Here is a 144179-nt window from a genome sequence, read left to right on the forward strand (position 1 = left end):
TTATTTAATATATCACGTCGTTTCCATCGTTTCGGTCTCAGGACACCGTCACATTCTTCGATCTTGTCAGCTTTAGGTGCTTCATCATAGTCTATGTCTTTGTCAACAGCCTCAGAGTCACTGTAACAATCACCGTAGAAGGAATCGTCTTCACCCAATTTACCGTAATAATTCGTTGTTGATGATTTCGAAGTGTCTTCATCGTCTTCATGCTTCCTTTTTAGGAGTCCATCATTTTTACAAAGTAGGAAAGATCTACTTGAATTCGGCTGGAATATATTCTCACTTTTCACGTTAAGGATTCTTCCATTGTCTTCATTCTTCCGTAAATCGTCAACCTCCTTTAATTTATGTTCTTCCTCACGATCGGGTGAGCTAATACCATCACGCTCAGGACAAGGAAAATTATTGTCATAATGCAGACCACTCTTCTTTAGTCTAGTGGATCCATCGGTGTTCTCTATGCCGTAAGTAGTCTTGACTTTACATGTTCTACCATGTCTTTTTAAGCTGTCAATTCGTGTTAACAACCTGCTACAACGATTACAGCTTAACATGTTGCGTAGTGGGTTTCTAGCACAATCATTCTTCTCATGACGTCTAGCATTCCTTCTCATGACAAAATCCTTGCCACAGTATCTACAGCGGCTTCCTTCCGATTCAGCTATAGATAACAAACCACGATCCATGGTAGCTTCTGTGACGAATGCTAGATACAAACTGTCAGTTTTCTCCAATTGGAACCATTTCTTAAATAGAGTTTTTGAAATATTACATCAGCGAGAGTTAAGTTATCTAATGCAAAGCAAATTGATGCAAGTAGTTCCGGCTATCGTCAACAGATGGCGCCACGTGTTGCTTGCAGGTAAATAATATTTAGTTCTTTTATGCGGGATGCGGGATGCTCACTAACGATCGCAAAAGAAGGATGGCTTCGCTAGACTCCAAGGAGAAGGAAGTCCGTCCTTCCTGTTAGTGCTTCTTAGATTTCTCAGAGACTATTTGACTAAAAAATGATTTTTTTTATTTCCCACCTGATAAAAATATTACAAGTGCTGATTAAGTAGCAGAAATTCACTAATTAAATATAACCTTAAATAAATTAACATGACTCATTTCATAGAAAAAATCCTTCTTGAAGAGATCAATTGCTCATCTGTAACCAGAAGCACTTTAAAAAAAAAATAAAATAAAAAAATACATAAAATTCTGTCTTGTTCTAGAACTCTATCTTTGTTCAACAATGAGAAGTTCACAAGCTAGCAGAATATATTTATGTATTTTTTATTTTATTTTTTTTATATATTTATTAATTTATTTTTATTTTTTAGTATTATTTTATTCCTGAAATTTTATGATATCAAAGAAAACTTGCGGCGGTTTTCTCCGTGTGCTCCTGAATATTCTTGTCAATATTTTGATGGTTTTCTCCGTGTGCTCCCGTTTATTCTTGACAATATTATGGTAGATTTCTCCGTGTGCTCCTGATTATTCTTGTCAATATTATGGTGGATTTCTCCGTGTGCTCCCGTTTATTCTTGACAATATAATGATAGTTTTCTCCGTGTGCTCCTGATTATACTTGGCAATATTTTGATGGTTTTCTGCAAGTGCTTCTGGTTACAGATGAGCAATTGATCTCTTCATGAAGGATTTTTTCTATGTAATGAGTCATGTTAATTTATTTAAGGTTATATTTAATAAGTGAATTTCTGCTACTAAATCAACACTTGTAATATTTTTATCAGGTGGAAAATAAAAAAAATCATTTTTTAGTCAAATAATCTCTGAGATATCTAAGAAGCACTAACAGGAAGGACGGACTTCCTTCTCCTTGGAGTCTAGCGAAGCCATCCTTCTTTTGCGATCGTTAGTGAGCATCCCGCATCCCGCATAAAAGAACTAAATATTATTTACCTGCAAGCAACACGTGGCGCCATCTGTTGACGATAGCCGGAACTACTTGCATCAATTTGCTTTGCATTAGATAACTTAACTCTCGCTGATGTAATATTTCAAAAACTATATTTAAGAAATGGTTCCAATTGGAGAAAACTGACAGTTGTATCTAACATTAGTCACAGAAGCTACCATGGATCGTGGTTTGTTATCTATAGCTGAATCGGAAGGAAGCCGCTGTAGATACTGTGGCAAGGATTTTGTCATGAGAAGGAATGCTAGACGTCATGAGAAGAATGATTGTGCTAGAAACCCACTACGCAACATGTTAAGCTGTAATCGTTGTAGCAGGTAGTTAACACGAATTGACAGCTTAAAAAGACATGGTAGAACATGTAAAGTCAAGACTACTTACGGCATAGAGGACACCGATGGATCCACTAGACTAAAGAAGAGTGATCTGCATTATGACAATAATTTTCCTTGTCCTGAGCGTGATGGTATTAGCTCACCCGATCGTGAGGAAGAACATAAATTGAAGGAGGTTGACGATTTACGGAAGAATGAAGACAATGGAAGAATCCTTAACGTGAAAAGTGAGAATATATTCCAGCCGAATTCAAGTAGATCTTTCCTACTTTGTAAAAATGATTGACTCCTAAAAAGGAAGCATGAAGACGATGAAGACACTTCGAAATCATCAACAACGAATTATTACGGTAAATTGGGTGAAGACGATTCCTTCTACGGTGATTGTTACAGTGACTCTGAGGCTGTTGACAAAGACATAGACTATGATGAAGCACCTAAAGCTGACAAGATCGAAGAATGTGACGGTGTCCTGAGACCGAAACGATGGAAACGACGTGATATATTAAATAAATCTGATAATGCTTATTATGATCACTGGGACGATTGTGATATTAAAAGTATTTATAATAAACAAGCAAGTAAGATGGTGGTAGAAGAGATTGATTACACATCATGGAAAGATCCAAACATATTGGTTGACCGGCTAAGACTTCTACATGGCTCGCTTTGTGCAGGAAACTATCCGTGCATCAAAGAAATATCCTTCATACTCAAAGAACTGAGGAAAGCTGGCTACATACAATAATGGCTTCTTTTACTTGTATTTGTGTAATGTTGAGAAGTAATAAAATATTGAAAGTAAAAATTTAATGTTTTTATTTCTTGTATTCTGATTTCCAACTAAGCCTGTGTGTGTTTCCGCTACTGTATGTGTGATCATTACGTTTCCTGTGTGTACTGTGTGTACGTTCCGTTTTCTGTGTGTACTGTTTGTGCGTTCCGTTTTCTGTGTGTTCTGTGTGTACGTTCCGTTTCCTGTGTGTACTGTGTGTACGTTCCGTTTCCTGTGTGTACTGTGTGTACGTTCCGTTTCCTGTGTGTACTGTGTGTACGTTCCGTTTTCTGTGTGTACTGTGTGTACGTTCCGTTTCCTGTGTGTACTGTGTGTACGTTCCGTTTCCTGTGTGTACTGTGTGTACGTTCCGTTTCCTGTGTGTACTGTGTGTACGTTCCGTTTCCTGTGTGTACTGTGTGTGTACGTTTCCTGTGTGTACTGTGTGTACGTTCCGTTTCCTGTGTGTACTGTGTGTACGTTCAGTTTCCTGTGTGTACTGTGTGTACGTTCAGTTTCCTGTGTGTACTGTGTGTCCGTTTAGTTTCCTGTGTGTGTGTACTGTGTGTACGTTCAGTTTCCTGTGTGTGTACTGTGTGTACGTTCAGTTTCCTGTGTGTACTGTGTAATCATTACATTTATTGAGTGTAAATTGCATGTATTGCGCGTACATTGCGTACATTACGTGTTGGAGCTGATGGAGCTGTTGGAGCACTTGCAGCTAATGGTCAATTGAAGCATAGGAGCAAAATGTAGATGGATCTGATGACGTGAATTGTAGCTCTTGTTAGCCTGTCGTATATTGGAGAGATAGAGTTTTTTTTCGATCAAATGATCCTCTTTTTTTAATTTGTAGATTTGACTCTAGTATTTTAGTAATTGGTTATTGATTTGACTATCGTATTATTCCATACGGTGCATGTATATAAGCGAGTCCTAGACAGCAGGACGCTCAGTTTGTTTCTGACGACAGCGGTGTAAGGATCACCTAGTTTGTTTCTTCTGGTGCATAAGTCGTGTCAATTAGCTGTTCTTGAGACCTCGATGGCATCTTTACCGTCTTTAACGTTGAACTCGGAGGTTGTACCATCGACTACGGGAACCTTGACGACAGCTACGACGGAGAAGGAGCAGATTCCGTGTGCACCGACGATGTCAGCAGTGGAGGAGATTTCAACAGACGTGATACCACCATCATCCGAATTTTCATCGTCAGCAATGGATTCTTCAACTAATGAAGAGCGTACATTGCGTCAGTGAAAATACTGTGACGCATCATTTACTATCACCTCAAATGCTCGCAGACATGAAAGAAGCAGTTGTTCTAATAATGTTAAAAGAATACAATTTCAGTGCAATAAGTGCAAAAAACTAATTTCACGTCTTGATAGCTTACATCTTCATTATGTAAAATGCTCCGAGAAAGTTAAGTGTGAGTATAATGAACATGGTTCTTGTTTTGACTCATGTGTTGTACCGACTGATGAGTCTATATAAGTGAGACCCTGGTGATATGGACTTCAGTCCGTCTCTGGCTGAGGTAATGAACGGATCGGATAGTCATTTAAAGTCATGTAAAAGGCTTAGTCCGTACAATAAGAAGACTGTTTGAAACGTGGAATCCAAAAGGCTTTGGTAATTTTTCAGTGTTTTTTTTGTACTTGTAGTAGTGTATTGAATTTATGTAATAAATTTTTTTAAAAGAACTTGTGGTGATTTTTATTTTCTGAAACCTGTCGCTTTTGTGGTATTTTTTAAAATTAAAGTTGTTTTGTATCGGTCAGGGATCGAACCAAGGACCTTATTCGATCTAATCAATCAGTATATAAATTAAAAAATTTATTTAATGAATTTTGAACTTTTTCCCGAATCTCTAGCATTAAAATTACGAATTTCCAATATGGTAGTCTTGACGTCTGATAGGATGATGCTAGTAGAGGATTTAGAGTCTCTTTACGAAAGTTTAACATGGTTTATTGAAATTATTATTTTTTCATAAAATTTAACATTATTGCATCGATCGGGTATCGAACCAAGAACAGGAGCGGGTCGAATCGATATGTAAGTTAATGAGTGATTTATTTAATGAATTTTGGAACTTTTCCCGAATTTCTAGCTAAATAATTACGGATTTTCAAGTTGGGGGCCAAATTTCAAGATGGCGGGCACCTTAGTAATAAATGATTACTGCACTCTAGCGGGTAAGAGTTAAACTAACATGGCGTCAGCGCACTCTAGCCGACGATACAATGATGATGGCTTCCAGCATCGAAGACAAGATGGCGGACATGACGTCATACTAGGTGAATATATATATGCTTTGAAAAAAGTGGTGGGAGTCAGTATGCCAGCGCCCTCCACGAGGGAAGGATCGGATGTCATTTTTAGTTTTTTTTTTTTGCCCTCACCGGGTTCGAACCGAGGACTCTGAGCTCCGTGTCGTAAAGTACATTTTTTATAAATAATTTATTAAATTTTTATTAAATGGATTTTTTATAATTTTTAAATTTTTTTTCATTAAAATCGGATAATAAATAAAAAAGTTAAAGATGGCAGCCATAACAACATTTGCAACGGTGACATCATCATCCAATATGGCTGCCATGACATCCTTATTTTCAAGGTCGGCGGCTTATAAGCGGCTAGCTCTTAGGAGTTTTAAGCCGCTTTTAGGAGTTTTCGTTTTTTCTAGGGCAAAGCGACTTTTGAGGATTTTCGAAATCCTAATTTTTGAACTGTGGAATTATTTGTGATTTTTTGGCGGAAATTTTTTTTCAAAAAAATTGAAATTTTGGCTATTTTTGAGGAATTTTGGGCAATTTTTGCCCAATTTTGGTCATTTTTGGCGATTTTTGAGGATCAAATTCCAGGTCAAGGTCAAGGTCAAGGTCATCCAAGATGGCCGCTGTGATGTCACAATCCAAGATGGCGGTCGACAATCATCAATCCACAGCCAGAAGCCAGTCCCAGAAAATACTATCCTATACTACTCATATCTCTTAGGTTTACTGTGATTTGTCTTTAAATAAGCTCGCTCAACTTGAAAGCCTTTGTTTAGTACAATATAACTCTCAACCATTCCCTTACTAAATATTTAATTAAAACGAAGTTTATAATCTATGTCCATAGTAAGTCACCTTAATTTTAAAGGATTTTTGCGGTGTTGAACATAGCTTAAAAAGTAACAGCATAATAGTTGAATTTTCAGATATTTATGCCCTCTCTTTTTTAATACTAAGCCAAAACTTTCAATACAATCTATACAGAGAATTTCGGCTTAAGAAATATTTGAGAGAGCTTTAAACAATTAATTGAATTAATCGTCTGGACTTATGTGATTATGTTATGTATAATATGTCACAATACCTTGAAAAGATGTAATTTTTTCCCTGCCCCGGTAAACATTCAGCTGTTTAGCTAAAAATCGAAATATAAGCGAGAAAATCTTTGATAACCGTGACTAGTCTTTATAAGTTTATGCACTTAGCTATAACCACTAAAAAAAATGGTTTTTGTAAATCATAAAGGTTAATAAACAAAACAAACCGATTGTTGGTAATAATTTCAAATACTGTTAGTAAAATATTTTATGGCCTACTAGAATTTTCATGGATTCCTTAAAATCTAAAATCTACTCAACTGTTAAGACCAATCGGTGCCGTAGCCGTGCTCGGGTAAAAAACTAAACGAAACCACTTGTGCCGAATCCGTACGCTCGCCCAAATCGCTCCTGCCGCAGTCCTGACACGTGACAGATGTGTGTGAACGGCGCATTCATTCTCGTCACGCTGTTCGCTCCGACTGGCCGTGCACGCTCGCACATCTCGCCGTGCCACGTGTGTGCAGACCGTTACTCACAACCCCCGTGCCTGCTCGTCACTCAGGGTTCAGAAGGGCCACATTCGGGAAGAGCCAGATGACCAGCTTTTTCCCTTTCCTTCTCCCCGACACTAGTATGACGCGCTGAAGTAGAGACACGCGTCACACCACCCCGGGGAGGAAAACTGTTACTAGTCGTGCGATGAGAATGTATCCTAGTCTGTAAGGTGGGGCCAGTTAAACATCTCTTGCGATATATTTCCATAACTTGTTCAAAGTTTGTCACGAAATATATTTTACGTTGGTTTTTTTTTTTTTTGTAGAAGAAGAAAGCATGTCACTGAGCGCTTCCTAAAAACCCGTGGATGTTCATTTCACTGGCCACGACGTGTCCTCTGAGCGAAGTGACATTTAGGTGGACCTGGGGTCGAATACCGGTCTGTCAGTTTTTCATTGTTTAGCGAAATCAATTCAGGACATTTTTAGGATTGTTCCTTGCTAAACGCCATGGCCGAATTCATCGTGCATAGCTATCCTAGCACAAATATGACGTATTACATACACAACTGAAAAAAAAAAAATTAAGAATTGCATTGACACGAAGTATTTTTTCGCCTGGTTGAACTATTCACGACACACATTCAGCCGCGATAGCTGACCCGCACCGCCGCAGGGACAATCTTCACCAAATACAAACTTCGCTTCGAAGAGATGACGCAATGAGCGTGGGCAAACATTTTGTTGTTTGTACACAAAAATCTGCAATGAGTGCAAAGTGTGCCCTTCCCCCCTCCTTTTTTTCCAGACGAACCCCACCACAGTTACGCAATTTCTCGCAAACAGATACCTCCCCTCCAGACCATGTTTGCCGGTCGCTACGTCACGAAACTTGATATTGAGGCCGGCCGGGCATGTTGCGTCGTCAACAATGGCCTTCCCCTATTCCCGCTCTCGCCCTTCGCCCGGGCGCGGCTGCTCCCATGGCCACGCTTCCCGCAAAAACAACACAGGCGAGCGGCGAGTTGTTCTCGCCCCACGCTGCGCATGCGCACTCGCGGCCCGAGCGTCTGGACGGCGGAGATCCGGAGCGATCTGATAGGTCAGTACAGACCCGAATAGACCTTACGGCCCAAAAGAGCATTTAACCTTGGAATTTTTTATCATAAATTTATTTTTTCAAACTAAATTAATTAAATTGACGGATTTATTTTCGAGGAGAACTCAAACATTTATCCACACAAATGTTGACAATGCATAATCAGACATTAAAACAAATCTTATATTAGTAAACTTACATCAAAATAATATCAAGACTATAAAAATTCTTTACAAAAAAAAATATATGTGATATTAATAATCTGTTCGAATTTAGTTAAATAAAATCAGAACAATTCACACATGTATTTAAAATATATATTAGAAATTATTACTTTGTATTATACATTTAAACTCTTATTATTTAACAAATTATTAAACTATACCGTACAAATTTTGTTTTATAAGCTATCTGAAGTTATTTTAAAATGTTGTTAACGAAAACTTAGGAGAATGTAACAGAATATGGAAAAAAAAAAAAAAAAAAAGACCTCTTTCCCCATGGGAAACAACAACTGAGTTTATTTTACACAATGACTCAAGATCTGATTTAAAGGATGTAAAAAAATTATTTCACGTGATTCATAGTCAGAAAAAGTAATGTTAATTAAATATGATTATTTATATTTAAAAATTCATAATTTGGTTTTATGTATAAAGTTTTTCAGGTGAAATTTTTTAACACGAGTTTTTGACGTGACTTAGTCTAATAAATCGATGAACGCCGGATGCACGCACGGAAAAGTGTCCCACTACGGATGTCCCACTACGGATGTGTCCTATATGCTCATTGTACGCATGCGTGGCATCTCTCTTCCACTCGATTGGAACGACCATCGATTTGATTTTCAATCATATTTTCGTCGTTTGAATTATTAATATTATGTAATTTAACGATTGTCCACCGGTTTTCAGCAGAATCGGTACAGTTATTTAAAAGTAATGTTGAATATTCAAATAGGTACGTTTTGAACCAACAATGGTGTTTTACTGTTACACATAATAATTCAAATTACAACCGGGATCTTTTGCACAATGTTTTAAAAAATATTGTAACACATTATAAATAAGTTTGGTGTATTTGGGATGCGTATTTGTTATAAAATCGAGTTATAAAAAACTAAAGAAGATTATTCCCCTACCGTGAACAAAATTTTTATAAATGGATATATAACATCTGAAACTATTAAAATAGAAAATGGCCTCGTGGGTGAGCGATCAGCGGCGCTATCTTCTAATTGTAGGGTTTTCGGTTGGAAACCTGGCAGGTGCGAAATTTTTTTTGTACTTGTAAAAATAAATACGGCGCACGTAACATTTCAAAAGTAATAAATATATTTGAATAATGAATGCAAATAAAAGTAAATTAATTAAATTTTACATTTCATTTCACTCCTTTGTATCCATACAAAATAGTGATAATTCAATAAAAATGATTCAATTGAATTCATAAAAGTATGCAGAGGTAGATTTTATCATACAAAAGATAGAAAAATTAAAAAAAAAAAAAAATTCTTCCTCAAAGATTATAATATTTTTAATGCCTAAATGGTTTGTTTGCAAAAACCTATTGCGGCTCAGTCTCAGGCCGAATATGATATTTCCTTTTCTTCTGGATCAATAATTTCATCAATGTTTTGTTATGACGTCGCGTTAAACTATCGTCCGTAAACCGACTTTACAGACTACCAATTTTTTTTTCGCTATATATTGTATTCATCGTAAAAGTCAGGGCTAATAAGATGAGGGAAGTATCTGATCCCGTCATTAACTAAATTAAATGACCATTTTTTATTTAACTGGCAAATGCATAAGTTTCTGAACACGCGATGTCCATTCCCATCATATTCACTTGCTCTAAAATCCTCCAAAATCAATCAGCTCCACACGGGACAGGCTGCACTTCTTTGCAGCAATTATTTCTATTCTGTCGACGAAATTACGGGATACCAGTACAACGCCCTCGTTGTACAAGCGACGAGTTAACTGTCAAACCTGTAACAGTTTCCTTTATAGGTATCATTTACTCAAAACTCAGGCATTCATAACAACACCAGGTACATACTATAAGGAATCGAGGCCACGAGGAAGCCAAGTAGCTCGGCTAGCCCGTCAGCTGGCCCGTTAGCCCACAGGTGGGTCCTGATCCACAACACTACACACCTAGTCAGATTATCAAAGGCGCCAAGCTCCCCTTCCACCCGATTCACCCTCGTAGCTTACCCCTTCCTCGGCGCCTCTGGAGGATTCGGCACGTTCCCAGAGCCCCGCCTGCGTGAAGTGGCGTAACTAGAATGCCATTTTTCTGGGAGCTTCAGGTGTCAATTCGACCCTAAAGGAACGCAATCTCATTCTAGGAAAGGGCTGTGGGATATGAAAACTGCGACGCCAGCCTCCTAAGCAGTGAAGTGAGGAGGGTTAGTGATCTCTTGGCGAGTAAACGCGTTCGACTACCTACGGGCTTCATACGCGGAGACTGGTCGTGTACATCCGGGACTGTGTTGTGTGCGACGGACAAGTGAGTAGCGTGAGGCAGTGTGTTTGGACAGAGGTGCGCGTAAGAGGCGAGTTGCAGGGAAAGCCACTCTCAAGCCGAACACTAGTAGAGAGAGTAAACTGTGGCCTCAAAGAAACTGTCATTAATTTCTGGATATACATTTTAAAAGTTTTAATTTAACTATTATTGTGAATAGAAGTAAATAAATAAAACTGTAGTTAGTTAAATATTTTAGAACCTGTTTTACCACGCGTAACATTTGGTGTCAAAGTAGGGATAACCCTTATTAATTGATTTAGCTTAAAAAAAATTAACAATAAAATAAATTAAATTTGTTCATTTAAGATTACAGTTAGTGTTAAGAACTCTGGTTAGTTTTAAATGTAGTAAAGTTAGTGTTAAAATTGAGGGGATGATTAGGCTTGGTCTTTAGTGAAACATAAGTGAAATTAATAGAACATGTTACAGTTACATGGGCAGTGTATGTTGACTAGTAGTGGCCAAAGGGGAAATTGAGAATGAAATCAGGGGACTGAAGAGTAGCCAGGAAGTAATGAAGAGTAGCCAGGAAGTAATGAAGAGTAGCCAGGAAGTAATGAAGAGTAGCCAGGGAAATTGGAGAGAAGCAAATAGAAAATGGAGAGTAGCCAATAATAGATGAAGAATAAAATGAAGAGTGAGATAATTAACAGCCAAAAATAAATGAAGCATGAAATGAAGATTGAAATAAGGAACAGCCAAGAAGATGTTAAGATTGTCTTGAAGAGCGAAATTGACGAAATGAAAAATCACAAGAAAACATGCGGAGAGAACTAGTGAAGAAGAAGATTGACGAAACCAGCATTCAGTTTGACTGTAAAATACAGTTTCTGGAGCAGTATCTCACACAACACGAACAGAAAATTTCCCGACAGGAGAAACACCTGGCTGAAAATTAAAATGCAGTGAAACAATAGATAATGCGGTTTGAAAAGGCAACCTTAACGCGTGTTGAAGATGTAACCGAAGAATGCCATAGGATGATTAAAGATGCTACAGCCGCTGCAAACCGGAAGAGTGTGTCTGGAGAAGTCAATGTGTAAGGCACTGCCAACGGCCACACATAATTCAAGACACCCACTTTAGATGGCTAATCTCCGTGGGCAATATACATGCGACAGTTGAGGTGGCTGCGGAGGTGATTGGCTGGAGTGGGTAAAATAAAATGTGGACTAAACGAACGAGTGATTAATTTTTGGACATTTATTTTAAGAGTTTTCATTAAATTAACAGTGTAAATAGTTGCAAATAACATTTTATAATTAATCAAGCTATCCTTTTTGAGCCTTTTTCCCACGCGTATCAATACAAATAATATAAATTTGATTATAATATTTTTTTTTCAGTAAACCAAAACTAACTCAGTATTTTATCAAAATCGATGCAGTTGTAAAGTAGTGATTGAGTAACATACTAGTTATAGACTTTCCACATTTATAATATAAAAGAGTAGGATCAGAGTGATTAAAATGTGATTATACGTGTAAATTAAGGCAGTAGAAAATCTAGGTATCATTTAAATATTAATTTGTTTTAGAACTTTGAGCGAGAGTAGTATACAAATGTTCCCCCGAGGACACGGGATCTTGGATTTGTGATTTTACGGCGGCCATCTTGGATGACTATGACCTTGACCTTGACCCCGGCGGCCATTTTGGATCCACCATCTTGGATCTGCCATCTTTAAATCGAGTGCCCCACTCACTCATGATGAAATTTTCGTCACGGCCACCATATCGATTGTTTTTCTGTTCTGCTGGAGGCCGCCATCTTGGATACAGTCGACTTTGTTTCTGCTGTTTGTTCCTAGAGAGCACCAGTGTCGCTCTTGATTTTTTTTCTGTTCCACTGGAGGCTGCCATCTTGGATACCGTCGACTTTCTTTCTGCTGTTTGTTCCTAGAGAGCGCCAGCGTCGTTTTTCTCATCACATAAGATCGATGATCCATTACTTACCAGAGCTATTATTGTCCTTATCGACATATTAAATTAAATTTTTTCTGCAAAATACATTGGAAGCGCTGTGATTCAAACCATCGCAGCTCTTATCTCAAGGTTGGAAAACATACGCCTTTAACCGCACGGTATTGAGACATTTACTAGACTGAGAATTTAATAAGGTATATATGAAAATAACATGCATATTCAGATTTGTAATTTTTTTTAATTTTGAAGTAATAATATCATCACCTGTTCGAGACAGAACCGCTATCTTGTATAAAGACGTAACTGTTGCAATTATCGTTACGGCTGCCATCTTGAAAATCTGTAATTTTTATGCTAGTAATTCCGAAAAAAATCCAAAAAATATTTTAAAAATTGCATACTACAATTTTTTGATTACTTAATTGTTTTCGGTCCTCGGTTAGATTCCCGGCGAGAGTAAACCAATAATTTATTAATATATTTAAAATATTCAAAAAAAAAAGTAATGAAAATGCTTTACACCACACGCGACATTCTGAATTATGTCACCACTTGTATCAATTATCGTGAAAGGCGCCATGTTGGAAATCTTTTTTGATTAACCGATTTTAATGAAAAAAGTTCAAAATTCACCAAAACAAAATAACTTATTAGAATAATGATTGATTAGATCGATCCCCGTCCTTGGTTTGAAACAGGTAAAAGCAAAAATAAAAATACGACAGATCCTCCCTTCACAGAAGCCACCTACAGACTGACCTACCAGCACCAATAACAAGGTATATATCGTCAGCTGGTATAACGTCATGTCCGACACCTTGTCTTCGTCTGCTAGAGTGTGCTGGTGACATGTTAGTATAATTTTCTGTTCACCATACCTTTTTCCCGGCGGCTTCTGCAGAGGAAGGGTCTGTGGTAATTTTTTTTTGTATCTCACCTGGTTGGAACCGAAGACTCTATTATGTAAGTGCGTTTTAAAAATAATATTTTTTTTAATTTAATTAATTTTTAATTTTTTCCTTTTAAGTATGGTAATAATTAATGATTTTCAAGATTGCGGCCGTGACGTCATAAACAAAGATGGTGGAGTGTTTTTATTTACATATTAATTATTTTTATTATAAATTTTAAAAGTTTTCCTATTTTCTAGTATTAAAAATAAATATTTTTAAAATGGCGTTCGTAACGATAATTTGAACAGAGACATCATAATTCAAGATAGCTGGAATTACGTAAGAAATTTATATTAATTTTTATTAAAGTTTTTTAGTTTTTTATTAATAAATTTAACATTTTTACTATTGCCGGGAATCGAACCGGGGACAGAAATCCATTAATTAACTAAACATTTGACGTAACCAATAATTTTTCTTATATTTTGGAATTTTTTCGGAATTTTTTGGTTATTTTATAAGTGTGAATTTTACGGTAAAGGTTTAGGTCATCCAAGATGCTCGCCAGATGCTTAGAGAGGCTTGTCGTTGGGGAATTAAAGCCCCTTGGGGGGAATTTTGGTTCTTGGTAAGGCAAAAGTCCTTTCAGGTTTTTTGAATATCGAATATTTAAATTTTTCAAAAATAAAAATGGATATTTTCCCGCAAAACGAAAATTTTTCCTTTGAAATGGGGATTTTTTTTTAGAAATTTTTAGTTTTTTGAGTCTTTTTTGAATCCAAGATGGACGTCGTGATGTCACAATCCCAGATGGCAGTGAGCTTGTACGGCTTCAATCCTTGAAGCCTGGGCCCGGATGCCCTATTATATACTACTCTGATGAAAATTTATACAAGAAATAATAAAAATATATTAGAAAAAAATGTTAATAATGAAGATCCTCTTGAAAAAATTCATTTCGTGTCTCTGGTAATTCAATAATATTTCTTGCTTTAGATTTGATTCAATATACACCTTCACTTGACTTGCAACTCATAATAATGGCACATACAGCTGGCCGTGTGAGAATAATAGGGTTTACAATCTGTCGCTAATATGATAAAATGACTGGCATTGCACTCACTTTGTTTATTTTAATAGTATATACAGGAATTATAGAAAAATGGCAGGATTTGAATATGAAAAATAATGGCGTGTCGGTTGGAGGAGTTCAATCCTGAGAATTAGAACTATACTTATCATTGTTATTGTCAGATGAATATATTTTGGCTCTTATCAAATTTCGTCCAGGCTCTTCCTCAATCATTTGAGTTCCATTTCAAATTCCTTTTTTTTTCTTTTTTTTTTGTGTTTAAGTTTCTCAGGAACATGATAATCACACCTTTCTCAAGCAACAACACATGATAATGACGATGCTTTATGTCAGTGATAGTGATGAAATGGCTAAAGGATAAAATATTTTACTATATTTGTATTTAAGATTTAAGTTTAATTTTTCCTTAAATTATTACATTTATTGTTTGTATAACGTAGCAATTTAATCGCTTTTATAATTTAAGCTAATGAATTCTTTTTTGAGTCAAAAAGATAAATTTTATTTTTTTAAATTTATTTTCAGCTATAAATTTATTGCGGTCAACGGAACTACAGAAGTAATCGGAAATGGTCTGTATAAATAACGTACCATCCAAGAATTTGCCTTGAATGATTTTGGTTGAACACGGAAAAGCAAAGTCAGAATGGCCAGACCGGTAGTGGCACCGCGGTTCTCTGGATGGGTCGAACATATATTTCCAGGTACGTATGTGCGAGAGCTTGTGGGAGAGCAGGAAGTTAGTTGGAAGTAGTGCATCCACTAACGATTAATCCGCGAGTCTCCATTCTCTCCATGGAAAAGCAAGCTTCACAAATAAAACACATTAGCGAGTGCACAGCAGCCAAGCGTAATTCCGATAATTGTCCGATTGGCAACAAACCGGACAATATTATTTTGGGTCCGTGAGCCAGTAACATTTTATTCGTAATAGCATTTAATCATTTATAAAGCAGGAACCACAGCTCAGTATTGTAATATCTCGACAATTTCTTGCCACAATTTCATTGATAAATTAAAAAGGGTTTTTCTAATTCCGCCTAAATGGTATCCTACTCTATTTTCATTGGCTGTTGCGCCATGCACCCGTAACAGATATAAAATATATACTCATTTCCCTCACATGCGCACGACATGGAGGGCCTATCTATCCCATGCAAACGACCGTTTTGAGAGCTGTTGCGAATCAGTAGATCCGTAAACATGGTGGTTGAAAACTCGTGCGCACGACCTACTGTTAGAGTTTTTTTTTTTTTTTTTTTTTTTAATTGTTCATCCAGCTCTAGTCGCGTGTGACCTTGGAGCCTCGGGAGAACGCACTGCCTCTGCGACGAAGGTCGCGCGAGGCTGCCAGACGGGGAGGGGCGAAGAGTCGGCCGCCGGCTAGTAGCAGCGACCACGGTCTCGGGGTTCGTCGGGCCGAGTATTTAGCCCGCCGCCGCCGCGCCGGCCAGCCAGTAGCGCGCGAGGACCCGTGTTGTAGGCCAGCAGCGAGTGTCCGGCGCGCGCGGGCGACCCTGGGAGACCTCGCCACCGAGCATTCATTCGCGCATCTCTCAAGGTGAGTCCCGCACATCATAGTACCTGTATGCATCTGGCGATTTTCTGTCAAATTATCCCTCGCGTATTGGCTCACGTTACGATATTTTTACTGCTAAAACTGCGTGGATCGTAGTTCTTCGAGAAGTTTTAAGAAATATGTACTATTTTTTTTAGAATCTTTTGTACGAACACTCCTTTTCTTCTCGATCAGGATGGTGGAAGCTTGAGCGGATACTTTGGTATTTACGAAATGCAAGTTATGCACGGGTAGTTTTTTAAATCTCTTGTGCTTGAAGAGTGGCACAGGTAGATTTAATATGCAACAATATATATTTTTTAAATTCCAATATGAAAAATAAATAGAACCAATTCAATTGATTTGCAAAGTTTTTAATTCTTTTTTGTTGTACAACTGCTATTAGCTTGAAGAATGTAGTGAGGGTGATGACGCATTGCAAGTTTCGTTATTTACAAACGACAGTGATTTTACTGCCTTTGGTTGCTCGTTGCGTCTTAGCGTTCAATGCGTACCTAGTTCACATGTCTGGCTGAAGGCAACACTCACAGATTATTAATTTTAACCTTACTCTTAAAAAAAAAAAAATCGGCTAGTTTTGAATGCACAACACGTGCACAACACGTGCACAACACGTGCACACGTTTGGAATGACCAAAATGTTTACAAACCTACCACTGTTCAGTCAAAGCTACACCATTAGGACAAGGCTGCCTTTACCAAGTTCGATAGGAACTTGAAGTAAGGAAAAAACAGGCACTTGCCCTGAACTACATATTCCAGGTGCCTGTATCTATCATAAAATTGTTTGAAATGTTATTTTTGTGTATTCACTATTATAGAATGCATATGAAACATTTTACATGCCCAACGTGTATTAATTAATAGCAGCCATTTATTCGCTTTGTAACACTATTGCAGGTTTTTAAAAACCATGTTTTGTGGTATTCCATTATAACCAAGCATATATTACGTTGGCTTATGCATTTACCAATAAGGAGTAGTTTTAAGGTAATATTTAACGGCAGAATTGTTTACTTCAGCAGATATTTTGGTTATAGTGCTAAGAATGCATGACTAAATTGTAATGATAGGAAGCTAAAATGTAAGGTAATAATATTACAGGGACCTCAGGACTTTTCCCTATCTGCCAGCCTCGCGGCTCCATTGAACGGCCATGCGCGAGTGTAGAATACAGTGTAGCGGCCCAGTAGGAAAAGGAAGTCTTCCTAGCTGGTGACAGTCAGGTGGAATGATAAGTGCGACGCTCGCTGATGCTTCTAGTGCGGTATCACCTCTAAGCGCAAAGCTGTGAACTAGCGCGCATTATTCTCTTCGACCAAAGGAAAGCTTAGTGACTACAATATATTTAAGGCGTAAAAGAAAGGTAAAGCACGTACTTATGCTGTTTCTGAGAATCTGACACAGGTGTTTACTAACAAAATGTTACTCTAAATGAACCTTTTTCAGGCATATTTATTTACCATTTAACACATTTCGAACACAAAATTCTGAAACAGGGTTACCATTCCAAACTCAAAATTTTTTTGTCAAGTTGCTAACGAAAACTACACAAAAATCTTGATCAGTGTTTAATACGCATTTGTTCCTCTGAAGGTCGTACGTACTATTTATATGTGCCAAGAAGAATGAACAACTAAAAACTAAAAATCTAGTGTTAAAATAATAACTAAACAGTTTATTATTAAAGACGTAAAATATCAGAGTGATCTGCTTCGACTTATAATTAATGTATTTAGGGTTGGAAGTCTGTAGACCACAATAATTTATCCAAAAAAACTATAGGAAGTTGCTATTTACATTATCTAAAATTCAAATAAGATAATATATTTTTTTTTATATTTCTTAGGTTGGTGCGATTGCGACGTTAAAAATATATTTTATAAAACTAATATTTCAGTTTTACGTAAGTATATAATATTTTACATTCCCTGTTAGATTTTAGTAAAACTCTCAAACTCACATTAATAGTAGGTATTTTAATATAAAAAAGAATTAAAACGCATTCTTCGTTAAATTAATTTTAAACATCTAGTAAAGTATCGGCTTTTTACTTATGAAACTTAGAAGACTGAAATAACCTATGTTCAAAAATAGCTTTTTAGTCACGGCACCAAGTATGATTATTGGTTTCGAATTTCGTATGGTTACTTGGCCGTTGAAACTTATTTAAGGTAATGGTAAACGTAGATATTTTGTGATATTTTTAATTTAATTTATGTTTTTACAACTTACAAAGAAATATATATATTTTTTTAATTTTACTTTAATGACTGCGCACGCCAAATTTGCCAAATATCTTCACCATAAAATGAAGCAAAACTTAGATATGCTAAATTAAACTATTTCAATGGTAGTTTTTATTTATTATGTCATTATATTTCGTTTATCATGATGTGGTTTCAAGTTTGAGTTCATATCATTAAAACATAACAGAAATTTTAAAATAAACTTGCATATTCGTTGGAAAATTAGCGTTATTTCCAAGAATTTGTTACAAGTGAAACGTGTTAGTGTAAACATATGGCATCGGAAATGATTTTTCGATATCATCGGTCGTTTCCTAGCAGCAGCAAAGCATCTTTCTATTACAACAGCTGCAGAAGCGGTGATCTGCGATGGAATCCGCGAAGCGCTGTCTGCTACAAGACCCGAGGGCTCGACCCAACTTTCTCGCGGCTGATTGGCTGACGGACGACGAGCCTCTCTGCGTGTCGACCTCTCTCTCTCTCACACAAACACCCCACCCCCCCCAACAATCACAAGGTTGTACTACAGGCAAACTGGTTTTAGCGCCCCCCCACCACTCGCTCCCCTCACAAGCGACCGCGTGTTTTTATCCTCACTGCTCAACATTCTCAAAAACATTCGTCATGGCTGTACAAAAACATCCATTTTTATATTCATATTATCCTTGTAGTGATGAACACAGTAATGAAAATTAAGAAAACCTTATGTTGTTCGTTTAAAAGGCTGTCCTAAACATGTATAACTTATCTCTTTGTATCTTAAATTAATTTTTGTTTAACTCGTGTACTTAAAAAAAATTTAGGGTTTTAAAAACATTTATTTAAAATACGTGCAAATTATTTAGATGTTCCCATAGTACAGTAAAATTTCCAACCCCACATGTAATTCTACCTGTATATTTTCATATGTCACTGCAAAAAAGACATAAATAAATAGTTGACATAAGTCAATTCTACTTGAAGTTCATAATTATGATTTAATTATTAAATTGATTTCAATAAAAAATTTTTATTTGAGGTACAATGTTAATGCATCCAATAAAATATAACATAAATTTTAATGTTCTTTAAAGATTTGCATAATTATAAGTTTTCTGAAATACTAATTGTATGTGCAAATTACTTCATAAACTAAACAAAAATTGTTTTGAAGACTCGTACATACGCACAAACTATTTTTAAAATAATTATCTTTATCCCAAAATACAACACTGGTTTTGCGATGTTAATCAATTTTGATTTATTATTATCATTAAACTAAAAGTATAAGTATATTTCATAAATAAAAAATTAAAAGAAAAACTATTTTTAATTATGGAATTATTTTTAAAAAAGTATAATGAAAACTTGCAATTTTTAACGTTTATATATGTAAAATATAGAATGGTAGCCACAAATTATTCCTACTCCTTTACTTTTTAATTTAATTAATATAAATACAGAATAAAACATAATCATAAATGTTGGTAGGCCTTAATGTTTTTAAATAAAATTAACGCAATTAAAGTTTTTAAGTGTGTTTTTAGATGACACGATGTTATTAACAGTAAAAAAAATTGTAACTTATATGATTTTTAAAAATTAATAAACTAATAACCTGTTGCTTTGTTCGCTCAGTATGGGCAGTAGTGATATTTTACCATTGAAAAAAAAAGTGTGTATTTATTTCGAAACACTTCTACTAAAGAAATAGACACAATTAATTGTCAGGCGTACAAAATATTTCACTTACAACAGAACCATTTAGGAAAATTTTCTAAATGGGTTATGCGTAAGAAAACAATTTAGGAATTATATTTTCTAAAGTGGTTATGTTAAATCCTTTTTTTTAATTTTTAGTATATATCAAGCACCTAAATTATAACTATCGTTTCAAAAAATTTGAGTATTTATTTTGTCCTGATGAAAACGTATTTATTAATAGAATAAACATATAAACCTACATATTGCATTTAAATTGTATTTTTGCTATTGTTTACAGTATCATTTATTTTGGTTATAGGTATCCATAAAAATAAATTAACTTTATGAGATCAAACTACATTATTTTAAGATTTTTTAAACAATTGTATTTTTATTTGAAATGTAGAGAAAAGGTAAGAGATGCCTACATGAAAATACAGAACAACAGATTTAGTAAATATGGCAATATCAGTTAACCAAGTATACAAGTTAACCGAAGACCTTACAAATAAGAGAGGATTAATAAAAATAGGTCACGTAGTTTTCGAGTCATTCCGGAACAAACAGACAAACAGACAAAATATTGTTAAACTGTATTTCTTTAATCTTAATAATGTTAGTACACATTTCCAATAGTCTTATTTTTTTCTAAACTCCCATCCAATGTAGACATTTTACCTCAAACAATTTATTATAAGTTTCGATATATGTGATGGTAGATGACAGCACAAGAAAACTTTCCCATTTCCTCTTTCTGCAGAACTAGCAAGTATAAAGTGAAATCTCACATTATGTTATCAAACTGTTGACATCAGCGATATTGCGTCAACTTGCACGGGCTTGCGGACGGCAATGCAAGCGAAGCACAATGGTTACATCGACCACGTGTTCCAAGACGCGTGCCAAATGTTATCAACTTTCAGCGATCACACCAACATCTCCGTGGAAGCGGCTCGTTTGCGACCACTCAGGGCGTGCAAGGAGTTTATCCTGCCATTGAATATATCCCTGTCTGGTTTCTCAACGTTGCATAGAACATCCATCTCGTTGGAAACAAAGTTACGGTGGTTTTCTGCGAACCGGGCGTTTACATCATTTCCTGGAATGCACCTTCCAGTGATTCACTTGTTTAGTTCCGAATTTACATTGTGCTGGTTTAGCTGCGTTCTGCCACGCACATTGAGCGGGTCGTGTTGTTTTGCAGCTCGCCGCCGAACATGGAGGCCAACGGCTCGCTGCAGGACACGGGCAGTCGCTACGAGGCGATCATGTTCGACTGGGTGGACCACACGCTGTTCGCGCTGATGCTGCTGGTGTCCACGGTGGTTGGCATACTGATCGGCGTGTGCGGCAAGCAGGACACCAAGATAGACTACCTGCTGGGCGGCAAGATGATGAACACCATCCCGGTGGCGGTGTCGCTGGTGGCCAGGTCGGTCTCTCCTGCCTGCCTCCTCTCTGTGCGTCTTTCCTGGGGAAACCACTCTCCTGGCGCTTTACTTTACTTGCTACGAACTGTTTCCTCTGGGAGTCTCAGTTATTATTATTTTTTGAATAACTGCAAGGGCCATCCGATACATAGTGTTATGTCTCTCATGAGTGATGTTTGCTCAAAATAAAGCCAATTATTAATACTAAAAGTTAAACATGTATTATGGCATTTAAACTCTTGAAATCATATGGTTTCTTAAGGTCCTTATAAAAATACTTTAAGTGGGGTTTACTATAAAGCGGCCGACATAGATTATCGACAGGTAGCTTAAAATATTGTTTCACAATTATTGAGGAATTAATTTATCAATGACGAACTCTGTTACCGACCGTGCTGCCATTTAACTTCTGTTTAGAATTGTGAATATTTTAGCTAACTTAAAAATGACAATAGAATTCTAAAATAAGTTACATTCTATCATTTTCTCTCTAGTGTTTTTTATAAGGTATCCACACAAATCTGCATTAAATTTGTTTACTTTTTTTTCCAAACCCATATTTAAAATTTCCCTGAGTAGTGTTTTTTTTAATTATTTACTTTTTTGTAATTTTATGGACGAAATAACTAAAATACTGCCTCCATTATTACCATATTTGGCGTAAAATTATGTAACAAAAATAAACATTCAATCAGAACCTTGCATACATCATATAATATAAGTGTGTAGTATGAGAATACACTAAAATACCATCTGAAAAAATTCTATAACATTGTGGGACATGGCAGACTGAAGCATGAAATTGTCCCCTTTAATTTACTACCACTGGGGGATTTCCATGAACTTTTCAGGATTACAAGTACATATATTATTTGATTTTTCTTGACCAATTCCAACTTCCCTGACTTTTTCTTGACTTACCAAATTTGTGAACATACTGTTTAATATATTTCACTCTTGATATACGATCGCATTCAATAAACATCAACAAAACAATTTTTTCGTAAGCTTATATTATGAGAATATATCATGCAAATACGTATTATTTTGGGACTTTTCATGATTGAAATATTGACCACAGGCTTGTGGTGACATATAACAGTTACATACTTTTTTAAGGATAGACAGCACACAACAATTCCTTTGACTGGTTATATCTAGTATTAAGTAGTACTATGTATATCTTTGGCACGTTTTAAAAGAACACTTTAAATAACATTCCCCTCTCTCATTTCTTGAAAAAATAAATAATACATTTTTATTCTTCTTTTTTTTTCGACTTAGCCCAACGCCAATAACCACCAGGCAAACGAAAGAAGTTTTTGACAAGTATTACTATGTCAATACAAGTTCGCGGCGCTAGCGCCTGGGGTTAAAACAACACAATATTCGGGCACAGATATATAACTATATTTTAAGGAAAAAATGTTGGGAAAAGAAGAGGAATTTTGATATTATTTGAAAATTTGGTAATGATTTTCAGCTGTGCGTCTCGTCTGGTGAGCCTTTTTCAGTGTTTATCAATTAATTTAGTCGTTCTTTGTGAATTGCATGTATGAGACTTAACCAATCCGAGAAATGCTACCTAAACATGTTGTTTAGTGCCGGTCAGACACAGCGTCATTTCAGCGGTATAGTGAATTTTGTAGACGACCAAGTACAAAGGCTTACATGTAATCATATGTTCCACCACTTAGCTCTCTGTGTTTGAGGTGCACCTCTAGATGAGAGCGGGGTTATTAGAGACGCTAGCTGTCAACATCAGTCATGGTTGTGGAAGGTATACTCCTTATAATTGCTTGGCGCTATTTCAGGCTACAAAGAAAACTTAAATCAGAATAGTGGGTCTGTGATTCAAAGACAGATTTCTCCAATAAATAATAAAGGCATTATTTCTATTGCTTCATTCCTATATGTAATCCCTGTTAGGGTATAATAGGAGATTTATCAATCTAGTAATATGTGATTCAAAGACAAGTAAAACCTATCTCTCAGTATTTTACCAGTTGAAACTGGAGAAAAAACGCAATAAGGAAAACTTGAAAGCAAGGAAAACTATCAGCGGAATAAAATTACCATATATTTTTTTTAATTTTCTATGAAATTATTACAACAGTTTCGCTCTTAGCCTTACTAGGAATAAATGTCTGTTGTACGTCGGTAGGTAGCGCTGTCAGTTCTGACCAGTAGGTGTGGAATTAACTTATGAATTGACTTCACGTTTCCACGCGATAAAAAGTGAACTTTTCCCAAAGCGAAGTAAAGGTAGCACTTTAAGCTTTTAAATATCGTATGGGAGAAGTGTTACAATTACACCAGAAACTTTTCCCTGCCGCTAGATGAATGTTTTCCTCTCCCTTGTTTTTGTGCAAATGAATTCGCAGTACGTTTTATTTTGGCGCTGCACAAATGTACCATCGTTTGTGTGTGCGCGCAGCAACGTATCACAAAACCGTATTTCCTACAAGCGGCTATCAGAACATTGTGTCAGTTGTGATGCAAGAGTTGTATGAACATATTAGGAATTTATGTATAAAATTATCAGGAGCAATATAGTGTGTATTTACAAGAACTCGATTCAGAGCATAAGAAGCCTAAGAATGAGCCTTTCAGTAAAGCTTATCGCAAAGTTAAACTGACCGATCGAAATTAATTTTATGTGCTATTTTATTTTTCCACAAATATTGTATTCAAATAACTTAGACTCTTTTAAAATAAACAAAAGAAAGCTTTGTATCATAATGTTTATTTACATTAAAATTAATAAGGTTTTTTATTTCAAAATAAAGGAACTACAGATTCGCCAGTACCTAGTGAATCCATAAATTCCGGAATCTAAATTAAGTTTTTTTTGTAATGCAATAATGCTAATGTATGTTTGCAAAAGTTTGCTTGTATATGAAAATGTTGTTCAACAAATTCTAAAAATTTTGCTTATCAATTTGCAGATTTTCTACATCACTTATTACTCTAATGATTGCTTGGACAGGAAGATTTAGCGCGAAATCAAGCTTATTAGACGTTACTATTACTACATGTATATTGTGAATTTTCACCCACGCAATTCAGGTGTCCACATGCACTAATACAGAGCCGGTGCTGAGTGCTGCATTTATGAAGGAACTAGCAGTAAAATACAAATTAAAACAAAACACTCTAGCCAACAGTGTTTTTAAAGGACGGCTGACTTGAGAGAGAACTATCTGCATAGTTTCCACCCGACCCATTCTTCAGCATTCCTAACAGTTCTCACGAGCAGGTAGCTAGTCGTGAATGACCTACAGGCGAGCTAGCTAACCTGGACGCTGATCAGTTCTCCCTGTGTTATCTCAATACAGCAACTCCCCTTCGGGGCCAACACCACACAAGACCTCCACAAAACCACGGGGGCCCGCGGCCTGGTACTCTGCGAGCCAACCAGTGAAGCCGTCACGGACCACTCTGGCCGGGCGGCTCGGCACGGCTGTAACGACACATTCAGCTCGCGGCACACGTGGCCTGCACTGTGCTGATCCGATTCTCTCAGTCAAAACTTTGTAAAAATAAAACCCCTTTTTCTAGAGGGCCCCATCTACCGGGGCACACATACGTAGTGTGCAATGTTTGTGGAAAAAAAAAAAACAATGCCTATTTTAAAACTACTCACGATAGCCGAGTGGGTCTGTTTACGAAAAGCATTTAGGAATTTGCTGAGGGCTGATAGTATATATTGGCCGGTCCTTGCGCCTGGGTCTAGGTCGAGGTGCGATGTGCCGACCGACCACTGACTTTGGTGCCAAATTTCATAAATAATTCTCCAAAATTACTCGAAATACCTAGCAAGTTCCCTATTATGAGTGAAAATTTCCCTTTTTTAGGGAAAATTTCCCATGCTTCCCCCCTTGAATGCCAGAAGCTTGAAATGTCACCATTTACGCTTAAATTCCACAATTAAAAGCATCCAATAAGCCTCTGGTAAGGATCTTTGACCTTGAACATGTCCTCAGCCACCATCGTTGCACTTTTCGTTACTGCCACTATCTTGAAAATCCGTAATTTTCATCAGAAAAATCTAAGAAATTATAAAATTGATAAAAAAATCAAATTAAAAAAAAAAATGATTTAAAAGAAGTTCCTCCATGTTCAAATGCCTTATTTTTAAGCTAGAAAACTCGGGAGACTTTTAAAATTCGTAAAAAAATATTTAATAAAATACATCAATGAGTCCTTTTTTCGAACTCAGCGAGGTCAATGGAGTAAAAATGGCGACTGATACTTCCTCCACGGATGCCACCGGCGGACTGACCTCCCACCACTAATGCCAAGGCAGCTATCATGTCAGCCAGTATGAAATAATGTCTGACATCTTGTTTTCGTCTGCTGGAGGCCGCCATCTTGGATACAACGTACTTTTTTTGTCTTCTACCGTTTGCTGTCGCTATATTAGTTTAATTTTTGTCCGCTAAAGTGCAGGAATCATTTATTGCCAGGGTTTCCACTATCTTGTTGACAGTTTTGGCCACCATCTTGGAAATAAGTAATTTTTAAACTATATATTCGGGAAAAATCCAAAATCATCAAAAAATTTCCTCTTTGAAATAATGATCAACCCAATCGCATATACATTGCTTGGATCGATCCTTGATTAATAAAAAAATAATATTTAAAATTACTAAATAAAAGAAAGGTTCGAGGAAAACAACCAAATTCCAAAAAAAAAAAAATTCCATCAGTACAAAATAAAAGCAATTTATTAGTATTTCTCAATTTATGCAATATTCTTAGAAGGTGAAGCAAGTCCTTTGCATGCCTTGTCATTGGCTTTCAAGACATCTCCACGTCAGTCGATTAATTAGCCACGTCTACTCAGAGGTCAGGAACGTACGTCCAGTAGGTGGCAAGGCACATCCAGTTGGTCAGAACATGTCTATGCAGTAGCCAGGGACACATGTCCAGTACGTGGCCGGACAATCTCCATTTGCCAGGCGCATACAGTAGATGTTCAGACACATCTAGTCGGTAGCTAGGAGGAATTTTTGGTCAATACTTGGCGAACATTTTAAACAGTTCATGTACAAAATCATGTTCATGGTTCAATCGGCTCTGAAACAAGAGGTATTATTCATCGTTACGCGACCAAAATTTAAACAGTTCATGTTCAATGTCACGCATTTAGACGAAATTAATGTTACGCATAAGTTAAATTTCAAAATGCACTAGTCGAGAGAGCTTGGTGGTGCACCGGTAAGAAGGATTTGATGCAAATGAGTGCGGGTGCGTTCGACGACCGAGTCTACGAGCCTGGCTAGCCTTCGAGTGGCAGCTTGGTGGATCACCGTAACTTCACTATTGGCACTGGGTCAGAACACCTGGTGTTCCCAGCCACGTCCTCAATAAACAAGTAAGTCCATCAGCTCCATCCCCAAAGACTTAAGCATTCCCATGGGCGGAATCAGCTGCTATTTATTGTGCCCCAGTTTGACTAAACTAGTGCTGCGGCTTCATATCAACGTGTGCTAGGCAGACTGCGCAGACTATAACATGACCCGGGTCTTTTAAACTGAAAATTATTTTATACGATAGTTTAATAACTATATATATATGGTATTTTCCGCGTACAGTGTTTAGGCTAAATAGGATAGCGAAATTAACGATAATTTTAAGTGAAGTAAATTTATAAAACATCTATATGTACTTTAAGTAATATTTTAGTACCCTTTTATGAATGTGGGCCGATCAAGTGTAATATAAACAAGCCTTTTCAAACTCAGATTCAGGGTTTAATAAATTATGGAACGTATTTTCTAGTTGCGTGATTTATTTTAATAAGATGATTTCATTTGGTACTTACCTTAAATTTTTGACGTGACAACGTCTAATAAATCGATGAACGCCGGCTGCACGCACGAAATAGTGTCCCGTAACGCACATTGTCCCGCTACGGATGTCCCACAACGGATGTGTCCTGTTATGCTCATTGTACGCATGCGTGGCATCTCTCTTCCACTCGATTGGAACAACAATCGATTTGACTTTTCAATCATATTTTCGTCGTTTAAATTATTAATATTATGTAATTTAACGATCGTCCACCTATTTGCAGCCGACAAATTTTTTTTTTAATTTCCCGCCTACCACTATAAGAAATAAATATGGTGGACTACATACGTTTTTAAAACTCCCAAAACACAAAACATTTTTTTTATAAATATATGTATATATATAACATCTGAAACAATAAATGTAGATATTGCTTCGTGTCCGTGCGGTTAGCATCGCTGACTATTAATCAATAGGTTGACGGTTCGATTCCTAGCCGCTGCGAATTTTTCTTTTTGTACTTGTAAAAATATATACGGCACGCGCGACACTTGAAAAGTAATAAATAAATTTCAATTAATGAATGAAAATTAAAAAAATAAATTTATTAATTAAATTATACATTTAATTTCACTCATTCTTTTTATCCATACAAAATAATGATAATTCAATAAAAATTATATATTTTTTATTCATAAAAGTATGCAGAGGTAGATTTTATCATACAAAAGATAGAAAAATTAAAAAAATATATTTATTCCTCAAAGAATATAACATTTTTAATGCCTAAATGGTTTGGTTGAAAAAACATATTACGGCTCAGTCTCAAGCCGAATATGATATTTCCTTTTCTTCTGGATCAATCATTTCATCAATGTTTTGTTATGACGTTGTCACGTTAAACTATCGTCCGTAAACCGACTTTACAGGCAACCAATTTCTTTAGTATATAAATATTCTGCTTTTCTTTTTTGGGCACTTGCTTTTAGAAACAGGCATGAAAAAATTTAATAAAATTAAAAAAAAAAAACGTTGGAAAATTTTTAATTTGTTTGGAGAGACGTTTTCAGATGGGTGTCTGCATAAATTTGCTCGTTACCCACGTTAGATTTTTATACGTGACTGGCGAGTGTTAAAACTCTAGCTCAAATTTTATTTTTTATATTTCAATCCCTGATTCTCAACCGATTGCAGTAATTGTTCAACTTAAATAAATATATTTCAAACTAAAGTTTGGGCTGGTATTTTAAAGATTAACAAATAAATGTTAACGATTTGAAACTGTTGCTTATGAATGGCGATATGAATTTGTCGTCCTTTCACCTCGGTTTTTCCACAGCTTGAAGTAATGGTTGATTATATCAAACAGTTTTTTGCACATAAATTTAAGATAACATTTATAATATTAACAATCATATTGAAGTTCTTACTATGAGATTTATATTTTTGGGGTCCTTTAACCCTATTCTTTTTCATCTCTTTTAGGAATGGTAGGTCGAATAAAAAATTATTTTTGGAAAAGGTTTTTGGTATTTATTTAACAATATAGAATCCCATCATACGCATGCAATATTTTTCATATTAAAGAATTTCTATCGACTTTTCTCTTTTTCTTAAATTTCCCCATTTTTATCCCTTTGTCGGGATTTTGCCCATTAACGAACTCGACCACGACATTCAATTATTTAATTTTAAATTTCAGTTAAGATGTGATTTGTGCAAAATTACCACATTTATAGTGCCCATAAAAAGTGATACCTACATAAATGAATATAATAACTTTACAGATGACAATTGGTTAATTGTGAAATGAAGAACTATATCATGATTATTCGGAAGTTATTCAATGTTTTTTTAGATATCTACCTTAAAGTGTTACATACTACATAGTATTATGTTTTTTTATATAACAGATCACATTCCTTTCTGTTTTGAAGATTATTGTTATTTTTTCTCCATACTAATACATAAATCATATCTCAGGAAAATAATGTAACTATTTTCGAATTTGTAATGAGTGAGCAACATTTAGCTATATATATATCAGTATTATAATATTATTTCTACAAAAATTACACCTGAAGCAAAAAGTAATGAAACAGAAAAACTAGTTAGAATTATTAATTTTATTATGATTTACATTTATATTACTTTTCATAGCATTTTTAAATGTTTTTATTTTATCCGGTAATTTGAAATACTATCATATTGTTCGCAAATTTGGATTTCTTAAATGCATCTTAATTAAGTATAAAAGCAAAATATTTCATAAGTATTATACTGAGGTGATCAAAATAAATTAATTGAAGTTTTCATACACGTACAAAGATTCGTAAACAAATATTACACGAATACGTTTATTTATGTACTGTTTCAATATTTTAAGAGGAAACGTACACTCAGTGTCTTCTAATAAATTATGATTGCTATATAAACATAAAATATATTAGTTTAGATTAAAAAATATATCTATTTTGAATTTTGTTATTTTAATAAAAATAATAATAATATTATGTTTGCTTATGTATTGTTTTTAATTCAAAAATGGTTTTATTACTAAAATAATTCAAAATGTTCTTTTCATCAAGAATTATCTTATAAAATAAAAAGTTAAATATATTTTAAATGGAAGTTAACAGCAATTATAGATGACATAAATAAAAAAAATATTTATATTATGTTTGTATGTATATTATGTTTATATATCCTATTAATATTATAAACGAGAAAGTTTGTAAGTATGGATGGATGGATATTTGTAACTCTTTCACGTAAAAACTACTGAATGGATTTTAATGAAACTTTAAAATAATATAGCTTATACATCAGAATAACACATAGGCTACAATTTATGAAGATATTGTGTGGATTGTCCAAAATATGACGATAAGTGTCAAGTAAGTAAGACAAAATCTACCATCTGCGAGCTATTCTGGCGTGCGCTGGCAAAACCGCTATAGTTACACATATGTAATGTATGATGGAAATGTTTATCCCACTAATATTATAAATGTGAAAGTTTGGATGGATGGATGGATGTTTTTACTCAATCACGCCAGAACGGCTGAACAGATCTGGATGAAATTTGGCCTACAGCGAGCTCATAACCTGAATTAACACATAGACCACATATTAATATTAAATTCCATCCTTAAAGGAATGCAAAAGTGAAAATTTTATTTTATAACAGAAAAAACCATAGGTCAGAAACATACAAATAGTGAGTGAGTGTCATTTCTCTATGTCTACCACACGATCATACACACAGTAAGGTCTTGCAAATTCATATTTTTCTCCTTGGTGAGACCAGCCCGCTTAATGGAGCTCGCAGCGGCTAGCAAAATATAGGTGCTAATAACAGTTTGGTTCTTAACTTCGTCAATAGATAGAGTTGCCTTGAATTTTAAACGCACCTTCGTTCGATGCGTTTGTCATGTCTTTAATTTTCGTTTGTTTGTGCCGCATGCGTTCCTATACTATTTATCCGTTTGCGATTAAATTTTGGTGACTTGTAATGCGGATGCCCGTGAAGGTTTCTGAGACGGTATAACTATTTTGCAATAGTTGGAGCACGAATCGTTTAAATAAAATGTGTTTATTTAATATTAAATAGCGGCATTTCGTCTGTTTTTGTTGTCTAAGTGCGCACGCATGAAACAATGTATTTAAATATAAAAGACAGACAGAGATAAAGTGATGTATTATGACGAGTTTGCCCGTCACCTGTTTGTTTCTATTCTTCGTCCGGGTGATGTTGTGCCCGTTTAACTGTAAGGCGTCACTGCTAGCTGTGTGCTGGCGGCGCCCCCTTTTTTTGTGGTGAGTGCGACGTGGGAAATTTTGGTTTTGTGAGGTTGGTGGTTGTGTTGTTTTTTTGTTGTCTGAAACATAGGAAGGGAGAAAAGAGTTAGGTGGAGTGGGACGAGGTGGGTTAAGCTGGAGAGAAACAGGCGAGCTGTGATTAAGTTTTTTTGGGGGGAGTCTTGGAGACGAGAATATAACGGGTAGCGTCTAGGAAGAGTGTTGGGCTTGACAAGGGAAATCGGGAGTGACGAGAGTTGTACGACGCAAATCAGAGGTTGGGGATTCGCGGTGCGCGAATAGTATAGCAGTGAGCTATAACTTTTTGTGTCGTTTTGGTCTACGATGGCAGAAATTCCTGAGGTGGAATTGCCCCGTTTCTCCGGTGGCAGCCAATTTCTGTGGTGGAATTGCCCCGTTTCTCCGATGGCAGCCAATTTCTGTGGTGGAATTGCCCCGTTTCTCCGATGGCAGCAAATTCCTGTTGTGGAATTGTCCCGTTCCTCCGATAGCTGAAATTCCTGAGATGGGATTATACCATTTCTCCGCGCCGCAAGCAGCCATTTTCCTGGATTTTGCCTGTTTTTCGAGGAAGGGCAGAAATCATCGGTGACCCAGGTTGGAATAGATTTTAGTTTTTATTGGATAACGGCCTGATTACTGCACAATCAAAATAAATAAAAAAAGGAAAATTTAAGTGTGGCGTGACATTTGAAGAATTATTGTGGTTATAGTGAAGCTGTTTAGTCCACGTTTGATATATATATATATATATATATATTTATTTATTTATTTATATATTTGTAAAGTCATAAATGTTTTATGTGAACTTGATTAATGACCATATACAATTTTATAGAATTATTTAGACATTTATGTGAGTGTATTAGCCACCAGCATGTTTGTAATCTGCAAAACCGTTACTTTTAGTGGCAAATGTCGCATGAGGTGGTCTTAGGAGTGTTACATGAATGTATTACCCATTTGCATGGTTGCAATCTGTAAAACTGTTAGTTATAGTGGCGAATGTGGCATGAGGTGATTTTATATAAATGTATTAGCCACCCGCATGTTTGTAATCTGCAAAACCGTTAGTTAGAGTGGCAAATGTCACATGAGGTGATCTTAGGAAAATTATATGAATGTATTACCCATTTAGCATGTCTGTAATCTGCGAAACTATTAGTTTTTGTGGCGAATGTGGTATGAGGTGATCTTAGGAGATTAGCCACCAGCATGTTTGTAATATGCAAAACTGTTAGTTTTAGTGGCAAATGTGATGTGCAGCTATTAAATATAAATTGAGTTGTTATTACCTTTTTCACTTTGAAAATAATCCTAAATAATAAAAGGAAAAGTTCTAACGCCTGAACTTAGTGTTTATTTCTCAGAGACTCTCCCTCTTACCCTTACTGTACCAGTGGGAGAAGAGAGAGAAACTCATTTCAATATATATATACAGAGTGAGGAGAGGGACAGAGAGATAAGTTGAGATAGAGCGAGGTATAGAGAATGAAATGGGTTAGATAAAGAGATATATAGATGTATAGCGCTATATAGAGATTTAAATATGGAAAAGATAGAGAAAGTGGGAGGTATATACGTATATATGTAGATATAAAGAGGTAAATAGAGATAGAGAGATACCTATATAGCTATAGATGTAAAAAGAGATAAATATATATTTAGAGAAGTGGATGGATGATTTGTATATGTGTAACTACTTTAAACATATTACAAAACAAAACTGAATGAGGCATTGCAATGCATGCTGAGCATTAGCTAGATAATGGAATCATTTCAATATTAGTAGGTAATCTCTTTTTTTCAGCTTTTTTCTATAGTGCTTTATAAAGTCTAGATTACATACAGACCACCAATTTTTCGATATATACAGGTAAATAACTATGCACTGGGAGAACAACGTCTGTCGGGATCTGAAAGTGATATAAATTATTTTGCACACTTGACATTCAAATTAAGAATACATTTACTAACTACATCTGATTTCGAAAAAGGTCCCCTTCACCCTGTTTCCAGCCCGGGCAACGCCGGGTACTGCAGCTAGTATAGGTATATTATATGTTAACCTTTAATTGACATAAATTCTGGTAAATAAGTTATTTTTATGAAGCAACGTATTCAGATACCCGTAAAAACATTTTTGTAATAATTTTTTTATTTAAAATTTTTGTAAAAAATTCTTTATTGTATAAGTTAAAAAGTATATCAGGAATTTTTCTTTTAATATTGTGTTTGAAGTCGTTCCCACAGCTGTTACTTGTCGAAAATATTGTGGGTAATTAGATGTTACATTTCTAGAAAGCGCAGAGCTCTGTGATTATCGATATATTTTTTAAATTGGGTTGTATAGTTTGTAAACGTTGAGAATTTCATCTCAAACAAATTAATTTACATTATAATTGAGATTTTCACAGAGGTGTTCACATCTTTTAAGGATTAGTAATAATATAATAACATTTAATATTTGCTTAGCTTACATTTCGTTTGAGTTACCAGGCAATTTAAGATTGCTTATGTTAAAGTAAATAAAACCTCAAACTTTAGCTAAAATATTGTTTGTTTTGGCCTTTCCAAAAGTTTCTGAGGAAGGTGTTTTACTTGGCTATTTTTAGAATAAACTTTCTGTGCTGATAAAACGTTTATACATTTTATTCTACATTTAATTCCTACCAACGGCATTTTTTCTTCTTAAAAATACAAAAAAAGAAAATGTATTGTTATTGCGTGTAAAAATATTAGTAGTTTTATTTATATTTGGTCATAGATATAATTTTGAACTGTTACTCCTCACATGACCATGTGTATCTGCTTGAACGAGTCACAAGTCCTCGAAACTTTTCCACATCTCATGAACCGACATCGCCACCGAAGTGGCCTGTTGCTCAAGGAAATGACCTCTAAACTGAGATATCTGTGTCGTTCAGGAGACCCGCGCAGACGCGATGGCGAACTCTGACCGCTGAAGGCGCCTCGTGATAGCAGCAGTCGTCGTTAAAATTTAATGTGGGTTAATTGACAGTGAAGAACTAAAATAAAAAAAAATTTACTCTAATAGTCCAAGCTTTTTTTATGATGTGTATCAATATTTCGAATCTCACTTGGCTAGTAAGTTATATGATTATTGCATAAAATAAATTGGGTGTGGCTGTGTCATGAACATGGCCGTGTGTTTTACGTGAATACGTGTACGTAACAGGTAATATTTTCTATACAAAATATAAAATACGATATTTTATTTAGGTTATAATCATGTTTGAATTCTAAGAAGGCATCATTCCATCGCATAACTTCAACCGGCCCAGCTGCAGATGTACTAGCACCGTCGTTGGTCCGCTCGGCCGCATTCATTCTTTTACGTTCCCGGCACTGCTTCACTGGGTCATATGGTGTTTTATAGGTATCATTCGATTGATTTTGGGAAGCCCTTTCCAAACGTATATGATCTCTGTATTTGGATTTGGCTTTTTGACGGTTATAGGCCGACATTATAAATTTTTATTTTAATACCATATATATTCACTGTAATTATCTTAGACTAATGTTTTATACATGCAATCGATAGATATTGAAGAGAGTTGACGATTGAAACTCAAACGAACGGCGTAGCTTCTTCGAATCAAAAGTTACACTAAATGGAATTATCGAAACGCAGTAAAATGACCTCAAAATGGCGGCGCTTCCCCTTCCACCACGCGCGATGCGTCATAGTCCTCACTTAGCGTAACGAATTCATTGATCCTTTAGTTATCCAGTTGTATAATTAAAATTTGTATGGAGATGATAGATATATAGCTGCAACACAAAACTGTATCCCCCGATTTTGTTAATAATTCGTTTTTTGAATTGCCTCCCACTATTGAAGCAATTTCAAAAACGTATTCACGTCAAAAAAAACGACAAAAAGTTAAACTAAGTTTACTTATAATTGCTTATTTAGAAAAAAATATTCATTTTAGATGAAGTTTAATTAAACTGTTGAAAGAGGTGAAAATTGAAAGTTAATATTTTTGTGGATGGCGAAAAAATGGTTTATCTGTATTACGTGTTTAGGTAAACTACAAATACGGTACCTTTAAAATGTATTTTAAAACTTTTCTTAGACACTATTATTTGCTTATTCTCAAAATTGTGACTTTATTAGTATCCAGATTAGAGCCTTATCTGACATATATCTTAAGTCGGATGAGGTAAGGTCATTTACTCGTGAAAATATATAACTGTTGCTTGGAAACAAAGTGTATGAAATGATGTAACTATTTAATTGTGAAAATTATTACAAATTTAATAGCATGTACATTTGTTCAATCCAAATTAGCATAAAAATAAAAATTATGTCAGATAAATATAAAATAAGTAATTTATTACATAGAAAAAGTTTTAAAACTTTTTAGAACAAAATTTAAACTTTCTTCTTTTAAAACATGTTTATCTTTGGAAAAAATTAAATATTGTTAAAAACATAATATTGGGCTTAGGAAGTCTTGGTCATAAAAAGCGCTGGAGGGACATCATTGTTGCCTAGACTTAGATTATTAGACGGTTGTAAAGTAGAAACGGTTTGTCTATACCAAAATAAAGCAGTTACAGATTTTCAGAAACTCACTGATCAATCTTATTTGAAACTATCTAATAATTCGCTGCTTCATTGGCACAATTTCTGAGTATTGCTAAAATCTTACCATTAAAAAATGTTATTTGCTCAATTCCAATATTTTTAGTGTATGAATTCAAGAATTAAATTGCCAGATGTATAACATATTTTTTTAATAATATAACTGTTTAAGAATGATATTTTTGGAGTAGTATTGCCTAGGCACTTTTTAAGTATCGATTAACTATCTGATTTTCAAACTTCTGTTTCGGAAATATAACATAATGTATTCCCTTTCCCACCCTTAAAAGACGAAATTCAGAAAAACCACAGGAAAAAAATAATAATTAGCAACTCCCTGTGCTTTTTGTACATTCTTAAAATCTAATTCTAAGAGACAGTAAATGCGGAAATAATGCATTTTTATTGCTAAAATTACCCCTTTACACACCTTAGAGGATGAATCTTGCAATTGTTTTTTTAATAATATTTATTTTTAGTTTAATATTTATGCAAATTTAATTTACATAAAACTTAATTAGTTTTGGAGAAGCCATTTATTTTATTTAACGGAAACACATCCCGTTATCACCCTATTAAAAGACGAACATTTATAAACGCAAAACATAAGTAATACGTAACTTTAGATGCAGATGTTTTTAGTATCATACTTCTCGTTCTAATTGAATTGGAAGTGTTCCATTTTTTAAAATGTTGAACACGCCCTTCTACCAACCTTAGAATTTAAATAAAACAAAATGGTAGAACAGTGGTTGGTAGATTTTGTTTCTGTATTTTTTGAACCGTATTATTTTTTATTGTGCTTGATTAAATACATTGCTTTAATCATTTATCTTTAAACCATATATAACATTTTTTTCACACCTTGTTGCTGGAATTGTGTAAAATGGCAAAACTGTAGTTGGTAGATTACGTATGTTTATTATGGGTAGCAAAAAAGTTTACTATGCTTAATAATTTTATTCGTATATATGATAATTAAAATAATATACTAATCATTTTTCATTTATTAAAGGTTAAATTTCGTAAAATATAAAAATTGTGGTTAGTATTTGTATTTATATTATTAGTTATATGCACTTAACACGCTTTATATTTAGAAATATAATTATTATTCGTAAAAACATACTCATTTGTCACAACTTAAGTGCTGAATTTCGCAAAATATAAAAATTGTGATTAGTATTTATCGTATGTTTATTACTGTACCCCAAATCATTTATTACGCTTAATTAAGTTATGAGATGTAAATAATCTTAAAAACGTACTTTTTTTCACTCCTTAGTGTAGAATATTTCAAAATGTAGAAATTGTGGTTGCTAATTTTCGTGTTTTTAGTATATATTTAGTGTATTCATTAAATTTAATTAAATTCTAAGATAAAATTAATCTTTTTAATATACTCTACCACTTTTTCACGCGTTAGGGTTTGAATTTCGAAAATACCAGAATTTTTGGTGGATGTTTTTGTATGGTAATTATTGATACCCATAATTACTAATAGTTCTGAAATAAGAAGTCATAATTACTAATATTTAAAATAAACTTACTCCTTACTCATCCCAAAAGGGGTTGAATTTCTAAAATATAAAAAATTGTGTTGGCAGTTTTTGTATGGTCATTATTAAACCCCCAAAATACTTAATTACGCTTAATTAAATACGGAGTTACATTTATTAAAATTTAAAACATTCTTATCTCTTATTCATACCTCAAGGGTTTAATTTCGAAAATAAAAATACTTTGGTTGAAAATTTTTGTATGGTCATAGGTGGTACTCAAAACTTATAATATTAGGCTATATAAAATACAGAGCTATAGGTATTAATGTGTAAAGCATACTAACCCTTAGGGGTTGAATTACAGAAAATATTAAAATTTTTAAAAGTTTTTGTATGTTCATTATTGGTACCAAAACCTTTCATTACACTTAATTAAATTCGTAGATAAAATTATTTATTAAAAAAAAAAAACTAACTTATCTCCACATCTTAAGATTTGAATTTTGCAAAGTATTAAAATTATGGTTTTTAATTTTTTGTACCTTCATAATTGGTACCAAAAATCATTCATTACACTTTTAAATTCGGAGATATAATTATAAATTAAAAAAAAAAATACTTACCTATTTTTCACCATTTAAGAGTTAAAATTCGCAAAATTTTTAAATTGTGCCGGGCAATTTTTTAATGTATATTATTGGTACCCATTGCCTTTTCTTAAGTTTGATTAGTTTCAGCAAAAATATTTTTTATCGTTAAACCATATATAGCGTTTTCTTCACCCCTTAGGTGTGGAATTCTGTATTTAGACGTAGCCTAGTTTCTAACTTATCCAAAGGGATTTTCATTAAAATAAAACTTCATCAAAATCCGTTCAGTAGATTTCAATAGACAATCAGACAAATAGACAAGAACTTTAAAAACTGTATTTTTGATTTCTCAATAATTCAAATAGCCATTTGCAATAGTTGTTTTTTTTATAATTTCATCCAATGTACAGAATTTTTGCCTTAAACAGTTATATTATTAGTATCGATTTATGTGAGTTATATAATACTTTTTTTCCTTGATTCACAATTGATTACGTCCAATAAAGCATTTCGTGAGCAATATCAAATAGTGGACAAATTATTTAGAGAAACTAAGGCAATACACGTCAGAGCAAACACTGCCTATTTGCAGTACCTAAAAGTACTTTAAGTGCCACTTGTTTACTCTTTCCTAACCAGTAGTGACTCCGGAAATGTTATTCCAGGGTTAATTGTTTATTGTATAAAATATAAATATGTATTTCTACCCACCGCAGTTCTGTATAGTATAACTAAGAAACATGTAAAAGCATGTAAGACATAGAAAAAAGACATCTTTGTCTAAATATCGCAAGCTAAAGTATCTTGGGACGCACCCAGCAGTTGCAAGTCACTTGCCGACGTAGTAACCCCGGTTGAAATGCGTCAAATTTGCTTGAGTGTAGATATCCAGACTCACTGGGCTAAGACGTAAAATTTTTGATTAATAAAACAAAAAAATTCGAAATTAAACATTGTGAATGTTTACGGTAAGTACATACAAGACGAGTAAATTAATATCGGTTAGTAGTAGCTAGTAAAAAATATAGTTTTGTTTGTAGAAATTTTAATATTAAAACATTTTAAATTTAAAATTGGTTTACCGAAATTTAATAACGAAACTTGCTAGATTTGTTATGTTTTATTTTCGTTTGTCTCTAAATTTATTTAGCATTAATCGTTTTTGCCTTTTAATGTATCTTGGTGTGGCACTTGCGAATTGGTTTATTTTAAGATGAGCTTAACTGTCAGTTAAACCAGGCTCAGGAGTTTACACATAAATACAAAACATACCTATACAACATTCATTCAAATAGGCGAAGATAAGATAAAAACAAAATATAATAAATACTCGTACTACAGTAATATCTATAGCTACAAAATCGCCAACATAAAATCAACCACAAAACGTAATTTTCGAAGGCACACGTGAAAACAGCAAACTGGGAACTGTAGGCCTACTCTTGTTCAATTTTAAAACTTTAACAAAATATGACGTCACTGTAATGGGGATGCGCAGACCGCATTGAAAAAGTGTACGAAACCCGGTGTGCACATCACACTGTAGCGACATCACTGCTTAAAATCATTTAGTAGTAGTTATCACAGACATATTATGTTACATAAACGCAAAAAGATAAGAAATTGAACTGCAAATCGGAAATATACTGCCTCAATTTATTAAATAACAATTTCCGTTTGAAAAACCAAATTCTCTTTTGCTTTTATATATACAGACACCTACTGTTCGAAATGAAACCAGATCGGTTAAAAACTTCAGATGCAGAATTTATTTATGTAAAAAGAATAAACAGTTTTTTCAAAACAATTATCCCGTTTAGAATTCAACGCTCTTACCATTGTGATAGTGACGGTTCCTTCCCACTACTTCCTTAAACCAAGCATGCTGATACCAGGTACCTGTCTGTACACTGCTCATAGGGCTTTCATTGCAGTGTTATTTAGTGTTTTCCCTCCATTGCCTTACGAAGGATAAAGTCGAAGACACAACACGACACCAACGATTGAGCCGACAAAATAACTTCCCACTTGCGAAGAATCCCCGAGCCGGCCGGTAATCAAAACCTACCCCTTTGGCTTACATTAACCTACCTAGTTGCTCTAACAAAATATGTTACTTTGGGGAAAGACTAATTTTCTTTATTAAACAACCGAAAATGTACAAAATAATTTCCTTTCAAAAAAGAAATCATTAACGGTTATAATAAATTCACAGATATCATCACTCAAAGTGAAAAATAACGTTTGAAAAATTCCAATTTTCTATTATTGTTATTTAGCAATTGTGATTTCCAGCTGTTGGTAAAACTGATTAAATAAAGGGAACATCTATTTGTCAATATTTTATATGTTTTCGTAGCTGAGTGTTTGTTTGCATCTGCACTGTTTGTAATATCAGTAAATTTATGGACCTTACAACGAAGACTTCACCTCAAATAAACGAACAGTTCTCCGTTATTATAGATAACTGAACATGCTTAGAAAATACGCCGCATTCCGACAACAGAATTTTGCTTTTTTTTTTTGTTATGAACGGGGTAAACACACAATGAAAGAAGCAATGGCTTTTTGCAGCAGCCTGAAAAATGTTTTTGACTGTTTTGCTTGTTAACCAAGATTAACAGCTTGTAAATTGTCGTATGTAGTTTATTGACACACAAAGATTTGCATTTGCGCTGCAAATGTGGTAATGCAATCGTAACAAAAGGTTCGGCACGACTTAAGGCTGGTTACAGTGCAGACTCGCCCCCGCTATTGTATACTTTCACCTTTCATTTACGAATAACGCTGGTTACAATCATTCAGGTATCTTCGTAAATTTATGGCTATCTTCGTTAATTTAAGGACACTGAGACGAATCCAAAAGAATTTTCTAACACAACTGGTTATGACTGTAGTAAAGACACTCTTCTTTTTTCCACGCGTGTGATTACGTTTCTTTCAAACAAAACATACAACTCGGAAGTCAAAACATAGCGTAGTTTCTATGAGTTTTGAGTTATTTTAAATCACGAAGATCGCTTCGTTTGTTTGAGTTGAATTGTTCGTTGAAGAGTCCGTAAATGGACTGCGAGTCGTGAAGAGTGTGTGTCCCGCAGCCACTTGTCGGGCATCACCCTGATGGGCGTGCCGTCCGAGATCTACGTGTACGGAGCGCAGTACTCCACGGCGCTGCTGTCGGCCGTCTTCATGTGCGTCATCATCAACTACATCTACCTGCCCGTGTTCTTCTCGCTGCAGCTCACCTCCACCTTCGAGGTGAGTGCTGCCCGCGCGCTAGGACCACGGGTCCGTTCCTTCCCAGTGATGCCACAGCTGTTCCGAATCTTTAACGCAATCTGGCGTTCCAACAATGAAATACTTTGGTCCGCGTCCTTTATTTGCGCTTAATTTTTTTTTACATCATATTTTTAGGCATTTATTAATTCATCAATTGCCAGGTAAATCATTTGACACATAAAAATAATGGTAAACAGCATTTGACTGGCTTAGCAACAGACTATAGTTTTGTTTTAAATAAAAAAATAACACCATAAACCCCTCAAAGAACAAAACGTTGCAATAAAGAGCGCTATTCACATGTCATTTCACAAAACGTTTCATTGAGTGTTCTGTGAGGATTCATTCAACTATTCGAAATGTCATAGAAAATGGCTGTGATTTTTTATATGCTCTTTTCAAGCATCCCTTAGGCTAAAGTGTCATTTAAGGGTGGTATTTCAAAACATCCTCTGTCATTGTTTTGTACGTATCTTCGAAAGCAGGATCGTTACAGATAGAAACAAGAAAAATAAAAATCAATCATTGACCATGTAAAAGAATTCAGCTTGAGTTTACAGTAGGCTAACTAACTAAATTAAAAAAGAGCTGTAGTAAATTATATTAACCATGTAAAATCAATATCCGAATTGACGGTCTAATATTTGAACCCATTATTTTTCTACGTTCTTAGCTCTAGCATTTTTTTCTGAAAAAATCAATATTTATAATAAAGTGAAACACACAATTTTAATGAATGTTTTAAGAACTTTATTGTAAAAAAAAATTAATCGTAAAGTAATGTAGTACCTATATCGTAAAATAGAAAAGAAGTAAATAGTGAAAATAGTATATATGGCTAACGATAATGATATCATTTTGTATAATAATAAAATGCATACAATTTATTCGGTGCTATATATATATATATATATATATATACATATATGAAGATTTTTCATTGTTTCAGTTTTAATAAGTATTCCCAGAATAATTTTCCCATCGTTCTAAAAGAATGCATTCCATCGCTCTTCATTGTCATTGTTTCACATGTAGGTATATATTTGTGACTTTAATATCAAAGAGAGATTAAAAAACCTTATGTTGTTATTTATTAAGTGATAAATCTAGCAAAAAGCTTATTTGAAAATTATATTGGCAATACGATCCTAACAGCTTCTCTGAGCTTGATTTAAGGCCTTGTTGTGGTAGTTATGCCTGCGGTAACTGATTATTAGAGACCGGAAAAATTCGCGCTTTCAATGACCTCCAGGATGGACTCCAATATTCTCTACTCACTCGGGCGAATGCCAACTGTTCATTGGCTGCTGACTTGTGAGTCGTCTCGACTGGGTGGCCTGTGATTCGACACTTCAATGAGTGAGGGTCTCTAATTGGCCCTCAGTCCTCCAGATTAACAGTGAACCAATGACTGAAGCAGCACTAAGGTATAATTGTTTGAATTTTAGCATAACACGAAATATATATGCTTTGCATGTGGGGTTATTTCCTAATGTTTTTCTAGGCAAAGGGCTTGTTTTGTCTCAGTACCTGGAGCTGCGCTTCAACCAGAGGGTGCGAGCGATCGCGTCGATGGTGTTTACCATCTCAACAGTGCTGCATCTGCCGATAGTGGTATACGTGCCAGCCTTAGCTTTCAGTCAAGGTAAACTTCCATTCGTCTGAAGAAAATACTTTAAGGCAACATATATTAATTTACCAATGCACTTATTAATTTTGTTTCACACATTATTAGTGATATTTCACATTCTTTTCTTTACTGTAATTACTAAACATTTTTTGTGTTTAATTTTAACGATAATTTTTTTTTTTTGCTAATTGATTGCAAAATGTGTCACGAGGTATTTGCTAAACTCATTTTGCTATCTCTGTTCATAATATTATGGATGCTTGAGTGATCTTTGCGGTTTTTATTTAACCTTACAAAAACTCGTGACAAAAATTTGACAAAACATTCAATTCATGGCAGAAACAACTATTATATTACCTAATAAACAAATAAATAAAAGTATACAAGGAATATAGTAACAAACATTGAATTGACCTAACCTATGTTGTTTCATTACTATAAAAACACGTCTAGTAATGAATACACTATAAATGTGTAATCACGTTATATGCATAATTCAAAATTGTTGTATTTCTTACTTTATTTAAGACTTTATTGGCCGTTTTCGCTAAAGATAAACTTAAAAACACCATTATTGCCATCGAACCATTTTAAGCGTAGATGTGACTTCCAATTTTACTCTTTTTTAACACTAAAAAAGCTGTTTCTAAGCAAAAATAATTATTTTTTATAAACAGATGGATAAAATAATTTTAAACTGACTATTTTTTGAGTGTTATAGATTTATCACACTTTTATATTCTTTATTTAAGTAAAATAATCATATTTTGTTGAAAAAAGGTAATTTTAGGGTAAAAATCTATGAATGTTTTGTAAGGTCATATAAACTTTTTCTGTGATGGAATTGCACAAACTTAACGTGAATCTTAGTAAAGAAAAATGCATTTTTCTTTCTAAGCTTTGGTTTGTATTATAATTAAGATTTTTCGCTTATATTTTCAATGCATTAGTTAATTTTTTATTTATATGTGAAAACAAAAATAAATTAAACAAACTGATAACCTAACTAAAACATATATATTATTAAATAATACGACCTTTTTCTCCTCACAAAATTTAAGTGTTGTGTATTAATTTTCTCTTGGTTAAAAATATGACGTTTTTTATTGTATAAATACATACCAAAATTTGTTATGTACAGCAGGTAGAAATAAACCAAATTGTAAATCTATCTAAAACTATAACCAAGTATGGAGGAAGAAATTCATTGAAATGAGTTAAAGGAGCGAGATCTAAACTCCAAAACCGGTAAGATCAAGTCATAAAATAAAATATTGCGGTTTTGACGACATTTTCCACTCAAAAAAGGGTGCGGGCAAATTGACTAAATGTTATTTGGAATACTTTTAATAAAATTCTTAATATTGTGTAAGTAATATTAAATAGTTTATTCAACAGCTGGTTCTGGCTCGAATTTTGAGAATGGTGCCAATGACGGCCATTTTCTGACGATACGAACGCCATATTGGATGACCATTACATTGACCGTTGGCCACTTCTGCCATTTTATATTCCATCATATTTAATTAAACATAATTGAAATCGAGTGTCCCTCCAGCGATTGTGGCACTTATAGTTACAATCGAACCTTCTACCAAATTGGATGACATCTCGATGGGCAGTCTTGTTTCTAAATGCCACCATATTGGATAACGTGGTAGCAACTTTTTTTCAATTCTGGTGTTACGTCAGCCATCTTGTTTTCGTCTGCTGGAGGTCGCATTCTAGACTGACGTCACAGTGGCCATGTGGTTTCTGTCTGGTGGACGTCGTGATCTTGGATAAAGTAAAGGCTGTCATATTTGTTTCTGCTGTTTTTGTGTAGAGCACCAGCATCGCTCTGTCCGCGCACATGAGTTAAATGTTGCAATACCTATAAATGTTGTTATGGAACTTGGCATATTAAATTAAATTTTTTATACAAAACACATTAGAAGCGAGGTAATTCTAATCATAATGCTTGGAATTCTAGGTTAGAAAACATACACGTTTCACCACACGGCCACCAAGACATTAAGATAAGCAAGAATTAAATAAGATATTTTAAAATTAAAACACATATTCGGACTTGTGATATTTTGTATTTGTAGGAATAATACCTGCGAGAGGACGTTGCCACTATCTAAACTGCTACAGTGAAGGATATTTATCTACCGTGGCATTCGCAACTTGTCGCCAATCTTGGCCACCACCTTTTAAATAAGTTATTATTAACCTAAAAATTCGGGAAAAATTCTAAAAATCATCAACAATATAGTCTGTCAATAAATTATAGTTTTATTCGAATACTGTGTTCGATCCTTAGTCGTTGCAAAAGTGTTAATTTTACAGTAAAATTACTTGTTTAATTAATAATGTAAAAAATCCTAAAAACCAATCAAACTCCAGTCAACTGCTGATGCCATATTGGACGCCATCTTGAAAATTCGTAATTATTAAACATATTATCAAGAATCTCTCTCGGGAAGAAAATGTCTGTGTAGCAAAGGATCTGGTTGGTTGGTCTGTCTTCAGTAAACTGTTTGGAGCTAAGAATTAGTCAGTTTAAGCAGATGAAGGACTAAATGTTTATAAGTTTGCTATATTTCTATCGTTCACAGGGGTTCCAGTAGTAGAATAGAAATTATGTAATAATTTGTATTTTTAAAATATTTTTGGTTTTTTACTCGAATTTATATCTAATTGGTTACAAATTTACAATATGTCATAACAGCTTACTGAAGGCCAGTTGGCAAGGAATCTAAGCTAATTTAAGGACTTTTGACTTTATTTATTTAAATTATTATTTTTTGCTTAAAAGATATATTTTGTGCATTAATCAAGTATCGAACTAAGGACAAGAATCGGTAGATTCAATTTAAAAAAATAATTTCAGATTTTTTTAATGAATTTTGTAAATTTCCCCAAATGTATAGGTAAATAAATACAGAATTCCATGATGGTATCCAAATGCCAAAATGGCGGGTGGCACAGTAATAATAAATAATGACTATACTCTAGTGGACAAAAATTTAACTAATATGGCGGCAACACCCAAGCAGACACCGTGTGTACTACGTGACACTAGTGCTCCTGGTAGCGAGTACCTACTGAAAACGATATGGTGGTTCGTTCTTGAAAAGGCGATGCCTTCAAAATAAAGAAAATTACAATTCCAGATATGTGTGTTATTTTATATACCTTATTTGATTCTCTGTCTAATAATCTCTAAATTGCCAAGGGGTTAAAGGAGCATGTATTCCAATCTAGACGTCAGAGCAGCGATGTGTCGAATCACAGCACTTTCAATGTATTTTGTATAAAAAATTACATTTAACATGTTGATTAGGACCATAATGGCTCTGGTAGGTACTCGAACATCGGCCTTAAGAGATGAGACTGAGCGACGCTGGCGCTCTCTAGGAGTACACAGTGGCAACAATGACTTCAGTAACCAAGATGGTGGCCTCCAGCAGACGAAAACATAATGGCCAACATGATGTAAGAATTTTAAAAAGTTCTGTGAAATCAAATTTAAGATGGTGGACATGTTATTAGAATTTAAGATGGTGGCTATAACGGAAAGTGCAACTTTCTCTAATCCAAGGTGCAACAATGACTTCATACACAAACAAGATGGCGTGCATAACGTAAAGTGCAGCATTATTGAGTGGGGCTCTCAATTTAAAGATGGTGGATCCGAATTGGTGGTTCCAATATGGCTGACTGAAGATGGCCATCTGGGTCAAAAGGTCAAAATCAAGGTATTCCAAGATGGCTGGCGTGACGTTAAAGTTCTTGATGGTGCTATCGGCACCTCGGTTGGTCCTGGTGATGCCTGGCGCAGGAGGAATAATTATATACTACTTTTACAAACAGGTCATGTCCAACCTAAAACATGCGGATAAGCGTCACCGAATTACGATCCTTGGCCAGGCCAGAGGACAGCAACAACTTGTGGTGTTTCATCACCTACTGTGCCAACTATGACAGCATTAAAAACCCTAACATTTCCGAATATGATTTTAAACGATTGTAATAATAACTCTAAACATGTTAAATATCAGTGCAACATGTGTTTTAGCTCACTTACACGATACGGAATATTGAAAGGGCGCATCAGGAATTGTAATGGTCTGGTTGCGCATTCATCAGGACCAAAATGTATATTCTATTGCAAGACGTTTATGCACATGTGAACTTTAAGCAGTGTGTTGTATGTGGTAATAACCTTTAGTCTGGAGCTGCCTTAAATCACCTTCTAAGGAATGCAGAGGACTTGTTTCACACGCTAAGAAAAATAAATATCTCTTCAAATTTTTTTATTAATAGAATTATCATAATAAAATTTTGTTTGTGAATTTTTTTTATACCTTGAACCTTAAAACTTTATTCATAAATATATGCGATTAGTAAATTAAAGAACAACTATTTTCCTAAACATGTTTTGCATTGACGAAGGATGGAAATAAAGACGAAATAAAATCTTTTCAATTAAAAATATTATGAATGCAGATTTTTTAAGAAATAATAATTTTTTACGATTTTTCTGAGAATAATTACGAATTTTTAAGATGGCGGCCAATATGGTATCAGCAGTTGACTGGAAAATGGTAGATTAGGAGTTTGACCCATTTTTCGGATTTTTAACATTGTTAATTTAATAGTAATTTAAACATAAAATTAACATTATTTGCATCAACTAATGATGTAACAAACTACTGGATTTGAATAAAACAATCCTTATATTGATAGACAATACTGTTGATGATGTTTGGATTTTTTCCCGAAATTTTATGTTAATAGTAACATATTTAAATGTAGTGGCCAAGACTGGTGACAAGATGGTGGATGCCACAGTAGTAAAATATTCTACACTGTAGCAGTTAGAAATTTAATCAATATTGTGGGTATTTCTCTAGCATACGTTGTGTACGCTTGCGCTCCTAGTATTGAGTACTGAAAACATGATGGTGGCAGCTATTTCTAGAAGACAAAGGTTCACTACCGCTCCTAGTAGAAAGCATTAAAAATAAATATGGCGGCAACGTCCTCTCGTAGGTGCTGCTATCATTCCTTCAAATAGAAATATATTACAAGACCGAATATGTTTTTTTTTTTTTAAGGTCTTACATAATTCTTGCTCTGGTAAAGGTCTTGGTGGCCTTGTGATCAAAGATGTTATTTTTCTAACCTAAAGTTCCAAGTATTATGGTTAGAATTACCTTGCTTCTAATGTAGTTTGTACAAAAATTTAATTTAATATGTCAAAATGTTCCATAACAACATTGATAGGTATTGCAACTTTTACCTCAAGTGCACGGACAGAGCGATGCCGGCGCTCTCTACGAACAAACAGCACAAACAAAGATGGCGGACTCTACCTCATCCAAGATGGCGTTCTCTAGCAGACGAACACAATATGGCCTGTGGGACATTATCCGAGATGACCTCCAGCACACGAAAATCAAAATTCAAACGTGACACCAGAATCGAAAAAAATGTTTCTGTGACGTCATCCATTACGGTGGCCTGAATCTGTCAAAAACAAGATTGCCACAGCGATGTCATCCATGCTAACGTAACGAAAATTGTCATGAATGTGAGTGGGGCACTCGACTTCATTATAGCGGAATTAAAAGTAGTGTCCAAAGTCATGGATAAAGGTCGAAGGTAATTTTCAAAGGTAATTGAAGATGGTGGCTGTGACGTCAGAACACGGTCGGTCATTGACCCCTTCCCCAATACACGAACCAGAACCAGCCACTGGAGTACGTATTATATACTACTTTTGTAGGAATTTTGTTACTTTATCATGGCAAGGTCTACAAATAGACCATTATGTTCTGTTTTTATTTTATGTATTTTTATCAATATTTAAGTGGTTATTATGATTACGTTTTTAAAAATAAATATAAGGTTTTTTCTTGTGTTTCAGTGAGCGGAGTCAATATTCATCTTATAACGCCTATTGTATCAATTATCTGCATCCTCTACACGATGATGGTATGATTTAATTCTGTTTTACTACATGTTAATGTTAATACCTTAATAAATTTCAGCCCGACTACTTTGTATACCACTATACATAGTGGTAACCGTTTATGAATACTACCTCTTTCACGGATTTTAACGTTGTATTTTTATATATGTGTTATTTATTTGGTCAGTAATAAAAACGTCCCAAACTAAGACATTTTGCCTGAGGCAAGGCAGATTATACAATATTAAAACCAATTGTGTTGAAAAAAACTATTTCAAAAAATAAAATCAATTAAAAATTATATAATACCTTCAATTTGATAAAAAAAATCAATTTAATTTTATTAAAACTAAAAACACGCTTTAAAATCTGAGTAGGAATTTTGTCCTTAAGATTTTCAGTGGAAGTAAATAACATAAATTCAGTTATTATTTATTTAATTTTAGTTGTTTATCACTAAATTATTAGTTTATGAATATTTTTTAATATAATGCTGGGTATTCTCTGTGGCAGTTTGGCTTCAAAATTAATTTCAGCAGGAGTATATGATAGCCGGTCCTATCGCTGGGTGTTGGTAAGGATTGATGTTTGTCAACCGCCATCTTGGAATGTGACGTTACGACGGCCAGCTTGATTGATCATGACCTTGACCTTCAAAATTTGCCAAAAACTGTCAAAAAATGACCCAAATTTCCCCTAAAACTTCCAGCTACGAGAAAAAAATCCCGCCAAAATAAAAATAAAAAATTAAAATTTTACCTAATTTGGGGGAATCTTTCTTGTTTTGAGGGGAAATTTACCATTTAAATTCACAAAAATTCAATAATTCGAAACTCTGAAAGCCTCAAAGACTTTTACCTTTGAAAAAAAACAAAATTTATAACAACGGTTTTAATTCCTCATCGATAAGCCTCCCTAAGCAGCCGAGGCCATGATCTTGAACATTATCATTTATTTATTGACCAACAATTTGGAAAAAATTAAAAAAAATGTAAAAAAATAAATGGTTTACTATAAACGTAGCACTATTCGTTAAACAAATCGGCTTGGATTCTAGAACGCTCCACTTTTCGTTACACACGCCAGAATTAGAATTACGTCATAGTTGCACTTTTAGGTACGGCAGCCTATTTATAAGCTGTAAATATTATTCGAATTTAACATAATTGTTTTATTTAGAATTTAAATTGTGTAGCAATATTTTAATAAAAAGGCATTTTGAAAATCATCCGCCATATTGAAATTCCTTATTTTTTATGCTAGAAATTCGGAAAAAATTTTAAATTAAAAAGAACATTTGGGTTAAATTTTAATAAAAATACTTTCCTCGTTCATTTAGACCTTGGTTAAAATCCATTACAAATGGCGACTGATCCTTCTTCCAGGGAAGCCACCGGCAGGCTGACCTCCCACCACTAATGCCAAGACAGATATTACGCCAGCCAGTATGACGTCACTGCAGCCATCTTGGATTCGTCATATTTTTGACTGGTGGAGGCCGCCAAATCATTATCGTCTGCAAGAGGCCGCTGTTGCCATATTAGTCAAATTTTTACCTGCTAGAGTGCAGGAATCATTAACACCTTGGCATCCGCCATCTTCAAATTCTATTGTTTTTTTACGAACTAGAAGCGTTTCTCTTTCTTTACAGTTTTCTTAGAAGGCGGAGCGAGACCTCTGCATGCCTTGGCATGTGAGTTCAGGCCAGTTATACATGACAGTCGGTAGCCAGCCACGTCGAGTTGGTTGTCCTGGAACGTGCACGTCCAATCAGTGATATTCCAATCCTGGATATTCCTGACGCGAATCTGCTATTATTCTCCGAGTGCTTTCGGTTATTCCTGAAGAAAAAAAATCCCTGCGTGTATTCTTTTTCGTACTTAGACACGTAATATTATTCAGAATTTAGTTTAATTTCTGAATTTCTCTTACTAAATATGGAATAACATATTTTTATCCGGCAGATTTCTGGAAAAAAACCAAATTATTGCTCAGGACGATTACTATGTCTTGAGACAGTTGAGAAAAGCTAACATTTAAGACGAACTTCTTTCTCCTTAATGTCTAGCGATGCCCTCCTTCTCTTACTATTGAAAAAGAGCATCATCCCACATGAAAGAGCGACTGGCTGCACAGCAACGCATGTTGCGTCAACTGTAGAAAGAATCGACTCTACTTGCAAAAATTTGTTTGCATGAGATAAATTAATACTCGCTGCTGAATAGAGCTATTGTAGCTAGTTGCCATATTGTAGACTCGATATCTTGCAGCCCGGTAGCCTTGTATCCTTGTAGCCTTGTAGCCTTGTAGCTCTGTAGTCTCGTGGCCTGTTGCAATATAGCTTCTCGTAACTTCATAGCCTCTTAGTTTCGTAGCTAGATAGAGCTTCGTAGATTCGTAGTCTCACTGTATTGTTGTCTTTTAGTCGTAGTACTGTAGCCTAAAAATTTCGTAGCTTCGTAGTCTCGTAGCCTCGTAAATTCTTATTCTCATACCTTCTATCACAGTTAAAAATATTTGTTATAATGTTTGCCAATGTCGGCACTTAAAACGACTTAATAAAAGTTTTTTTAAACAAGTAAACAAAGTTTTTTTCCCTAAAAAAATACGAAGCCTTACAATTCTTGTAATAAAATTTGGATAAAAAATCCAGCAGAGTCAATGATAATTGTAGCCGTAATTAAAAATAAAATAAATTTTAACATTCCTACAGATCCTATTCTATTACTGAAAGGGGGAAAAAACTTTAATACAATGTGTAATGCACGGATAGCTTATTCTGCAGTTTTAAAATTTCTAGATGTGAGTAGTTACATTATTTCAATTTTATACTTCACTAATGTTTATTAAATCATAATTTATTGCTACTTTATTTAGTTCTAATATTTTTGTTGCACTAACTTTCAATTTACAATTCAAACAGTTGCTTTCAAATTAGTTTTTTATAGCAAGTATTTACACTGAGATAATGATGAAATCAAGTACTTGATAACAATTTGTAAACATGAAGTCATTTTTACCTAACTCTTTTATATAATATAATTAAATCTAATATATATATATATAAATATATATATGGCCTAGCTAATTTACCAGCGCTTCGCTCAGGAAGTCTACAGAAAACACACTGCTCATAAGGCCCTCTATTTTTTTATCTTGTGGGTACGCCACTGTTGCACCTGCAACCAAAAATAAAATAAATCAGATTTTGAAAATAAAATAATTCATTATAACTAAAGTAAAAAGGAGGGAATGCAAACAAAAGACGCCATTTTTTTAAGGTATTTAAAAACACATTTATTTAACCAATATTGTGTCGATATGATGGCAGATATAATTACATAAAACTTGAATAGGATCCTAAAGTAAATGAGGTATATACAATGCCAACGTTGATACCGTGGAGACGAAGAAATCATTGCCAAAAATGCTACGGCCATTGCAATTGAGATAATTTGGAAAACGAAACCCAAAATCGCTAAAAAAAAAGAAGTTAATAATAAAGAAGGAAAATTAATATTTGGAAAAATTGCTTCGACGTGCAACGAACCCCTCCGGAGAATTTGTGATTAATATACATTAAAATACGTTTCTCTGCTTCTTTATGAACTATTAACCTACTTTATTTTTCTGACAAACATATTAAAGAAACTAAATTTATTTAAAAAAATATTTTACTTATCAAAAATGTGTGTGTTATATTATTTTTTAATTAGTATTTAGCTTTATTAACTTAACCTCATTTACAATAAACAAAACAATTTTAACTTGTACTTTACAAAAATGTTGTGTTTGTTTTGCAGGGTGGTCTAAAAGCTGTCGTCTGGACAGATTTCTTACAGGCCTTTGTAACAGTTGGCTCTTGTTTTGCTGTCATAATTCTTGGAATCATGAACGTCGGTGGCCTTGGGGCCGTGTTCGAAAGAAGCAACGAAGGAGGCAGAACAGAAATTTTCAAGTAATATGTCACTACCATAACTTATTCTTCTTATATAACGTTAGATATTTATTAAAGTGTTTGCGTCATGAGTAGCCTATCATGTGTATTTTAAAATGGCATTTGCGATTTATTCTCTGACATGATTGATCAAGCAATAAAATAAAATGTTTTTTGAAATGTTTAGCATCTAAAATTGTACTTAAATAAACCATATTGCCATCTATAAGAACAAATCAGTGCTTAGGAAAAAATGTAAGCCAAATAATAGTGAAAAAATTAATATCAATCAAATAAAATAAAAATTTAATACGATAATGGCAACATCTGCAAAAAAATATTCAAAACATATATTTTGTTTGTTTGTTACATAGTTTACATTTTTTGATAAACAAATGTTTATTTACTAAAGATTTGCAAAAACATGCTTAACATTTAAAATAGAAAATAATAATAAAAGAGACTGGTTTTCTAAGATTCAAATAAATTACAAATAAAAATGTCATAAAAGTTGTCCAAATTTTAACCAAAATATTTAAAAAAATTTAAACTCAAATATTTTAATAATTTAAGGTAATTAAAACAAGCATTTTTGCTATGCCTAGCCATTTTTCGAAACAATTTTTGTAATCATAATATAATATTTTGTTTGGGTCCTGCTAAAAGATTTTTTTAAGTACTGGTAATGCGTTTCGTAAGTAGGCTTACTCTGTTGCTCGAGGTACAAATTATGTTATAAAATTACTTGTGTATTCTATCAAAATATGCTGAATGAAACATCTTAACTTTAGTTAAAATTGTAGAGAAAATCGTATCAAATTTAAAATCATTTTTTTATGAGAATGTTTCAGTAAGCTTTATTCACAAACAAACGAAACACTAACGATTGTAAGCCATTATTATTTTTAAAACTGCGTAAAAAATAATTCTCAAGTATTAGCTTCTTTAAAATAAATAAAATCACGTTTAAATATTACGATTCTCCAAATTATATACGAGCATATAATTAAATGAAAGAGTTAATTACACTACACATGAAATATTGGTTAACATGAAAAAAAAAAATCTAATAAAAACTAGAAAAGGCAACTGTTTCGAAAAACATGTAGCGAAGTGCAAGAATAAAAATAAATTTCAATAGAATACTTCCAATGACTTCTCGATACCCTGTGTTTAATACTGATCAACAGTTTTCACATTCAATTGGGTTCTAACAGTTAATTCTATTTTACGAATATATTTGGTTGGCAGTGAAACATAGGACATACTTGTAATAGGGATTAAAAAAAAAAACTTTAGTTTACCCTCTAGGATCTCCTTAAGCATAAACCATAAACCCGAAGGTTGATTACGCCGAAACAGTATTATTTTTACAATTTCAGCTCCTGCTGAAAAAAAAGTAAAACACCTCAGTATTCACTGCCACAGAGGAATAAAACGGTATCAGTGTCAGAAAGTCTTATTTCACACACCATCGAACCTAACATTGTAAAGATTTCGTAAAAAAGTATTTTAATTTGTGGATTAAGTTACATAAGAAATTTCAGATAAATATAAAACTGCGAATTATTCAAAGGTTGACTTTTAACATGACCGTTATAAACTAAACCTCTTTTTTTAAATATAACTTCAATTAGAATCATTTGCAAAAAGAGTGGTTTAGTTTATTAAAGTATCTTTATATTTTTGCGAAAACGTTTTACAGTTTATATTTGCCGATATTTTGTTCATCATACGTGTTTGTTCATGGGAAGTAACGGCAATGTTTTATTTAAATTCTTCTTTGAATAATAGAATATTCTTAGCGATGTTCACTTGTTTCAAAAATACTTGTACTCAAACTAATTTTCTCAGAACACATTGAAAACGGATAGGGCTATAAAGAATTCTGTGAAGGTTGGGAACAACAAATAATATATATTTTTATGTTTATATATAAATCATTTTTAGACCTACTTTTATTGCGTTAAAATCACTAAAAGGTAATTTTTTCTGTAATACACATTTAAGAATTTAAATAAATACCATGTTTTTAAATGGAAAATATGTGTTTAAAGTATTTCCCAAATTTTATATAAAAAACGCCAAATTATCCTGTAACTGTATTTCTATGTTCCCAAGATGTTAAAAATTTTAAAGCAATCAAAGTTTTTTTTTACTATTAGGCTACTAATAAAAATGTTCTAATATATTTGTCTTGTATCAAGAAGGAATAAAAATTATTCCGTAAAAATTAACCATTAGCGGCACAAAAATGAAAAGTAAGTCATTCGATTTTGTTAATTAACGGACTAAAACCTAAGAATTTGTAAGGCATGGAATTTCTCGTCACTGAGATCCACAGGCCTAAAAACCTCTTATTGCTCCCACCTGATTGGCTGACACATGAGGCGAGTGTTATGGTTACGTAACAGCAAGGGCGAGTTGTGACAATAGTGAAGGAAGAAGATGTTATTAATATATACGTGGTTACAATGTTAAGCAAGCAACGCTTAAGCACTATCCTTGAAGACAGTTGTATCATTTCCTCTGGGTTAGCAATAACTTAACTGAAAAACATTGTACATTTTTAAACGAAAATTATATTTTCATTCATTAATCCGGTGGTTTTAATCTTTCCACTTCTCCCTGTGGATATAAATCATAGTCGTAGATACTTTGTAATTCTAAGCATGGAGTTAGAAACTGTCATGAAATAGCATGCGGTAAACTAAAGAATACTTAAAGTTAATTGTTACCTCACCATCAATTTATTTTATAACATCGCAGGAATAGTGCTTAACCACGTCTGTAGATGGTTAGTAAGTATATGTTAGACTTTCTGTCTTTAAAGCTGTTAAATTAATAAAACACAGTCCTTTATAACTGTTTTTACAGTGCAAATACTACATCTTACTCAGTGGCGTAGCGTGGGTGGGGCGGAGGGGGCGGCCCGCCCCGGGCGGCAGCCCGCGGGGGCGGGTCGCCGGTGAAGCGGGTTGAGATCTGATCTATGATTCATTCATTACATGTGTCAGACACACTATAATGTTCCATTTTTATCTAACATTTTGCGCACCAACTATTTTTTAATATTTATTTAAAAGAAAAACTGCGAAATCACTGACAGAGCTCTTTATAACGTTTGTTTGTTTACATACGAACGGCAACATCGCATCACGCCGCGCCGCCCGGCGCGCGCGAGCCGAGTTGAGCGGCACTCCTTATTATGTTAATTACTCATACAAAATCTTTTGTTTCACGCGTCAGCCCGTGTCGATGCCTCTCTTTCGCACTCATTGAATTTAGTACTACGCATTGTACTGTAAAGTTTGACCTTATCCCAGGGCAAACCAAACAACTTCCGCGAACCGGGACACAGTAAAACTCCTATATTGCCCCGTACCGCGAGCGCAGGTAAACCTAAAAAAATATTAAAACCCAAACTAATAGCAGGCTTAAAAAATACTAATAAGGTTGCGAACAGTGAGAGGAGGCAGCAAGTTAAAAAGACGCAAAATTTATATGACAACATTTAATAAATATATATATATCATAAAATCGTTTCATCACAAATCGGCGCATCCATCATAAAATACCTACCCTATTACTACTTATAAAAATAGCTATATAATAATACTAAAAAAAATACTTTAACAATTCCCCGAAAAAATTATAATTTGATCATATACTTCGGAGCTCCAAAAATTAAATATAATTACCAAAAAGGCATTAAAAATATATAAGAACATGTTAATACAAATACAAATACAAATATAGATACGCACCGGGCGTATCACCGCTGTAAATACTAATTAACATAGGCGAAATCTAGCAAAAAATTGACACACCTTAACATGCAAATAAATATACCAAAAATTTAGCAAATTACAAATTATGGGTTTACAAGCCCTTCTCAGTTAAATCATTTTCTAACGGTCGACGCCTTTTTTCTTCTAGGTCTGGCAGGGATTGGGTGAATTACGCTGAACGTAAAATCCCAGTTTCAGTTTTATTAGTCCGTTAATTTAAATCCCAAAAATCCACAAATTATAGTTTCGCACCAGGGGTCTAAAGGGTCAACGGGGCAGTGGCACAATTACCTCAGATCTACTTTGAGCTCCGCTAGACTATAAACTTGGCTATATTGTCGATTGAACAAGAATTGGCTGCTAATATTGATTTTGACAAAGTTATTTCTGACTTCGCTGCTCATAAGGCCCGTAGAATCCGCTTGTAAAACCACTCATCCTATTTTAACTTCAATAAAAGGTACCTCATTGCATGTGAAATTTAATTTTAACTAAGCACCTATAGAATGGGGGCGGCAAAATGGGTCTCCCGCCCCAGGCGCCGAGATGGCACGCTACGCCACTGATCTTACTCAATGTTATGGGTGGGCTCGAAATCATGGTGCAGGCCATCAACTGGACAATAGAGCTGTATCAGGAAGTGACCGTGTAGTGGTGAATGCATGGCCACTCCGAGTGCTACAGTCATTTAGTTTGACTTACAAAGTCTAGAAGTAGACGGAATAGGCACGTTCCCCTGCCTCTGTGGCTTAGAAGACTGTTAGTAGGACTGTGTGAAATGATTACACAGTGTGTTTATAGGGGAATGAAGAAGGGATGAGAATGAAGGGAAGAAACTCGCAAGTTAAAATTTCAATTACCTAGTCTTAATAGCCGCAAGCGGTTGAATTAGTGAAAAAAACTACCTACATGATGAAATTTAGAATCCATGATATTGGCATTACCATAGAGTTTGTTAGCTTGTTAAACTATTCGATGTAAACAAAAATATTTATGTTAAAGGACCAAATTGAGGTGTTTCAAAATGATTTTGACGGTTCTTTTTTTTCTGATCAGCTTGGACCCAAGCCCATTCGCGAGAAACACCTTCTGGACCGTGACCATAGGGATGACATTTCTGTGGCTCAGTCAGTGCGGGATCAACCAAGGGATGGTGCAGAAGTTCATCGCGTTGCCGTCCATAACGAACGCAAGAAGGTAATTGATTATTTACATGCATAAGATTTTAAAAAAGGGGGTTTCTGTAAAGTCGGTTAACGGACGATAATTTTACGTGATAACGTCATAAGAAAACATTGATGAAAAATTGCATACTTTTAAATTTTCAAATATTATTCACAGTTTTTGCACATTTAATTAAAATTATTTGTTTAAATATAATCACGAACAATTATTTCTAGAAATAAAGTGAAATAAAATCAATGTCAATAAATTGTTAATTTGAAATGCGAAATTGGACAAATAAATAAAAAAAAAATTGCTGCCTTTAAAAAGCCCGCCTTAACCTGCTTGATATTATAGAAGATTTCATGCACGGTGGTTGGCCGGTTATTGCACGCTCGGTTCAGGTGGAACGTGACAATGAGTCATACTTTTTCGTGCGTGCAGCCGGCGTTCATAGATTTATAAGACGTTAACCCGTCAAAAATCTTATCATTTGGAATTAATTTTGAATGGTTTTCTTTACACTTTATAGAACCTTGCATAGTAAAGATAACAGTTTAGTAAATATTATTTACGGAATGAACCGTAAGTATAAAATAAGAGCTTCTGCGTTTTTTCTAAACCGAGGAATAATTACATTTAGGTACGTAAAGTTGTTTAATTATCAATATTAATTTATACATTAGTATTTTATTTTATTATTTCTTCTGCCCCTGCTATTTAATCACAGGGTTTCATGACTAAGCAGATGCCGAGAACATGGTTGAAACCCACTTTTTCAAGACGAAGGTAATCTATTCATTGTCTGATAAATGCAAAGCTATGAGAACAATGAAACATTTGTACCGACGTCATGAAGACAAGACTCGATATGGTCACAAGTAGCTGGTAAAAAAATATATTTTAATTCAGTTGTAGTAATATAAATAATTAATTTAATAGATTATATTTAATGAGTAAATGTTATTTTTAAATGTGTATTTGATAGTGAATTCCTTTGTGTCAATTTTTTCAGTAGTAGTATTTTCGTTGTAACGTGTATGATTGCTTGGAAATTTCCGTCAACACTTCACATTTGATTTTTTTCGTTTGTTTTTATTTCCTTTTTTTCATTACTTTTCATATTTATGGATTTTTATTTGTATTGGTTTTTTATTTGTATAGCGTCCGCCTATTTTGGACTGCATCTGTTGGTCTGTGCTTAATAAATTCATGAATAAATGCATAAAAACGTATAAAATATATAAATTTGGGTTACAATCAGGATCTGCTTGGCTATTAAATACTTAATAGCAAACATATTCATATAAATATTTATTTTAAAATTTTAAAAAAGTTATGAATAAATACTTTTTGTGATTTATTGTAGAATATAAAACTACATAAAATTAAATAAAACTAAATATTTTGTACATAAGACATTTTTTTAATATTTGATAATATCAGAGTACTTTATTAAATTTATCTGCTCTTCCTGATAGTAAATAAGCAATTTTTGATATCCTTGAAGTTGAAAAATATTTGCTTAACAAACAATTTCAGTTTAACAATATTTAAAATGTTCCAGGTCTCTCATAATATTCTGTATTGGATACATGTCAATGAAAGCAATAAGCTGTTTCATCGGTCTTCTGATTTACGCGTCGTACTACAACTGTGATCCGATACAAACAAAGGTATGTGTAACATCAAAAACAATTTTTATTTTTAAAAGGGTGAGTGAACGATTCACATGTACCTTTATTGAAGACTTTAAACTGTTTTTTTTTCCGCTTCAGTTTATGAATGTGAATATCATTAAGCCATCGTTAGAGAATTATCAGTGTCATTAAGTTAAACCTGTGCTACCCACAGGGTTTAAGCAAAACTATTATATATTGATAAATAAATACCTACAGAGTGTAAATAAAAAGAAAAAAAAACACTATACTCTGTTTTAAAAAAATATAGTGAAAAAAATATTTTTCTACCGCATAAAAATCAGCTATATACAAACTAATATCTAACTGCAGCATGTTTTAAAATTGTAATTAATTGGTATTTTATGAGAAATAAAAATAAATGTTAATGACCATACCGTTTAGTGCATTTCGTGTTATTTAACATATCAAAGTGACATGGCTGTCACGGTTAATAAAAGATGTAGATGTTAGACATTCACATTTTGATATGCCTCTATATCTGCCTCAAAAATTTCAGATGTAAAAATAATTTTACTATTTGCAATATTTCTAAGCAGTTATTTGAATTATCAAATTGTTTTGAATTTTAACTATGTATTTTAAAAAAAGAGATGCCTGAAAAAAATTAAAGCATCATCTGCTCACTAGAGAACTTTGAATGCATAATCCTACGTGCAACCAATTATTTTAAAGGGCGCATATCAATATTTAATTTAGACAATTTTCCGATGTTTTATGTATTTCAGAATTATAAATTTTACAAAATTTTGCAAGTGAAACCCAGCACACAAGCTTAAAAATATTATGTATGTATATATAATATATATATTATCAGAATATCGAATTAAGTTTTAAATTTGCTCTATCTATATAATAATGTTATCATAAATGTTATTACATAAAATATAACTACATTAAAAAAAATTAGAACAGGAAATTGACTATCTGAATTCAGCATTAAGATCTTCAACATCTGAAACAGCAGTGTACATTTAAAGAACCGAAGCGTTTCTGACATGCATTATTTTTTCATTGGATTTCGTAATTTCCAACCGTCATCTTTGTTTACATATTTTCAGGGCCATATTGGATAATGTTTTTCCGACCACAAATGTATTACGTCATTTCCGACCACTAGCTTCGATGAAATAAATCTTAACCAACATCTTGGATTGCGTCATTTCTGGCCACCATCTAGAACTTAATCATATCCAGCCACCATATGGAATTACATTACCACTGACGGTTGAAGCGGCTTGAAGATTAGAAGTTCGGATTTTCTCATAACTGTTATACAACCGCCATTTTGAAAATAGATCTTTCATACTATCATTTATGCTATACAACCGAAATTTTGGATTCAATTTGATCGTGCTCACCCATTGGATGACAAATCAACTTCCTATTATGTTACCACCCCCATTTTGGATTAAATCATCAATTTTCCCTTATGACATCAACACCGCATTCTTAGATTTAATAATCTCATGCTCTTTCATTCCACTTCTTTGCAGCCATCTTGGATTAAATGTAAATCTTAATTTGCTAATTATTACTCTCATACAGAATCTATCTTGGATTATGTCATCACTACCTTTGACCTAAGCCATCACCACCGTCTACCTTGTACAACATCATGTGACCTATGAACCATTTCATCTCGTAATGAATCACTTATTAATTTTACCAATGAGTAATCTGTAATAACTTATATATTTTTATTCTCTTTTATTCAAAACACATTTTTTTTTATATAATCATAAACTATATATTTACATTTGATTATTTTTTCTAGCTTCAAGAGTTTATGTATAGCCTATTATTCGTTTTCGGTAGATTTTGAAGAAATGCTTCCTATCGTAGCCTTTACAATGGTACGAATTACATAAACGCTAATGCATGCTATAGGGGGGACCGGGGATGGTTGTAACACGAGGTAGGTTGTAACAGACGACATAGTTCGTTCAGGTCTCAACAGAGCGCAGCTGTCTCTACATCAAGCGACGTGCCTGTTCATGAGTCAGTTTATACCTACGTGACTGTCAACGCCCTACGCAGGAGAATACGTTCGCCACATCAAATAATTTGATTTTTTTAAAGGTAAGTGAATTACATCTTTCATCGAACTTACGTTCCCGTTTTTTGTGTAATGCAGCAATGATGATGTTTAAAATACGTTGTCGGATGACGTAATTGTGCTTTACAAATACCTGCCTCTATCTTCCAAATGTTTTGAAAAGTTCTGTTCACACAGGGTTTTTTCGGTAATGGTGTCGTGTGGGGCAGGTTGTAACAATGAATTATCTTTGTTACAACCTGCCCCGGCCCCTCTGGTGTAACAATGCAACACACATGATGTTTTTTCGTTATTTAAAGTTAATTTTAATACATTTTAGTGAATATATATTTTCCAACAGCATATTGGAAATAAATGTATGGGAATAAATCAGTTATATTCTATGTTTAAAATGTTTGAATGATATTATTTTTCTATTGGTAGATGAGAAATCCCAAGAGGAAAATTGATCGCGGCAAGGCCACGATTGAAACACTTACACAGGCTGCCCAAGATAATGTGTCTTTGCTGCCTAATCCAGAGATGAAAACTTCAGTTGACGGGTATTCTAGGCCAATGGCCACTTCACCTAGGTCTACTTCAGTTATTGTGTCTTCTTTGCCGTCAACACCAGTAAGACTGTCTACATCATCTGGTTCTGAAGTGATAACATCAAAACGTAAATTTTCTCCTGAAAAAGTGCTACCATTTCCTAAATCGGTATCAAGGAAAACAGCAAGGAAGAGGATTGAGCGTAAGAGTGCTGTGTTAACAGATACTCCTGAGAAGCAAGCTATCGAAAATTAATACAAGAAAAGAAAAATTTCCAAGAACGAACACATAGAAAAGATGTAGAAAGTTACTGCAAGAGCACACTTGAAAAAAAGAATAACGAAGGATATTTAAATAACTTCATCTGAAGAGGAAGATTATGATGAAGCTTGTTTGTGTTTAGTCTGCATAGAACCATTTTCAAAAAGCAAACCTGGGGAGGAGTGGGTACGATGTTTGGACTGCAAGCAATGGGCTCATTTTCAATGTGCGAAGAAGTCCAAGCGGTATATATGTCTCAACTGCATGTCAGATGGAATATCCGAGTAAGAAGTGCCTAGTAAAATTTTTGCAGAAGCATTATTATTAAATTTTTTTCTTTGTTTTCATTGTAATATTTTATTTAGCTATATTTGTATTTTCATTGATATATTTAAAGTGAAATCCCATGAGTTTATAATTGAAATATACCTTGTGTATTATTAATATATATGCATCAGACATAGAAAGTGTTTTTCTGACGAATTATGTCAATATTAAAATTCTGTTTTATAGGGTAGGCCTAAATTTTGAAATGTTTTTGTTAAATACGGATTTTTTAAATGTATTTTAAGCAAATATTTCCTTGATGTGTGTTTTGAACATCATCCCTTTGTTTAGATATTATCCATGTTACTTTCATGTAGTCAGCCTTTATTTGATTAAAATTCATTGTCTTAATGTGCTGTAACAACCAACCCCAAGTACTGTTACTATCAACCCCGCCGTGGGGATGGTTGTAACATTCTGCCTCCACATAGTTTTCACAAATTTTTGTAAGTTGTATCACTTAAGATACTTTTTATCTGCTATCAAACGTAAATAACATTACCGTTTTTCTATTTCCATGACTTGTTTGACTAAAACTCAAAAAAACTTTGTAGTTATTTGTCATCAAAGTTGAAATGTTACAACCATCCCCGGTCTACTTATAGATCCCAAAACCATCGTCAACTCAAAGGTTTGTATAAAAATCAGTCCAATCTGATAAATATAATAAAGTAATGGAATATCTCGGGTAAGTTCGTTAATGAGCAATATCCGACCAAAGGGGTAGAAATAAGGGAAGGTTTTTTGAATAACAGATAAACCGTTTTAACTCCCATAATATGATGAATATCGCTTCCGTTTGAACGTATCATAACACGTATGAATAATATCAACATCTTTTGAAAAATACTTTTTGATACGACAAATCATAAAAGCAGGGGGTGGATAAAACCAGGGTTGGAGGACAAAAAAAATTCTTAATTTTCTTATTACGGACAGAATAGAATCCATTCAATGTTGTTTAGTAAATAATCATTTTATCTAACAATTTGTCTAAAACTATTTTGGATTGGACAAACAATTATTGCTGCAAAGGTATTGAAAAAGGGGTAGAATGAAAGGAAATTCATATAATCCGTACCATAAACACTTAAATACGTTCTTATTTCTTGTGAAATCTTATTATATTATATTAATAACTATAGTTAGAAATAACTTTTCAAACGACCAACCATTACTGAAAGGGGTGGAAAATAACAGGAGTTGAATAAAAAAAAATCATAACTCCCTTAATATGCACACTATTAAATATATTCAAATTGTTTGTAAACCACATAAATATTGTCTAAAACCTTTAGCTGCAACAATTTTTAATACTGCTTAGCGTAACTGCAAGGGGCAAAAAAAAAAAAAAAACAAAGGTTAGAGGAAAATAAAATATAACTCCCTTATTAGAAACCACCTCGAATACTCTCAATTTTTTTTGTAAATCTTATAATTATTAACTAAAACTTTTTTAAAAAGGTATTTTTGTTAAAAACAACATTCCTGCAAGGGTTCAAAGAAACAGTGGTATATATAAAATTAAAATCTTATTTTCCTCCCATAAAAACTATTAAATCCATTCTTATTTATTGTGAATCCATAAAAGATTATTTAAATTTCATCCAAAATTATATTTTATACTACCAGCCATTACGGCAAGGGATTGATAATAAAAGGGTAGAAGGACAAAACATACTAAAATAACACTCTTAATTAAATACACTGTCAAATCCAAATAAATTCTCTTGGTAAACCTTATACAAATTATCTAAAACCTTTGTGTGAAACAATTTCAGATACAACCAACCATTGCTGATAAGGGTGAAATAAACAGGTTGTTAAAGGACAAAAAAATCCTAGCTTCCTTTTTACGTACTTAGTAAAATATTTATTTATTATTAAGTATTTAAATAATCATATAAATCTTTGGTTTGAAACAATTATCGATAAAAGGAACCATTTCTACAAGAGACTGAAAAGTCAAGGGATAAAATGAAGAAATAAATAAATAAAACTTCTGTACATAGTAAACTATTTAATCAATTATTATTTATTAAAAAGTTATCAAATATTGTCAATATTTGTCTTCAGTAAATTCTTATATAACCAAAGTAGAATAGGCATTGGGTTCATGGGTGCGGAGCCGGAGCCACCGCAAACTTCATAGTTACACATTGCATTACGGTCGCCATTTTGGATTGTAACATCGGGTGGCAATCTTGGATAACCTTGAACTTGACCTTTGACATTGAAGACCCTGGCGGCCATTTGGTTTTCCCGCCATTTTGCATCCACTATTTGGTTTTTATGACATTTTATCTTCTAGAAAATACCGCTATCTTTGAATCGAAATCCCCAATCGCAAACATTGCACTTTTCGTTATTGCCACCATCTTGAGAGTCTGTAATTTTTAGTATAGAAAATTGGGGAAATATTTAAAAATTAATAAAAAATAATTAATAAAATTGTTACATAAATTATTCCGCAATTTTGAGAATTGTACTCCATATTGAAAATCCCTATCTTTTTGGCCAAATATTTGGGCAAAATTTTTAAAATTAATAAAAATTTACTTAATTAAATTTTAATTAAAAATGTGCCCATGCCTTTCAGGCCTTGGTTGAAACCTGACGAGGGCAATCGATTCAAAATGGCGATAGATCCTTCCTGCACTGAAGCCACCGGCAGAGTGACCTCCCAACACTAATTTTATTACATCAGCTAGTATGACATCATGGCGGCCATCTTGTTTTCTTCAGATGGAGGCTACTGTCTTGGATACAACATATTGTTTTTGTCTGCTAGTGGGCACGGTCACCATATTAGTTTAATTTTTACCCGCTTGAGTGCAGTTATTATTTATTGCCATGGCGTCCATCATCTTGGAATCTCTTATCTTGAAAATCTGTAATTTATAAGCTTGAAAACCGGGAAAAATTCCAAAATTATAAAAAAAATCACGTGTTAAAATCATGACTTATAGGATCGGTTCTTTGTGAGGTTTGATTCCAGGCAGTTAATAGATGATTAAATGTATAATTTATATATTTAACAGTTTGTAGACCAGTATACAATAACTAAAAAAACCATAAATTTCACATGAAACATCAGAACAGAGAAGGAGATAGCACACTACAAGTGCCAGTCACTCATTCGGTAATGACCTTGTAATCGATACCTGCCCACCAACTTTGTATTTTTTTGTAGTGTCGAGTGGTCGTCCACCTGGCCGCTCGCTCGAGGCACGCAACGCAGCGAACATCATGGCAATACAAAAAAACATGGTTGAAATCATAAAATAGTTAATGTAAAGTACTTGTTGGAATGGCTTTAAAGTACGAAAAACGGAAAGAGTGTAGAAAATAAGCCTGTGAATGTAACATTTACGCACTGAAAAAATTGTTTTAGTGCATTCACCAGAGTCGAACCCAAGCCAAATAACACAAAAGACATCACCACGTAAAAAAAGTAACATAAAATCTTCATACAACAAAGTGTCTTAGAAACAAGAGGTCATGTACAAAGTCAGGCGTAGACCATGCGTCTCCGAACCACGAGGTCAATAAAGATCTGACTGAAAACATAACTTTGCACATTTAACGAAATGACACACATTCCACAAAGAATAGAGCATGAAATAAACACAATGGACACGCATTGATCACACAAAATACACACCAGACATACAATGGACTGTCGCCATTAGGCTTGGCTACTGGGCCTACTAAAGGCGACAACTCCCGCACCCGGCCTCGGTTCACTTCCAAAACGCACAACATAACGGGAACTTTGCGTCAAAAGCCATAACTTCATGTAAAACGCAACCCATGCTAATGGGGACACATAAATCAATAATATTAAATTTAACAGCACTGTGAAACCAAAGCAAGTAGCTTCATGAATTAAATACAATACCCAAATAATAATACATATATGTCTTAACATGAATTAATTTACGCATTTCCAAAAAACACAATGATTGCAAAACGGCAAATTATAGTAATACTGACTTTTCACGTGGCCATGAACTAAATATATATTAAAATAAAAATAAAATTGGAAACTATATTTAAATAATTTATCTCATTAACCTTCATGCATAATTTTACGCACGAGAAAATCCAGTGCGTGTTTCTCGTTTTCGTCCTTTTCCAAATAGTACCTACTCAAAAATACACTTACTTAAATCTATTACATAATATTTTAAAAAATCATATATTCGAGCTTGCTTTATACTAAATTAGGCTAACACATTTTTGTTAAAAATAATGACTTTATTTGATAAACAATCTTAAATAATTCAATATAAAAAAATTCCAATAAAATATTAACATTATTTGGCCGTTAAAAAATGTATATAGCTCGGACAGTCTTCGCTGCATACTCAAGTGTATAGTCAAACGCGGGGGTGACGTCAGCAACTGTACACTGGGTCTTTAAACGGATATATTATATGACTCTAGTTTTTGTTATGTATTCTCTACACTAACCTTGTATGAAAATAAACTTATACTATGCAACATTTTTTTAAAATATTAATCGAAGGAACATCCTTCGTAACTAAGATAGTCATTTCACACATCTTCGCACCATGCAAAATCTCCGTCAACCAAATATAGTTGTAAGTGGCCACTTACTTGTTTTTCTGCAGGGCATCCAAACCAGATAATGACTAGCTTAGTTATATAATGCCAAGGTGTATCTTGTTATTACGGCACACCTTAATACACACACGCGTTCCGTTCCGACGAACCGCATGTGACAGGCAGTTACAAGGATAGTTTCTTCCTTGTGTTCCGTTGCACAAACACTCGCGTAAATTATACACACTCAACTTTCAATTCTTGTCGAACCATATTTTCTTAAACATAAAATTCCGTGACTTTGTAAATTTGGCGCGGCAGCCCGCCGACGTGCACCGTCTCGTTGCCCGCACGGAACTACTTACACACCAACAGCTGTAATGTCTGGCGTCACACCCCCTCTCTCGCTGACGTCACGGCCACAAGCCATATATTCAGTCTTATGTAGTTTATACATTATATTTAGACCTAAAAACATTAAAATATTCGTCGAACATCGTACATTGAAATAATATCAACAAAATCATAAATATTAATTTTCATGCAAATTATTGCATTTGGCCTGCGAGAAAAGTGCAATACACTAACGTTTCTTGTAAACCTCAATAAAAAATAAACAAACGTTAGGTCAAAGGTCAAGGACATCCAAGATGGCCTACGTGACGTCACAAATCCAAGATGGCGGTCGACTTTAGGCTCCACGCCCTGAACCCTGGCGCCGGAATCCCCAATTAATACTGCTGACATGTCTGGTTAATCAAATGTTATACATAACTGACTCTAAAAACTCTGTCGAGGCATGTAAAGGACTCACTTCGCCTTCTAAGAAGACTGTAATTATCGAGAAACGCTAGTAATTTACTTGTTTGTATTTGAAGAATTTATATAATAAAGTTTTTATTTTAATTTGTGTTGCTTTATTCCTCGAACCAGTAATCTTTATTATAATTTTAATTAAATTAGTATGCTTTTAACTAAACTTAATTTTTTGTATTGACCAAGGCTCAAACGAAGGACAGTAATCGATCATTTTAATCATTATATTAATAAGAGATATTTTTGATGAATTTCTTAATTTTTCCCGAATTCCTAGGTACATATTTACAGATTTATAAGATGGTGGACTTAAAGGCTTACCAAACTTTTGAACATGAATTATTAAATAAGTATTTTTTTACATATGATTAAAATATTTGCATTGTTTAAGGATCTAAACAATAACATGAACTGATCGATTCAATCAGTAATTTAATTAGTGATTTTTTCGATGAATTTTGGAATTTATTTTTCGAATTACTAGATCAATAAATACAGATTTACAATACGGCATGAAAATTTAAATATTGCTGGTGCCACAGTAATAATAAATGATCACTGCACTCTAGCTGATAAAAAATAAACTAACATGATGGTAGCACACTCTAGCAGACGAAAACAAGATGGTGGCCTAAAGCAGACGAAAACAAGATGGCGGATATGACGTCATACTAGCTGACGATGTATATATACCTTGGCATTAGTGGTGGGAGATCAGTCGGTCAGTGGCTTCAGTGGAGGAAAGATCTGTTGTCATTATTTTTACCTGACTGTATTTGAACAGTGAAAGTAAGTGCGTGTTTTAAATAATATTTAAAAATAAATAGGTTTATTTTTTATACATTTTAATTTTTTTTTTCCGATTTCCTAGCATAAAACTTATGGATTTTCAAGATGGCGGAGCATAACGAAAAATGCAAAAATCTTGAATCCTAGATGGTCTCCGTGACGAAATGCTTAACGATTATGTCATACATGTCCAAGATTATGGGCATAAAGAAATTGGCATAATTTCTATAATCCAAGATGGCAAAATGTGTAATGGTGTTTTAAATAATATTTTATTAAATTTTGATTACTTATTTTTTTATAAGTTTTTGATTTTTTTATTAAAATATAAATAATTACAGTTTTTCAAGTTGGTGGAGATGACATCATACTATCTGGCGATATATATAAATGGTGGGAGGTCAGTCTGCCGGTGACTTCCATGGTGAAAGGAACGGTCACGATTTTTTTCATTAGACCCTCACTGTGTCCGAACCGATAACTCCAAACTCCATGAAGTAAGTGCGTTTAAAAAAAATAATTAAAATTTGATTAATTTTTTTTTTTGATATTTTAGAATTTTTTTCAAATTTCAACCATAAAAATTACTGATTTTGAAGATAGCGGCAGTATCGAAATTGGCAATGGTGACGTCATAATCTCAAGTGGCATAAATTTCTAGAAAACAAAATGGCGGAATACAACAATGGCGCAAAGGTCGAGAAAACCAATTGGCGGATCCAAGATGATGGATCCTAAATACCCAACGCGGTAAAGGTCATCTAAGATGACCGCCGTGATGTCACAATCCAAGATGGTGGTTCGGTTCCATGGTTTCACAGCCAGAAGTCAGTGCTCGTACATACATTTGTACACTACTGTCATATTCACATGTACTCAAGTCAGGTTAGTAAGAAGGGTGTTCTAACACCTCTCAAGACCACCGTCGCAAAATATCATTTACAGCTTGTAAAACATGCCAACCAGCATTGTCATGAAAAACGATAAGGTGATTGTAGCGCAACACACTTGGACGTATGCGTCGTATAGCCGGATGCAGATGGTGCTGTATAAATCGGCACGAGTATACTGCGCAGACAGTTTCTTCTTGAGGCGCAGTATGAGTAATAATGACACCATCGCATTCCGAATGCCACAATCAGCATTACCTGCACCCGACTGGGTTCCTGACGAAACTTCTGGGGACGTGGCGAACCTGGGTGAGCCCATTCATTGGATTGGCGCTATAATTCAGGCTCGTAGGCTTGAGTCTACGACTCATCAATGACGCCAATATGCTGCCTAAATGCGTCGGTGTCATTGCAGTATCGGTCGAGATGTGCCAGCCAGTGCATACCGGTGCCATTTATGTATGTCAAGTCGATGTGGATCCAAAGGGATGCAATTTTACTCATTTTAAGTCTATTCTTCGGTATGTGCCACACTATTTGATGGCTAAGCTAACAACGTATATTTCCCGGAAAGTCCCTCGACGGTCTGTGGAAAGGAGACCACTCACGATGTTGAGGAATGGATGCCAACCTGTGCGTTGCAAATAAGCAGTCTCAGTCTGACCCGCATGAAACACTTGGACGAATCGTGCAACCGTCCTATACGGTAACACATTCTTGCCATAGGCTTCAGATAATCTTTGATAACATTGAGATTCATTTTTGCCACAGGTAACCTCGATTTTAATCCACGACCGCTGATCACTTTTTTTGTAAACATGCTATCGAGCGGTAGAAACTATTCTAACCACTTCAAATCCACACAGCAAATAGCCCTTCTACTTGATCGACGTTTGTCTGTATTCTACACATCGACAACAGCACCACCGCACTGCTTTGATATTTTCTTTGTGCATGTCCGATGTTCTGCAACTTTCTGGGCTACGTTGCCTGTTATTTATTTATAAGGCTCGTATATGTTTAGTAAAAAGTATTGTTATATTTGTTTTAACATATGATCAGCTTAAAAATATGAATCTTTTTTTTGGCATGGTTTAATGAATAAATATACTGGCATTTGAGGGATATTTAGAATTATAATGGTGAGTATAAGTATAGTAAATATCTGACTTACAATAAATATGTTATTCCTTGCTTTACAATGGCTTGTCGAATACATGTAAATTGAAATATAATACCAGATATTTTTAGTTGAATCTATATATTTTTAAAATTAAATTGAATATATTCGTTTCATAAATTGTATAAAACTATTTGATGGGGTTGAATATGTTATGTAAAGCTTTGGTTGTTACAGTGATAGGGTTTGATAGTATTAGTCTACAATTCTAGAAATATATTTCAAATTAATGTTTCTGTTGATTATGGTGATACATGCATATTCCATACTACCTTGACATCCAGTGCTTAAGAAGAAATTAACACACTCTGGTGTGGTTACTGATCATAACTTACACTTAAAATGGTTAGTAAAATAAATATGACTAAAAGTAATAATAATAATTAAACACACTCTTGCCGCTAGATATTATGATGGTGTTAAATGGATGTTAGTAATTAAATATTAATCATAGGTGGTACTTGTTTTCTGATGAGTCAAAGGTCACATGACATAATACCATATAGGTTGTGGTAATGTCATAGGTCAAATGTGATGATGACCTAATTTGAAACAGAAGTTGTATAAGTGAGGGCACTAGCAAATTTAATCCAAGATGGCTCCAGAATAGGTGAAATGATAGAGCACAAGAAAATTTAATCCCAGATTGTACTGGTGTTATCATATGGCAAAAAGTGATAATGTAATCCAAGATGGTGGTGGTGACATCTTAGGAAAATAGTGGTATGCAATCCAAGATGGCTACTGCATAAGTGGAATTAAATTGCTTGATCAAATTGGACCCAAAATTGTGGTTGTATAACAGTAATGAGGGAGTATGATCAAATTAAATTAAAAATGGTGGTTGTATAACAGTGGTGAGGTCATTATATCGAAGCCTCAAGCAAGAGTTGAGTTACGATATAATACGATACATTAGCAGAATAAGTGAAATGAAAGAGCACGAGAAAGTGATGTTATCTAAAATGGATGTTGCATTATTGAAATGATAGAGCTTGATTGAATTAAATTTAATATGATGGTTGTATAACATAATTGCTAGGGTCCCTCATCTGAGTTTTCAAGCCTCAAGCCACAGGTCTCATCAGTTTTGTTGTTATCCAAAATTGCAGCAGAAAATGTCAAATGATTAAATCCAATATGGCGGCAGTAACATACGATAAATGTGTTTATATTATCTAATATTGTGTTTGCATAAGTGGAATGAGACAGAATAATTAAATTAAATCCAAAATGTCTGTCGTATAACACTTATGAAAACATGCGCTCCAAATCTGTTTGAACCGTCAGTGGTAACATAACACAAAATAGTGGCCATAAGTGATGTAATCTAATATGGTAACCCAAGTTATGTAATCAAATATGTTGGCGATCAGATGTGATGTAAAACCAGATGGCGGCTGGAAACATAAAAGTAATCCACGATGGTGACCGGAAATTACTTTATCGAAGATACCGGTAGTGATGTCAAAGTTTAATGGTAATTCATCCTTCCCCTATGCCTGAAGACTCTGCTTTCGGATCGGTTATTCATATGTACTTACAATGTTTTTTTTTTCTTCAGAGTATTGAAAGGAAAGACCAGCTTCTACCATACTTCATAATGCACACTACTTATCACCTGCCTGGACTTCCTGGACTATTTATCGCAGGCATATTCAGTGCCGCCCTCAGGTAAGAAAATAAAATTCCTGAAAATATTTTTAGTATCATATTTCAAATGTGACTAATCAGTGGGCCTGTTACTACAATTAAAAAATAATATCAGCACCATGTGTAACCGTATTGCTGATAGTTGTTAACAACGTTATGCTATTCAATAATGACACTACTTTTCATAATTCCATTTTATTTTGAAATAAGAGTTTTTTTCTTTCAATTGGTAAAAGAAATGCAGGAACACACCAAACATTTCATATGCTTAAATATTTTAGTATATAATGGTTCATTATTTGTATATAAATACATTATTAACTGCAGAGTAGCATTATTGAATCCATTAAGTCTTAAATAACGCTACATTAAGAAAATAAATTGTAGTTTTACACTTAAACCAATTTCTTTTAAACAAATTATTCGTCGGTTATTAAAATTGACATAAAAGGTGAGAAAGACAAAGAGGCATTATTTATCCACTATCATAGTCAGTGCTGGAATCATATATATATATATATATATATATATATATATATATAAGTTTTGGATGCCAATTCTGCACAACACTATTCTTTTAACCAATGCTGCATTTAGTGCACTGAACCCAGCTTCCTTTTTCCCCTTTATCATCAAAGTAACATCCCCCAAAATCTTCTCAATAATTACTGAAAACGTAACTAGTAATTTGGTTTCTGTTTTACTGTCGACTTTTAAAGATTAATGTTGATAGAATTGGCTTAGGCATACTAGGAAGTGAAAGTTTTCGTGATACTGTTCCATGAACATTTCTAGACCCTCTTGTACTCGGTTGTATTCGTTTGATTTCTGGTATCCATTTTCATGTTGTGAGTGATAACATTAAGTGAACAGGAGAAGCACCCTGGCTTTATTCGGTTTCAGACACTGGAAGTGAATGGGAAGATCCAGTAGTGGCACGTACGATGGGGTTGAGGTCATTTGAAAATGCAGTGGAATAAATAATGTTATTATAAAATGGGTGTGTTTCGGTTGCGTGGCATGAAGAAACTGCATTTTTATGAGTGACTGATCTCAAACATGCACCACAAAATATTGAACTAAACTTGAGTATTCCAGTAGGACGACCAGGATTGGCTCTTAGAAATGTCTTAAAACCTTTTGTCCAGTATACATTTAAAGCCTTAAAAACTTATTCTTCCAGCAGCTGAAGTTAATGGCTGTAATTAGCAGGCCTAATCAAAAGTTGGATTTCAAGCGATTCGGCTGTATACAAAACAATGTGGTTTTATATGAGAACAGGTCCTTGTAGACGATAGTTGTTTAATTGTTAATGGCAATTGCAGAACTCTGGTTCGCATGTATCCCTTTTCAGTCATTGCATAAACTGGCCCAGGTGGAACTTAATCCCAATAGTCAGTTTTATATAATTACTTTTAAAGATTACTTTTAAAGATCCTGTAGCATTTACACAACCTTCAAGAGAAACTCTTCCTCCTTTCTCAGCACATGTTTTCACATAGAACCTTTACTTCCTTTCCCAAGAGAGCCGTAGCACAACTGTAGCTGAGTCTTATCATAATTTTAAATATGTTGAGCACAGTGGCGTAGCCAGGGGGGGGGGTTAGTGGTTAAACCCCCCCCCATTAGCACCAAATCTTTATGTAATTAATTTCTTATTCATCACTCAAACAAATTTCATATAAAAATTAATAAAAATTTTACCATTACAATATTTAAATTGAAGTACCGAAATCTGCTAAAATAACACTATTTTACACCTTAAAATCAAAATTTTTCCGGGGGAGGACCCGCGGACCACCCGCTTTAATACGGGGGGGGGGGGGAAGGGGTGTCCATGCTTCTTAACACCCCCCATACACAAATCCTGGCTACGCCACTGATTGAGCATTTGACTAGTTAATTTCCGAAATGATATCTTTTTAGATTGTGAAGTATATTCCCACGATTTCTGTGTTGTAACGCATCAGCTTACCGTAGCTCAGAGGTTCAAGAGTTCTCATAGAGAGCTCTGCTCAGTATGAAGCATTAAACCTTCACACAATCCTCCTCCCGCTTGCACACCACGAAACTGATTATAGATTTTATTTGAAGCACAGTAATTATAATTTACCAAAATAAAACTCTCTTTCTTGTCAAACCAAAACAAAATGCTTGGATCTTCTTTATTCTTGTGTTAAAGTTGTGTCCCGCCCATTTTTCTTAACAACTGGTTGGTTACCTTATGTTCTACGTGGAACATTAGTTTCCTCAGCAGCTGCTGATGCTATAAATTCCTGCTGAACAAGTTGTACAGCCCTGAGGAGCTGTTTCTGTTTCTGGGACCGTTTGCCACGAGTCACTTGTGATATGTATGGCTTTTTTTTTTTGCTAAAAAAAAAATATTTTTTTAAAAATAATGGTGAAATGGTAAGTTTAATTTAAGTGTGGAGTCTCTGGGTTTGTGTCCAGTAAAAAGAACTGGTGTTAATTTATATTATCTTAAGTAATTTTTTATATCATTTTATTAAAACATTCAGAAATGCTAGTACAGTTTTAGGTCAGTATGCTAAAATGGAGCATTTCTTCTGAAAATATTACAAAGTCATAATATTTTTTAGTTAGTTTAAATTTGGAACTTATTTGAAAAATATCTAAGGATATATAAATGTACTTCATGCATTCTGGAAATCAAACAATGGTTTACTAATATCATGACCTAATTTAAAATTTTAAATTCTTTATTAAAAGCACGCAATAATTATTTATCCATTTTCACTGGTTATATCTCTAACCCAAAACTTTCATGTGTGATAAAAAAAATTATTAAGCTGTGAAATTATTTCTTAGAAATAAACTGTCACTACACTCGCGTAAACAAATTCCTTAGGACCTAAGGGATATTCTGATGGCAGTAACATTAAAAAAGAGAAATCTAGAATTATAATAGTAAGTTCCAATTTTCATACAACAGCATGAATAAAAATTAAAACGGAACTCATCCATAAACAATGATTAAATAATAAAATCTTTAAAAAAAGATTCATCTTAAGCTTATAAAACTTACGGTACAGCTTAAATATTTAAGAAAATACTCGTGTTTTAATATCGTTAGTGGTTTACATTGTAAATACTAACTCAAATGATTTCAAGCTCCTCGCACATAATAGGTTTCACATATCTACACTGGAATATTCCTGAAATCTCCTATACTCATTATATTCCATGTAAAGCATTTTAACAGATATTAAGGTTATAAATTTTGTATGAAATTAACTGTGCAAAACGGAAAATTTCACTATCATCATTTACTGACAATAAGTGATAACTTTAAAAATAATTAAATTATATGAAATTATTAAGATATAATATATATTATTTTTAACCGTATTGACTTTAAATATTATCTCTCTCAATTTAAATCACATAAGATATAAATTTAAGTCTACTACTTCAAAATATTTATTATTATGATTCCCTTCATGAAATTAAAAATAATCTTTACAATTTATTGCCAAATTTATTTTATTAGAATACGGTATTTTTTTCCGTAATCACTGCGTTATATATTATATAACACAGTCGTAAATATAATCTCATTAGCTTCAACCTCAATATAAACGTGAAAAAGCGTTATGCAGAAATTTACTAATTAGTGTTTTCATTGCTCACATTAGCAATAATAATTGCATTGCCTGGGTAAAGATATTTCCGCCCGACCAACTGAATTTAAATACTTATAATAATTTTAACTCAGGAAGAAACCCAAGAAAATACTTCGAAGAGATGAAATAGGCGAAAATAGTCAAAACACCTCATATTTTCTGTAACTGATTCGTAATAAAAAATAAATTGCAGTTACACAAGAAATTCGCTAAATGGCATCGGTCCACTTCGAAAAAGGCAGATATTCCATGCAGACACAATCAATTCACACCTACTTTGAACATGCAGCAAGGAAAATCTCGTAGAACACTTACGCTAGCGAAGTGCAGCTGAATAATTACAATTCATATCATAAATTCTCACTTTCATAGTCAGCTCTATTTACGAGCCAAAATAGTTCGCATACCAGCAACAGGATTCTCGCTTCAAGCAAAAGCAACAGCATCATATGGCGAAGCAGCCTTTTCAGGTCGCCATGTAGAATGCCGCATGCCAACGAAGCAGCATAACACCCTTTTCCTCTATGAATAATAAATACTGATAATCAAGCAGCAGTCATTTCTCGTATATATTCACGCCGTACGACCTTTACAACGCAGCATGCTCAAAGTTGAACCAATTTTCCTGCACACACGTGTAAATACATCACTTATCCCAGCCGGAGTAAAATTGCAATTTAAAATATAATATTAAAATATTTTTTGTGGGGATTTTTGCACTATTTGTATTTAATGCCACCTCAACGAGATTATATGCGTAAAGAACGTGATGCTAACGAGTAAAATTATTAATATAGATTTAAAAAAACGTAAATTTTTACTCACTCGAATCACCTGCAAGCAGCAAGGTGACCATTTTTAAAATCTCTGTCCAAATTCCAGTGCTACTAACTGTCATGATTGTTGTCACTTGACTGCCACTGCCTGTGGTTTTTAAAAAACCATAGCAGGTAGCCACAACAGGGTACAAGGGCTTGAAATGTGTACAACTGAAAAAAAAAAATCCATTTCGGCACAGCCTATAGGCGTAGGTAGATTTCCAAGTACCTATATATTTGGAAATATTTTGGAAACTTCTATAAACTCCTGGAAAATTTTAAGAACTTAATGTAGCCTGAATAAAATGTTATATTTTCGTCAATATTCAAAAGGAACGATTTAACAATATCTCATATTCCATGCAGCGTAAATATTTTGAATGTATTATTTTTTTAATTTAATGCATCCGGCATTGAATGTCTTAACGAATTGCATAACATGCCTAGTAAGGTAGTCATGCAAATTATTTTTGATCTTCACACACTATTTTTCATAGTTTGCACTAATACGTAGTCGTATAAATTTCTCTGGACAAAAGGTCTAAGGTAATTTGAAGATAGTTATTAATAAATTCCGGCAAATTATATAATAAATAAGTTTAATTTTTCTTAAATTTTAAACCCTGTTTTTACTGCAATAGTAAGATTCATCAAAAATGTTACCAGCCAATGGTTATAAATAATGTTTAGGCATTTTACAATAAATGTTATTGGAAATTAAATTAAATGTAGGCCTATTAAAAAAAAATGTAATGAGGTTGAGTTTTTCTAACCTTGTTAATTCCACCCCTTACAGTAATAGTTTTAATAATCAAAAATTGTTTCTACAACAGTTTTCGATAAAAATTATAAAATTTACAAACAATTTCAACGGATTTGATAGTGTAATATTGATGGAGTTATGAATTTTTTCTATTCCCCTTTCTTACCCCTTGCCGGAATGGTTTATCTAATAAAAAGTTGTTTCAGACATAAGTTTTAGATAAAATTTTATAACATTAATACACAATTAGTACGAGTTCAATGTTTTGCCTACGAAGGGAGTTAAGATTTTTTTGTCCGCTAACGCTTGTTTTTTCAACCCCTTGTAGTTATGGTTGGTTGTATCAAAAACGTATTCAGAAGAAAAAAATTTCGGTTTCACTCCTACGAGTTATAAAACGTTCAAACGAATGTGATTTTCCATATTACGGGAGTTAGAACGATTACTACTACTAACACCAAGATATAGGCTATATTATTCTTTTAAGGGCGACGTTAAGGCAGCCATATCTGCTGACATATTGGATTCACTATCATCTTCTGGAGTGAGCTAGTGCCAATCACCATGTTGCATAACATATTACCCACAATACAGCATTAAGTTCAATAACCTTTAAACGTATTTGAATAAATATAATTCCATAATTCGAAATTAATTTTAAATATTTTTAGGTGCAGCTTATTTTGTTCCATCACTTTGGAAAAGAAGCAAAAACCTTAATAACTCATTGATTTCTTCCAAACAATTGTAAAACCATTCAAAAAATTAAAAGCTATTAGAAAAATTTCATATCAAGGCCACTGGCCTTCAGGTACTTTACCAGATTGGGTGGGTTAGCGATTTTAGTTTTTTATTTTTAAAATAAAATTATACATATTTTTAGGTAAGCTGTTGAGTATTAAACCCATCTCGGCAAATTAAATTCTAGTTAAGGTGTAATATTTTGGTAAAATTTACAGTTTAATTTCTTTTAGGAATTTTAATTTTTCGGGGAACAAAATAATAATTAATTCACGAAAAAAATTTTTTTTCCAGAAATTTTGGAAATCCTTTAGTCAGTTTTGAGTAATTGTGAGTTTATTGAACGTCGCGGTAATCAAATTTAAAAATAATATCCGGTCACTCACATCCAAGGCTTTTATATGCCATACTTCACCTAAGTTCCATTTTTTTCACAATATGTCTCTTAATTATTAAGTTATAAGGAGTAAAAATAAAATCTAAAGAAAATATTGTCACCAATGATTTTAAAACTACGGAAATAAAATATTGACTGATGTGACATAATATTCGACTGATCTACAATTATTTACTTAACATATTTTTTAAATATTTTATTCGATGTAAATCATATTAAAAAATATATTATTTATTCACTTAGAATATACTATCTGACATATTTTAAAATCAATATTGATTTTTTTTTACTTATTAAAATGTATACTTAGTGTCAGTTACATCTTACTCGGAATTCGAATAGGGAGCCTGTCGGATCTAACGCCGAAGTGCATCAAACTGTTTTACTGGGTACATTTAGCCCATTCTGTAACACAGGCAGTTACGATTTTTAAACATGAAGACTGCTATATTTCTGATTTGTTTAATTGAATTTTGTATATTTCAAATTTATTTGTATATTTAGGTAACTGTCCCTTTATTGCTTGACTAGTAGAACTTTAAAATAAAATATTAAAATAAAGCAATGAATGGGTTGTATTAGTGATGCATACCAAAATATATTCGATTTTCAAAATATGTATAAAACGGTGAGGAACAATGTTCCCGGGAGAAATTGTTCCGTTCAACATACCCAATTGCAATTTAATGCAATATATTAGCAAAAGTAAGAAGTTAAATGTGTTTGTGCAGCAAATCATTATCATAAAGAAAATATATTTGATATGAAAAATATGAATTATAAAACTTTGATATTAACTGTATACGCATTAAGGAACCATTACTTTTGAACGTAGCAACACTTTAGCTGGTGTTTCCAGGAGATGCACAGATTTGTTCTGTACATAGTTTTCCAAAAATATATCACTAACTATAAAGTACGTTGCGGTTGTACAGGAATTCTCCCAACATCTTTTGTAGTGTAGTTATTCTAATAAATCAACTTAAATAAATGGATTGATACTGATTGAAGAAACCCAGCAGTAATAATGTTTTTGCCAAAACCTAATATAATTAAGTTCAAAAGCTTTCGATACGGTATGACTAGTGTGAGGATGACAAAACTTTATCGCTAAGTTTTGTGCAGGTAAGGCAAAAAACATTCTCGGCTACAAAAAAATCATAAATATCAATGAGTTTTAAACGTTTTTTTTAGTACATCCATCGTTTTAACGTCTTTGATTTATGAAGTCAAATTTATCTTAGCCATGATACTGAATATAAATATTTATTCAAATGCAATGATAATGGTCAAAAATATTTCAACTACAGTGCACGTATACAGAAAGGCCATGTCATCAGCTAGAATAATTAAGCAAAAAAAGCTCATCGACTCTCGTTATCTCTCCTTCACAGGTAGACCAGGCCATTGAGCTAACAATGCAGTAAAGTGTGTGGAAATTCAGGCAGTTTTCTCAACTTTAGGTGCTTATATAAATTAATATAAGTTATAATCTAGCTACACATAAAAAATAAAATTCTAGAAGTATTAATTATTTTGTAAAAAATTACAAGATTGTATTCATAGTACTTTAATGAAATGTAATAAGACACAACTATAAACTGAATAATTTATTTTAAATTTGAATTCTACCTTACGTGTTTTGTAATGAAAATTTCTGTTTTTTTTAAATACTTTTATATACCCTCCTAAAAAGGCTTATCACTTTCCCTATGAGTAATAATTCTGTTTATTAAAGTGGTGTTCAAATCAGGGCTGGTAATAGATTGGTCGTTATTATACGTTACCTAGTGGTATATTAGGTCTTTTTGAATAATTAATCAAGACAGGTTTACAGGTTTTTACAAGCACGTGCGCAAAACCCGTTTTATTTAATATTCATTTTATTTTGATGCCCACATGAAGTCTAATGTATCGAGCCTTATATGGTAACCCATTCCACAGAGTTTTTTCCCTGTTTTCTTTTGTATGTCATGTTTGAGTCGCGTCAGAGGTACGAATTACTCAAGAACCTCTAGACCTTTTTAGAATCAACTACTTAAAGTGAGTTACACAACTGCGAATCTGTAAAAAAATCTCGTTATATTTTTATTGTAATGTCACTAGTTAAGAGAGAGTCAATTAAACCGGGCCATTTGAATTCGCTAACAAGTGAGTTTAGTGCAAGGTTATTTCTATATATTATTACGTTTTTGTAGTGGTATTATGTGTTTTGTAAGTTTACCATTAATTCAATAATTTATGATATTGTTTCTTAATTTTAAACCATTGTGAACTTAAGTAGTTCATCGAGTAGCCAGCGACTAATCAAAACAAAGAACCCGAAAGTGAGTAGCATGAATGGTACTTAAGCAGTTTTTAAATTTTCTTTCCGTGTAATTAAATCTGAAGTTTAAACAAGCAACAAAGAACTAAAAAAATATATTCTAGAAATAAAATGTTAAATAATTATAAATATACTTAATTTTACAGAAGATCAAACGATTATAGATTTTTTAAATTAAAACCGATTTGGTTCTTGCATACAATTGTAGTCCACCATATCAGAATATTAAAATACGCATAATACCTGATAACAATATTGCACACTAAGACATTGTGTGCACGTGACGTAGCCTATAAATAAGTAAGCAGGTCAGTTGCTCCCTTCACGTTGTAATAACGTTTTTGAATCGGGAAGTAAGTATCTTTGTAGACGAATTCGTAGCTACAATTCTCCATGGTAAAATATATTATTCTTTTAAAATTAGAGTTTTATATTTTTTAAGTAAAATTTTGTGAATGTATACAGTTCAACCAAATATAATACTAGTTGATTTAGCAGTGCTTCGCTACGGAAGTTCACAGGCAGAGCACTCTAGAACCGCTCACAATACACGCTCCCCCTAGAGGGCACGCAACTGCTGTGCCTTGAATAAAAAAATAACTGATTAAGATTTTGAAAACCAGCGTTTAAAAAAATATAAGAACTAAACTAATATAACTAATATAACTGGAAGAAATAAAAACAAAAGCCACAATTTTGAATCAAACTGATATTTAAAGCTTTCAAATGCACATTTGTCACTAAGATGACCAAGAAATTACAGAAAGACTGAGTTAAGATCCGAAATTGAATACAACACTGAGCTGAGCTGGAGACGAAGAAAGTATTAACAATGCAATAGCCATTTCCAGGAGATGAAGAGCACACCATCAACAATACAATAGCCGTTATCATAGAATTATCGAGAAATTATGACCAACAAACGCTAAAAATAAAAATAAAAATTAAAACGAATTAAAAAAAAATTTTGTTTTGTGCAAAAGGATTTCCTCTGGAGAATCCAGGTACCATTTTTAATTGCTTTAGGCTTCACCGCCTCCGCGCTATGCGAACTACAGACAAATTATCTCTTTAAATAATAAAGAATATTTTGTTATTGTTGCAGTAGAAAGTACAGTTAAACATTTCATGGATTACAAGTTTGCACTGAGGATAACGGAGAGGATAAAACCTACTGAGGCACAAGGCAGGAATTTAAAGCCTTTGACTTAGCGATTGCAACCCAGCACTTTCATTTTTCTAGTGAGTTATACCCATTGTATGTGGTCATACAATTATTAACATGCACAAAAATCACGCAAGATAAACGAAATGGTTGAATTAACTTTGTTATTTTCATTGGCCACAGATTTTAAGTAAACACTTAAAAATTACTTTAAGACATAAAATTTATTGCTTTATTTGCTTATACCTTCGGTAAAAATTTCAGGAAATATTAAAAAAAAATTTTAATAAAAATTTCGTATTGTTTTATATCAACGTAACCACACTGTCAAGGGTTTGCTAACAAATAAATGAGAAAAATATACAAAAGTACAACAGTAAAAATTTACTAACTTGAAAAATAAGTATAAAATATAAATAGACAAAACGATTTGCTATAAATGAATAATGTTAATTAGTTTTTATTCTTTGAATCTGGGATAGTTTCTTGTAATAATGAATTACTTTTAGATCGCTTGTATAGGGTAGGTGACCCAAATATGAGACCCGGCCTTAATATGAGACCCTTGGTTATCTTGACAAGTAAGAGCTGCTACCTATTAGCCGCTCTTGGAACTACTAGCAGACTCAATTTCCCGACCATGGATAGAGTGAGACATTTATCTGATGCGCGCGAGATCCAGAATAACAGTTTATACGATTTTCTTCATTTTGAGTTTTCGTGAGTGGCATCTTGCAGCTTTATTATCAACATAGAGGTACGTTTATATTAATTATCCATTCATACTTTCTTATGAGCAGTGAAGTAAGCTTCCATGTGTATAAATAAGGAACTATGGCAGTTTAAAATTTCAGCCTTGTTGATGTGTTTTGTAGCGGCCATGACAAGGTGCCTAATATGAGACCACTTACGTGTCCTAATTTGAGATAGGGTCTCATATTAGGAGTAAGGGTCTCATTTTAGGTGATTTAGATTTAAAATAATACTGTCGCTGTAAGAACAGTAACTAATAAGTTTAATTATATATAAAATATCTTAAAATTTTGTGATAGAACATAGTTAGATATGTAGGCTCTGCTGAGAAGGCCAGGGAAAGCCACGTTTCGATCATCTGCTTAACTCCACACCCATCTCATAAGATGCAGCGGTTGTACGTAGGTTTAATGTTACCTCTCAAGACATCTTATGCTCAGGAAGTAGAAGACTGGCTGTGCCGAAACCCAAATCATGTGGTTACAAACTTTACAGTGGCTAAACTTTTCAGTGGCTAAACTTTTCAGTGCTGCATACCAAAGAGCAGCAACAATGGAAATATCTGTTAATTCTTTTAATAAAACAGGCCTGTTTCCATTTAACCGAAAAATTTTTCGTGATTATGAATTTGGAGCTTTCTCTAAATCATTAAATGGCCAAGAAACTAGAGAAGAAAATGGAGCTCAAGAGAATTCAGATACAGCCATTTGTAGAGAAGACCAGAGTCACCCAAGAGAAACTTCGATGCAGACAGATCAGCCATGTTGCAGCAGTGTAGTTAGGCCCTTTATCAGACCTGTGGATATTTCACCACTACCAAATTTTCCTTCAAAAGAAACAGTGCTAATGTTATCACATCATCGCCATACAAAACAAGATTGGATGAAAATGTCGCAAGAAAGAAAAAGGCTGAAGCTCGTAAGAAATTGGTTCTTGGGAAACAGAAAGGAAACGAAGCTAGACCTACACAAACCAGATCTCGCAACACGGACAAATTAAGGATTACTGCCAAATCATTCATCGCTGTAGATTCTGAGGACTCCAGTGACGAAAATACTTCGCTGCATGACAGTTCAAATGAAAGTGATGGATCTGAAAGTGATGGATGCAGAGTGTTTGTTATGCGGCTGCCTTTTCTCATAGGACAAACATGGCGAGAAATGGCGGCAGTGCCTCAAGTGCTATGGGTGGGCTCATGAAGATTGCAGAGCTGATCCATGTTTTGTGTGTCCTATGTGTAACAAACAAAAGTGCAAAAAGTGACTAAATTATATCAAATATGGAATTTGTAACATAATCTAGGGAGTGTCTCATATTAGGAACACATTTTTGTTTTCACAAAATTTCGCATTTTTTTTATTTCTTAGTTTAATTATTTTCTGTATTAATACAAGTGCTCAATCCTGTTTTGATGTAAAAGCGCATTACATAATATATCATATAAGATAAATAAATCTACCAATAGTGGTTTTAATAACAAAATATAAATATTTTAAAAAAGGGTTCTCATATTCGGTACACTTGCCCTACATTCAGTGATGTACAGTTAAACTTTTCATGAAAAGGTTACACTTTTTTGATAAATGTTTCATTGATTTTTAGAAGTTGACATCAGAATATTCTAATAATAGTAAACAAACATATTTTTGCATCACTAGAATAACAAACTTATATTATTATTTCTTCAATTTTGTAACAATATTCAAACTTAGAATTCTAAATACCTACTCGCTGGAGCAACTGTCTAAAATGTTTCACCTTACTTTGAACACTGTTTATGAAATTTTTCTAAATACAAACGATATTTGGCCAAGAATTAAAACGTAATATTTCAGGAAGAACAGTTAGTAATTTCACTCAAAGTAACTCGTCATGAGGGTGATTTTAATATCTGAGCTTATATCCAATTGCTTCTGTATGAAGCGCAAAACGATGTTTCGACACAGTGAAGTCACTATCGACGTGTATGGCATGCCAGTCAGTTGTTATTATTATAAAATGTGGTTCAGCTTCTCAACAGCAATATCTTAATAATACTGTCATTTTTACACCATAAGTATTTACATGGAAATTTCGCGGAGTCATTGAGTGACAGGTTAAAACTTAAAAAACATAAGTAAATTGTACCCTCTTATTATCTGGATTCTTATGAAGAACATTCCATTCCATTGCGTAGGTTTATTTGATTATATCTCTCTCTTGCTAGATGGTAAATGACTGATTTACATTCGTGAAGGGGAGTGGTGAAATAATGCGATCCAATCATCAAAGCAATGATAAGGTAGGCATATATTTTTAATCTAACTAGTGACTAAAAGAATCCGCGTGATTTCCAGGTCTCTTAACTTTATACGTACAAAAAATGTTTTGTAAATACAATTCCGAAATCAAAATTCTTAATCGGTGGCCATTGTCGCTAATATTTTTTTTTACTATTAATGATTTACAGTACTTTATTTTTAAAAAAATATTTTTTGCTGTTTAAAAAAACTGTAGGTTTTTTAAGAAATAGATAAATAATCAGTTACCTAAATAAAAAACATTTCTAAGTCGAATTTTGCTTAACGAGTATCGATAAATATACTTTGAGACCGATAATTTGAGGTCAAAATTCTTGAAACCATCACTTATGTATCGGCTCATAAGTCATAATTCCATCCACAAAAGAAATATGTTGATAGCTGACATACCACTGTTACGTGTATCACAAAGCTGTGCGTGTGTTACTGGAAACAAATAAATAATTTTTTTTTCCACTTATAGGCTTTTTGCAGTGAAACGTCTCTACATCTGGTAGGGCAAGTAGAGATCAGAGCGTAAACAAAAACGAAGAGGCAACGCTAGGTAGTGCAACGCTCAAAATTATTTGCTTTGAAGAGGGGGGGGGGGGGGTAATTAAACATAAAATAGAAAGAAAATAGTCAGATACGAGTAAGAAGATTATTTGCCATGTTTGTTACAATTTTTTACGTACAGTATGAAATCATCATTATGGTATATAGTAAATACATATTTATATATCATATCATCCTCTAAATAAAGACTACAGCGAAATCGATTGCATGTTTGCAAACCTGTATACTTGCACCCATGACAACTTGCGAATTGCACTGGTATTTTTTGTTCATTTGCATAATTTCGCAATCGGTTACTTGCACACATTCTTTAACAGTCGCCTGTAAGTTTGTAGTGCCTGCACGCTTGTAGACATTATTCAAATAATTATGTGCAGTACAAATTTTCACGCAACCATATTTATTAGGTTAAGTTCAGAAGTGACAAGACACACAAATAGAACACATAGTGATAACTGTTTCAGAATTTCCTCGAATGATTTGGCAAATGAACCCCAGTGATGGCTTAAATGTAAATTTAATTTGGCATCTGGTTAGTGAATTTCTTTCACTGATGTTAAAGTTGTTTTATGACATGTTTTGATAAGTAAATACTTTAATATATAATACAAATACTAACCTTATCCGTTTAACAACGAGTACGACCAAAAAACTATAGTTATATACGCAATTATATCTAAAATTAAATTTATAATTTTTTGGATCATCGTTGAAAAATTTTTTTAGGAATTAACTGACTCAAGTTATTTGAACTTAAAAATGACAGTCTCTGAGATAAACAAATTTAAATCCCTTTCCGAAAATAAAGTATATACCAGCTAAAATCATACGAAAATAAAGCTATATTGCGGAAAGGAGGCCAACCGGTTATAGCTGCAACGTGTTGTTTAAACCCACATTTCGTCTGGTGACTGGCACGTTGTCATTGTGGGGACGTGTTTCGCCAGCACGATGTCCAGCCACCTGAACTCGCTGGCGGGCAGCCTGTTCGAGGACTTCGTGCTGCCGTGCATCAAGGGCACGAGGCTGTCGAACCACGCCACGCTCATCCTGCGGATCATCGTGGTGCTGGTGGGCGCCGTCACCGTGCTCATGGTCTTCGTGGTCGAGAAGCTGGGGAGCGTGCTCGAGGTAGGCGCGCTTCTGCTGTCTCTCTCTCTCTCCCAGCCTTGCTTGCTTGCAGGTTCAGCTGATCAGCACATCAACTACCAACTTCCTTGCTTATTAGCCTGCGTTTTCGACGGTCATACATTAAGATAAGTTTTCTGACAAAATTTAAAGACGTTATGTGCATATAATACAAAAATAATATTTTATTACATAGTATGAATCTCATTTACTCTTGTTAAACTGTTACACAGTTAATGATAATATATATTTTTTTAAATCAAACATTGAAACCTCTCTTAGTTTTTCTTCATAAATAATGCATTGGTCTTTTAAATTAATCCAAGGAAGTTGACAGTCGTATTTTGACTTTAAGCCGGATCTGACTAGGTTCGAATACGGTATGGCGGGATGTTTGCAGGTTTGAAAGAAGCATTGTTTCTTTATCTTCAATTTTTTTTTTATATTTTATTACAACTACATACTCCTAGTCACACCACTAACCTCTCATCTCTGTCTCCTTTAAAAATAATATCTCTGCTATCATCCTGTACGAATGCCAACCATAGTAAAATTGTAAACTTAATACTATAAACATCTCATATACACCACAATAAGTGGTCATTCGGGGAAGATGACGTTCTTTTTAATTTTAATAAATAGTACAAATTCAAGTGGTGTAAACAGGTAATTTGTTTGTGAGTGATAAAGTTTTAAGAGTGAAGAATTGGAGCTTATCGAAACGCTATTTATTGAAAAACAGTAACTTGCAAATGTTTGATGTTGTAGAGGTACTTATATTGATTCTTTTTTGAACACTTTTAATTAAAATTTCGATTTTTTTTTTTTTGTAATTAAAAATATTTTTTAAATATCTGTGTGTTAACAGCTATGAAATGTCCATAATTTCTTAATTTAACTTTTAAATAACAACATTTTACTATCAATTAAAATTTATTTTCCAAAATATTATTTTATATATTAAAGAAAAATATTAACTTCTGTTTTGGTTAAAGCTTTCCTACAGTGTTGGAGGAGTGACATCCGGTACATTGCTGGGTGTTTTCTCGTTGGGAATCCTGGTACCATGGTCAAACATCAAGGTGGGTGATCTAAAAGATTTTTTTAATACGTGCACTATATATATGTATATATTTGTGTGTGAAATTTTAAAATAATTAGAATAAATAATCTATAGTTTTATTGAAACTCTACAGTAAAATTCTTTTGTTCATATAACTTTCATGCGTTATGAAAAAAACTATTGAACTTGTTATCTATATACATCACATCTTCGTATATGTGAATATTTTATTTAAGTAACATAACTAATGGTTTTTCATCTTATAAATTATTTGTATACAGTTGCCGAAGCTAAAATTATTAACACTTTTTATGTAGAACGATAAAATGGGTATATTTCCAATATTTTATCCGCTAGTGAACGGATATTTTTTGACTAATTTAAGGAAAAATCTTTATTTGCCTTATTAAAGCTAGTAAAATGATAATTGGCACATAATTCACATACTAGAAATGGGTGTTTTGAACATGCAAAAATACTTATTTTTTATTGTATTTTAATCTACCTAAAACTTCGAAGGTACACTGCCAGCAGTGTTAGATGATGCCTGAGTGTTCGTTACGGTAGCCTTTCCTGGGAGAGGAGTGGAGGGGATGGAGACCCAGCGCGCATGCGCAGAGAGCGTATTCCGATTCTTTCACTTCGCATACCACCCTGACTAAAAATATTGACCAGTCCACTTCGTGCTACCGTGACGTGTTTCATGTTCATAGATAATCAGAGAATAGTAAACTGATTACGTATTAAACATAAGCTCTCAACCAGTTCGCAATAGTGGTTCCTTCTTCTGATTTATTAAATACTAGTTATTAATTGTAACGTGTTCTCTCGCGAAATTTTTTCCCCAAGTATCGAATATAAAAATGCCGACTACGTTTTTTAAAATTAAACAGAAAAAACTTCATTCGCAGGTGCAAGAGGTAGTGTTTAATATGTTAAATCTGATGGAAAATGAAGCTCGGAATGGTGTGATTTCGTTATCTATTCCTCTTTAACAAGTGCAACTGCGAACGGTGCAAGCAACGGGAGTTTCTCGTGCTACTGTACAACGTATTAAGAAAGTATGTCAACACATTAACGAAGATGGTGAAGGATCGTTTGAGACGCCTAACAAGAAAAGAAATAAGTTTCAAAATACGAACTGAATGGGTTTGACGAAGGAGTAGTTCGAAGGATAATTTATAACTTGTATATCATAGAAAATCATAACTATTTACAAATAAAAATCATAAATATATTTTTTATAGAAAATCCTATGTCGTGAAAAATGAAGAGAGATAATTGGCAAGAAATCATACAATAACACAGAGAAAAATGCACTTCCATGTAGAGTGACAAATACACGAAGTTTATTAACGATGCCCTTACAAACGGAAACATCCTGTGGTCAAATGGGGAAATTAGAAATCGATGGATTTAAAATAGAGAAAGAGGTCAAACCGTCAGGAAGTTACAGTTCCAATCACAGGACTGCGCTCACCAACTGCCCTCCTAAAGTGAACTGTAACAGTCGGATAAGAAAAACTTAATGCGTAACCTAACGGCGGCGCAGTTGATAACAGACTGAGTACAAGGTCCATCCTTCTGTTGACGTCTGTCGGAGCTCGTGCCGGTTTGAGAGGCCAAATTATCTCAGTGATGGTGTTGACGTCTGTTGGAATCCCCTGTATCAAAAGCACTGTTTCATCCATGATGATACTCACTATGTTATAAATATTTACAAATGTATTTTTAAGGTGTTATAAAACTGAGATTTTACTTTGGCAACAAAAACAGTGTCTATTTTAATAAAAATATGTTTTAAACTCTTTATTTTACCAACATTTGTAAGCACTATCCTTAAAAAAACAAAATCACGAAGCTTTAGAAAATAAACTATAGTAACTATAGTTAATATTTTGCACCATGTACTTTTATTTCAACACACTAAATCATTTTGACTTTTTAAAAATATCTCTAAAAAGTTTGAAACATAATTTTTAAAGTAAATTTGACTAAAATTAAGTAATCGTGAAATCGTACAACCGCAACAAAATAAACTATAGGTTAACTTATATAGAATAAAATATTTACATTTAGCACTTAAAAATGCTTTTAATGTGAATTGTCTGACAAAATGTTTGTTTTAAATATTATTTTTCTTATTGTTTACGTGTAAAATTTAAAATGCTAATTAATTTTTCGTATTTTTCGCAAATATGTGAGTGTGATTTTATGACATTTTATATAGGTACCATTTTATTTCTTCATATATGTTCTAAACACCTAATTGTGGGCTGATTTTATTTCATTTCACGTAGAATTACTTTGAAACACAATTTTTTATAAGTTAAAATTATCATAATCAACCAATCATCTCTCTATTCAAATATTTTACATTCATATTAAAGAATACTTTGGCAGAATGCTTTTGATGTTTATTATTTATGCAATATTTATCGCTAGATACAAAAATATCCTTTAAATGATATTAAAAAGTAAAAAAAAATTAAATGATTACGAATACTAATTTTTCTTTAATTTTCTCATATTTTCTTAGTTAAATTCTTTCTTTAAAATTTTTTTCTCCTCTTATTAAATAAATATTTGTTATCTAACTTAAGACAGCCTACAGCTTTACATCTTCATTTAATACTTTCATTGTAAAACTGCGATTCTTTCACTGACGAGCTACTGAATAATCTTTAATGCTACTGAAAAAAGGTTACGTTTATTTTTGCTAAAATAATTGTTGTGCGTGAAGTAAAATGTTAAAAGTATTAAATATTTTGCAAACAAGAAATGGTATTATGAATAATGCGAAAAACGCCCCAAAATAACGTTAGTGGCACTACAAGCGTTACTTCCTTTTTCTAATGAACTGCTTCAGCTTTCTTCGAAACTAACATATTGTCGAACGGATATTTTGCCTAGACCAAAGGAGTTGCAATGTGGTCATATTTTCTAGCGACCACATAAATGGTACACTTCGACAAAAAATCAATCCAATAAGCTATTTGAAAATAAAACGTGGTATCGTTATGACGATAATCTGGCTACATGGACCGCTACACATTGTCACAGTGGTCGTTGGAAGATGTATTTGCCCTCGAAACAGGAATTGTTCCTGTGAAAATGGGAATCTTTAGGGAATTTAGAGTCATTTAGAGTCATTTTTGAGTATTTTTTGAGTCCAAAAATACAGCTGTGACGTCACAATTCAAGATGGCGGACCGGCTCCTCGGCTCCTCACCCAAAACCCAGCGCCAGAACATGCTATTCTATACTGCACAAATAAACGATAATTTATATTACCTTAAATAGTTTTTTTATAAAGAGAAAAAAGCTATGTTAACAAAAATGCTCTAAAAAATAAAAATCATGCGTGAACGCCAAGTGCGGGAGAAGAAAAATCTCACAGATAGAGGGATAGGATATTTTTGGGGAACATAAATATTTTTAAACTATGTTGTTAATGTTGTATATAAGTCTTTATATTTATCCATGACGAGTGGAAAATAAGCATTATATTGTGTATTTATGATGGCTAATATAAAGATACGTAAAAATTTGATTGAGGTTTATGTAACTATAAAAAAAGCAAGTTGTTGACAAAGCTTCATTTTATATTTTGTCTGTGTTTATCTTGCACATTCTTCAGTAACTCGAAAATTGTATCCATTCACTAACGCTAAGCCCTATATGGCTAAACGTAGAAACAATCTTATAACAAGCACGTCATGAAAAAATTCTCTTGAGTCTTATTTGGGCCATAAAACAATAAGATTTAGTCTGTGATCAAATTTTAATAATATGTTTACTTAAATAAAAATAAAATTCAGTTAAGAAGTGGTTTTAAATTATATAAAGCCTATGATTGATTCTGTTCCTGTGGTGCATATTCCATCATTAAAAGAATATAAAAACATACCTATATTTGATCAAGCTTAGTTTGTTTTGTTTAGGAAAGTATATTTGTTACTAGGAATTATTTCTTTTATAAAAAGGCAACCACGCCACCAAAGTATCAAGTCGACTATCACGGACTAGTAATTGCGGGTGTACGAACAATTCTAATTCTGCAGCTCTAAGTTGATATGTTGTTTACTTTTCTTGTAGAAATTTCTTATTAACATGTTTTTTTTCTTCAACATATAATATTCTGATAAAACTAGTTTCACAAAACTCAATTACAAGAGAAGTTGTAAAAAATCCGATATAGCCAACAAATATAGGTTTGCGCAGAGAAATCACGGTTGCATATTTTGAAGACTGCATAGTTCCTTAAAAAGAGGCCCCAGAATTGCAAACTGGAACAACAGAAGTTGGAAACCATGCGTTTTAATTTGACCTACAACTCCGTTGATTAACCACCTTAGCAAATCTTTTCGTATTGTGAGAAATAAATGTACAAAAGAAGTTCTATTTACAACACATAATATGTAACCCTGTTGAATTTAAGTTCCAACTAAATACCCGTTTTTCCAAAATAATCTGTGATCCCTAATAATCAAATTTGCACGTATATAAGGCGTTTGCCTTTCTTAATTTATATTATAAATACATTCACACTTAGTTGATTAAGGAAATATATTGAAGTTATACTTATAATGCGACTTTCAACAAGGTTGCGTTAAACGTTTAACGCTACCATGGAGAATAACGCTACCATGGAGAATTATTTGCATTCAATTAAAAACTATTTTTTTAATGATGCAAAATAAGTATAACTTCTCACGCGCGTACCTAAGTACACGCACCCATTTTTTTTACTGTAGTTTCCTTCACTGCAGGTAGTGCTGCTACTACTGTCTGTTACCAGGTGTATAGAATTTTCATATAAAAATAATCAGTAATTAACTTGAACGATGAAATTTTAACAATAAAGTAAAAAATAATAATTTGGTTAATACTGAAAACATGGAAACATTAGTTACAATGAGTTTTACAAAAGTGTTACTCTCCAATTTTTTTTCGTTTTTCTCCCCCTCCGCTCTCACAACAATTCATTTTTTTCCTCAACCCAGTCTAATCGATCAACCTATCTTACCTACGTTACCTATATTCAGTTCCGTTATCTTGTTATAAAAGTCATAGCTAAACTTACCTTATCTACTGTTAAAAAAATGTCACTTCAAAATTACCATGATAATTAAAGTAACGTATTTTAATGCAGCAGTTTTAAAATCTCTATGAATACTTTATAATAAAAAGTCTGCTCAGAACCTACATATTTTGGTTAAAGAAATTAATTTCTTTATTTACACCTCAATCAACAAAAACGTTGTTACATGTAAGGGAAAATCCCCATTAATGTAGAAATAATGTCCAACACTAGCAGAAATCACTGCAGACCGAAACACCGGCGTTGAAAATCACTTAATTCAAAGACAAATGAAGCTTTTTTTACTTTCGAAAGGGAACAGTGCTTTTTGCGAGTGGGTGGAGCAGTGGCAAAAAGGAGAGTGCCCGTGAGCTCATGATCGGCTTGCCACCCCTGACTTTCAGCGAGTTGGCAACCCTCCACACTTCCCCGCATCTGCAGCTCGGCACTGTTGTTCCATTAGCTTCCCGGCAAAACACAGTTTGCATCACTGCCGTGGTCATCGATTGCAGGGTGTTCGCGAGCTGATAACGCCAAATCTCTGCTGGGGCGGCAGTAGGCTAATGAAAAAAAAATCTCCTGCCCAGAAATCAACAATAGATAGCCAGGTATCAATGTTTCTCACGTACATAATTAAATCTAATAAAAATTATTCACAAATTGTTCTGTCAGACTGATTCGTTTACGTAACTTGGAAATGACATAGATATATTTAGGTTATTAATCCGTTGAAATTCTTTGGAGTGAAATTTCCTTAAAGCAGGTAGGAAAAATCAAATTAAAGCCGTTATCAAAGGGTAACGAAAATAGATTTATCAAATGTCTACGTAAATAAATTTAGTAAATCTATGTGTTTAAAACGTGTATTTTTTTTTCCTAAACATAGAATTTAAGATGGGAACAAACGAGCTTGAGGTGTAAGAGTCATTGCAATTATATCTTACCTTTTTCACTTAAGAAAAAGAATAGGATTCTAAAGGAGATATTTTGTGTTGAACATTTTCTTTGCCAAATCAGTTTACAGTCACTCAATATGATCAATTTGGCTTCATTAAATCATATTATATAATATAGCAGCATGCCTTAATTTAATATTGGCGGGCTGATAAAAAGGTTGCACGGTAGTGTTATTTCGGTAAATTTTAAGTTATTATTTTATGTATGACTACAACTGTAATAATTTTATCCACAATAACAATATGATTATAAACATCCTAGTAGTTAATCTCTGTTGTAAAGAGGACACATTTTTAGATGTTAAACCTTATGGCAAAGAAACATCGTTAAGTGTTTTGGTTCCCTTTATTCTCCGTTAATTCCTTTTGTATAAAGACTGACAAATTTCTAAGCAAGTGAATGATATGACGTCGTACGACGATCTCGGTGAACGCGGCTCGCTAGGAACGGACGCGAGCACCTCTGCCACTCACTGCGCGGTGCTATGGCCGCAGCGAGGGAGACACCCACACGTCTGCTGAAGACGTCTTCGTCACGATGGATATCAGCATGAGTGGAATCGTTGCGATGCAGGATCACTGGCGTCCATAAGCCAACCCATTAGTTCTATATTTCAGCGTTGGTCATCGCCTTCGGATCGTACACTGTAGTTTTTATTTTTTTTTTAATATGGTGAAGAGAAATATTCATTTAAAATTACAGATATATGTAAATGTGCATATTAACACGAAAACAACTGTATCACAACAAAATAGTGTTCGCATTTACACTGGGTTCAGATTTCTACCCGGGTTTTTATGCTTTGTGTGGTCCCAGTTCCTCCAATAGATAAAGTTATTTGTAAACCGTTCCCTGAATAGCTTCCAGGATTAACTGAGCACAGTAATAAACATAATAAGACCACATGGTCTAATAATTTATTATTTGATTATGTTTTCCATGGTTTTAATGGTTTTGTTTGAATTAAACATCATTTCAAATATTAAAAAAATGTGTCAATTTCCGTAAGAAATAACTCATTATTATCTCGAAAACATTGTTTCATGTAAGCGAAAATTCCCATAGCCATGTGTTGTACAGGATTACAATGTATTTCTTGGCAACTGGTTTCCAAAGGAAACTTTTGTAGAAGTAGAGGATTTTTTTTCTCTGTGGGAGAATTAAAGAAAGCTTTAGCTCCAAAAACTCTTCTTCGATTTTCTGAGGTGAAAACGTGTACAAAATAATGTACCTCTCAGTGTTACGCGGTTTTATTGACTAAAAAGCCAGCTTCTAAAGTATAGTAGAGCAATTTTAAAATCTTTGGATATTTAATAATTAAGGTTTAAGTTAAGAAAAGTTAAATACATAACTTAAAAAATAAATCCTTTATGTGACATCAGATCTATATAAGGCATTGACCCTGCCAAGAATTTGTGACATTATATTTTTGGTGCGATGCAGTTGGTCTGACTTCTCACAACTGGCAGTCAATTGTCTCCTCACCTTTAATATCGCGGGAGATAAATAAAATATGCAAACGCTTAAACACAAGTAATTTAAAAAAAATTATAACTGTGTTAAAACCACCTGCACACATGACTTTGTCTGATTTAAAAATGCACCAAGCTGGTGTCCCAGTGTTGCAGTCAATATTTCTTAAAATATCACGTGTGCACAATTGCATTTGCCTTTCAGCCTTTCCTCTCGCACTTCTCTATACATCGTCGCTTATCGAAGTTCTAGTTTTATGAGAATCTTACCTGTACATGTACTTTATAAAATATTTTACGTGGTTTAGTTCAGTATTAAAAAAGGTAATGACTCATCGACAGTCAGAGAAGGACGCTATCGTTCGTATAAGTTTTTCAGATCATAAAACCGGCCGTAGTATACACATAAGTATTATAAATATATAAATATGTATAATTTTTCGCCAAAATGTGTCTACCCAAGCAATACATATGTTGTCATCAATATTATATTTCACACTATTGTAAGTCCCAAACATGTAAATAAAAAAGGAATGGTTGAGTATCAATAATTTGAGGCATTATATAGACATAAGAATATAGGTTCTTACGAAATGAAACAAGAGTGTTTTATTTATTATTTGTACACTTCGTCGCATTCGATAAGAACAGGTTGTGGCTAAAAATGTAAAAATTGGAAATAAGTGATGCTGAATTCTTCCAAAGCTATTTATTTTTAAAATTTCACCTTAAAAGTCTAAACCTTCACATTCTGTATGGTGAATAAGCCAGCCTGTATGGGTAAAACTGAGAGACTTTAGTATATTTTTCAATACTCTGCCATTTCAGCGCGCCTCAACAAGCTGTTTGAAGATAGTTCTGTAACTTTGTTCCAGGGAGCTATCGCGGGCAGCATCAGCAGCATCGTCGTGATGTCCACGATCCTGATTGGCGCGCAGAAGGCCATCGCGGCTGGGAAGAGACATGCCGAGCTGAGCACCTCCGTGGAAGGCTGCGACTTTAACGTCACGCACATTCTTGGAAACACAACAGCGTGAGTGAGCGACGGGAGTGATAACACATATGGAGCACGTTAATGCGAAATCTTTGCACGACTTCATAGGGAAAATAGAGCACCAAAACACTGATTTAATTGTTCTGAGGCCACTAAAATTATTTTTCTTTTATTATCCTAGTCACTAAGATACATATTGTGTTGACAAAAAAATAATCTTGTATAATCCACGAATAAAAATTGTCGTCACAAGTAAAGATTTTTTAAGTTATGCAATTATAATATTTTTTTGGATAAAATAAGTTTTAAAATTACATGTAACTAAACGATTATTTAAATATTTTTTTAATGTGTGTTACTTTTTGTATTGATATTGCTTTACTATCTCCTGTTTAGGGTTATTAATTTTTATTTACAGGCTGAATTATGTCCATTAATTTCTGAAATTTTAGTTATGTTTCTACCATGACCGAAACGACGAAAATCTTCAGAAAATTCTTTGCGTTGTTCAATAACGTTTGTTAAAAATTAGGAAATCTACAATATGAAAATTCTTTAAAATAATTTTTATTACATGTGACCTTCTATACAGTTGACACCAAGCCAGGTAGTACTTCGAGAAAAAAATATCATATGTATATTTTTTAAAATAGATATTCTTATTACATAAATTCCTTGGTATTCGGTGGGTATTCATAGCAATAAAAAGGTACTAGGATGTGTTACCGAGTGCGTGGATATGTGGTGATGCTAGAAGAAAAGAAGAGAGTACAGACAAATAACTTCAAATTATTTAGGATTGGTTAGCTCAGTCAATTGTACGTTTACAGTGAGAACTGTATTTGTGAATGAATGCAAGGTTACGTAAAGCATATAGATAAGCTGTTAAATTTTATGGTTATTACAGAAAGAGAGGAAATAAAATAACTGAATTTGCATATCATCGGTCCACTGACTGAAGACTTGAACAAAACTAATTAGTTCGTTTTCAAATTGATGCAAAATAAGAATATTAGTATTTTAAAATTATGGCTTTGACATCATGTTCGTGGTCCTAGTTCTCGACCACTAAGTATTACTCACCAAGGTGTTATACATTAGTCGTCGCATACTATCAAATATATTGATAAAATTAGTTTCGTTAGTTCGCAACACAGGCTGCACCGCGCTAGGGCCGGCCTTACCATAACAATAACACACGGAGAAAATATTTAGAAAACACAACCGTCCCTTCAGTTTCACCTGGTCCTATTTAGCCAGCCAATCAGGTTTTGGGAGTCCGTAGAAGTGCCACCTACGTGGAGCGAACAGGCAAAAACCTTCAAAAATCTCTGTGTTTAAATATTCATATTTCGTGACATTATAAACAAATATGAAAATTTGTTACGAGTGGGGAAACGGGTTTTTAAGGAAATTTCATTTTTTTAATACACGTTTATTTATAACTAATATTTACATCACTAATTTAATCAAAACACTTGTTCAGAAATCATTGAATCACTGTGTATTACATGCACCTTTTTTTTGTGGTAGTTGGTTCACTATTAATTAATCAAAAGCAATATTTTTTTTTGCTTTCGTAGCAGATTGGGCATATCTGTACATATTATATTCCAGTGATAAAATATTAGGGCAATTTATTTTCTCAGCATTTTAATTTATTTGACAACTTATTCTCCACTTTACTATTCAAACGGTCAAAATCAACACATGCGTAGAAGTAAATAAAAACAAAAGCAATATATATGTTAATTCAAGAACATTTAACTTACCGTTATTATGCTATACGTTTGGTAAATTTCGTATATCGTAACATATAACGCCTAAGTATATTAAGTTTTCCTTTGTGTTGAAATAAGCTACGTCATTGTTTCCATGCACTCCAGCTCATTATAAAATCAAAACTAAATTGTAAAATTATTATGTATACATTCGCATGTGTACAAATACCACCATAATTTATTTGTTGTGTGAATTTAAATATATATATATTTATCCAAATTATTTTCATAACTTAAAAAACGATTATATTTAATAATTTTCTTCTAATATTTTTAATGCCTCTTTATCTTTCCAGTTGGGATTTCTAGCTTTTATTTTGATCACGCTTCAAAATTTGTGCCTGAATTTTTTTTCTATTTGTGTATTTAGTGGTTTTAGCTTCACACAAAGCCAGGAAATTGTGCGTGATCGTTGAATTAAAGGCCGAACTTTTGGATTATTGGTCTTTTGCTGATAGGTTTGTTGTCTTCGTATAAAGAAAAGTGTGAAATCAAATGTGATACAATTGAAGACTTGGTTAATTTTTACAATTGTTCTGATTTTAAGTTGTCATTAAATCAATGAGCAAAATTATGTGGGTGTCTAGTAATAGATAAATAATTTACCATATAATTTTTTTTATAATTAAGAAAGTGCTAATGATTACAGCGGTGACCCAGCTTTTGATGTGGAACCAAACCTAATTTTTATATCTAAACATGGTGTGTAATCTAGCTCTAAGCTGAAGCAATTACAAAGTGTATTCGTCAGTCATCTCCAAAAGAGAAATTTTCATCGTGTTCTCGAAAATGTGTGAATAGGGTTAGACTCCAATCGAAAGTGGACATTATTTCAGTTGTTGGAAAACAAGTAACATTACACTGTGAATTTCTTATGGAAATATACCAGAAAAGTTTATGTTAAATAACAGATATGTATAAAGTTGTACATTAACATAAAAACAACTGTATCTGTACAACAAAGAGTTCTCCGTTATTCTGGGTTTGGATTCTTACCTTGGCATTAATGCTTTGTGTTGTCTCAGTACCTCCAATACTTAAAGATATTTGTAAACCGTTCCTACAATAGCTTTCCAGTATTAACTGCGCACATAATTAGCTCGATAAAACATAATAATGTCATATCGTTGAATATTCGATTATCTATACCTCAGATCGAAAATTATGCTTTAACGAAAAATATACTGAAAAACATAATTATACTCTAATTTTTATTAGAAAAACTCAGTATTATCTTGATAAATGTATTTAATACATGCAAAAATAAGCATAGCAATGTGTTGCAAAAATTGGCAATGTTATTCTAGAATGTTACAAACTAGTTGTTGGCAACTGGTTCCCAATGGAAACATTTTTTTAAAATCCAAAACTTTTTTTTTCCTGTGCACAGAGAATCCTTTGTAGCTTCTGTTTCACCAGTGCCAACTTTAAGTCAGTTTCAAACTGTTCCACGCGACCATTTGTCCGCAGAGTGCCGTCCTCCGAGCAGCTGGAAGGGGACAACCTGTTCTTCTTGTTCCGCATCTCGTACATGTACTACACGCTGGTGGGGACGTTCATCGTGATGTTCGTGGGCGTGGCGGTGTCGTGGGCCACAGGCTGGGACCAGCCCGGCCTCAAGGACCGGCGGCTGTACGCGCCCTGCCTGCACAGGTGCGGCACATGTGCACCACACGAATAAAACATTCCGACACTTTTAACCCTGGCTATAATTTGAGACAAATTTACTGTAAATATTTATAGACCAATAACTAATTTAGCATTTCACTTATTAAAAGCTTCAGAGTTAGTGTTATTCAAAAAAATATTAATTTACATATGAATGAGCACATAAAATAAAGTTTTAATCATATTATTTACACATTAAAAATGTAAAGTATGTAGACAGAAATGCTTAATTAATTACACGATAACACTGCGTTTCGTATTAAATTAATTATGAACAGTTTTAAAATTATTTATATATTTTTTTTCGTAATATTTATTTTTGTTTGTTATATTTTAATTTTTTTTAATAAAAGTTATATGTATTCAACCTGTTCATAGAAAAGACCAAAGAAGTTATTAAATATCAGGTCAAAAAATTTAAATTCTTGTTACAAAATTAAAAATTAATTACGTGGAAACATTTAGAAAAAGAAAAACATTAAAACCTCTACTTCCAGAAACTGTTAAAAATATAAAATTTTAATTTCATGCTTCCATTGTTAAGCAGTAAAAACATAAAAATAATTAATAGACTAGACGTACAAAGGTCTAAATATTTTTTTTTAAAATGTGATCAAGGATACTTACATTTGCAGAAGTTTTTATTGACCTTGTTCCTACAGACAACGCGCTAACTCAGTGTAACTTCTGGTATACACAGGTACACTCATCGTACACGAAGAGGCGAGGGCATCAACCCGACTGAAGAAGTTCATCTTAACACGAGGAGTTCGAACGAATGAACGTTTTGAAGAATAAGAATAGTAAACCCAAGTTTTATCGATGAAAGCTGGCGGACTGTTTGTGGACCTTGTGTTGATATTAGATACCTGAGATGAGTGCATGTTACCATAGGTTTTCAGGGTTTCTCCTGAAAGTAATTAGATTGATTGATACTGGCAAAATCAATTTATTGCAGACACCATGACTTAGGCTACATTTAAATATCTTCAAAGTAGGACTTCTTTCCATTGCCCATACGCATCCATGCTGAGACTGCTGACAGCTTGACTCTCCGCCATGACCACTTTTCGAGCTACCCCGCCTTGGCGACAGGGTGTTTCTGGCCAAGGAAAAATTTCCAACCTGGCCACAGTCTGCGTCCAGACCAGACCTGTCTCCGTTCCCCCGGCAGCAGAGGGTCATGAAAGGACGCCATTTTCCGACCTTTGAAATCATTTAAGACGCCACGACGAGGTACCTTTGCCGAATTCCAGAGAATGAGTTCCATAGGGCGTACGAGCAATGGAAATAATGTTGGCAGCACTGTGCAACTTCACAAGGGACCTACCTAGAATTTTTATCTTATGTATTTTTGTCTGTAGTAAATTTGTCTGCCAGTATCAATCCAATAATTTTCCGATCAAACCTCGTGTGCCATGTGTAAAATTTTTGTTTGTTGTATCTTGAGAATTCCCTACCCGTATCAATGTTTTGTCTCTGGGACATCGTCTAAGACTATCAAGATACTGAATTAAATATGGAGGTTTTGCATAATATGACCGTACTAAGTGAAGCGTAATCAGATAACGAAAATACAGTAGAGTCAACATGAGTATTTTGCATTCACGTCAACAGCACAAAACGCTTAATGTTTATGTAATAAAAAAGTACTACAAGTCTGCTTGATTTTCAGCATCATGTGGTTCGTTGTCGCTTGAATAAAAGCCGATGTGAAAGATCGCTGAGAAAAAGGATTGTTTGCATATGGTGAGAAAAAAAATGATTTAAATAACCATTCCGAAAAGGAAAGTTTTTGTTCACGGAACGATTTTACTTCCTCAAATAAATTAATTTTTACGTTAAAAATACAAAAAAATATCATAAAATTTTACAAACAGCGATGTAAACGAATAAAAAATATATAGGGGAGGACGGGGCAAGTTGACGAGCGGGGCAAGATGACGAATGACTTATTTCCACGTCATGGCACTAGATAGCACCACCTAACAGACACTACTAGCGCTCCACACTGGTGGGCACTAAAGAATCGCACAGTGAAGCCGCTGCCACCATTTAGTTGCTTGTTAGATGATGTTCGTACATTTGGTCTGACGTATTGTAATTTTCAAGAACTTCGAAGTAATATCCCATGGACAAACAGGTAAGATATTTGGATATTCAATGCCACACATTATTACCTTAGACTATATACTTTTCTTAACCACTATATATTGTTAACCTTTTATTTTTTTTCCTAGCGAAAAAATCCAATACTAATAACATTGCTGATCGGGGCAAGTTGACGGGCAAGATGACGACTCGTCATCTTGCCCCAAGTGCTTTATACGGTTTTTGTGGTATCCACATACAACTCTTTTATAACTTTTGTTTGATTTTCTGAGCTTTATAATCTCATAAGCAAAATGCAAGTGTCATCACAAGCTCACCCATGAAAGCGATTCTGGTTCAGAGGAGAGCTCAGAGGATAGAACAAGAACGTTTGAAGCAACAAAGACAAGAGTCTAGAGAAGCCAAAAAAGGAACTTTTACTAAGAAACTGAAGCTCGATTCTCGAGAAAAATCCAAGAAGCTCCAACTTTCGACAGGCATGACTTCAGCTCAAATATCCGAAGTGCAGTGTCCAGTGTGTAGTGAGATTTATGTCAATCCTCCATCAGAAGACTGGATCGAGTGTTGCAAATGCCACACATGGTGGCACGAGGACTGCTCGAACTTTGAAGGAGGAAAATTTGTGTGCGATTATTGTTTATAAAACACCAACTCTGAATTAGTTATGTAAGTTAACTATTAATTGTAATTTTCAACAAACCAAGCCTTTAATAACATGCCTTAAATGTAAAAACGCATGTAACAATGTTAAATTAGTTAGTTTTCAGTAGTTTGCATTCTAAGAATAAATATGTTTAAACTTGTGTCAAAAATGTCATCTTACCCCGTAGTCAAAGTCATCTTGCCCCGGTAACGGGGCAAGATGGCACATTTGCATTATATTTTTAAAAGGGCAGAATTTTTGAGATAATATAGAAATATAAATTTTTTTCATGTAGTTACACCACGACAAAAGACTATTCTAATAGTGTCTGGAAAGAAGGAAATCGTATTTCCAAAATTAAAATTATAAAAAATGGTGAACTCTTAACATCGCCAACTTGCCCCGTCCTCCCCTATTTCTTAAATCACACTGACATTTTTCACTTTGGTCTTCTTTGCTAATGTTTGCATTTGTCACAAACAGATAAAATATTTTAATCTTTCATTTCAGTCTCATCATACAAACACGTGTTATAGTTTTATTTTATATATTTTATATATATATTATATGTATTGTTTCGCTGCGGTTCACAACAACATTAAAAATCACATATTCTTAAAGTTCGTAAAATACATAGTGCCTCAATATCCTTATCATACTCCTAAGTTTGAAGTGTGCCAAACGTGTAAAAGAACACCTCTTTTACAATTTTTGTATTATGGTTTTTAATCGTATTTATCTGTATTTCATCATAAGCGTTTTTATTTATTTGGAAGTCTTATGATTAATATGTTTAAGTCTTTTAGTGTACCATAGAATTATTTATTAAATGTTAATATAATTCCGTTGACATATAAGTTTGAAAAATTTAATGAAGCAATTTTTAACAATTAAGACATTGGCATTAAAGAAGGGTAAAATTAAGCAGTTTATTTATGAAACATTTTTATTTATCATGTGTGTGAGTATGAGAAACAAATGCTTAATAATGATAATAAAAAAGTGGCACATAAAATAATTGTATGTATGCATGGATTACTTTAAATAAATTGATATGCATATGTATTCGTTTGTTTAGAAAATACACATGTTTGTGAAACATGTTTAAATATTTGTATTACATATGTACGGAGATACTAGGAAACCACTAGACAGGATACTTGCTGTGAATGAAATGATTAACAATACAGAAAAATTTTGAATAACTGGACCCAAATTAATACAAGGAAAATATATTATTTAACATGTAAATGCCGCACCACAACGTAAGCTCAAAACTTCGGCCTCAAACAATGACGTGTTTTGTTCGGAAACGTTCTCTGTACAATCTTTGTTCTGCTGGCATTGATGTTCCCAAGCCTGTATACGCAATGTATGTCGGTCATCTCTTGATGCGTTTACGCATCTATCTTTTTGGAGATCGTCGGCAGAAATGACGAAACTTGCCGTTAAATGCGCGTTTAAATAGTTTATTGGAAAGCGCCCTGCAGCACTTCATAACTTGAGTTCCAAAAATACATTTTATGGTAACTTTTGCTTGTATAGTCACGTTCTATTATACACCAACGTATGTCTCACGAATTTTGACGTATTCTGAACTTTAAATAAATCTATACTTTATAGATATTAAATTAAAAAAAACAGTTGTCTGCTCAAAATTATTAAGTTATCTAATTAAAAGTATTATTTTAAAGCACTTCACTTGCATAAAAGTTTAGTTGTATGGTTTAATTTTGACCGATATTTAGGGTATAGTTTAAAATGCTTAAAGGCACACTGCCCACATTGGTAAGTAGGCTATACATACGGTGTGCAGCGATTGGAAAAAAAGGTTTCACGCAAAAAAAAGGTAAACATGTTTCAATTGTGTATTTATAAGGAAAACATTTAAGATAATATTGAGATTGGAATGGTAATTGTGTATTGATTTCGTTTTTAATATGTATTTTTTGCAAAGAATAAATGGCCGAAAACGGGTATTTTAAGAATAATTTTAAAGTACAAATCTCTTGGTAGAGTTTCTTGAAAGCACGGCGTATTAGATATTTATCTAAATTTCCACCCAATAAAATATTATGGTTACCACTCGAATCTCAAAGATGTCATATGTACCATGTGAAGACTGCATTTCAATTCTGTGCATAGCGCGTAGAGGCGAAGAGGTACGTAATGTTTGAGCCATTGTCGTCCTTAGCGTTTTCACGCTTTTATAGTGTTTTTATTCAGCCAGTTGGCAAATTGTTCCCAATCTATAACGAACAAATAATTACTTTATTACACTGAATCTGGTTTTATATCTGCTTATGTTATTTTTATTTTTTATTTACTAGTTTACCGAAGCATGTCTTTGTTGAAAAAAACTAGCCATCTCAATATATTGTGAAATGTAGGGTAGTGGTAAAAAAGTAAACGTTTATATTATAAAGTAGTAAATTGTAACATTAAAGTGTATGGTAATTATTTTTCTTGTGTTACCTTAAAACAGAATAAACAAAAATTAAGGTAATGTGAACCTTATGTTTATCTTTATATATATATTTCTTGTGTGCGTGTGTATGTCACTGAACTCCTCCTAGACGGCTGGACCGATTTTGATGAAATTTTGTGTGTGAGTTCACGGGGATTCGAGGATGGTTTAGATTCACAATTGGATATTTTATCTCGATTCTGAGTTAAGTAAAACTAAAAAAAAACACGCTTTAAAAGCAAAAATTGCAACGCATTATTAGAAGCCATTAAGTTTTGCTATTGTAAGGAACTAAGTAGAGTAAGAAAAAAATAAAGATCCTGACAGTTTATAGCGTCGCCATATTTGTTTCAATTTTCAATACCCTTTTTGTATATTACAATTTAAATTGCAGAAAAAAAAATCATGTTTCATAGCCACACAAATAGTGAGATTGGTTTGGATTCACAATTGGATATTTTATCTCGATTCTGAGTTAAGTAAAACTAAAAAAAAACACGCTTTAAAAGCAAAAATTGCAACGCATTATTAGAAGCCATTAAGTTTTGCTATTGTAAGGAACTAAGTAGAGTAAGAAAAAAATAAAGATCCTGACAGTTTATAGTGTCGCTATATTTGTTTCAATTTTCAATACCCTTTTTGTATATTACAATTTAAATTGCAGAAAAAAATCATGTTTCATTGCCACACAAATAGTGAGTGTGTGTCATTTCTCTATGTCCACGAGGTCTCGCCGCGTCAATTTTCTCCTTGGAGCGAACCCGTCCGCTTAATTAAATAAACAGCTTTTATCGATGAATGATTTCATGATTTATTTAATGAAAATATGCTCTCATAAAAAAATTAGTTAGATAGACATTCAATAGGTGTCTTTCTCTCACTCTCTCTCTCTCTCTGAAATGTATGTAGCTTGCTCGCGGGTCAGTAATGCAGACAATCTTTACATTCTAGCTCAAGACGGAAAAAACAGTAAATGTGGTTTACAAAGACATTTTATGAAGTGTCTTCCCGTCATTACATTTGAAAGTAGAAACATATTTACTCAAAATTTAGGTAGTAACATTTTTATTGCAAAGACTGAAATAGAGATGAGAAAAATTATCATTTGTGAACATAAGAAAACTACTACAACTGTATCAACTGTTATGTTATAATGTTTAAATTTCTAAATGGTGCAAGATAATACAAAATTCCATGCGGAAAAAGTCGTGGGCAACAGATACGTATAGTTATAGGTGTGGGGTTATGCATGCTGATTTTTCATATACTGCATGGATGCGAACATGTAAGAATAATCTATCTATCTTACTATAATAAAACAGTACTTTTTCTGTCTGTTTGTACGCGATTTTGATGAAATTTTGTGTGTGAGTTCACGGGGATTCGAGGATGGTTTAGATTCACAATTGGATATTTTATCTCGATTCTGAGTTAAGAAAAACTAAAAATACACGCTTTAAAAGCAAAAAAACTAAGCATTGTTGATAATTAGCCTCCATGGCAACGGGCTTTTGCATTGTTGTTGCCTTCTGCATAACCATGGGAAAGGTTTTTGGTAACGGCAGTGGCGTGCCCAAGAGGACAGGTATGTATAATGAGAAGATACAAAATTTCCAGCGTAGAAATACTTACCGCCATATCCATATCTCACAAAAAGTACATTTGAGCAGGACAATGCCTGTCGGGTCCGCTAGAAAGATATATACAGAGATAGAGATATAAATAGAAAGATAGAGATAGTTATAGAGATATACATAGAGATATAGAGAATTAGAGAGATAAAGAGAGATGCTTAGTATAAGTTTAAAAAATTACAAAAAAAAATTGATTGAGGCATTGCAACGCATGCCGGGCATTATCTAGTCTTTATATATATATTTCTTGTGTGCGTGTGTATGTCACTGAACTCCTCCTAGACGGCTGGACCGATTTCGATGAAATTTTGTGTGTGAGTTCACGGGGATTCGAGGATGGTTTAGATTCACAATTTGATATTTTATCTCGATTCTGAGTTAAGAAAAACTAAAAAAACACGCTTTATAAGCAAAAATTGCAACGCATTATTAGAAGCCATTAAGTTTTGCTATTGTAAGGAACTAAGTAGAGAGTAAGAAAAAAATAAAAATCCTGACAGTTTATAGTGTCGCCATATTTGTTTCAATTTTCAATACCCTTTTTGTATATTACAATTTAAATTGCAGAAAAAAATTATGTTTCATAGCTACACAAATAGTGAGTGTGTGTCATTTCTCTATAAAATTATTTGTGTAGTTTATTGATTCCATAACGAATTTTTTCAATCATTTTTAATAAAAATTATTCATTTTTTAAATAAAAAAACTATTTAAAATAAAACTAAAAAAAAATTTGAAAAAAATTCTATTAAAAATTATTTACGTTGGAAAAAATTATTCATTTTAAAAGTTATCAAGCAAAAAAATAATTTTTTATCAAATTTACACGTGAGTTTTATAACAACAAACCTAACCTAAAAATTATTTGGTAGCTTAATAACTTCATAACATATTTGTCAATTGTTTTTAATAAAAATAAGAATTTTATAACGTGAGTTTTATAACAACCAACCATTTTTCAATTGTTTTCAATAAAAATTAGAAAATGTTTATTTAACTAATTTTTCATTTATAAGAAGTTGTTAATTTTGAAATGTTTTACATTTGATCCGGTAGACTGCGCTACCATCGCAGCATCAAATATTAAATATTATTCTATTTCAATTTCAGTTTGTCCCGACAGTTGGTGCTGCGATTAAATTGAGAAAAATATTTGAAATTTTGTGTTATTATTGTGTTCGTTTAAGTCGTGTGCTAATTAAAATATTAACTATGAATATAAATTGATGTTTGAAGAGTTTTGAAGTGTTCCTAAAAAACGATACTTTTTGCGAATTTAGGGTGGAATCGAAGTAAGTATATATTTTGTATAATTTTTTTATCAAATTTACACGTGAGTTTTATAACAACCAACCTAACGTAAAAATTATTTGGTAGCTTATTGACTTCATAACATATTTTTCAATTGTTTTTAATAAAAATTAAAAAAATTTATAACGTGAGTTTTATAACAACCAACATAACCTAATAATTATTTGGTAGCTTATTGACTTCATAACATATTTTTCAATTGTTTTTAATAAAAATTTGAATTTTATAACGTGAGTTTTATAACAACCAACATAACCTAATAATTATTTGGTAGCTTATTGACTTCATAACATATTTTTCAATTGTTTTTAATAAAAATTAGAATTTTATAACTTGAGTTTTATAACAACCAACCTAACCTAAAAATTTATTTGTGTAGCTCATATATTTCATAATAAATTTTTTAAATTGTTTTTATTATTCATGTTTTAAATAAAAATAATTATAAAAAAAATTAGAAAAAAATTCTATTAAAAATTACATACTTTGAAAAAATTATTCATTTTCAAAATTATTGACTTTATAACATATTTTTCAATTGTTTTTAATATAAATTAGAAAATGTTTATTTAACTAATTTTTCATTTATAAGTAGTTGTTGATTTTGGAATGTTTTACATTCGATCCGGTAGACTGCGCTACCATCGCAGCATCAACTATTAAATATTATTCTATTTTTATTTCAGTTTGTCCCGACAGTTGGTGCTGCGATCAAATCGAGAAAAATATTTGAAATTTTGTGTTATTATTGTGTTCGTTTAAGTCGTGTGCTAATTAAAATATTAACTATGAATATAAATTGATTTTTGAAGAGTTTTGAAGTGTTCCTAAAAAACGATACTTTTTGCGAATTTAGGGTGGAATCGAAGTAAGTATATATTTTGTATAAATTTTTTATCAAATTTACACGTGAGTTTTATAACAACCAACCTAACGTAAAAATTATTTGGTAGCTTATTGACTTCATAACATATTTTTCAATTGTTTTTAATAAAAATTAGAATTTTATAAAGTGAGTTTTATAACAACCAACATAACCTAAAAATTTATTTGTGTAGCTCATTAATTTCATAATAAATTTTTTAAATTGCTTTTTTATTCGTGTTTTAAATAAAAATAATTATTAAAAAATTAGAAACAAATTTTATCAAAAATTACATACTTTAAATAGTTTTTGGTGATAATTAAAATTTTATTTTCAATAAATAACTCATATTCGTTGTGGATTACTTGAGTTTATTTCGTATAAATTTGTTAACAACCAACCTAACCTAAAAATTATTTGTGTAGTTTATTGACTTCATAACATATTTTTCAATTGTTTTTAATAAAAATAAGAATTTTATAAAGTGAGTTTTATAACAACCAACATAACCTAATAATTATTTAGTAGCTTATTGACTTCATAACATATTTTTCAATTGTTTTTAATAAAAATTAGAATTTTATAACGTGAGTTTTATAACAACCAACCTAACCTAAAAATTTATTTGTGTAGCTCATTAATTTCATAATAAATTTTTTAAATTGTTTTTTTATTCGTGTTTTAAATAAAAATAATTATTAAAAAATTAGAAAAAATTCTATTAAAAATTACATACTTTAAATCGTTTTCGGTGATAAATAAAAAATTTATTTTCAATAAATAACTAATATTCGTTGTGGATTACTTGAGTTTATTTCGTATAAATTTGTTAACAACCACCTTAATATAAAAATTATTTGTGTAGTTTATTGATTCCATAACGAATTGTTTCAATCATTTTTAATAAAATTATTCATTTTTTAAATAAAAAACTATTTAAAATAAAACTATAAAAAAATTGAAAAAAATTCTATTAAAAATTATTTACTTTGGAAAAAATTATTCATTTTAAAAGTTATCAAGCAAAAAAATAAAATTACACGTTTTTTATCTTAAATTTGTGACAATAATTTTTTTTTGTTAATTAATTAAAATTTCGTTATCAATAAAAAAAAACTCACATTCGTTGCGTATTATTTTACAGTATTTTTTTTTTTTTTTTTCAGTAAAATGCCACGTCTTCGAGGAAGAGCCAGAAATATTGGTCGACGTACTCCGAACGCGCAATTGGTCCATGATCGTAGAATAAATAGAACAGATGAAGAACACTCGGCGGATAATGCAAATCTGAGAAATCAAGTTGCATCTACACGTGCGAATGAAAATTCAGTACAACGCACTCGACGTCTTCGTGCTAATGCAGTAAGACAACGAGAGGCACGTCAACAAGCGACGGATGCACATAGAGAACGTAACCAACGCCGGATGCAAAATGATCGAGCATTGACAAGAGCATCACTCAATCGCCTTGCGTTTGAATATGATCCTGAAATCAACTATTCGTCACATGCGTTAATCTCGATTGGTAGTATGGACAAAAAGTGTCAACATTCAAGTAGAAGTTCAAGTACAAAGGTGAATCAGCTGGTTTATGTTGCGCATCTGGAAAAATTTCACTGCCATCGCTAAATCCACCGCCGGAACATTTAAAAACACTTTTAGCTGGCACCACATCTCAATCGAAATTGTTTTTGCGAAAAATTCGTAAATTCAATTCATGCTTCCAAATGACATCATTTGGAGCAACAAAAATTGTTCATAATGAAGATGGTCGTAATTTCGAATCTACATTCAAAATTCAAGGTCAAGTGTACCACCAAAATGATTCATTGTTCCCAATGCCTGATGCCGATCCAAAATTTTTACAAATTTATTTTATGGGCAATGAGGAGCAACAATCACACACACGCTGCGCTTACAACTATATAGAGCAGATGGAGGAACGAGAAATTGTGGACATTTTGGAAACGTTTTTTCAAAACCATAACCAGTTGTTGCAATTGTTCAAGACTTTTTAAGAGACTGCAAAACGACAAGTACGCCATTATTATTAAAGCAGACAAAGTGCGCTTCGGAGAGCATGCAGGCACATATAATGTTCCAACTATTAATGAAGTTGCAGTTGTTATGGCTGGTGACCCATGTGAACGTCGGGACATTTGCATTCAACGCAGAGATAATACGATGCAAAAAAAATCAAGACAATCATCGTTCTTACGATGCATTGCAGTATCCGTTGATATTTTGGGAAGGAAAAGATGGATACAATTTAAGTATTAAAAAAGGAATCCAACTACAGGTACAACTTATAGACTATCTTACAGATTTTTTTTTTCAAATAATTTCTGTATCTCTCATATATATATTTATTTGCAGGTGAAGAACTGATCAAGAAAGTTAGTGCTATGAACTTCTACGCATATCGATTGATAATTCGTGCTAATGAAGACAATACCATTCTCCGATGGAGACAGCTATTTCATCAGTATATTGTCGATATGTACGTAAAAATCGAAAGTGAGAGATTACGATATATAAAATTTAATCAAACAAAACTTCGTGCTGAGGAGTACATTCATTTGCGTGACGCCGTTATTGGTAACGTAGATGCATCTAATGACATCAACAACATCGGTAGCGCATATATTCTCCCATCATCATACATTGGTAGTCCGCGTCATATGCAAGAGTATATTAAAGACGCCATGACTTACGTACGTGCATATGGCCTACCAGATCTTTTTATCACATTTACGTGTAATCCAAACTGGGATGAAATTCGAAGTTTGTTGTTGCCAGGTCAAACATCGATGCATCGCCATGATATCACTGCACGCATGGGTTTTTAAACAAAAATTAAAATCTTTGATGATATGATTACACATCACTCGGTATTTGGTGAAACACATTGTTGGCTTTACTCTGTTGAATGGCAAAAACGAGGTTTACCTCATGCGCATATTTTGATTTGGTTGGTGGATAAAGTACGCCCAGAAGAAATCGACAAAATTATTTCAGCCGAAATTCTAGATCCGAATGTTGATCAAGAATTGTTTGACATTGTAACTACTAATATGATCCATGGTACATGTGGTACTCTAAACATGATGTCACCATGTATGGACAATGGAAAATTTACGAAACGTTTTCCAAAACCATGCCAATCTGATACTATCACCAATATTGACGGTTATCCATCTTACCGGCGTAGAGACGTAGACAATGGCGGTCAATCATATGAATTGCGTCTGTCAAACGGTGTGACAGTAGATATTGATAATCGCTGGGTAGTTCCATATTCACCATTGCTGTGCAAAACCTATAAAGCGCACATAAACGTTGAACTATGCAGTTCAGTGAAATCTATAAAATACATTTGTATGTATGTTCACAAGGGCAGTGATAAAGCTGTATTCGCTGTTCAAAATGTAAATGACAATGACGAAATTACACGTTATCAAATTGGTCGATACATAAGCAGTAACGAAGCTATTTGGCGCATTTTTACGTTTCCTTTACATGAAAGGGATCCTGCTGTTATACATTTGGCTGTGCATATTGAAAACGGACAGTGTGTTTACTTTACAGAACAGACTGCACTACAAGAAGCTTTAACGGCTCCAAAAACAACTCTTACTGAATTTTTCAACCTTTGTTGCCGACAAGATGTTGTTGGTCAATTCGCAAGGACATTAATGTATACTGATGTTCCTAAATTTTTTACGTGGAATAAATAATCAAAAAATTGGGAACCACGGAAACGAGGCATTCCAGTCCCAGGATTCACCGACATATTTATGACAAATACTTTAGGTCGAATATATACAGTTAATCCTAAGCAACGCGAATGTTTTTTTTTTTTTTTTGCGTTTGTTATTGGTTAACGTTCCTGGACCAACATCTTTCCGATATTTGCGAAAAGTCAATGGTACTTTATACGACACTTTCTTTGATGCGTGTCGTGAGTTACATTTATTGGAGGATGATAACCATTGGGATCTCACACTTGCAGATGCAGCACTGAGCTCATCTCCACAACAAATTCGTCAATTATTTTCAATAATATTGACAACGTGTTTTCCGTCTGAAGCATCTGCTTTGTGGGACAAATATATAGACTCAATGAGTGAGGATATTTTACATCGGATTAGAATTACTAATCAAAATCAAAATATTGAATCCTCCGCAGAAATATATGAGTCATTAATAATTATTGAGGATATTTGTATTCTTATTTCGAATATGCTGCTCATCCATTTCGGCATGCCAGCGCCGAACCGCCCAGCAGTAGATACCATCAACAGCGATGTTCAACGGGAACACCACTTCGATAGAACTTCTTTGGCTACTTTTGTTGCCAATAATGAACAATTGCTCACTGCTGAGCAACGAAATGTATATGATCAAATTAATGTATCAATTGCAGCGCAACAAGGTGGATTCTTTTTTTTTGGATGCACCAGGTGGTACTGGTAAAACATTCCTCATTTCATTGATACTTGCGCGCATCCGATCACAAAATAATATTGCATTGGCTATTGCTTCATCAGGAATCGCAGTAACGTTACTTTATGGTGGACGGACGGCGCATTCAGCGCTTAAATTACCTTTCAATGTTCACACAAATCCCGAAGCAATGTGTAACATAAAGAAGCATTCAGGCATGGCTCAAGTTTTGAGAAAATGCAATATTATTATCTGGGATGAATGTACTATGGCCCACAAGCATTCGCTTGAAGCTCTCGACAGGTCCCTGAAAGATATCAAGGATAATACTAGGCTTTTTGGTGGTGCTCTATTGTTGCTGTCTGGTGATTTCAGACAAACATTACCAGTCATTCCACGCGCGACATATGCAGACGAAATAAACGCATGTTTAAAAAAATCTTATCTATGGCGAAGTGTCAGAAAATTATGCCTTACTATTAATATGCGCGTTCAACTTCAAAATGATCCATTAGCGTCAAGATTATCTGAACAATTGTTGGATATTGGCAATGGTAAAATTGAATTGTATGAAGATACACAATATATTCGACTTCCAGAGAATTTTTGCAACATAGTGAGTTAATAAACAGTATCTTTTCAGATTTGAGACATAATTGTACTAATCATGGATGGCTACGAGAGCGAGCAATTTTAGCTGCGAAAATTTAGATATTGATGCCATCAATTTCAAAATACAGCAATTACTGCCTGGTAATGAAACTACATTTAAATCGATCGACACTGTTGTTGATCCTGATGAAGTTTTTAACTATCCTGTAGAATTTTTAAATTCATTAGATTTACCTGGAATGCCACCACATTATTTGCGACTGAAGGTTGGTTCACCTATAATTTTGCTTCGAAATTTGAATGCTCCGAAATTATGTAATGGGACGCGATTAGTTATAAAAAAAATCATGGGCAACATTCTTGAAGCTACTATTTTGAGTGGAAAATTTCAAGGTGAGGTATTTCTACCACGGATCCCAATGATTCCTTCAGATTCGCCTATACCATTCAAACGTTTACAATTTTCAATCCGCTTGGCATATGCTATGACTATAAATAAGTCACAAGGCCAAACAATGACAATTTGTTGCTTAGATTTAGAAAATCCGTGTTTTTCTCATGGTCAATTATATGTTGCGTGTTCCAGAGTTGGAAAACCATCGAATTTGTTTGTTTATACGCCTCAAGGATTAACTAAAAATATTGTACATCCAATAGCATTAAGATAAATTAAGTTTATGTAAATTAATAAATAAATGTTATAAAATAGTTTCAGTATAAGATGTTTTACCTTTACTTAAAACAAGTTAAAGTTTGTATTTACGATGCTGTTATTGCCACACTCCACGGATAATATCCCAACCTGTAATCAGTCATATCATTCACTTAAAATTTTCGGTGACGCCTAGAAATATCCGTGTCAATAATCATAGACAGTGGTTGCTATTATCCAGTCTACAAATTTAATCCGTGGAGTGTGGTAATAGATGCATCTTTTTAGTTAACACAGCTTCTACATTTCACTTTACTCATACAGTATATGCATACTTACACACACAGTATATACTTACATGCTACCGATCGGTCGAATTTGTATAAGTGTACATGTAATGACGTTAGATATTAAAATAACTCTTGAATAATAATTTTCATCAAAACAGTCCAGATTGTTACAGCTTATTGAAGAATGTTTGAAATTTTCTAATTAACGACGTGTGTACAGGACAACGTCTGTCGAGTCTGCTAGTTTTATATATAACTAGCTGCAGTACCCGGCTTTGCCCGGGCTAAACACCGGGTGATATATTGTCCGCGAGTTACAGCAAAATGGATAGCGATATGTCCAGTGTGTTGGACATTAAGAAATGACACATAATTACTGTTTGTGTATCTGTGACCTATGATTTTCTGTTTACCCAGGGCGATCGGTTGAAAGGTTTAGAAGTTGATGCGCTACAGCGCCATCTAGCAGCGAGTTACAAAAAAATTGTTAGCATAAAAACCTTCTTCATGATAAAAACACTTCGATGTGACCAATTTCATGGCGATAGGTCAAACGGTGTAAGAGTTTATCGACGTCATACATACCAAAATCCAATTATATATATTCTAATATTTCGAAATTTTGGGGCTATCACTTTTGCGAAAAGTGGTTGTTCAGGATCTCGAATGGTTTGGAACACTCCATCTCGAAAGAAATGATATTTGAAATTCCTGAAATTGTCGAAATTTTGGGGCTCTGTCCCCAGAGGGGGAGGGGTGATTTTGAGGACCCTGAATGGCTGGGAAACAATAAAAATCGAAAGAATGATATTTGAAATTTTTTAAATTTTGGGGTTTTGACCCCTGATGGGAAGGGGGGGGGGCCGACGTTGAGGACCCGGAATGGCTCGTAAACACTCCAAATCGAAAAAGAATAGGTTTTTGGAAATTTTGGGAATTTTTTTAATTATTGGGTCTTTGACTCATTGTGGGGGGAAGGTAATTTGAGGACCCCGAATGGCTCGGAAACACTCCAAATAGTAAAAAAAGTATTCTTAAATTTAAGAAATTTTTCGAAATTTTGGGGTTTTGCATTCTCCCAATCCCCTTACCAAAAATTTGTTGGAGAACACGTCTTTCGGTAAACGTTCCGCCATCCCCTGGACACTTTAGTTAGTAATGACTTAATTTTAATACAATTTCCTCCAATTTTTCGAAATTTTGTGGCTTTCACTAATGAGAAAAGGGAAGGGGGGGGGGGAGGAGGTTCAGGACCTCGAATGGTTCGGAACACTCCATCCCGAAAGAAATGATATTTGAAAATCCTGAAATTTTCGAGATTTTGGGGCTTTGTCCTCAGAGGGGGAGGGGTTATTTTGAGGACCCTGAATGGCAGGGAAACACTAATAATCGAAATATAATGATTATTGAAATTTTCTAAATCTTGGGGCTTTGACCCCTGAGAAAGGGGGGGGGGGTTGGTTATGATTTAGACCCCGAATGGCTCGTAAACACTCCAAACCGAAAGAGAATAGGTTTTCGAAAGTTTGGGAAATTTTTTTATTATTGGGTCTTTGACTCCTTGTGGGGGGAGGGTAGTATGAGGACCCCGAATGGCTCGGAAACACTCCAAATAGTAAAAAAGTATACTTAAATTTAAGAATTTTTTAAAAGTTTTCGTTAATTTGGAGTTTTGCACTCCCCCACCCCTCCCACAAAATTTGGTGCGAAGTCGACTTTGGGTAAAAGTTCCACCATGCCCCGGACACTTTAGTTCGTAATGACTTAATTTTAATACAATTTTCTCCAATTTTTCGATATTTTGTGGCTTTCACTTTTGCGAAAAGGGAGGGGGGGGGGATGTTCAGGACTTCAAATGTTTCGGAACACTTCATCTCGAAAGAATAATAGATATTTGAAATTCCTAAAATTATCAAAATTTTGGGGCTTTTTCCCAGAGGGGGGCGGGGGGTTCTAGGACCCAGAATGGCTCGAAAACGCTTAAAATCGAAAGAGAAAGATTTTTTAAAAATTTTAAACTTTCGAAATTTTGGGGCTTTAACCACCTGGGGGGGGGGGGGAGTGGTGTTGTTGAGGACCCCGAATGGCTCGGAAAAACTCCAAATCGAAAGAGATATAAAGGAAAACTTATTACCTACCTATGAATAATTTTCTAAATAAGTTAATAAATACCTCTATGTTTAAGAATTTACGTACATACATAATATTAAACATCAAACTATACACAACAAAAAAAACTAAGGATGTTTGTGAAACTATTTTTATTTGTCATAATGTTTAAAACATTTGTAGGATTTGTTGATAAGTAAAACTGTGGTGGCCATATTCCGCTTATCCATAGGAGTATATAAATTAATAGAGATATCACTCCCTGTACACACCACAAATCTTTTAATTAAGTAAAAAAAAAAAGTCCAAAATGAAAAACAAAAAGTATAAATAACAACTAATTTGACAAAAAAATTTATACAACTGGAATGACAATGTTAACATCCGCCTGAAATTTAATAGAAGTAGGTAGGTAAGAATATATATAAGAAATTAAATGAAATTAAAGCATACATAAATAAAATTATCTCACACACAACCAAACATAATGTTTAATATGAAATAAAGGAAGATAGCAATTACACGTAACTATTATAATTAATAAAAAAAAACAACTTTCATGAAATTTATACAACTGGAATGACAATATTAACATCCGCCTGTAATTTAATAGAAATAGGTAGGTAAGAATATATAAGAAATTAAATGAAATTAAAACATACATTAATAAAATTATCTCACACTCAACCAAAAATAATGTAAAATATGAAATAAAGGAAGTTGGCAATTACACGTAACTATTCTATTTAATAAAAAAATCGACCTACCTGAAATAGTAAAATTCAAATTTTTCAACAATATATTACATAATTGATAAATATTTCTGGTCTTCGGTCTCAGTAGCCCTAAGACTCTTGACACTCAGCAGATTAATTATAAACACTAAACCAAACTCCTTTCAAATAAGTTATAAGTAGGTACTGTAAAAAAAAAAATTAAATTGTAATGTACAAAAACGGTATTGAAAATTGAAACAAATATGGCGACACTACAAACTGTTAAGATATTTATTTTTTTCTTACTCTCTACTAAGTTCCTTACAATAGAAAAACGTAACGTAATGGCTTGAAAGCTATTGCTCGGCAGGCATAGAGGAATGACACAAACAGTTTGTATATCTATGACACACGTTACATAAAATTTAGATATATTTTTTTAACCTGTTTAAAAATTATTTTTTTTAGACAAAAGATAGCCTATGTCCATCCCCAGGATGCCAAATTTCATTACGATCCGTTCAGCCGTTCAGCCGGGAAAAGGTAACAAACAGACAGACAGACAGAGTTACTTTCGCATTTATAATATTATAGTAAGGATAAAAAATAAATTGAAAATAAAATGTAAGATTTTATATTATTTGAATTTAATTTTAAATAAAAAAAGTTTGTGTACATGTAAAAATAATTAATCTGTGATAAGTCGAAATACCTTCCCGAATACTTTCTCAAATACTTTTTCGCAAGTATATGACGTAAAGCTGTTAGTATTTTATTTTAAGCTCGCGTACTAATTATTTCTTTTTTAATAATTAAATGTTAATTTTTGTCTGAAAGATTAGGTATATGGTTTTTAAAAACTTTTACTTACTAAATATGTCAAATAAAGTAAAAATACACAAGAATTTAAGTAAATACTTTAAGAACAGCATCGACTTACCAAGAGAAGTAAAATTCTTACAAAATTGCATAAAACTTCTAAGAATACTTTGAAGTGCCGACTTTACAAGAATGATTTTTTGAGGAAATTATTGCAAAACGTGAACTGCGTCCAGAAATATTTGTTTCGGAGGTGAAAATAAAACTCTTTTCTTAAGGTTGCCGTCTGTCCGGGAACACACACGATGCGCAGAGATTCAGTATAAACCACGCTATTAGAAAACTACTCTAGATTTCCGAGTGGTGTTTCTTAACAAAAAGCATTTAATAATACGCTGAGGGCCAAAATGTAGTTTTTATTCCGGATAAAAATTTATTTTTGGCTTTGGTTATCATTATCGCTGGCCGAGAATCAACAAAAGACGGAAATCTATCACGTCAATCATTAAATTATTAAACGATATTTTGATGAATTTCGTAATTTTTTTCCGTATTTCTAAGTCAATAAGTACAAATTTCCAAGACGGCGGTCATATCGGTTTATAGGTGGATCCAAAATGGTCGCCTGGTTATAAGTAATCACCAAATGTCAAAGTCACTTTCGAAGGTCAATTTCAAGATCTAATGTCAATGTTTAAAACAAATATCTATGTAAATATCAAGTTCAAAGATAAAGGTAAATATCAATCGCAAAGGTCAATGTAAGGGTCAGAGGTCAAAGGTCATGGTAAAGGTAATTCAAGATGGCAAGATGGCAGTATTGACATCTAAATCCAACATGGCTACAGTAACAAAAAGTGAATCATTGACATCATCATCCAATATGTGGTCGGCACCGGCACCACACCCTGAAGCAGGAGACCCTATTATATACTACTCATTAGGTATTGAAAATGACTGGTTGAACATCCATGAGGACAAGACTGTCTTCTTTGTCAAGACATTTGTACAAATGTTCAGTTTAAATTCCAATTAAATATACCAATGTCCTTTAAAATTTCATAAAATTGCAGAAATCTCAGATGTGTGATAAATAAAGTAAACCGAAGGTTGTGTAAAATTTCCCTGGAAAGACATTAAAAGAATGTAAAGGACTCTTGAAACTCCAAGGATTATAAATAAATCTAAAATCACTAAAAGGCAATCCTTGTTTGTGTTTAACGCAGTAGAGATTAACTTATATTATAAATATGTGATGTGTCTGTGGTAGTGGCGAGGCGTGAGTTTTACATGAGAGGAAGCAACAGCTCCGTTCACCCCAAAACATTCGGGGGGGGGGGGGGTGGCCCTCCCCCGGGAAAATATGGATTTCAAAGTACAAAAGGGTGCTATTAAAGTAGTTTTCTTAACTGAACATTGACTATTCCACTGGTAGAAAAAGTGACTTTTTTTTTAAATTTATAAATAATTTTTGTAAAATAATAATGTTTGACTTACATTATAATAATAAATAATATAATACCTACTCTACATTATTTATATACTAAGTGGGAGTGTAGTTTCACCGATAACTGGTATGAAATATATAAACAAACAACACATGGCAAAGTAAGTACTTAAAATAAAGAATAGTAAAAATTAAATCTTGGTATTTTTCGTACCAACACAAAAGAAATTATCTTCATACGTGATCAGAAACTCTGGTAACTGGTACGTGTACCAAGAAATTGTCACGGAAGAATTCCACCGTCTGCTTCGGCCATGTTCGCTTCAGTTCGGCAAGAAAGCGTTACCTTCGTAGCTTCTACCACGTATTTTTACAGCCAATCCTCTCCTCGAACCTTTGTACAACGCCACCCCCCTTCCGAAAGGAAACTATTGCGGCAGCCTTCCTGCTGAAAGTGGTTCTACCAGCGCTTCTTAACCTAGCAACGCTTCTAAAACAGCATGTTTTGTGTGTCAACGAGTTCTATTCTTATAGCGTACAACGCACAGTATTGGGTCCCAAGAAGATAGTGTAAAAAATACATAGGCTACACCTAACTGCACGAGCCAAAGTAAAATACTATTTTTAATAAAATATTTGTTTAAAAATACAATTTCTGGAAACTGCCTGGGCAAGCACTGCTTGCCTTGCTTGCCCTGACGAGACGCCACTGGTCTGTGGATGGTGATTAGGTGTAGATGAATCCAGTTGAGGCAGCTAGGAAGGGGTGTAGATTAGGTAAAATAATTATTAGCAGACCAGGAAAGTGGTACCGAGTGTTGCTAACAATGGGAAAGGTATTTGTCCAGAGACCCGAAGGCGGCTAACAGTATAGCAGGGTGTTGTCCATGATCTTGAAGGTTGCTAACAGGGAAGGAAATGGTACAGAGAATAGGAACTGAATTACATTCTCGCCATTTTCAACTACTTAATCCCCAGATTTACCAGCGGAAAATTCTCTAAGGTTAGCTGATTGCCACAGTGAGTTATACATTGTAACACAACATTCGTTATTACATACACAACAGAGGAATGGTTTATATAACATCGGGGCGGAGTATTTACACCTTTGATTTCTACTCATATCAGTTTATGGGCTAATGTATATGTACACATTGGTTTAGATAGACAACAAGAAAAAATATATTATAATCCAATTTTAATCTTAAGTGCGGTCATTCGGCAAGGTTTAATTTAAGATTCTCAAATTCCTAAATAAGAATACTTTACACGAGAATTTTGTTGCCTAGTGCAACACAGGGTCTTTCTTCATTGTGGTAAAGCTGGATCAAAATAGTTATGTGTCGTTTCATCCCACCACATTTGCGGCCTCGGCTGGCCTTCCAGGATCATCGCAAATGCCTGAGATCAGCACGCAGGACTTCAATCCTAGGTCTGACCCCTCCATAAGCCTCTGCACAAAACTGTCATCTCGTGGGATGCTGAAGTTGCTCTTGGTGTTGGAGTAATTGAAAAAATTAATTTTCTGTCTTAAGGTCAAAAGTGATGAATTTTCTATAAATCTCACATTCCTATGGATTTGATGGGCTCTCTGTTACAGTTTAACTTCATGCTGTGCGATGTGCCACTCATATGTCACCATAGTTTCATTGGGGATTTTAGCTATGGGTTCTTCCCTTTCGTCTGGCTCTGAAATATACAAATTGAGTTTGGTTTGGCAAAGTGATGTTGTATCGGCATCTCGTGGGGAAAATTCCTATAGTCGCTGGCCTCCTGCAACCAGTTAAAATAAGGTGAATCCATTTGTTGGCTCTCTTAGGTTTTTAAATGGGGTGATCAGCTGCAATTTAAATAGGTGGATTGGGAATTACACCTTTGTTCTCCAGTTGAGAGCTAGAGGAGAGGTTTGTCCGAAGTGAATTTTTATTTTCTTTGCGGTATAGAGTTGACTGCTTCTTCATTAGCCAATCTTGGCCCAGAACAATGTCTTCTTGGAAATCCTCTGTGTCTTGCAGAGTATCTTCATCTCTTGCAACACATATTTCTTTTATAATGCAAGGGCAGTTCGCCTTTTTAGTCAGTTTTGCAGTTTAGTATTTGGACTTCATATTAGTCCACATAGCAAAAATTATATATTTTCTCTTAAAACTGTGGAAGATTATGGAGTTGGTTGTACTGTGTGCACATAGTTCCTGTGATAGTAGTACTTTGTGGTGGAGCCTAAGTTCTGGGATTATTTCCCTTGGGCTCATACATAGAATTGATGAGCAGTTTTGCCTTCCTCCAGGAACCTTCTTAATAAAGCTATTTTATAAAGCTCATTTCTGTGTAGCACCAAACAGGTTTATTGGAGATGTTCTTCTGGACAGTATCGACATATTGGTAAGCTTCAGTTTGGGTTGGTGTTAGCCCTGTTTCATTCTGAGGAAGCTATGGGTTTTGAGGAGATATTGCTCCATTGAGGGGTATCGACTGAGTTGTTCTGACGGATTCCGTGTGATATTAATAATTAATAGGTATTCTTGTGATTTTTTGGTTCTACATGAAACCTTTCTATTTCTACCCCTTTGGTCGGATATTGTCCTTAAACAAACTAAACCGAGATTTTCCATTACTAAATTTTATGTATCAGTTTATAAGCTTTTGTGAAAAATTGTTTCAGCTACCATGTCCATTAAAATGTTATATTTAACTGATTATATTAATTTGGTTGCAACAGAGTACAGAAGTATTCTGTTGAACTTAATTTAATTAAAGTATTTATTTGAGACGCAGTGAAATGATTTTAGAACTCAATTTTGCTATATTTAAAAAAGGATTTTTCAAAAACAATATTCATATAACTGGTAAATTTGTAACTAAATTGAAACTTTGCCTCCTTTTCTGAGAAAATAAATATATGAAAAAATTTATTTATTAAATTTTGTATATTCACCTGTAATCTTTTAGCGAATAGACTGAGAAGCTCCCTATTTCTCTAAAGCTGAAAAATACAAATATATCCATACACACACGATGCTAGCACCTGCATACTTATTAAAATTTATCTTGTAATTTTGTCCTTACATACCAAAAGCAAAATTGTTCGGTCATACTTAGGAAACCGTCTAATAAATCATAAAAAATAAGATTTGCCTATTAAAATATTTATCTATACTTGGTAAATAATTTTAGTGCCAGTCGCTGTTATATTATAATGTGCATTCTCTTTCTTAAATTTCCGTCCAAACGTATATGTATTTTTTTAATGAATGTGTGACAAAATTTCCATACAATTTAACAAAGTGCTTACAAATGTGAGTAATTTTTAAGGAACGTGCGTCAAAATGTATCTTCATGGATGACGAATATGTATTCATGAATGGAATGTCAAGTGATAATTATGTGTTACAAAAAGACACTTTGAAAAGACATAATAAGACATGTCCATTAAACGTTACCAACAAAGGACATTTTGGTGTTTGTTTGTTTTGCCTCCATTCTTGGTATTCAAGGAAATAGCGTGTTTCACTTTTTTGTGCTGTCAGTAGGAGCACATGTCAAATAGGTATATATGTATATAAATATGATTCTATAAGGATTCATTTTAATTATATGAGTTTTTGTAACAACTGATTGAGTTGACTTAAGGCAAACTAATTTTAAAACGTTTTACAGGATAAAATCAAAAATACTTACGATGAAACCGAATAAGTTACATTTTTTGGCAGTATAAACCCATCTTAAGTTCAAGTGTTTTTTTTCCCTTCAAAGTTTAAATGTTTTTTATCTATGTATCAATACGAACAATTTAACAAACATGAAGAGTTATGGTACTGGTGGCTAGGCACAGTAAAATATTTCCTGTGAAATAATATTGCTACGAAATATTCTTTACCGACATGACTTTTTTTTTTCTTTTCCCCGCGGTAGGTGAGGGGAGGGAACACAAGGCACAAGAAAGCGCGGAGGCTCTCATAAAAATGCCAGATATGTAATACTGGTAGCAATACCGCGACCAGCACTTTATCATTCCACTACCCCCTCGCCGGTCGCCCCTCTTGCCGTTCGATATTTCACCCCCCGCCATTGTGTATTCATGCGCCAACAGTTGCCGTCCGCGCCCGCTGTGTCGCCCAACCCCCTGGTCGAGGGCAGACACCCCCTTCCCGCAAGGCGCTCGTACGAACACCCTCGGCGACATTCTCCTCGACGACACAGCAAGTAAGCCCCGTCGCCGCATCGGGAATCCATCCTGGGCGCATCGAGAGCCCTGCTTTACAGATATTGCCGAACATCTCTTTTCTTCCCTCGCGCAGAACCAGTGTGTACCCCCGGGGCATTTTTACTTCACAGGCCACGTGTGTAGCATCGAGCGAAGCGATAGTTTAATGGTTATCGCCTCTGTTGTCTCAAATTCATAATTTATCGACTTTAATTTTCACTTATCAATTCATCTAGAATTCGGAATTAGAATGCGAAAAAATAAAAGCATAGTTGAGATTTCTGTAATTTTAAAATTTAAATATTAATAAACATTGGTGTCTACCGAGAAGGAACAGTTATTCTCGAATTGCATGCGATAATGTAGCGTTCAAGACACTGAGCCTGTTTCAAAAGTTTCCGTCAAGAATGCTTAAGCTATGTACAGAGATGAGGTATATCTTTAAATGCAATATATTTACTGTGAATATAATTTTTACAACGAAAAGTAGTGTTTTTTATTTCCATATAGGGGATTTTCTCCTGAAACAGATGTTCTGTGCAGAGGATTTCATATTGATACGAATGCGAGAGACAAGACCACGATGCCAGGTTTGGAGCTGGCTGGCGACCCCGCAATGTTACTGACGTCATGCGCCATCCATTGACGCAAGACATGCCACGCGTGCCTGCCCCCATTACAACGGTCGTCGCTACACCCCCCTCCTCCTCACCACTCCCCGCGTGGCGCCCTGCCCCCGCGATCTGCCAATGCCCTTCTCGACGCTTCGGGCGTCGGGTCGGCATAGGATGACGTGACTGGCCCCAGCCACGCTCTTCATTTCTTGAAGGGCACCAGGGTCTATATAAGCCTGGTCGCCGGTCTCTGCGACAGTATGGCTCGGTGAAGGGAAGTGCAACTTTGGATCGGTGACAGTGTGGCTCGGTGAAGGGAAGTGCTACTTTGGCTCGGCGACAGTGTGGCTCGGTGAAGGGAAGTGCTACTTTGGCTCGGCGACAGTGTGGCTCGGTGAAGGGAAGTGAGACTTCGGCTCGGCGACAGTGTGGTACGCTGAAGGAAAATCCGACGGCGGCGACGGAGTGAGCTCCTCGGCGAGGAGTGGTGCGAAGGCGGTGACGGAGTACGACTAGAGTTCGGTGACGGAGGTCCACGAGGGGTGCTGAAGCGACAGTTGCGCGAGGGTTGCGGCCCAGCGAGGTGTGCGGTGTGCAAGAACTTGAGATACTGAGTGCGAGTAATTTATTAGTAGGCATTTTTGGTTAGAATATTTATTAGTGTTGTAAATATTAATAGTCAATAAAACTATGCAAAAATAATAAATAATTGGGCTATCCCTTTGCGAACCCAGTTCTTCCTTCTAAACGATTATTAAAATCGTATCAAAAATACATTCAATACAGCTATTCTCTAACAAATTCTTTTTCAAACAAAGTAAAACTCCTAGACCAAGTCAGTTGACACTTACTTTTTTAACACTTTATCAAAGCTATTGATTAGAGACAAACAATTTTTGTATTTTTTGTATCAATTTTAATAACGTTACATATTTATGTAAAATGTATTAAACTATCTACGGAAATCGCTTTTATCTTTCTACCAAAATTTAAACGGCTATACTAGGAATCCCTTTTTAAAGATTGTATGAACATTGTGATGGTACTCGGAATTCAAGAACATTTCCATATTACATTTATCTTCTAGTATACTGGATCAATATCACAAAATTTTATCTTAGAAGTTTGGAATTTAATGTTTGATGAAATTATTTATTTCCCGATAGGAAAAAAAATTCAACTACAGCCATAATATAAAACCATACTTTAAGATACTTCATTTATAAAAAAAACATTAATCTCTAACCTATAAAACCATTATTTCCTCTCCACATATGGGAAATTTGTTAACTGTCTTATACAGTCACTGCTTGTGCACCTAGGCGAAACAGATATCTTGGCTCCTACTTGTGGTGAAGAACAACAACCAGTATTATAATACTGCGGAATTACTGTTTAGTTCGTCGCAGTCGGCAGCCTGGCCTTCTTCCCGGCTCGCCGCCGGCTCGAACCTGGGGCTTGGCGATGCTTGTCGTCACGAAGGAGACACACGCCCTGGTCACAGCGCGGGGTCACGCCCGGAACTCGGTGGTGTTGTGTTGTCTTCTAGCCCGCCGGCTCGAACCTGGGGCTTGGCGATGCTTGTCGACACGAAGGAGACACACGCCCTGGTCACAGCGTGGGGTCGCACTCGTAACTCGGCGGTGTTGTATTGTCCTCTAGCCCGCCGGCTCGAACCTGGGGCTTGGCGATGCTTGTCGACACGAAGGAGACACACGCCCTGGTCACAGCGCGGGGTCACGCCCGGAACTCGGTGGTGTTGTGTTGTCCTCTAGCCCGCCGGCTCGAACCTGGGGCTTGGCGATGCTTGTCGTCACGAAGGAGACACACGCCCTGGTCACAGCGCGGGGTCACGCCCAGAACTCGGCGGTGACGTGTTGTCCTCTAGCCCGCCGGCTCGAACCTGGGGCTTGGCGATGCTTGTCGACACGAAGGAGACACACGCCCTGGTCACAGCGTGGGGTCGCGCCCGGAACTCGGCGGTGTTGTATTGTCCTCTAGCCCGCCGGCTCGAACCTGGGGCTTGGCGATGCTTGTAGACACGAAGGAGACACACGCCCTGGTCACAGCGTGGGGTCGCGCCCGGAACTCGGCGGTGTTGTATTGTCCTCTAGCCCGCCGGCTCGAACCTGGGGCTTGGCGATGCTTGTTGACACGAAGGAGACACACGCCCTGGTCACAGCGTGGGGTCGCGCCCGGAACTCGGCGGTGTTGTATTGTCCTCTAGCCCGCCGGCTCGAACCTGGGGCTTGGCGATGCTTGTCGTCACGAAGGAGACACACGCCCTAGTCACAGCGTGGGGTCGCGCCCGGAACTCGGCGGTGTTGTATTGTCCTCTAGCCCGCCGGCTCGAACCTGGGGCTTGGCGATGCTTGTCGACACGAAGGAGACACACGCCCTGGTCACAGCGTGGGGTCGCACTCGTAACTCGGCGGTGTTGTATTGTCCTCTAGCCCGCCGGCTCGAACCTGAGGCTTGGCGATGCTTGTCGTCACGAAGGAGACACACGCCCTGGTCACAGCGCGGGGTCACGCCCGGAACTCGGTGGTGTTGTGTTGTCCTCTAGCCCGCCGGCTCGAACCTGGGGCTTGGCGATGCTTGTCGTCACGAAGGAGACACACGCCCTGGTCACAGCGCGGGGTCACGCCCGGAACTTGGCAGTGTTGTGTTGTTCTCTAGCCCGCCGGCTCGAACCTGGGGCTTGGCGATGCTTGTCGACACGAAGGAGACACACGCCCTGGTCACAGCGCGGGGTCACGCCCGGAACTTGGCAGTGTTGTGTTGTTCTCTAGCCCGCCGGCTCGAACCTGGGGCTTGGCGATGCTTGTCGACACGAAGGAGACACACGCCCTGGTCACAGCGCGGGGTCACGCCCGGAACTCGGTGGTGTTGTGTTGTCCTCTAGCCCGCCGGCTCGAACCTGGGGCTTGGCGATGCTTGTCGACACGAAGGAGACACACGCCCTGGTCACAGCGCGGGGTCACGCCCAGAACTTGGCAGTGTTGTGTTGTTCTCTAGCTGCCGGCTCGAACCTGGGGCTTGGCGTTGCTTGTCGACACGAAGGAGACACACGCCCTGGTCACAGCGCGGGGTCACGCCCGGAACTCGGCAGTGACGTGTTGTCCTCTAGCCCGCCGGCTCGAACCTGGGGCTTGGCGATGCTTGTCGACACGAAGGAGACACTTGCCCTGGTCACAGCGCGGGGTCACGCCCGGAACTCGGCAGTGTTGTCCTCTAGCCCACCACCGGACTAGAGGGCTCGAATCCTCTCCCTGGCCTCCAGCCAATCACGGCCCTGCGCTAATTTTCCATGTTCCGTTGTGACGTACCTGAGGTCAATCGTTTATCTATGGTTTAAGCTCATTTTACATTGTTATTTATCCAATTAAAAAAATATATTAATTTGCATTAGCACACAATTAGGATATTTTTAGTTTTGAATAAATTATATGCAACAAATTATTATCAGTGTTCATTTTATATAAAAACATGTACATATTATTTAATGATTTGGGCATATAGAAAACAGTAATTTTAAGATAATTAAATAAAAACTTAAAATTACAAATTTTATATTCAACAACATATATTATGCAATGCACAGATTGATATTTTTGTCTGCCAAAATTATTTAGATGGAATTATTAAAATTGTTGTTAATTTTTTTAATAATTGCATAATTTATATAAATACACCTTTCGGACTTCCTAGTACTCGGTTCAATTCCTGCACAATAAGTTGTTGTCCTAGTTGTAGAAATATAGTGTTATTTGCCAAATTTTATGTGAGATTTTTGGATTAATGAAAAATTATTTTAAAGTTTTTAATTATTATACTTTCATATTTTAAAAATAGTTTGCCATCTTGAAAATCCGAAATTATAATCAGGTTTTAATTAAGAAAAATTAAAAAAAAATTATAAATTACTTAATTTCACCATCTGGAAAACTGACCACCATCTTAAAAATCAGCAATTATTATCCAATTTTAATTAAGAATTGTTTTAACTAAATAGGAAAGTTATATATCAAAAAGATTAATAATCGCAATTTTTGAAAAACTGTCACTGTTTTAAAAATTCTTAAGTATTATAAAAACTGTATAGAAATATATTAATTTTTTTAAATTAATTAATTAAATTTATTTTAATAAAAATAACATCGGCTATTAAATAAATTGTTTGCCTCAATGAAGATCCGTAATTTTTATGCTAAACATTCGAAAAAACTTTAAACTTTACAAATAATTAATAAAAAAAATTCCACCATTTTCGAGCCATCCACCGTTATGAAAACCTGTAGTTACTTTAAAGATAGAAAATCTCCAAAAATTTTAGAATTAATAAAAATTGATTTAATACTATTTTAACGATACAACTTATAAAAAGGTACACAGTTGGAACACGCTAAGGGCAAACAATTAAAAATGGCAACGATATTTCCTCCAAGGAAGCCAACGGTAGACTGAGTTCCCACTACTTATTCCAAGGTATATATGTCAGATGGTGACCATTTTGTTTTAGTCTGCTGGAAGCTGCCATATTGTATAAAACAAATTGTTTTTGTCTGTTAGAGGGTACTTTCGCCATATATATTTTTTAAATTCCTACCCACTAGAGTGAAGTAATTATTTATTGCCAGGCCACCCGCAAATACTGCAATCCGCCATCGTGAAAATCTGCAATTTTTTTTAGATAGAAAATCGGGAAAAATTCCAAAAATAATAAAACAATTTACTCAATAAAATAATTTTCGACTGGATCGCATACAGTGTTTGATTTAGTCACTGATAAAAAAAGTCAATTTTAAGTAAAAAATAGTTTTATTATAATTACTTAAATGGACAGTTTTAAGAATAAATAACCACAAAATTAAAAATTAGAACTATTATGTAAATTCCACAATTAAATAAAACAAAAAAATACTACAGTTTCTCATTTTTACAGTCTTCTAAGAGGGCAGAAATAGTAATTTGCTTGAGTCTTCAGGGAAGTTTTACATGACTGTCAATTAACCAGGAATTTCCAGTCAGCAGCAATTCACCGTCAGTTAAATGAACAGACCCAGCCAACCACTTGTTCAGGACAACATTACAAGTTGGTGGCCAGGTACATCCAGTCGGTGGCCAGCCACATTCAGTTCTTGGTTACGTACGTAAAGTCAGTAGCCAAAATGTATTTTTTTTTTCGATACATAGCATACTTTTCAAACAGGACACGTAAGACGTTAAATGTATATACCAGAAACTCCGAATCACGAGACAAATCGACCTTACTCCAGACATATGAATGAGGTACTTTAGTGTGATCGTGTCTCGATTGAGCTGCGCCGTTATCCAAATCGTAAGTAGAGGTTCTGTTTTGTATGGGTCTATCACCACTTGATGTGGGATTACATGTAGATGGTTCTAGGCTATTCATTTTTTGAATTCCTTAGACCCTATAACTTTTTTTTGGTAAATATGTAGAGTCGCGGTATATGCGAAAAAAAATGCTAAAAATCCAAAAATACTTTTATTCTATGCTCTTTCACTTCCTCTTTTAAAATCAGCCGGCGGAGGTAAAAAATTCTAATTACTTTAGGAGATATCGAATTTTTTAATTTTGTAATACTATACCTGTGTGTATTCATGCGGCGATCACAATTGTTTCTTGTTGACGAGTATCTATTATGTTTCTATTGGACAATTTTGTCACGTGACAGTTCCGTGATTGGCCAGTATTCAAATGAACCAATACGTGATTATTTATTCATTTATTGTTCGTTACGATGTTTAATTACAACGGTCAACTTCTGCCATTTGATCATTAGATGTAGTCGTTCTGGGGAATCGTCTATCATTATTGTGTTACATTCTGTCTTTGAAATGGCCTGTGTTTCTGGGAATAGTCAGCTATGCGGCGGGTGTTCCTTGAATGTATTCGATTTTGTGCATTTGTGTGATGATTGGAAATTGTTGTTTTAATATTTAGTTGATCATGGAGTTTTGAGTTGTGAGGTAAAGTGCGACCAATGTGGGACGGTAATTGAGTTGCCCGAGGACAGCAAATTTTTTCAATGTCACCGGACAACAATAACTCATGCCAATAAAAAAGTTAAAAGAGTACCTTGTTGTTTCAAAAAATCTTTCAGGAACGGCACGTGGTTCTCCAAAAGTAATCTTTCGATTCAAACTATTTTGAAGATTACTTTTTTTTTTTTAACAATTCATCACCCTAATACAGTATTTATTCAGTTCAATTGTAATGTCAGCTTGAAAACCGTCGTAGATTGGACGTCTTTTCGTAGGGAAGTTTAAATGAAGTGGAGTTTGGAAGTAAATGTAGGGAAATTGGGTGGGCTGGGGAAAGTTGTCGAAATTGATGAGGCTAACATTGGTAAACGTAAGAATAATAGGGGGCGAGTCATTCAAGGTCAGTGGGTTTTTGGCGGTATTGAGAGAAATAGTGATAATATTTTTCTCATTCCTGTCAAAGATCGTACGAGCAGAACGCTCCTGCGCGTGATCAAGAAGTATATTTCGCCTGGAACAACAATTATAAGCGACTGTTGGCGTGCTTATAATTGTCTTTCTCAGCATGATTATCTTCACCTGAAGGTAAATCATAGTATGAACTTTGTTGATCCCGACACAAGGGCGAACACCCAAAGAATAGAGAGACTTTGGCGGGAAGTGAGGCAGAATGTACCTCGATATGGTCGACGAGTTGACCACTACGTCGGGTACCTTGCGGAATTTATGTTTCGTCGGAGGTATCGCGACGTAGGTGAACGACTACATCATTTCCTTTTAATGGCTAAGGAAATGTACCCGCCTGCAACTTAGGCGAGTATTTATGTTTCTAATTTTAAAGTGTTATTTTTTATTTGGATATTGTTGCGCAAGTAATAAGTAACAAAAAATTTTTACGTGAGTTGGTAATGTTCATCATTTGTACGGGTGTGTTAGGTCAAGTCAGTTACATTATAAATAATTCAAAACTAAAGAACCGTTGAAATTAATTCATATTATTTTTAATGTACGCTTAGTTTGAAAGTATTCATAATGTAACTGACCTGACCTAATCGACCATTTTAGTTCGTACTATTCATACTTTGTCCCGGTTTGTTTGGTTAGGTCAGTTACATTGTAAATAATTTAAAATTAAACAGCCATAAAAATTAATTCACATTATTTTTATGTCCGCTTAGTTTGAAAGTATTAATAATGTAACTGACCTGACCTAATCGACCATTTTATTTATTACGCATTCACAAAAACACGGCAAAATAAAAAAAATGGCGGTTCGAATGGTTCTGCAGGTGTTGTATTGCAAAATTAAAAAAATTCGATATCTCCTAAAGTATTTGGAATTTCTTACCTCCGCCTGTTGATTTGAAAAGAGGAAGTGAAAGAGCATAGAATAAATGTATTTTCGGATTTTTTGCATTTTCTTTCGCATATACCGCTACTCTACATATTTACCCTTTTTAATTTTTAATTTAATTAATATGTTCTATTGCCAATAACAACAATTACATCAATCGTAAGTAGAGGTTATGTTTCGTATGGGTCTATCACCACTTGATGTGGGATTGCGTGTAGATGGTTGTAGGCGATTCATTTTTTGAACTCCGTAGACCCTATACCATTTTTTTAAATTTTTAATTTAAATTAAAATGTTATATCGCCAATATCAACAATTGCATCACATTCATAGCACAAGTGCGAAAAAAAAAGTTTTTTTTTTTACCTATTAGCTGTGTTCCAATGACCGCGCCATCTGCCGTAATCGAGGAAAACACTCGCTGACAACCGCTATAGTAATGGCGCAGTCACATGAGAAACAATATTCGTTTCCAATTACATGATGGACAGTAAATATATTATTAATTTTCAATGCTGTCTATCCTGTGTCTCATTGTTGTCGAGCTGCAGCTATGAGAATCACGAGAGAGAGGAGAATATAAGAGCTGTGAGAGCCATAAGAAGTTATATTCTCATTCCTTTCTTCTGTTTCAGTGAAAACCGAAATAATGCCTCGCAGAAAGTCAAATTTGGGCCGTCGCACTCGCCACACAGAAGGATCAAGAAGACGGCTTTCAAATATGCCTGAGGAAGAGCGAGCATCCGTACGAGAGAGGAACAGACTAAGCACCATCCAAACACGTGACGTGGAACCAGCTGAAAGACGAGCAGCCAGGCTTGAGGATGCACGATTGCGAGCACGTCAGTCGCGTTCTGCAGCAACAAATTTGGTTCGTTTTGAACGGAATGAACGCGAAAGGGTGAGGATAGCTGAAACACGAACAGAAAGAACAGCTGATCTGCATCTGGAATACAATCGTCTTGCGTTCCGGTACAATTCAGCTTTTGATTATAGTTCAAGTCAGCATGTTGTCATTGGTCAGATGAGTCATGTCTGTAGCTACTGCCAGGCTCTTAAGTTTAATAATGAAACTAAAAAGATGTGTTGCGCTGGCGGAAAAATAAAATTGCCTCAACTTGATGCACCACCAGATTTATTGAAAACTTTACTTGCTGGATCTACCGCTGAATCGAAGCATTTCCTATCGAACATCAGGAAATATAATTCTCGCTTCCAAATGACGTCATTTGGTGCGGAAATCGTGACTGCTCAATTCATGCCAACTTTTAAAATCAAAGGGCAAATATATCACAAAGCTGGCTCCCTGCTCCCGTTCTCAGATAGTGACCATAAATTCCTACAAATGTACTTCATTGGTGATGATAGAGATGAAGTAGATGCACATCGTGGAATACATACCTCGCTAAGAAGATCCATTATTTCGCAACTGCCGGAGCTTCTTCACGAAAGGAACAATTTGGTGCGTTTGTTCAAAACAGCAATTGATATGATGCCATCAGATACCCACAAAATTATTATTCACGCAGACAAAACTCCCGCTGGTGAACATGTGCGGACATATAATGCTACAACTATAGACGAAGTAACAATTGTCATAGTCGGAGATCAGTTCCAACCTAGAGATATTGTTTGCCATCGAAGAAATAATCAATTGATAAATGTAGCAGGAACTCACCGTTGTTACGATGCTTTACAATATCCAGTGATCTTTTGGGATGGTGCCGACGTATATCATTTCAATGTGAAAATGATAAATCCAGTAAATGGTGCAGAAATCAATAAAAATTGCAGCTCAATGAACTTTTACGATTACCGCTTAATGATTCGGAGGAACGAGGACAATTATATTTTAAAATGCTGTCAGTTGTTTCACCAGTATATTGTGGATATGTATGCAAAAATTGAAACGGAACGTTTGCTATTTCTCCGTTTGAATCAGACTAAACTACGCTCTGAAGAATATGTTCATTTGCAAGATGCAGTTGTGAATGACAGTAATACAACCAACGTTGGAAAGCTAACTATTTTGCCATCTTCATGCATTGGCAGTCCACGTCACATGCAAGAATATGATCAAGATGCAATGTCAAATGTTCGTCATTACGGGCATCCAGATTTATTTATCACTTTCACATGCAATACAGCTTGGGACGAGATACGGCAGCTGTTACTTCCTGGCCAATCACACGTCGATAGACATGACATTATAGCACGTGTTTTCCGACAAAAGCTTAAATCTCTGATGGATTTCATCGTGAAACATGAAGTATTTGAATCTGTGCGCTGCTGGATGTATTCAGTTGAATGGCAAAAGAGAGGATTGCCACATGCACATATACTAATCTGGCTCTACAATAAAATAACTTCAGACGAAATCGACAATGTGATATGCGCTGAGATTTCACGGGCTGACGTCGATAAGGATTTGCATGCAGTTATTATCAAAAACATGATACTTGGACCATGTGGCACACTAAATCCAAATTCACCATGCATGGTAGATGGGAAATGCTCTAAGCAATATCTTCGAGCATTCACAGCCAACACAGTAACAGGTCACGATGGATATCCTCGGTATAAAAAACGATCAACTGAAGATGGTGGGAATTCGGCAACTATACACAATCAAAATGGTGATATTGATGTAGACAACCGTTGGGTGGATCCATATTCTCCTTTGCTGTCAAAAACATACAAAGCCCACAAAAATTTAGAATATTGCAATTCAGTCAAATCCATTAAATACATCTGTAAAAATGTTAATAAAGGCAGTGATATGGCAGTTTTTAGTGTGCAATCAGATAATAGTGACATAACTGCAGTACGAGATATCGATGAAATTGCTCAATATCAGGCTGGGAGATAATAAGCAGCAATGAGGCTGCATGGCGAATTTTTTCATTTCCCATTCATGAATGCTATCCAGCTGTGGTTCACTTGGCAGTACATTAAGAAAATGGACAGCGTGTTTATTTCACACATGCTAATGTGCAAGAAAGATCCCTTAATCCCCCTGGTACAACTCTGACTGCTTTTTTCAACTTATGCAAGGACGACGCTTTCGCCAGAAGAATGATGTATTCAGAAGTTCACTCTTATTACACGTGGAATGTAACTAAAAAAGTATTCGTGCGACGCAGACGAGGGAAGCCAGTTGACGATCAACCTGGCATTTTCAAAGAAAATACAATTGGCAGACTTTATACAGTGCATCCCAATCAAGATGAATGTTTTTTCCTTCGCATGCTGTTGGTAAATGTGCCTGGTCCTAGATCTTTTCAGCAATTAAAAATAGTTGACGGCGTCACACATGCCACTTTCCGCGCTGCGTGTCAAGCTCTGAATTTATTAGAAAATTACCAACAGTGGAATATATGCATTAATGAGGCATGCAACACTGCACATCCAAACCAAATTCGCGCATTATTCGCAATTATAATTACCGCTTGCTTTCCTTCATCTCCCACAGACTTATGGGAACAATATCGATCTCATATGGCTGAGGATATTTTGCATAGAGTAAGCCTTGAAAATGCCAATTTGACCTTAGAATTAACAGAAGGCATTTACAAGGAAGCATTGTTAAATATTGAAGACAAGTGCTTAGCTATTGCAAATAAAGTTCTTAGTCAATTAGGAATGCCAGCACCAACCTGAACTGCGACTGCTGCATTTGATGTAGATTTACGCCGTGAAAAGAGTTATAACATGGATGATCTTCAGACATATGTCCAATCGAACATTCCCAAATTAACGCGTGAACAGAAAAGCATTTTTGATCGCATAATGCAAATGATAAATTACGTAATTGGGGGGGATCGTCTTCTTGGATGCGCCAGGAGGAACTGGGAAAACATTCCTAATTAGATTGATTCTAGCAACGGTTCGATCAAAAAATGACATAGTCTTAGCTCTTGCTTCGTCTGGAATAGCTGTGAAATTGTTATCAGGTGGAAGAACTGCGCATTCAGCTCTAACGTTGCCATCAAACATGCCAATCATCGAGACTCCTACGTGCAATATTTCCAAAGCATCCGGTACGGGAAAAGTATTACAAAAATGTAAACTAATTGTTTGGAATGAATGCACGATGGCACAAAAAAATCGCTTGAAGCTCTTGATCGATCGTAACGAGATTTTCATGGAAACGTTCAACCATTCGGGAATGTATTGATATTGCTCGCAGGAGATTTTAGGCAAACATTGCCTGTAATTTCTCGATCGACACCAGCAGATGAAATAAATGCTTGCCTGAAATATTCAACTCTATGGCGGCACGTACGTACATTGCAGTTGACTACGAATATGCGTGTCCAGTTGCATTATGATCTATCAGCTGAGGTATTCTCACGACAGTTACTGGAAATTGGAAACGGACAGCTGCCAGTCGATGAGACGTCTAGACGAATATCATTTCCCGATCATTTTTGTAATTTAGTAACATCGGAAGAAGAACTGATCGAAAAAGTATTTCCTGACATTAAAAAAAATCATATAAATTACGATTGGCTCAGTGAAAGAGCTATCCTTGCCGCAAAGAATAAAGATGTCTGTCAACTTAATAATGTTATTCAATCCAGTATTCAAAGTGATTAAATTACATATAAGTCGATAGACACCGTTGTGGAAGCAGATGAAGTAGTTAATTATCCAACGGAATTTTTAAACTCACTTGATCTGCCAGGGATATCACCACACATACTTAAATTGAAAATAGGTGTGCCAATTATCCTCTTGCGGAATATTAATCAGCCAAAACTCTGCAACGGCACGCGACTTTCAGTTAAGATATTAATGAATAACGTAGTGGAAGCAACGATTTTAACGGGGCCTTTCAAAGGTAAAGATGTCCTCATTCCTCGAATACCCATGATCCCGACCGATACACCATTTCATTTTAAAAGATTGCAATTCCCAATTCGATTGGCATTTGCAGTCACAATCAATAAAGCTCAAGGTCAATCTTTAGATTTGTGTGGTTTAGATTTAGATGCGGATTGCTTTTCACATGGACAACTGTATGTTGCGTGTCCGAGTCGGAAAACCAGATAGTCTTTATATCTACGCATACAGTGGAAAAACAAAAAAAATATTGTATATCCACAAGTATTGCAAAATTAAACTTATATCAAATGTATTCTTTGTTTTGTTTCTCATTTCTCAAATATTCAATCACAATGTGCCACAGCGAAGCGTGGCAGGGTACAGCTAGTTATAAATAATTTTCTAATTTTTCAAATACAAGTAAAAGAAGTTATTATATTTTGCAGCCATATTCCCTCAGTTCTTTGAGTATGGTGCCTCCTTCGTTTAGGTGCTAATAGTTTCCTGCCCTAAGTGAAGCCATCAGTAGTCTCAGATGATCGATAAATGTGTTAAGATCATCCCATGATATTTGATCTATTCTGCTGCCGTCATATTTCTTGCATGTTTATTATAAATATTTTTAAGATCACTATGGTCCCAGTAATCGTCGAAACCTTTATAAAAATAATTTATTTTAACATGATGTTTCCTTCGTGTTGGTATCAGAACTTCGATCTTGCCAAATTCATCACAATTTTCGATCGTATCAGCCTGAGAAGTGTCATCATAGTCTTCGATCCTGTCAGCTTCAGGTGGTTCATCGCAGACTCCGATGTTGTCAGCTTCGGGCCATTTTCTATTGTTAAACATTTCATGTAGTTGACTAGAATTTGGTGTAAATATATTATGATTTCCCATGAAGATGCTATCTTCATATGTATATTTTTATTTCAAATAATTAGCAAGATATGGGATAGTATCATTAGCATTAGCATTTTTACATTCTTCGTGATCATGATAGTCGTCTTATATTTTGCCTTTACTCCATTCCCTAAGTGTTCTAGACTCGTCTTTGTTATATTTATTCAGCTTAGCTGTACAGTTCTTGAGATATTTATTCAAGAAATGCCGCCATTTAGTTTTCTAGAACATTCCGCCATTTTGAATCATGAAGTAACCGTTGCAATTTCCGTTACGGCCGCAATCATGAAAATCTTTATTTATTACCGGAATTTAATAAAAAAATAAATTTATAAAAAAATTGAATAATCAAATTTTAATTAAAATAATTAAAACCAAAATTTGCAGTTTTCGTAACGGCCGCCATCTTGGAAATCCGTAATTGTTATGTTAGAAAATCGGGAATTTTTTTAAATTATAAAAAAATTAATCATTCGAATTGAATGATAAAAATTTATTTAAAATTTTTTTTTAAAAAAATATATAAAAAATGAACAATTACTTACTCGGGGTCCTCGGTTCGAACCCGGCGAGGACAAAAAAACAGATGGCGACCGATCCTTCCTCCACGGAAGCCACCGGCAGATTGACCTCCCACCACTTATGTCAAGGTATATATATATCGTCATTTAGTATGAGGTCATTTCTGCCATCTTGAAAATATTTATTTATTATCCGATTTTAATGAAAAAAAAATAAAAATTTATAAAAAAATCATTTAAAAAAATATTTAAAAAACCATTGCAAATATCGTTATGTCCACCATCTTAAATTCTAAAAAAAAAGTTTTTTTTGACCACCATATTGCATGACTATGACGTCATCGTTAAAATTTACATTACATTCGCCATATTTGATTCTAGAATATTGCACTTTTAGTTACGCCCACCATCTTGAAAAACTGTAATTTTTATGATAGAAATTGGGAAAAAATTTTAATATTAAAATAAAAAATTTATAATTAAAATAAAATAAAATAATATTTAATAAACGCACTTACCCCTTGAAGTCCTCAGTTTGAACCCGGTAAGAGCCAAAATAAAAACAAATCGTCGACAGATCCTTCCTTCACGGTAGCCGTCGGCAGACTTACCTCCCATCACTAATACCAAGGTATATACGTATGCCACCAGCTAGTATGACGTCACATCCGCCCTATTGTCACATCCGCTGGAGGCCACCATATTGTTTTCGTCTGCTAGAGTGCGCTGACGCCATGTTAGTTTAATTTTTACCTGCTAGAGTGCATTAATCATTTTTTATGCACGGTGATATGAAAATATAGCCAATATTAAACACAAGGACTTACCGTAAGGACGGTGTAGGTATATGTTGAGTGATATTTGAAGTCTGACACCGACTCCAAAAATAACAATAATTGTAACCACATTATACCTACCTTCTTGTGTGGTAAACACATAGATCGTACCTACATATTTATGAGTAGAAAAAGTTAGTTGATTATTAAGTTATAGAATTAAACGCAATTATTTTTTTTTCCTTTTTAGTGCATTGTACATTTTTGGAATTGATTTTTTTAAAGTCGGATTTTTTGTTAAAATATGTGTTTGTTGTTAAATGTGCTTCCTTTCGTTGATTGTGCTTCCAAATGTGCTTCCTTTTCTATGATTGTGCTTCAGAATGTGCTTCCTTTTTTTGATTGTGCTTCCGATTGTGTTTCCTTTTCTATTATTATGCTTCAGAATGTGCTTCCTTTTCGATTATTGTGCTTCCAATTGTGCTTCCTTTTCAATAAAAAAATTAATTTAAATAAATTCAATACTTTGACTCAGGTAGTATACCAGTAGGCCTCGCGTATATATGTAAGTGAGGTTCAGATGACTGGACCCTCAGTTCACCTCTGGCCGCGGTGCAGTACGGACCGGCTCTGTACAGTAAGTTTCGCGAGTTTAGTTAGCTACTGTTCCAATGTCGACCAGGATGGATGATCTACCATCAACATCGTGGATTCTGGTGGCACCAACGTCAACAACAGCGATGACAACGACAGCGGAGAGCTCAATGGCAGCAGTGTCAACAGCCGCGGAGATCTTGACGACATCGGTACCATCGACTGCAGATATTACGGCACAATCTGCGATACCTGTATTGACTGAAGTTTCGACATCAACATTCCAGACTTCAATGACGCGTTCATCGCGTCAGTGCAAATACTGTGGTGCATCATTCACTAGCACTTCAAATGCTCGCAGATATGAGAAAGTGGTTGTTCGAGTAATGCTCAAAGAACACTATTTCAGTGCCACAGGTGCAATAAACTAATTTTACGTCTTGATGGTTTACGTCGTCATTATAAAATATTCTCCGGGAAAGTTAAATGCAAACATAATGAACATGGCTGATACTTTGAAACATGTATTGAAGCTGCTAGTTAGAATATATAAGTGAGGTTCTGACGACTGGACCCCTCAGTTCACCTCTGGCCGCGGTGTCATGCGGATCGGATTGTTAGCCTTGCATAACATAATAGACCAGTATCTAGCCATTCTTGAGAACTCGATGGCATCATTACTACTATAACACCGACCAGGATGGAACGTCTACCATCAACAGTGCAGAGCCCGATGACAACGTCAACAAATACACCTACTCTCTCAGCACAGCAGGAGATTTCGACGCGTGCAACATATTCCGCAGAGCAGACCTCGAAGGATTCAGAAGTTAACATGTCAGCGGTGTTACAATGGTTGTCAACAGTGCCAGTGAAATTTATAAAGGAAGCATCATCCAACGATGTTCAATCACCCTATTGTAGGTACTGTGAAAAAATCAAAAAAACATGGAATTATGTGATTATGCAATACACAGTTATAATAATAACTCTGAACGTAATAATTATCAATGCAACAGATGATGTGGCCAGTTTAACACAATGGAAGATTAAAACGACACATGTGGTTTTGCAAAGGATAGGTTGAACATTCATCAGAAATCAGTGGCAAAACATTAGCAAATATTCCAAGTGCAAAACGGCATGAAATATACCACTGTCCTTTTAATGAAATCGATAATTATTCTCTATGTGAAAAATATGGCGTACCAATGAGTTGACCTGATAAACTGAAAAGTCATTTAAATATTTGTCAAGGACTTACTTCGTACTCTACGAAGACTGTTTGAATCGAGAATTGCTCAAGACTTTAGTGAATTGCCTGTGTTTTTTTTGTACTTGTAGTAGTTTTGAATTTATGTAATAAAATTTGTGTTAGTAAAAGAACTTGTGGTGTTATATTTTTTGAACCTATCACTTTTGTGGTATTATGAATTTAATTTATTCCTTATGTGCATTCTATCATACGAAAACAATATGGTGGATTCCACGAGACGAAAACAAGATGGCGGACGTGGTCTCATACTAGCTGGTGATGTATATATACCCTGGCATTAGTGGTAGGAAGTCAGTCAGTTTCTGGCTTCCGTAGAGATAAGATCTGTTTTTATTTGTTCTTACCGGGTTCGAACCGAGGATGTAAGTGAGTGTTTTCAATAATAATTCATTGATTTTTGATTAATAAAATATTTTTACAAATTTTAAATTTATTCCCGATTTTCTAGCATAAAAAAATTACGGATTTTAAAGATGGCAGAGCACAGTGAAAAATACAACAATTTAGAAGCTAAGATGGTGTCTATAACAAAATATGCAACATTTATGTCTACACATCTAAAATGGTGGGCGTAAAGAAATTTGCAACATTTTTGAATCCAAAATGGCAATAATAACGCAATGTGCAACAGATTTTTTTAAAAATATTATTTTTTTAAAGTTTGATTAACTTTTTATAAATTTTATAAATTTTTTATTAAATTTGGATAGTAATTACAGATTTTTAAGATGGCGGACAAGACGTCATACTAGCTGGCGGTATATTTACCTTGGCATAAGTGGGGGAGATCTGTCTGCCGGGGGCTTCCATGAAGGTAGAATGGTTTGCCATTTTTTTATTTGGCCCTTACTATGTTTGAACCGAGGACTTCATGACGTAAGTGCACTTTGCAATAATATTTTATTAAATTTGATTAATTTTTTTTATAAAGTTTACATATTTTCCAATTTTATAGCATAAATATTACGGATTTTCAAGATGGCAGCCGTAACGAAAAATTAAATGGTGACGTCATAATTCATGATGTCTCAGAGACTTATCGGAGGCTGTAGATAAGGATTCTTAAGCCTTAATATGTACACTTCAAGCCCTTGGCATTTTTTTAGGAAAATTAGGGAAATTTACTCTCAAAATTTGAATTTTTCCTTGAAAACGGGAAATTTTTAGGACTTTTGAATACTTTTGAGGAATTTTTGAGGAATTTTGAGGAAATTTGATACCAAAAATGCCCACCCTGATGTCTCAAATCCAAGATGGCGGTGGGCTCTAAAGCTCCACGGCCCGAAGTCTGGGCCAGTATGCCCATTTACCTAGTTCTACAATACACAGTGACATGTTATTTTTATGATTATAGAGCCATATATTGTAAAATATTTTGTTCTCTTAGTTAAGTTTAACTTTATGTTTTGTTGATAGTTATCATACTTTTGTTTCCAAAACGAAAAAATTCCATTATTGATTCAACACAGTTCTCACTCAAACAGCTACTTCTTCATCAACAGTTCTGCAGATACGGTACTTTCTCAATATATATTATTTTAACATGTATACTCTCTCATGTTAGCATTAAATTAAATAACAATGTGACATTTTTGTATTGTTTGCATAATAAGAAAATATAATTGTTATAAGAAAAGAAAAATTTAAGTGCGCATTATTAATCATTTTTAAACAACATTACACTGCCATGTTACTTCACTATGTTGCGAATTAAAATAACGCATGAAGGAATCCCTTACTTCAAATGATTCTTTCATAATTATTTTGGGCACCGCTTTGAGTCCCATCATTTTTCAGAATGAACTTCATTTAAATTTACTATGTTTTCGCTTGCATCTCTGGTCACTAAGTAATTTTTAAGGATAAAAACGGTTTATAGATGACTCTCCATCGAGCAGCGAATATAACGAATGCATTTTCTTCAACACTTGTTGCACATAAAAACCTATAATTATATATTAAACGCTCTTTATTCAGGGTATTTCCTGGGTAAGGACGCATATCATGTTTTAACAGAGGAATTGCCTCATCTTCAGCTGCTACGTAAGGCATTGCTTCTCCTCCATCATATAATGCATTGTCAAGAGTTATATTTTGTCCTGTCTTCAACCGTCCAGCTATAAAGCACTGTAGAAAATTCCACCATCACTGAAGCGTTATTTAGTACCAACATCCATCATAGCAAATGCATAGTTGGCGTCTACTAAGGCCAATAATACGTTGGAAAATGTTTTCTGGTAGTTAAAATACATTGTACCTAAATTGGGAGGAGCTTTAATTGGTACATGCTTGCCGCCCAAATCTCCATTACAGTGTCAGAGTTCAACTTCTTCTTCTTAAAACCTTCAGCTATTAATTTCAGTTGTTCGGTTGTTGGTTCAGGAATTTTAGTTAGTTGCGAAAAACGCAAAATTACATCACATACTTCACTGAAAACACGTGCTACACTTCTGTGTCCGAGTCGATAGCTTTATTCCAGTTATTTGAAGGTCTCCCCATTAGCCATTTACATTTCCAACAGACACGACACATAAAAAAAACACTGTTTATCATTTAGAGAATAAACAATTGACAAAAAAAATACATCAAAAATGTATACTGACAGAAATTTATTGTATTTACATATAATGTAAAACTTTAAATAACATTTTGTATATTATGTATATTTGACTTCATACCTTATACAAACAGCAAGTTTTTCTTGATAATCTATTAGTTTGCGCCATTTTGTACTCATCTTACTTATATCAGCAGCAATAACATTGTGAAGATCTTCAAACTGGGACCTGCATATTCTAAAATATTTCTTAAACTGCTCATCGGTTAGGTCAGTCACTTATGTGTAGACCTCCCAAAAAAATTATATTTATCTTAAGTATGCACTTAAACAAAACATTTTATTATTCGCTAGAAATACACTAACTGAAAATTGTTCATTTTCTGATTCGGACTCTGTACGCAGATCCAGAAGCACACGTCTGTCGCACATCGTCAAAGTTTGCATCTGTTCGCCAGAATGAAGTGCGATCTCCTGTCTCCTGTTCACTCAGGTCTAGTAACTGTGGCGGCGAAAACCAAAGTAGTGCAGTCAAAGTCATGTCTGGTCAAGTCAAGTCAACACCAGTCCACTCTCTGTGGTGCCTTAGCTTTAGTGTC

At 34.2% G+C, this 144179-nt stretch overlaps 1 protein-coding gene across 1 annotated transcript; it reads left to right on the forward strand.

Annotated features, from left to right (window-relative positions):
* Positions 1 to 15779: 15779 nt before the first annotated feature.
* Positions 15780 to 102734, forward strand: LOC134533686 (sodium-coupled monocarboxylate transporter 1-like). The gene is made up of 14 exons (XM_063371243.1): positions 15780 to 15965; positions 21120 to 21347; positions 40772 to 40931; positions 42480 to 42597; positions 48500 to 48567; positions 52348 to 52502; positions 57329 to 57469; positions 59004 to 59112; positions 72123 to 72232; positions 86621 to 86804; positions 87797 to 87883; positions 96252 to 96409; positions 99622 to 99804; positions 100520 to 102734. Exons 2-14 carry the CDS (start codon positions 21133 to 21135, stop codon positions 100599 to 100601), a joined length of 1770 nt encoding a protein of 589 aa, XP_063227313.1. The 5' UTR covers positions 15780 to 15965; positions 21120 to 21132; the 3' UTR covers positions 100602 to 102734.
* Positions 102735 to 144179: the final 41445 nt, after the last annotated feature.

The sequence above is a fragment of the Bacillus rossius genome, chromosome 7 (genome assembly GCF_032445375.1).
Source record: "Bacillus rossius redtenbacheri isolate Brsri chromosome 7, Brsri_v3, whole genome shotgun sequence".
In the NCBI taxonomy this organism is placed as follows: Eukaryota; Metazoa; Arthropoda; class Insecta; order Phasmatodea; family Bacillidae; genus Bacillus; species Bacillus rossius.

Excerpts from the sequence above, each read along its gene's own strand:
- LOC134533686 (XM_063371243.1), top strand. The coding sequence starts at position 21,133 with ATGGAGGCCAACGGCTCGCTGCAGGACACGGGCAGTCGCTACGAGGCG. Across the intron at positions 21,348-40,771 it reads GCGGTGTCGCTGGTGGCCAG|CCACTTGTCGGGCATCACCC; the intron begins GTCGGTCTCTCC and ends TGTGTCCCGCAG. Across the intron at positions 72,233-86,620 it reads ATATTCAGTGCCGCCCTCAG|CACGATGTCCAGCCACCTGA; the intron begins GTAAGAAAATAA and ends GTGTTTCGCCAG.